The 144,179-nt window shown below is 43.2% G+C and overlaps 1 protein-coding gene across 1 annotated transcript; it reads left to right on the forward strand.

The window, feature by feature from the left end:
* The first annotated feature begins 14,314 nt into the window (after window positions 1-14,314).
* Window positions 14,315-80,830, forward strand: trabd2b (TraB domain containing 2B). The gene is made up of 7 exons (XM_053430788.1): window positions 14,315-14,762; window positions 17,393-17,962; window positions 53,153-53,299; window positions 58,875-59,049; window positions 76,255-76,351; window positions 78,986-79,264; window positions 79,984-80,830. Exons 1-7 carry the CDS (start codon window positions 14,649-14,651, stop codon window positions 80,216-80,218), a joined length of 1,617 nt encoding a protein of 538 aa, XP_053286763.1. The 5' UTR covers window positions 14,315-14,648; the 3' UTR covers window positions 80,219-80,830.
* Window positions 80,831-144,179: the final 63,349 nt, after the last annotated feature.

A 144,179-nucleotide genomic window follows, 5' to 3' on the forward strand; every position in this document is an offset into this window, starting at 1 on the left:
AAAAGGGTTCTGGTATGGGAAAAAGACAAAGAACCTATCTTGGTTCTAGTAAGCATTTTTATTTCTAAGTGCGTACTGCAAACAAATTAAAGTAGTTCACAAGCTAGTCCTTCATACAACCTAATATTAGAATATGAACCACCTTGGTTCCCATTAATTTGCCATATCTAAAAATGGCTCTGTATTTTATGACAACCGACTATAGCAGCTTCATGTCAGGATCCTTCCATGTCACATCACTTTTTCCTTCCATAATACTTTGATGGAGCCACATGAGCATAAATGCATGTGACTGACGGCCTGTGCTTTTTTATATCACATTTTATTTCCCTCTTTAACCAGAATCTCACTCTCCATCTACCTCACTCCGCACTCTCCATCTATCTCCTTTAGCTCTCTCTCGCTCTCCTTCCCACTCACCACTGTCACGTAGCAACCAGCGAAGCCAAGACAAACAGGAACTCCAGGATCATTCAGTCATTTTTATCAACATCTTCTTCACTTTCCCTCTCTTGAAATGTTTCCACCAAACAGACGAGTCTCTGTCAGGGCTAACGGCGGGATTAGAGCTCAAATTACCGACTCTGCGGCTCATTTACTCTCTGAATCCGCAGTCTTCAAAACAAAAGTTGCATGTGGACATGTCCAGTGATATGATAATAGCATGAAATGAGAAACACATTTTAGGAGAGAAACTCTTTCAAGCGGGAAGAGGCTTTTATGTTTAACGTTTGATGTTGCAACATGTCGAGGATGTGAGGGGCGAGAGCGGTGACAAAAGGGAAGATGTGCCGTACCTTGGACAGAACGATCACAGGGATGAAGAGGAGCAGTAGTAGCATTATGGGAAACAGGAGGATGAAGCTAATGATCTCTATGAGAAAACATAAATAGTTGATAGTTGGAAGTAGCATCAAACAGCAAGAGCAGTAAGGTATGGCTAGTGAGCTGGTTATCAAAGATGTTTTTGATTAACTTCATAATAATATTAGCATTTGGGCTGAGCTGAGGACAGAAAAAATATATAGTTATTGACTGGAGATTGAGTTTTGATAAGGCTCATTGACTACATTTAAAAATGGACGTGTCAGCTCCAGAAGTGAGCCTGATACCCCCCTGGTGGCTGGCTGCAGCATATAAATCCAGCCTGCTCCGTGATAGTGGATGGGACATTTACCAAACCAAAAAGTCAAAGTGCATCAAATAAAATGTTCTCAAAAATTGCTTCTGTCATATAAGGTCGTTTTTACCACTAACGCATGTTCAAGTGTTCATGTTTCTGATACCTTTAATTTAAGGAAGTTATGTTATTGTTATTTAGCAGGATTACGCAAAAGATACTTGACAGATTACCACAGAATTGTGGAACAATGTGGTATGGCTCAGGAGAGAACTAAATATTGCTCCAGATCCAATTAAATGCGTGCAAGCAGGAATGTTCCAATTTCTCTGCAGCTTTTCATACAGAATTCCTTCAATCTATTTAGCTGGGGTGCATTAGCATGAATGTCCCTCTAGCACGCAACAGATTGAGGGTTACAGATAGACAGATGAAAATGTTCTCGCATCACAGAGAGAACTGCATTGCATGTCACTTGCAGGTGTGTGCAACTGAAATCATGTCTGCATGGAGAGTAAGAACTTTATGGACAAAAGCCAATAGTGCTGCACAGGGCTATACAAACCAGTTGTTGATTATGAAATTGTAGCTGGACAAATTAGAATATTGCAAAACACGGTTTGACCCTCTAGTTAGTTATTTGATTTTATAAAACAGTGTGAAATGTCATAATTGACAGCTGAGACAGCTGAGGGTGTGTAACGGTAGCATCTTGATAAGGTGGCTTGATCTCCCGGTCAACACTGGGCAGACTCTGGCTCCCAATGATAATGTCATCATTCATAACTTGCATATTTTGGCTTCGATTTCTGGAAAGTAGAAGGAAGTGGAGAACCATTGTCCATCATTATACGCAGTCAACGGTAGTGATTATATTCTCCCCCTTGAGAGACTTACCATAGGTTTCAAGAAGGAAATTCTGTTGTCAGGACCAGTTGCTTCCTATTCAACCATCTCACCCAAATTAAGCATTTTTATCACCCACTTATCTAAAGTCATTCATGCACTAATAACCATCCAGGCTGAACTGCTGTGACTCCCTCTAGGCATCAGGCTTCCACCTCCTGTTTACTAATTGAAAACGCAGCTTTCTGGTTATAAAGAGAGTCTGAGGAAAACAAGTTATATAACCCCTATCCTTGCATTCGTACACTCTCCCTTTCAATTCAGAATAGACTTATCTACGATTGCCTCCATCAGCTCAACACTTGATATCCATCTCCCTCTTATATAACCTCTCACCCCGTACAGTGATGCTAGACACCTCAGATCCTCCTGCCATGGCGTCTTGGCTGTGTCCTGTTCATGGGATAAAACACGGCCCCGTTCTGAGCTTAAATCCAGAAATGAGAGTATGGTTGCGAATGGTAATTTTACTCCAGCTTCAATATCTGTTGGAAGAAGTCAAGAGGTTCTAACCGCTGACAAAACAACAGAGACTCACTCTGGTTGCTGGTGTTGCAAAATATTTGGTTTTGGATCTGTCTATTTGCAGTATGAGTGGTTTGCTGAAACCTGCGTCACCCATATTGTTATCTCCCTCTTTCTCTCAGTCGGCCAAACTGAACCACATGGTTGACAGCACGCCATTTCCCATTTTACCATCCTTTGAGAGATTATCACTGTATGGCTCTACCCAGCACTTTCTTAGTAGGCTGTATTTCGGACACGTTTTAAGACTCAGGGGGATTATGTTTTCCAGTCGGTAGCCTCCATAAGCTTTGGAACAGTCTCCCAATAAGCTTGAGGTTGTTGGACTTGGTAGACTCTTGAGACTCTTCGAAGAATTTTTAAAACCAATGTTCAGACAGGCATTCAATAAATGCGAAGCAAATTTATATATATTCAGATCTGCTCCCCTTGTTTACCAGACTCTTTTTAATTGTATCATTTTAATTGTGAAGCAATTTGTGACTTGTGTATCTGAAAGATGCCTCATGAAGAAACGTTGCTCTTTGCACAGACCGTTCTGCTACCATTTTCAGCGGTGCATAAAAAGGTAAGTGCGTAAGTGGTCTGTCTGCACCATTTGACTTTGAATGGCTGGAAAGTTTCAGAACACCAAATTCACTATATCTAGTTACTTGTGAACGCAGGGATGGGATGGTGTACGGACGAGGGGAGGCAAAGATAAACTGGCAGCAAGGGAGGGAGAGACTTACGAGGGACCAAAATCCAAACACCACTTCACAGGAACAGTGTACTCTGTATTCTGCGCACTCAAATTACTTTGTAAATGCTACTCTGTCAACTTCGCTTGAGAGTCTCCCGATACCAAAACACAACGTAGTCATCTCTGGGCGTGTGCGGAGCGTTGAGTGAGCGGCCAGTGCATTGGCTCGGATGTGACTTTTAATCATGGTGGCGTGCCTCGACCCAGCAGACTGCGCCGGGCCGCTCAGGCTCATAAATCAACCGACTGTCTCAGTGAGCGGGCTGCAGAGTTCTGAACTCCCCGGAGTGTAATGTATGCTTTAACCCTCGCCAGTTGGACCAGGCCGCTCTTGTCAGGCCTCCGTGCAGCCCCAGTGGTCAGCATGGTCACCGCTGAAATCATGTCTGTGAAGGTAGAGGATGGATGTCCTGGGCATATTAAAGCTCTTTCACAGCTGAGTGAAAGAGCTTTAACATACTTTACTATCCAGTTTTCATAAATTAAATTCCACATATGATGGCTGTGAAATAGAAAAACAGATTTCCCTTGAGAGTAAGCTTAAAAGTTTACACAAAGTGTGGATGTTTCCAGATTATTAGTGGCTGGAAAACTCTGGAGGCTTTCAAAGTTAATATACCGCAAAATAAATGAAGCATCATGTCCAATGCAAATAAAGTGAGACTAAAAATTACATATTAATTGAAACAATTTTGTTTTTATTAGTCTATAGGGATGACAACAGTGATTGGTTGTTTTACTACTTTGGTCAATATATATAATATAATAATATAATATAGTGGATATTTTTCAATTTTGGGTAAAACATTAAAAAAACTATTGGATGGAGTGCTCAACCTTCACAGATAGTCATGATGTCAGCTCTATGTGTTTGGTTCTATACTTCACCTCACAGAAAATTCAGATTTTAAACAGAATTTATTTTGACAAATAACTCCTGAAGATATAATTGTACATGATTTCAGATTTTTGGATACAAAAATTTCATAAATGTCTTCACATTTGAACAGTTTTATACTACTATGGTATTTGTAGCCTGTTTGGTCTATTTGTATGCCAAAAGGTTTGAAATGTGGATTCTTTCTCTCTATTCTATGATGATCTATGTTTTTATCTTCTCTTATTCTCACAAGATCCTGATTGTTATGAATCTGGGACGAAATGTTGAAAAAAGCTCGATCTGGCAATGTTATTGAATGATGTTAAATAAGTGAATGGGTTTGTCTCACAGCCTCTCACCAAGTTGTGTGATGATCTGTCCAGTTTTTTTTGTAAGCCAATTGAAAAACAAACAAATAAAAAAACATTGAGGTGCAGGTAAATAACCGAATCATGTCCACTTTCTCTGTCAACATTAACTAACTATAATATACTTTACGTACAGTATAATTGTAAAGTCTTGCAGGATACACACATGTTTGCATATATATTGCTCCCTCTGTGCTAGTGGCGTCCCTGGTGAGGCAATGAGCCTCCGCAGTCTTCCCTCCACATGGACCTGAGCACCAGAGCTCAGTTTGGGCTGTAATTTCTCTTCTATGAGGCGGAGAGGTGGAGACTGGAGGCTGTCATCATGATGTTTTTCCTTTACACTCAAACCACAAGGACCTGAGCTATACTCTCAGCCTGGTTTCCCAGAGCAAAGCACATTTATCTTCGCTCCATTAGATAAAGAACCCATCAAAGACAATATTTAAATATTATCTGCCTGATGCAGTGGAGTAGTGGTTATAACCAGGGTTACAAACACACACAAACACACACACACACACACAGCAGCACTAAACACACACACGTCTGGCAGCCCCAGGAGCGCTCTGGGCACGACCATAAATAAATGAAGAAATGAAAGAGGTGGAGAAGTTGGTGTATTTTCTTTTCTCAGTCTCTTACAGTCGATTACAGTATAACCTCGACACATGTTCAGGATCAGCTGAAGAGGCAGAAAATTGCCACTCAGACCTTTCCTGCAGGACTGCTTGTGTATTTGTCTCCGCATGTGCGTACGTGTGTGTTTGTGTATTCAGTCATAAGGGTCATGCTTTTTAATGTGTGTGTCTCTTGACCCACAATGCAGTGTGTATGTATTTTGTCATAGAAGCCATGCTGTTTGACACGTCTCAACTGCGTATTCACGTGTTTATATCAGTGTGTGTGTGTGTGTGTTCTTGTACAGCTGTCCTTATGAGGACCAGTTTGAGCCTACAACCAACAGAGGACCTTTTAGCTGGTCCTTTGTTTTAGGTTTTAAGCTTAAGACTTGGTTTGAGGGGTAGGGTTAGAATTAGGTTTAGGTTAAGTTAAGGGTTAGCCATTTAGTTAGTATGGTTAGGGTTAGGGGCTCTGGAATGCATTATGCCAATGAGTGTCCTCACTAAGATGTACAAACATGTGTGTGATTGTGTGTGTCTGTGTGTCTGTGTGTCTACGTGTGTGTGCGTGTGTAGCGTGGTAGCACAGCCTGCTTCTTGACAAGCTCTGGGCCTGATGACAGCCCCTCTGCTCCCTGTCAAGCTCAAGAACAGCTCAATGTGTGAGTGAAGAGTAGCAGTAGGAACGAAGCCTGGAGATCAGAAAGAAGTATGGAGAGTGTGTATTTATATAGTGTGTGTGTCTGTTCTGTTCCTGTGTGTTTATCTGCGAGGCCACAGCCAGGTTGTTACACAGAATCAGATCGTGATACCTCCTTCTCCCCCTCTGCCATCTGTCTACAAACCGTATCAGACACTGACAACGACCTTTAAAGCAGTTAATTAATATCTGTGTTGTAATTAGGGTTGCAAAATTAATGGAATTAACGGGAATTAACGGGAATTAACAGGAATTAACAGGAATGAACTGGAAATTGTGTGGGTAATTTATTTACCTTGTCATATACAGACATAAATATAAACATTTTGTTTTGTCATAGGCTGATTTGAGCCCTGAGGAAACTTTGGGCACTTGACTATATGCTTCTGCATCTTAGTGTTATTCTTAACATAGGTCTTTGCACAGTATTTGTAAATGTACACAGCCTTTCCTTCTACATTGGCTGGAGTGAAATGTCTCCACACATGAGATAGTGAACGTGGAATTGTTCTGTAGAATGAGATGAGAAAAAATCTTGTAAAAAAACACTAATGCAATGCCAGAGATATAAACAGTTGGCCAAACAATTGGAATCGTCTTTAAAAATATTTTACAATTGATGGATAAATGAATAGAAATAGGCTAGATGAAATGATGAACCATCCTCAATCAGCACCCACTAATATCATCGAAACTTACCTGACTAGTCCTGCACACTACAGCAGGCCTCAATAGCCCTGCTGTAGTGTGCAGGATGCTGGGAATTATCTGTGCATGTGATGGAGAAATGCACAGTTGAGGGTTGAAATTCAACGTGCAGCGTGTGCTGCATTCCATACATCTTTAAAATAGAGTTTTGAATGATGTTTTAAGTGCTCAGCGTATAATTTGGGTAATTTTTTTTTTTCAAAATCCCCCAAATTCCCGAGCTGAATATTGCTATGGAAAGTTTCCTGAACGTTTCCGAAAATTTCCGGGAAATTTTCGCCCCATTGTAACCCTAGTTGTAATCAATCCTCTCTGATATTCCTGTGTCTCCTCTGGTCAAGTGCTTTCCATTACTACCTATTCCCTTTGTCTCTTTTTTAATTCTCCTCTCACGTCTTACATTAAGATGAATGAACATCCACACTGACACGTGGACAAGAGTGTTCAGGTTTGAGGGAGTCGACCAGCCAAGTGTTACTGAGCCGCTCACTGATCTGGAAAATAAACAGACCTTAAAGACCAAAGGAGATTTAGCAGGAAAGCGACGCAGACGCTCAGTTGATGGAGAGGAAGCACGAAATGTCATATTCTGTTACCAAAACAACATTTCATGTACTGGAAAAAAAAACTTTCACATTATTCAGCCCCTCTCCCTCTCAGGTTCTGACTTGACTCCCCAGGTCCAGTTTTTGCTTCAACAGAGAGGTTAGATTTCACCTTATAACCCCTTTCCATTTGTTGGTTAGTTTGTCAGTAAGATTACACAAAAACAAATGATGGATTAAGGTGAAACTTGGAATGGTAAGCAGTGTCAGGGAAGAACTCTGGTGAGGATCCAGAGCAGGGGACAGATCCTGGATTTTTTTGCGTTTTCTCAGGGAATAATTTCAAGATCTTGATTTTAAAAAGTGAGGCACATGAGCTGATAGTATGAGTGTGTGAAATGTGTTGGTTCAGTTTAGGACTTTTAGGAATTGTCAGAGGCATGCGTTCTACTGGGTGACATTCTAGTTAATCACAGAGACTGAAGAGGTTTTATCTGACGGGGAATCATATATTTCTCTTTGACTGAGCTAAGTCAAGAAGTTTCAAACTTCCAAGTCCATCAGCTTCTGTCTGACGCTGCATTAGTCTCGGTGGCAACAGACTATATTCTGGGTCTAGGCAGCAGATATCTGGTCTCAATCTTCCATTCGCAGTACATGGTTCCAACAAGTTTCTTTTGTCAACATTTCTCCAAAAAAAAACACAAATGGCAATTTTTTGTAGTTGTTTAGGGTGAGACGGCGTTTTGGCTCATCTCTATAAACAGCTCTCTGAATATGAATGCAGATAAATCAAAGAGCAGAAGCATTTCGGTTTATGTGTGAGCCTCTTCTTCTCTCCACGCAACTGTTTACCCTGATTGGTCAAACTTCCAGCCCCAGAATCATGTCCCTCCTCTACAGATTTGACATTTTCCCATGGAGAATCTGTTTATAGATATTAATATATTGGACGTCCAGTGAATTTTCCTGAGGACACCTGGACTCACAGATGTGGTTATATGAAACTCAAGCCGACTGAAACTTCCCACTCAAACAGAGCTATATTAACCACAGTCTACAGCAGAGACGTGCTAGACATACACCAAATAAACACAGTATAAACGTGGTTAGAATTTCATCGCCACCAAGATGAACCTTCCCCATCCACGACAACAGAGGCAGCACTGACTCAGAGTGGAGGCCGTGCTTTGCTTCCCAAATCTAAAAACTCACATTACAGAAGCAAGGAAGAAAACCGTGTAGGAAAACAATGTGGCCAGACGGTGGTTAGAGCAATGCTTCCCCATCTCTGTTGATCTTTGAGTATGATATCTTTTTACCAAGGCCAGCTTTGATGTCATGAATTTACTATACATGTGGCATAAAAGCCCCTCGGACAATAAGATAATCTTCAAAGGACCTCATTAGAGCAGATGACCGTCTTCAAAAGAAGGTCAAGTGCAAATCCAGATTTTTGTCGACTTAAAGAGGAGCTCATCTGATCCTCCAGGCTGGAACTCATGTTTGGTTCCTGCACACCAGTGCAGACCAGAGGATTTGATTTAATGGTATCATAACACATGCTGTTTATGCTGTGTTCCCCAGTCAGCGTAGAAGACCTTATTTGGTTCTGGGAGCCTCTGTTGAACCCCTGCATGGATAAACCACAAACAGAATATCAACAATGGACATCAACAGTATCATATGCATGCATGTGTGTGTGTGTTTACAGTGTATATATAGTATTTTCAAATATGGAAATGTGATTAAGTCCATTGTCCAGTGCTGAGATTGGCTGCAGTGCCACTGTGGCGATGGGGATGACAAGAGGCCAAACAACATTATTCCTCCATATCTTATTATTTTACTATTCGCATGGCCGAATGGCAGATGATCTACTTAACAGCAGGAAGAGCCTTTTCACTCCTCCACCTCTCCTGCTTCGGCTCTCAGGGGTAAAAGGGGGAGAATGAGAGAGAAGATAGCAGGTGGGAAGGGGGTTTTCTTCCCGCTACGGATAATACAATTACTCACAATGCAGTAAGAGAGAGCATGGTGCATCATGGGATGAGTGTGCCGCCCAAGTCTTTGATGTGAGAGCATTAGAGGCTCTAGAAAACAAAACAAGACACGTCTCTCTGTGTAGAAGATCAGTAACTGTGTACACATTTGTGTAAAAAAGAGGCAAAAACAAACATTATGATCAGAACTTTTGCTCGACTCAACTCTAAAGACAGGAGCCCCGTCTACGATGTGCATGGCTCTACTGCATATGTCGCGACTATCTTTGAATGGAAAGTCATCCTCAGGTGTCTGGTATATGAAACCTCAACATGGAGTATGTTTCCCAAAATTATTCTTTTATTTGGACATCGTTGTATCTATATAAAACGCTCCCTACCTTTATTGACAGTGTTTACGTTCTATATGTATAACAGATCTGTCATGTATGTAATAATGCAACAAAATGGAAATTCTTCAGAAACAACACCTCCTCCTGTTTTACAAAAACAAACAAACAAACAAACAAACAAACAAACAGCAAACAAACAACAAACAAAGTCTTATGTTAAGTCTTGAATTTAAGTTATTGTACTTGCACCTTAAATCTTAAATACTGTTCACATTATCTGTTTGTATAGTTATGTGGGATGGCCTTACTTTGACCTCAATATCCCTGTGGTTATTTTTGACCAAGCTATGTCCGTTAACACACCAAATATAGGGAAGGACGGCTTTCTCCTACCTGCAGAATCTTATGCAAACTAGAAAAACATCATTAGAAAAATGAGTCCAGCATGCATCTGGTGCTTCTAAACTGGACTACTGCAACTCTTTGTTATCTCCAGTTGATCCAAAACACTGCAGTGCAAATACTATCAGGAACTTAGAAAAAATCTCTTAAGTAAGCTTTCTGGTATTATATATTATTATTTAAAATCATTCTCCTTATGAACAAGGCCTTAAATGAACAAGATCCATCATATTTCAAAGAGCTCTTAGTATCATATTATTCTAGATAGATAGATTACTACGTTCTCTAAAAGCAGCGTAACTTAAAGTTGGTTCTCAAAGTCTGTAGTGGAATAGTGGATATGAATCTTCAGCTTCAGGCTCTTCTCCTGTGGAACCAGCGTTGGGTTCGGGAGGCATCTCTACATGGTCCCACTCAAAACTTTCCTCTTCGATACACTGGGCACTTTTCTCGCTCTCTCTATGACCCCATTTATACCCCACTACTTCATGCATTATGATAGTTTGTGCTCTCCCTCTTTCTGCAGGTCCTCCAGAGCTGCAGGATCCAGATCTGACACTACTACTCAGCTCCGATTATTATTATTTGAATCATGTTGACTGTGTTCAAATACAAATTATACAAACTATTCCTGACCCACATTTTCTCTCTTCTTCACCCAGTCAGTCGAGGCAGACAGTCATCCACCGTCTGGTTCTGCTGAAAACCTACCCCTGTTCAAATAGACTCTTTGCTCATTATCATATTGCTAGGTCTCGGCCTTATGATGTAAACTGCCTTGAAACAATGTGCTGATAATGTTGTGACATGGCACTAACATATAAAATAAATAAAACAGAATTTTACTTGAAGTTTATCCTTTCAAATGTCCGAACTTAAATTGATAGAGTGCCTCTGACATGACTCAACATTCATCTCTTACTGTAAATAATTATCACTTCAGATTCATAGTCCTCTCCTTTGACTTCACTCCAAAACCCTGTTCCTGTGATAACAGCCCTGACTGTGATCCCTGTCACTTTATCTCCTCCTCTAATCTTCAGCCCCACCTGCTTTTGCTCAGTCTGGATGATGAAGATAGACGGACTGCCATCCACTGCATGTGTTGACATGACCACGGGGGGGACGTCACTGCAGGGAAGGTTGAGAAAACAACCTGATGCAGACATGTTGTCAGTAAACACCATCTAAATCCCAGTCTGATCTACAGCGGTCCTGGTTTTCTTTTGACATAGTCCACCTCCTAGAATTATTCCCCCTCTCCTCCACCACTTCCCATACTTTTCCTTTTTTCCCAGGACATCCGGAGAGGGAAACCGCAATAACATTTCACCCGAGACTCAGTCAATATTATTCCTCAATATCTTCAAAGTGGGACAGAGGATATTGGAGCCTGTGCAATAGACGGGTGGAGATAGTGGTGGGAGTGTGTATGTGTAGTCCAGCAGAGAGCAGAGACAGCAGACAGACAGAGAGAGGGAGAGAGAGAACCTTCAGCGTGGCCTTCGCAGTCGCTCTGTCAGTCAGTGTGTCTGAGAAGTATGGCTGCCTGAAGCTAAGAGCCGCTCCTTCATATCCATCAAACTCACATTTTCTTTGAAGCCCCGTCTGTCTGCCCTCAGGTCAACCATCTCTTTTCCTCAGTCCGGCACTGTGCATAATCTCAATTCTTCCTCACACCACTAGGGGTCCCTGTGTGCATAACAAACAAAATGCACATATTTTGCATCAGCAGCCCCAATGACCGCTTCATCCTCAGCTTAATGGATGTGGATGATGAGAGTATTTCCTTGTTCATGTGGTGTAGCAGTGGTAGCAGTTGAGATAGAAGTGGCTCTGTCATTACAGACCGATACACAAGTAATGATGTCGGGGGGGAGGGGTTAATGTTGGGGTTTTGTGGCAGGACTTCTGCACAACGTCAGACAGACGAGCTGCCGTGGAGCCGAGAGGACAAGTAGACACAGGATCCTTATAGAGCTGCAGGGCCACAGACATTAATAAGGTCTCCTCGCTCTCTCCCTCCCTGCCCGTGAGCTTTTGGTCGGCGTGTCCACATGGGGTGCACGCTGTGTATAAAGGCCACATTCAAGAGGAAATATGCAAAGTCCATAAAAGTGGTGGAAAGCATTGATTTTGCTGCAGATATACTTAATTTAACAGTTAAGAAAAAACAACCCGCCTCAGCTCTCTTCTCCCTCCTTCTCCTGCTCCCTCTCTAACACCTCCCCAGATGTGTGCGTTTCTGTGGCCTCTCCTAGGAACATTAACTTTAAAGTCTCCTCTCGTCCCCAGCTAGGCTATACGCTGCAAGCGCTGGCTCCTGTCCAGGAATCTCCTGCAGTCAGCCGCTCATAAGCCGGCGCTTTCTGCCCGGCCAAGAATGTGGAAAAGCTCCTTCAAAGAGAAGGCCCTCTGCAAGGTGTGGTTAAAGAGCAGGTACCTGGAGTCCACAGGTGGCCAAATTAGAGCGGGGTGAAAACCGCTAACTGAAACCCCGCCTCAGAGCGAGAAGCCACAAGGGGGGGGGGGGGTTGACAGGGCAGCCAGGATAAAAAAAAAGATTAGATCAACATGGTTCCACTCCTTTACATGCTGCCTTCACACATCTAAAAGCATTCTTTTGCAGATGCATACGTCCAAGACACACAAATACTAAGACTTTTCAGCCTTTCAGTTGATCAAATCTTGATGAATGGCGCCCAGTAAAAGTAGTCAGGGTCAAGGGTCAGAGGGCAGAGGTGTCGGAGGTTTACAACGTGAAGCCGTGTTGAAACACAAGCTGATCAAAGACGCTCAGCACAATCGGCCTCGATCTGAACGGAAAGTACAACGAGGGCACAGGGACAGTCGGCGAATAAAACAGAGCTGCACAGGAAGAGAAGTGAGCGCAGAGTGGTGAGAAGAGGAGTGGAGAGGAGTGGGGAACATGGCCCGAGGACAAAGAGCTGCTTGTGTCAGGGTCCGTCTGCCTCCCCCCCCCCCCCGGTGCCACTTGTTTGAGGGGTCCCTGTGATAAATTTCCCACTACTTGACTCTGTCACACTGTCTGCCACTTGGACAATAACTGAGGTCATATTCGAGTATGTGGAGCGTTGACATTTCTGCCTGCTACAGAGAGGGAGGGGGGGGGGGGGGACTTTCTTTCATCGTCCAGCGTTTATTTCACATATCCCGGCTCATGACTAATACGTCTCAGGACGAACGCCAGGCGGGAAATAAATAAAACACCTCTCACAGTTGTCTTTACTCAGACTTGTTTATTTGTGGCCATTAATCATGCACGTAAACGTCTGAGGCCCTGTGCCGCAACGTGCGCTCACACACTGTACCCTGGTCTGTCACAACAGAGGGACAGAGATGGATGGAGCCCGGGTGAGGAGGAAGCACATGACAACATTTGAAAAATTGTTCATTTACATCTCTGGAATGAGTCTGATGAAATTCAAACAAAAACAAAAGCTCTGAGCTGCCTGAGCTGTGTAAAGCCACCTGCCCTCCAGGCCCTGCGTTAAAGAGAAATAACGGCACATTTTTCAACCGTCACACACAAACAACACAGTCATTACACTTAAGACAAAGGAGGATCGGTCAATGTGGTTCAAAGCTTTTTGTTCTTGACCATTTGTAGCTGCTAGAGGTCACACAGAACAACACTTTCCAAGCTGCCGGAATATGAAACCTCATGTATACGTGTATCACACAACAGTGAAGGCGTTGATATAGTTCTCTCTATATAAGGCATTGATATTTATTTAAACATAAAGACGTTTCCCTATTTCTATTTATTTTTTTATTGTTAACAGTATTTCTATTTTTATTCTTTTTGCCTTGCACTGTTACTTCCTTTCGCTGCTGTGTTGATCATGAATTTCTTCTATGGGGGAACGATAAAGGTACAACTCATCTCATCTCATCTCATCTCATCTCGTCTTATACTTTAATAATATTTTAATATCTATATTGTGTTTTGTTTGGACCCTGACTGAATATTAAAATGTTTTCATCATCATCATCATCATCATCATCATCATCATCATCATGACAGAAATTAACCTCCAGCCTACTGTTTGGCTCATATTCTTCTGATGACACATGCAGGACAGTCAGAGGATTTATGCAGAATGAGGAAACGTCCCAACTCAGAGTACAAGACGTTTTAACTTTTTTAAGAATCGTCTCGTAAACACTGTTCGCGTTTTTGTTCCCCTTCTCGTGGAACTCAACTCATTCGAACCTGTCATCCCTCTCTGAACCTGTGCCCCCTCTTCTTATTAAAAGAAGCAGGGCTGTGTGTGTGTGTGTGTGTGTGTGTGTGTGTGTGTGTGTGTGTGTGTGTGTGTGTGTGTTTGTCGGGGGGTTGGTAGGTGGAGGGGTAGAGGGCTACACTCCAGTCGTCCCACCTCTCTCTCTCTCTCTCTCTCTTTCTCTCTCTCTCTCTCTCTCTCTCTCTCTCTCCCACAGTCAGAGACGCTCCAAACTTGCGGAGCGCACCGCTCCAAACTCTCCAAAGAGTTTACAGCTCCTGCTTCGGGACCGAGAGGAGACAGGAAACGCTCCAGAGACGATTATTCTAAGCGGAAAAGTTGAAGGGCAGCGTCAGGAATGGCGCAGAGGCGGAATGGTCCTCCAGCCGAGCCGCACATGTGAGCCCAGAGGCCACCGGTGACACTTTCAACTATCTATTTATTTGTAAGGGGGACGAGGACAGGACAACTCAAGGAGAGCACACAGGAGAGAAGTCAAAGTGTGGTGGGAGCTCGAGTGTGACAGGAGTCCAGTCCCCTCGACGCGATGGTCTGTGCGCCGGGACTCCGCTGGGTGCTCCTCAGCGCCCTGCTGCACTCCGCTGCACCCTGGGGCGCACGGCAAGCCGACAGACCGAAGCAGTGCGTCGCACCGAAGTCGGTGAGTCTTGTTGGAGGAACTTTACTTAAGTCATAAAAATCATGTATGATAATACCAGACAGAAACACACGCAAACACACACACACACACACACGCACACAAACCACAAAACAGCGGCTGACACTAAGTCCCATGTTTGACAGGTCGTTACTTAGCCTGCAGAGTTTAGAGAAAACAGTGACACTTGTTAATAGTTAAATTAAATTCTATTATCATCATAATTATGTAGACAATTATTATTGTAAAGTAATTGTTAGGTTGTCTAAATGTCAATAATAATCCTATGAATTCCTATGTGCATGTGCTAGGATAAGCTAAAATGTTACATTTTATACATTAACACATTTCATTATGCGTTAAAATAATTCATGTTCAATTAAATTAAATGAGTGGGATAATGAATGTAGTCTAATGTTACATTAACGGGACAAATCTGGATAGATAGAATAAAGCCTAATGATTCCCTATAATAATAATAATGATAATGATAATAATGATAATAATAATTCTGTATTATTGATAATAATTTATGTCCAGGGGTTTGAACTGTTACCTTTTCAAAATAAGAGACGCTCAGTTCTGCAGCTCCAGGTTTCACGGACTCGGGGCCTCACAAATGAGCTGATGTTTGCCCATAGAAATCTGCACCGCTCGCCCACTGCACGGCTGTTTATGTGACAAACCCACGAGTGACTTGACTTCATGCGCAAAAAACGTTTCTGACCTTTCAGAGAGGTGATCGTGTTCCAGCGCCACACACACACGCACACGCACACGCACAGACACATATATATGCACGGCCTCTCAAAACCGCTTATCAGACATATTGGTGGAATTATGGATGTGAGCTGCAGGAGCGCGGCACCGGGAGCAGTGCGCACTCCAGCTCCATTAGAACGTGTCTGCGCGTCCGCCTGTCTCCGACCGTGAACGCACATGAGGATGAAAAAAAAAAGTTAATCAAAATCATGACTGCAAACATCTCATCCAACACGCGCGTCTCTCTTCAGGGGGAAAACAGCACGACGGGCCTGCAGCTGTGACCTCTGCAGACACTTGCGGTCGCGGCCGTGAGGGTGAATGTTATTGAGGTTGTCATTAGGAGTCGTTCGGAAGATCACAGGCCTTTGTTGCGTTATTGCATTATGTGCGGAGAACGGATCCGTTGTGTGAGATCACAGAGGGCCCCGTGCTCCCTCGCTTCATGTGATTTGTAATGCGTCAGTACAGTGGTCTCTGTTTTCTCTTAAGAGTCATTTTCCCCCCCATTAAAAGAAAAAACGGGGAGCCTGCGTGCATGGGCGTCCTCTCTCCAGAGAAGACCAAGCAGCTTTCACTGAGGGGACCTCGACCCTCTAGTCCTGCAGGAGAACTCACACAAGCTTGCACTTTCCATATCCAAATCTATGCTTTTATGGGTATAGGCCTTATAAGCGAAGATTTGCTCGTTAGCTGCACATGCAAAAACAAAGAAAATGAAAGAAAAAAAATTGGAGATGTCTCTGAACCCTCAGCCTGCAGCGTCACACGTGAAAGTTGATTTAAAAAGCTCTGTTTAAACACCAAAAACTGAACAGCGCTTTGAAATTAAATCTTGCACTTTAAGATTTATTTTGTCTAGAAGGACGTTCTGCCAGAAATACAGGCTGTACATGTCAGTTCACTTCATTATGATGATAACAGAACATCCACTTCCCTCGCCTTCTTGGCAGCTGTATTTGAGACGTTTTATGTGGCAGGAGGCAGCGTTGGCAGCGTGCAGCATCATTGGAACACACGCTGCAGGAAATCTTGATTAAATTTCGAGAAGTAAACAATTTCTAAGAATAACTTTATTTAAGAGTAATGGGTTTCATCCCCTCAAATGCCTGATTACGCCGTGTGTCAGACGCCAGAAGTTTGATATTGCTTATACAAGCAAATTTCTTTTTTTCCCTTCATATTTGAATAATGCCTACATCAAAGTTATATGCACATGCGCAGCACATTTTCAGAGCACTTAACAGGAAACATATTTTAAATGCAACATGCTCTGACTTAAAGTGGCTGTGATTATTTCATTTCCATTGTGACATTGTTTTGTATGATAACCGCAACAGACAAACACTTCCTGTAGTGTAAGACATCCAGGACGAAAAGCAGTGCTGAACTTAAGGCTGTCAGCAGCAGATCTCTCTGACTGGTTAAAAAAAAAAAAAAGTATCATAGAGGGGTCAGAGAAGGAGAGCAGGTTTCTTTTAGTTTTTGGCTTTTATGAGCCCCATTGCAGTATATTTGCACTGCAGCCTTCAGAATGCTTCCCAGGCCCAAAAGAGGCTTTGGCAAACTGAGGTATGCACCTCAACAATACACGGGGGTCTGTTTGCAGCCCAGAAGGCCCCTCTATAAACTCCCTGCACTGCACCTCAGTTGCCGTCGTCTCAAAATGGTATTTCAATCTTTCACTCGTTGACCTGAGCCTCTGAGCCAGAAAACCACAATAGAGGGGAAATGTGTCAGCTTTAGTTTTAGGGCGAGGTGATTTGCTCCAGTGTGATGGCTCTGGTATTTTTGTTTCCTTTTGCTCTCAAAATCTTTTGCCTTCATCTTTTATTTTCTTCCCTCTTCTCCTGCCTCGGAATCTTCCACAGCAAAGTGACATGAACTCCTTCCTGTGGACAGTGAGGCGTTCACCTCCTCATCCACCCTCTTACTTATTCGGCACCATCCACGTCCCCTACACACGAGTCTGGGACTTCATCCCCAACAACCTGAAGCAGGCTTTCTACAACAGCCCGAATGTTTTCTTTGAGCTGGACCTGACCGACCCTCAGACCATCTCCAAGCTGACCAGCTGTCAGCTGCTGCCCCATGGGCAGAACCTGCAGACGCTGCTACCTCGGGACTTGTACCGCCGCCTCAAACGCCACCTGGACTACGTCAAACACATGATGCCTTACTGGATGACCTCTGACCAGCGTGGCCGCGGCCTGTATGCCGACTACCTGTTCAACGCCATAGCAGGGAACTGGGAGAGGAAAAGGCCTGTGTGGGTGATGCTGATGGTCAACTCGCTGACAGAGTTGGACATCCGGTCCAGGGGGACGCCGGTGCTGGACCTGTTCTTGGCTCAGGAAGCTGAGAAGATGAGGAAGACGACAGGGGCAGTGGAGCGGGTGGAGGAGCAGTGTCACCCCCTCAATGGGCTCAACTTCTCTCAGGTAAGAGGAGAGTTTTTTTTCACATTTTTGAGTGGATACACAGGGAACTCCAGGAACTCGAGGGGGCTTGAGAAAAACCCTGGAGTTGTGTATCCATCTGCTTGTAGCATCGAACACAACAAGATGGACTCAATAATCCACTGTAAAAGTTGAGTGTATGTGGTAAGATTTTGGGTGTTGCTCCGTCTTTGAGAGCAACAGCCTGAGAATGTGGGAGAAGACAATATAGGAAGAGACAAGGTGATTAAAAGTCTTCTGCGGGAGACAGCTTTACGGTTATGGATTCCCCTCGACCTCACTAAACAAACACTCAACAGCTGAATCTGCAAAGAAAGAGATCAGGCTGAGTAACGCACATCCTGAAAAGATAAGAAAAGGTGAGAAGAGCAGAGAGTTCTCTCTTTCATTACAGCGGACTGTCTGTCTGAGTGTCTGTGGAAACACGAGACTCTCACTGCAATCAGAGCATAAGAAATTAAGGAAATGACCCAGTGAATTGATGAGCAGAGCAAAGGGATTGGATTGTTGAATTCTTTCAGCTTCATTCTTGTGTATTTTTTAACTCTGTGTCTTATTTGGTAGTTAAGTGCGTCCTCTGTTTATAGGCCCGTGTGAAACTTCAACCTATTCTCAAGTCTTGCTGAAAATGTTCAAAAATGTATAGCTGTTTTCCAGGGTGTTTTTCTGCAACTGAGCCAACTCAATTCATTAAACACTTGTCTTTCATATACACTGTATTTATGAGCTATATGTAAGTATTTAAGACTAAATAAAGCATCTACAGGGAGTGTATCAATGTTTAATATATAGTGAGATGACTTTAATGCTTTCAAAGCCGAGTCACCTGGGTTAAATAGTAAGAGATAATTCTTCCCTCTGGGATGAGGATGTTCTCTTCAACTCCCTCTACAACCTTTCCATCTGCATTAAGGAGGAAAAACATCTCCGTATGTGTGTGTTTGTGTGTGTGTGTATTCATTACCGAACACATGTGCTTTGCGTGCGCGGAACACTACACACGAAGGCGCCGTGTGAGCCTGCAAACCTCGGTGCGTGCAGCATTGGCGGCGCATTGCAACAGATTCTGTGAAAGGCCGAAGCCTCCATGTGACGGGTCGCAGGTCTCTGGGGCTAATTTGAGAGGCAGTGGGCTCATAGCCTCTCCGCTTTCATCAACACCTCCTAACGACACTGTCAAAAACCGCACTGCATGCCCTGCACATGCCTGAGAGCTTTACTGCCCCTAGAAATAAGCTCAGCAAGGCCCACTGGGCTTCTCAGTAATGAAGAGGACAAGTGGAAATGCTGTTAGGAAGGCTTTGCAGTTTTTGTAGTCTATTAATTCCTGTGGACGTGCCCTTTTCTTGTTATTAAATTATTCATGTCCCAAAGTGACATACGCTGCCAGAAACTGCCCTTAAAGGCAACACTGTCTTGAATGACACTATCACAGAGTTTGTCCAACTGTAGAAAACTGTGTTAATGTTCCTGGAGAAATTGTCTTTCACTTCGATCTTCATGATCTATCATTCCTCAGTGCTCAAAAGCACAGGCAGAATTCTCTGGATTTACAGTGGACAGTAAAACTTTTACAAGACAGGTGCTCAAATTCAGATAAGAGTTTTATTGCCATGGAAATTCTGTCCAAATGGGATCAGGGATAACTTGAGTTTCACCCCTCCACAGCCCGAGCACTGCCGGACTGCAGCTTCCAAGCCCCCTGGTTTCCAGATATGTATGAGAACAATTCGGAGCCCAACTGAAACTGACATGGAAACCATTATTCTCAATTATAATAATTTGTGATTTAATCTGAACACTATGGTTGATTGGATCCCTCTACGCTTGACTGCAGCAGCGATGAGGTCAGAGGAGGATGGATAGACAGAGAGTCAAAGAGAAAATGCGTGGGTGGGAATCAGAAGAAAGGGAAGTGAGACACTGGAGAGAGGGAAAGGCAGAGACAGACTGCGGAGCAGAGAGAGAGCAAAGGCAGCCGAGGGGTTGAGAATGCACAGAGACTGATGTACATCGTCTCACCACTAACGCTAATCTGAAACATGAGCGATTCTTTACAGGGGAGTTGGGAGAGGATCCAAACTCTGCAGGCCCACATATTATTTGTTCTCAATAAAAAAGTAGTTGCTTACAATATCCTCTATTTTTGCTCTTACAAACATAAACGCTGGAGATTTTTCATCGATCACAATGAGGATTCGTCACTGGCACCTGGCAGTGGAGCAAGCGCTATAGTGGGAGACAGGCAGGTTTGTTCAGCCCTGCGGGTTACGTTGTCTTGCGGGGAACCTGTGACCTCAGAGGATGTTGTTTTTAGACAAAAAAACGCTGCAGTAAATGAATCAACCTCTGTGGGGATGAGAGGGGGCGGAGGGGCTGCTTTAGTGCAGTGATCCTTGGTGAGGTGGGTGATAGCGCAGCAGAGACACGGAGACGTCTAAGTGTGCCAGAGTCTGCGTAGACCTCTAATGAAGAGTCCCGTCTGTCTGAGGCCTCTTTATGGTCCCATTAGATATCAGAGAGGTGTGGATGACTGTGAGAGGGAGGTTATATTCTGTGGAAACAAAGACTGGTTGTGATGCATGGTTCTTCTCCACTTCCGTGGAGGTTGATGTAAGTTGACAACTGGGCGAGCCGACGAGCACCAAAGTCTTTGTGAATGCACCGATTGGGAAGGGCTGGAGAAACCTTAGTGTCTCAGAGGGAGCAAGCATTTCAACCCAATCTCCAAGAATCCACATCACCTATTATACTTCCTCTTCCCCATCGTGTAAATTGATCTGTCGTCAATTAGAATAATGTCTCTGAAGATGCAAGGTTTTTTTTTTGGGCTGTTGAATTAGAAACAAGAAATTCCCTCTCTCAGCTGTCAGCACCATGACAATGGTGCAGCACGGTTGTTGGTGCCCAGCATCAAACGTCAGTGGCTTATTTCCACCTACATACTGTATATTATTGGAGATAAGACGCGGAACAAAAATGGATTTAGTGCGCAGCTACCTTTTGGAAACTTGAGGGTGGCTCCAGCCTGTGGGCCTCTCCCTCTCTCACCAAATAAACACCCGTATTTATTTTCCCTGGGTCGCATTGCAGCTGAGGCCACTGGCCCATGTCGGAGAGAAATTACATCATATCAGTGGCGCCTGCCTCCCTGGGCATGGGTCAAAGGTCATGGCGGGAGGTGGTTGTGGAGCCGCGGAGCAGCAGAGCATAGAGGAGACTGGCAGTCTGCTGGGGTCAGTCTGGGCACTGCTGAGCAGGCACAGGCAGGCAGCACCCAAATCTGATAGAGGACCCGGCTCGGCATCTGATCAGGGCGAGTTTCCATCAGCTCGAGCTATTTTGTGCTAAGACTTGTGAGAGAGACAGTTTGTGCGAGTGTGAGAAAGAGACAGAAATGGCTGTCGGCACACCTCAGTGTTGCCACGTCGGGGCTGCAGAAGGGGCTGCGTAAGGGTTTTTCAGGGATAGTGGCACCGTAGGTGACAGACTCCAGTTTCCTCCCAGCAGGAGGGTTGTCCTCCTCCTGGTGAGGAGGATCTTTGTTTACAGCCTCACTCTCAGTCGGACGTGTCTATTTCCATCAGGGACGCTGCATGTGCTGTGGTCACAGCAGGACGCCTCAAATCCTGGAGATGTAACCGAAGTATCATGATAATGTATTTCTTGAGGATATAATTATCCGAAATGTGATGATGTTTAGGATTTGTGATATTACTGTATGTATGAAACTGTATAATGAAAGGCACTTGGTGTCTTGGACAGCAAACTCAGAGTTTTATAAAGTGAAAATCTTGTCCGTCTGAGCCAGAGACACCCCCTTTAGACCCAACAGAATTTCTTTGTGATATTCTTTGTGATTTGTAGTTGTGTTTGGTTTTCCAATTCAGATTGGACTGCATAACCCAGGGATAGAAGTCAGTGATTTGAAAATGATTTTAAATCAGTCAAAGTTAAATACAGCACATATCCAGGAGGAATGTTTTTCTCTGAACAGATCCAGAAGTTTCTGGCCGTGCATGGCAGCTTCTTGATGTGCCTTGATGGTAAGCAAGCGACTGTAAAAGTCTGGGCCCAGGGTAGTGAACGTCTCCAAAGACTGGGCAAGGGTTTCTAAGAGAAACAGCAGAAATGAAATCAAAATACGATTCCCATGCGTCGTATCAAATCATGCAGAATACTTTGTCTTTCTTGGATCGTGTTCACCTAAACAGGGACATCTTTAAAGGGAGGAGTTAAGTAACACCAAACCTTACCCATTTCCAAATATTTACATTTCGGGACGGGTGTGTAAGTTTAGGTTTGAAGGGATGCGTCGGCCGCGGAGTCTGAATGATGGAAAAAGCGATTCGGTGTCTGCACTTGCTCGTCTCTTCTCTGACCTCCTCACTCCCTTTGGATTTCATTTCAGTTCTTCTCGCTCCCTATCTTTCTCCCTGACGTGTCCTGAGGCTCTGGTTGTCTCATTGCTAAACCATTGCTCATCTGCACACATGCACATCAACATACACACACACACACACACACACACACACTGGGTGGAAAAAAGAGGTGGAAGGAGAGGAGGAGAAGGGGAAGAGGAGATTACCTTTAAAGTGTGCTGGCGACGTGTATCCCCTCTTTAAGCGTGACATCTGAGGGTGTTTCACATCTAAGCTATAATTACCTGCGCAAATATGTGGAAAACTGCGGGGCGACACGTATCAGGTCGATCATCTGGTCCCGTCGGCAGGCAGACGGCAGTCCCCCTGTTGCACTAATAACTTAATAGGCCCCTTAATGACCAAATAGCCTGCTGCCATCCAGAAGCACTTAGACAATTATGTGCTGGCCAGAACCCTGCACGATGAGGCGAGATGGAGGGAGGTAGAGAGGCAGATATGGATGAACAGAAAACAGGGACACCGTGCACTTGACAACTGTATGAGACCCAGTTTCTTTATCTCGATTCATATTTATACAATGAGAAATTAGAAAAAAAGAGAAAAAAACAAACGTGTTAAAGCCACGATTGAGCTTGATGTTGATGGGAGAATAATACAGTGTGGCTCCAAGAAATGTTCCGTTTAAAGTAAGTGCCACAATTTTAGCATTTTCTTAACTGGAAAAACGAAGTCAACCTCACTTTCTCCACTTGCCTGCACTTACTCATTTATTCAAAGTTGACAGTGGCAAGTATTTCGAACAAATAAATCACGTGGCGGTGCAGAGAAATGTGTTTGTCTTGCTAGGGTGGACTTCTTTATCCTGCAGAACTTTGTTAAAAACTTTCAACAATCAATAAACCTGCTTTTCTGCTCCTCTATAAACTCCAGTCCAACAGAGGTCACATCCCTTTTCTCACTCGAGTACCTGAGAGACCGGCCGTAATGACTCCACCATATTGTCGCTGAGACTGAGTAGCAGAGTGTAGCGGGTTGGAGTGCTCCTCCATACTTTGGCGTCCAGTGTGCCAGATCTTTCCCTTCGCCCACTTTCTGCCTTTGGTGGAGAAAGTGAGCGTTCCTTTCTGTCCCTTCTGCTCCTGTCACACTGTGGATCCATCCTCCCTCTGCGCGCACACACACACAGACACACAAACACACACCATATTTGCATGTTACATATTAGCTCATCACAACAAGGGAAACTGTAGTACATTGTATAGGCTGTGCTTTCTGTGGAAAGGGCAGGTAGTTTCCATAAAGGCTGAGGTTAATCTCAGGTTGTGTGAGCCAGAGGCTGATTGATCACAGACAGGAATGTGACTGACTGATTTCCTCGGAGACCCACTTGGCCCCTCTGGAATGTTGTTGTCTTTTGGGACGGCGTTGTTTAATAACCTTTGTTTAACCAGGTTAGCCCTGCCGAAAGCAGCGGATCACTGTACAGATCTGCGGCGCACTGTGTGTGCTGCTGCAGTTTGTGCCTTTTCTCTCTTTTCGATAATATCAATCACGACTTTATTCTGTTTTAACCGTGGAAGGGGTTTTGAAAACAGAACAACAGTTTATAGCTTTGTTTCTCCAGGCTGTTGCACTTTTTGTTGTTACTTTTCAAATTTCAAAGTAAAAGAAATAAAGACTGAAAGCTTGAGAGAGAAGTATGTATAGACTGTGTACGGAGATGGACAACACGTGACCTCTTCCTCCCAGTATCCAGAAATGAAGCCAAAATATTCAGAATACGAAAGCCACCATTTTGCGCATTTAGATATAGGTGCAGTAGAGATTGGGGTATGGAGCCGCGGCATCAAGATCCCGCTAATACCTGGACTCAGCTAATCATGAATGGAGCTGTCAATCATTTCATCGCTCTTTTCACTTAATTTTTATGACTTCAAATAAGAAATTAAAACCAAACTTACTGGAAAACGGCGTGATAGGAACTACCTTAAGTGACAGAAATGATCTTTGAGAAAAATGATTTGACACGTATTACAGTAACTTGGCAAACATCCCATCCACTAACATGGAGGAGGTGACATTTTGACCTATACTGTTGCCAGCCAGCGGGTGGTGATTGAGACATTTTTTAGATCTACCATATCTTCCGTCTATGGTTGAAACTCTGTCTCCTTTCTCATATGTTCACAACTCACCAATAACCGTGTGAAGTTAGCTTGAACATCTGAAGATATTCAAGAATCCAATAAGTGATTCTTTTGAAACATGCTGACTGGAGTCTGAAGTTTCTTTAACTGCAACAGAATTTTGATTTCTGTCCACACCATTTATCTTTAAAGTTAATATAAATGTGCAGCAGCCACAAATAATATCCTGAGTTATTGCTAATAAACATAGGATGTGAGACAGCAGGATCTGACTTTTTATCTCTATGGTGGGAGAAAAGATTGCAAGTGCATTATGGCATGTTCGGTGGTCCGAGATGAACTCAGTGTAGCGGCCTGCCTGTGACATCAGCCACACACACACTAACACACCTCTTACACGCCACTGGCCTACAGTCATAAATAAGTGCCAACAGAGCACAACTGAGCCTGAGTGAGTGAGTGTGTGTGTGTGCGTGTGTGCATGCGTGTGTGTGTCTGTGTGTGTGTGTGTGTGTGTGTGTTGAGCCAGGCTTGTCGGGGATTAGGTAGCATTAGCGGAGCCCTCTCACTGAACCTGGTTTTAATGTGACCCATGCTTCTTCGCTGGCCCCTCTGCCCTGTCCCCATTATACACAACCCAGTGGACCACTTCAGCTCTACTTACAACCTGCCCCTGCACCTCTCACCTTTCTTTACCCCCTCTACCCCAAAACATACTTGTTCACGCTCGTTTTCACTCTTACCTCATTTATTTGCATGATCCTGGAAGACAAATAATAAAGTTTTATGGATGTTTTTCTCTCCACTCAGAGGGGAACAGTTTTTAGAAGGAGGGTTTAATGAAACAATCTGCTACTGAGCTCAAAGCTGGAGTGAAAGCAGATTGAGTACAACTGGGTACTTTATCAAACCCTGTACGCTGGTTTGTTTGTCAGCAGGGTTACGCTGCTACTGAATAGATTTCCACAAAACTTGGGATAAGGATGAGACATGGGCCAAAAGAGAATCTGTACAATTTTGGGGTGGATTTGGACAAAAAGAACAGATCAAGTATTTTCTTTTTTACTTTCTTTAACATTGCGAGATTTGCATGTTTTTGGACATGAGAATAGTTCATGGATTGTAGGGGACAGACATTTGAGAGTGTTTTCAATTTGGTGATGATCCAAATGAAAAGCCAGATTTAACTGATTTAAATGTGGTTTCCAACGGGGACTGTTGGCCCTTGGCAGAGGTATGGGCTCGACTCTGTGCCATTCTAGAACTACTTCTGCCAAAGTGCTTATGTTTTTGTCAGTGTTTCTATGTGTGAGGTTTTTTTTTGACAAAAACGATTCAACCTATTTCCATAACTAGTGTGGAGGGGAAGGGGCCTGACTTCAACTTTTTCTCAGACAATAATTCATGAATCTTGATGAAAACAAAATGGTGGAGGGATGCACTTTACTCAGTTCCATTCTAGTTGTTTTTATTTTCATGTAGGTGAATCTCTTGTGTTAAGAGACACGTGTCCTTTATTTCAATCGTGAGGTAGTTGATACTCTTGTTGAGTCTTGTAAACCACTGATGTCATGCTCATTCAGAAATCTAGAGGCACTTAATAGGAATTAACTACAATGGCTGCTTCTTTGCTGCCACAGACCGACTGGGCACGACTCGGTCCCCAAGTCCCTGACTGATGTGAGAACTGCCGGTTGGAGCTCTTGAAACAAGGCTCCACTCGTAAACTCTATTAAAGACCACATAAATCTCCGCCCCCAGGACACAATCAGGTACAGCGCCACCCTTTACTCGCACACACCCCTCCATAACAGTACCTCCGAGGCAGACTGATAAACCAGCACGGAGACACGCAGGAAAGACACTAAGTAGGCAGACAGGGTGAGTTGTATAGAATGAAGGAGTAATCATTGAGAAAAAGGAGGAGGGAAGGCAAACAATCTGACTGACTGGTGGGCGGCCACGAAAGAAAGATGGTAGAGACTAGAGAGACAGGGAATCAGGAGACAGGCCTTCGAACAATTAACAAGATGTCCGACAGACGTGCTCTGGTACCAGAGTTTCACAGGTCTAACTCGGCTGAGTCACCAATTTGAAAAATGTTACCATCTGTACAAACCTTCTTCCTCCCATTACAGACCTGGTTTCAGTCGCTCTCCTCCGTGCTGTGCTCCAGCCTCGCTCCTCCCTGTGACGCATGACAGAGGGATCTATTTTGTGCCTGTGTGTTTGAAATGAAATGAAGCTGTGGGTGCACAATACGGTGATGCCTTCATGTGCGTTCGGTTGCTTTTCAAATGCTGTTTCAGCTTTAGTAGGGACTAAAACAGCAAAGTGTCAGACTTGCATTTAAAAACGTAGGAGCGAACCACTGGAAACAGGCCTCGTGTTTCCAAGGTCCTCATCAAAATCTTTCAGCCACTGGTCAATAAATCTGTTTTTACCCCGGTCTGCACTCAGTAGCTCAGCGATTTATTTGTGCAGTCAGGCCTTTGTTTCACCTTTCAAATTAGAGTTCCCAGAGCTTTCTCTGAGCCAGATTGACAGAGCGAGCTGGTTGCCCTATCCTTGCCCTCTGGATGACCTCATCCTTTTGACTAAAGCCCCAGTGCAACCCCCCTCCTCTCCATCGCTGCCGCTGAACATGACTTTTTCAGTTCCTTGGATCGACGAAGGCCGTAGAAACTTGGACCTTGCAAATTTTGTTTCAATAAGACAAAGTGTTTGATGAAAACTTGGATTGATAGGAGATTATTTTGACTGCTTATGCAATATATGATGAGTCTACTGTAAAGGTTTGGGTGTAGCAATCCTACCCAGCCGATACCTAAAGGAACAAATCACAACTCAGATTTGCTGACAGGCAACATAAACATCACTGTATGTGTCTACTTAACATTACACTTTGGAGGCAACACACTTTGTACATGGCTCTGGCAGCACGTAACGTTAGCCTACAATCAGCTAGTAGCTACCTCAAACTCGAGTTGACACATTAGCTAAAGGCCTTAAATCTAAATGAACAAAAGTTTGGCTGTATTTCACCCAAAATTATTCCGGCAGCAAACGTAATGCAATTCCGTATAAAGGGAGGAACACGACAGACTGGCGACACATGGGATACATTTGAGAGCAGAGGGAAGAACCGTGTTTGACTGTTTGCGTGACCCGTCTGGCAGTGTGGGCGTAAATCTGTTAAAAGTGAGTAGTTTAAAGTTTAACTTCCAATTTGCTTTAGCAATAATAAAAAAAGCTGTTCTTATCATTTGTTAAAAGAAGAAGTATTAGTTCTGGCACCGTTTAGGCACCGGAACAGTTTTAAAAGTATTGATTTACCACCGGTACCAGAGAAAAAATAAAAACCTTAATGCTTTGTAAGACAAATCAGGTAGGGGACACTAACATAACGTTCCTGAACTCTTTAGCACAGTTTCTATCCTGTGTGAAAACTCTTATCCATTTGGCACATAAAAGGGATGAAAAATACTGATAAAATTGGCTGCCCTGCTGTTGACGTGTAACCTGGTCAATCCTTACCACGAGAGAAAGAACCAAAAGAAAAGGGGATTACGAGAAAGAGAAGCCAAAGAACAGGGACAGGAGCAGGCAGCGGGGATAAAGAAGCAGGAATAACCCCAAAGCTTTACTCTGGCAAAATGGGAAAGAGAGGAGAGGAAAATAAAATAGTCCAATTTGGGGGAACTGGAGGGAGCAAAAGCAACAATAACACAGGAAACCTTTCACTCTCCCCACTCAACAGGTTCCTCTTAGCCAAAACACAAAAGACAACAATAAAAAAACACATAAAGGATGCTTCTGTGAGGTTTTTCTCACTTCTCTTCTTTTGGTCAGTGTGAACCCCCCCCCCCCCCCCCCCCTCAACCCCCCAGCTTCCCTCACATCACGGTCAATTTCACCTGTCATTCTCCAGCGGAGTTTTTCCAACACAGTTCTTCCACCTTTTCCCAAGGCACACAGTCTCCTGGCGTCCGCTGGAACAGTTTAAATATAATATCAAACATATGGCAAAGTTTATGGAAGGTAAATGAGATGAGAAATCAAATTTACTTACGAGAGTCGTATTGGGACCACGGTCTCCGAGGGGGTGCTGTTGTTTAGGAAGAGCCCAAATGATGGGCAGCTGTTATTACAGCCACAAGCTGTGGGAGGGGGGGGTGGATGGGGGGGAGGTTGAGATATAGGAGATCGGATGAATGATGAGGGAGGGCGGGGGAGAAGGCTAATGGGTGAGGAAAAAAGGGGTGAGAGGGAGTCCAAGTTGAGCAAGAGGTGCTCTCAGTGGGTGGCTCCTTGCTCATTTATTTCCCTCGTCCTCTTGAGGGTGTGCATCATGTGACGATGTGTAATTGGCCTGCGGTCACACCAGAGTTGTGCAAACAGATTAGCGGGGAAACATGTCAGCCTGAGGGGTGGCTGGAGTGGATGTGTGCGCGGTGTGTGAATCTGAGCTGTGAGATTGTGTGGGAAACGTTTGATGGAGTGAAACCTTTATTAATGTTGAGCAGGTGGGGCGGCCGACTTTGTCGCGGGCAAATTTGTTGTCGTGGGTCCACGTGGGAATGTCTACAGCTTCCGTCTTTAGGGGCAGCTACACAAAGCATATTGAATTCAGACACATTCATCCACATGCAGATCTGCAATGCTTCATTTGCGTCGACTAAATTAAATTATGTTTGCACGGTACTCATATATTCCAGAGGTTCAATGTGGTTTGAGGACACTTGAGGATATAAATCTTGGTTTCTTCCATAAAGCCTGGCTGTGGGCCGAGCTACTGCACCACTGCACACACACACTGAACAGATGATGAATGCATGGTCTGCTTTATGATTCAAAAACCTCTCACAGCAAGTGCGCAGCTGATGTACACAACTTCAGCTTTTTTTTCCTATTGCGAGAATGTTAATAAAATTTCAAAGCACTGCCTTGACACATTGGGAAATTCGATTGTTTGCTTTTCTGCCAAGAGTCTGGTCCCACTCTCATATCCAATACCATGCAAGCAGCCGATCAGCTTAGTTTAAAGGCAAATTCATGGTTTCACTGTTAACGAGTCTGCTACGTGTCCTCATGATGTCAATGTCCTCATCTACCATAGTCTGCTAGGATACTTACGGACACCTATGTGGATGTCTGTATCCTGGCCACCTGTTTGTGTCCAGGTACAATATTTCCGCCGACTGGAATGGAAACCGGGATCAGGTACTGATCCGTGTTTTAAGGACGAATGGAACCATGGGAATGTACACAGACACGGACTGAAGAAAGTGTTGTCCACTCCAGTGAGACTTGAAACAAGAAGAGAAACTTGTCTGGCTCACTAATCAAAATGTTGTCTTTGAATTCCATGGGTGTCTGCTTGTTTCCTGGCAACCAGACCTTTCACAATGAAAAAACAGTCAAATTAAATATGTATTGCTAAAACAGCAATCCACGTCTGAACTGTTAAATAAGAGAAAGAAACTGTCTTGCAGAAATAAAACTTCCTCAGCTGATGTTTGCTCTGGGAACAGACGGATTCTGCACAAGCGAACATTCCTGCAGCTGAGCTGAGGAGACGGACAATCAGAGGGTGTCAGGAGGAATAAAGAGCCAGGCACAAATCTCATGTACGCACTGTACCAGCATTCAGATGTGTGAGTTTGACTTGGCTGAAGAAAGTCGGTGTGTAAGCAGACGCACATATTGGTTTCTGATGCCCCTGTCAGCTCGGTGCCAGACCACCTGCCTTCAGCTAGTAACAGCATCCCATAATAAACCACTTAATGTGAATGGCAACCATATTTTACCCTGAAGTACTTCAATTCCTATATCGTCAGGTATTCTATTTTCAGCTGGTTTTTGGTTCAGGTAAAGGCCTGTTTGTAGTAGTTTCTAGCTCATTGTACAGGAAATAATTTTACACATTTTTCATATTTAAAAAGTAGTCATGTTTTTCTGGTACCACTTCCTAGTTAAGCATCTTTAATCAGAGGATTTGTTATAAATTTGTTTTGAATAATGGTTCGGCCTTTCTGTGTGGAGCATGTTGTCCAGATGAGTGTGAAATGTTCTGTAGTCTCTATGTGTCATCCCTGTGTCTGCTGGGATTGGCTGCAGCTCCTCCACGACCCTCAAAGTGAAAAGGAAAAGTTAAAGCTAATGGATGATCATGGATCCACTAAAGCTTTTCATCGATATAAAGCTGAGTTTTTATTGCTGTAGAATGATAAACTCTTAACCATATAGTAACTTTAGTGTATTGTGGGTTATTTACTTATGTAAAATTGACAGTTATTTTGAATGCACTGTAAAAAAAAATGACAGAGGCTGGGAAGAGGAGCTGCAGCAGTCTGATGAAACCGATGGGTTTTCTGAACATAAGAGCATATAAATCTTTTCCTTTCCTTCAAAAAATACAATAAATTAAGATTAAACCTGAATCAGAGCAAAATATGTCTCCTTTAAATCAACCAATTGGTTTGAAGTTTTTTAACGTTTGTCATTTTTTTGGCTTCCTGTATTCATAGTGGAATATCCCTTTGCAGTGATGGTGTTTGGAGTAAAGGGCTCCACAGTGACGTTCCTCTGACAATGGTCTCGAGCGCTGGTGGCCCTCATCATCAAATGTCATGTTGCAACTTTACAGAACCTGATAACATGAAAAATACGTAGTGGGTGCAGTGTGAGCCGAACCATGCTCTGGTTCACATGAACAAATTCCATGTTTTGAAATATTCTTCTGCCGTTGAATCTCTCAGGTAATAGCATCAACGCCTGAGGCGACCGTCAGAGGCCTGACAGACAGTCGGTGCAGACATACGTGCCATTATTGTCAGCCAAAAGCTAGAGAAGCTCAGAGCAAATGAGTATTGGAATGGAAACACAAGGTTATTTTATCCGCTTGCCAAAATGCAAGGGGGAGAGTGCATGAAAGACATGGAGAAGAGAGAGACAGGGAAAGACGGAGCGAGGGAGGCCAGGCCCCCTCAAAGCCTCTGTAGTCAGCTCTGGTGACGGCCAACCCAAGCACTTGAGAGCAGTGTGAATGGCTTTTTAATGCATGCTAACAGCCACGGTATTTAGTGGGATGTGGGGGATGGATGGAGGGATACGCTGAATGATCGGAAGATTGGAGAATGGATGAGAGTGGCGACAACGTTTGGACACAATGTCCCAGATGACCACTACTGTAAGGCCACTGCCATCGCCACACATGGTTGCAGTCTGGGTTTCATGCTAGCGAACATATTTTTAAAATCTGTGGTCTTTGCTCTGACTCCATAGTCATTAATCTTTTCGTCCCAGTATTTGTCTTGAGGTCTTGTTATTTTTTCCTGAGACTGACACAAATTAAGTCTCAATTATGTGGAAATCAGAGGAGTAATTGCCGTCATTTCTCGAATATCTATAGATGCATGTCCAGCTGGCTACTGATTATACACACACTCAAATGGGAAGTATACACTGTGGAGAAATGCTATCCAATAAAAGTACAATACAAAGTCCAATATACCATTAATTATGAGCCTGACAAATTTGCACACCATTGGGTGATGGTCAGAGGGAAGACATTGGCTCGTCTTCGCCTTGGCCTCGATCATGATCTGCAATGATTTATATTTTCCTACAGTTGCCTCAAGAAAAGAGTTGTTCGGCGTTGTAGAGCTGCAGAGGCTGTAAAAGTTAAAGGAGTGAAAGTTATCACAAGATCACTTTCACTGTTTTTATCTGTTGACCCATTTTTGAAGAGTTCAGTCAGTGAACATCAGTGATTTGAAGCACTGTGTGTGTGTGTGTGTGTCTCTGTGTGTGTGTGTGTGTGTGTGTGTGTGTGTGTGTGTGTGTGTGTGTGTGTGTGTGTGCATGCTTTTCTACATTACCCTATTTCTGCTTTTACATACAAGAGAAGACGAGTGTCAAGTCTCCTTGGAAAAAACGGGCATTTACAAAAAGACATGACCTTTGACCTTAGCAAATTTTTTCTATAGTAAAATTTTTTGGGTCCGCTCTGCAAATAGCGCAGTGCATAATTTGTGTGTTCTGTCATGTTATGGTTTAGTTCTACGCTGCATTGCCAAGAGAAGCGAGTTGTGCCAGATAAAGGGAGAGAGAGCGAGCTCGCATGTGCAAAAGGTTTCAATAAATTAGACTTTTACGGAAAAACTAAAGATTTTGTAAATCATTTCATTGGCCTCACAGTCGTAAAACTCGAGCACATGTAATGAATAGCAATGCACTTTATATCAGTCCAAATGTAAAAAAAAAAGAAAAGAAGCAAAGACAGAAAGAATAAAACAACCAGAGAAAACCACAGAGGTCTATTTTTATCGTGTTAATCAGAGGAGGAATAATGATCTATGAAAATCAGTCAGATCATATAAACCACATCAACTTTGTATCTATCTTACCTCAAGCCGGCTGCTGTTTACACAAAACAGCCCTGGACTCAAACAAAAGCTGGAACACTCCCTGGAAACCCAAAAGATGAGGATGATGAGAGGAGGAAAGAGACGGAGACATAGAACCGGGCATGTTGGAAGAGGAGATAGACAACAAGCAGGGATATTACAAGGCTGCCTTTCATTTTGATTTCGGGGAGAATAAAACTAATCCTGTAGTTTCTGCAGCTGCTTCTGACTCAAATATCAGTAGAGAGCATGAGATCTTTAGTTGTTAAATTCAATCTACTTTAGCATTATCTGTGTTATGTTACTTTTATGTCTTTCAAAATGAAAGTCAATGTAGAGCATTTATTTGAACTTTTTTGAACTTTTTATGAAAGCAGACACTGATATGAGCTGTCTCCTAATGTTGGCGGCACAAGAAGGTTCCTCGTTCGTTGTGTGGAGATTGGATGTTATTCCCGTGTCTGTGTGGGATCTCTGCAGCTTCTCTGACTTCCTCCCCCAGTCCAAAGACATGCAGATTGGAGTTTAATTGGAGACTAAACGTAAGTGTGAATATAAGTGATACTGTCCAGGTTGTACTTGGACAGTTAGGATTGACTCCAGCTCCCTTGGCAATCCTCAAAGTTTGAGTCATATAGATAGTGGGTGGAAGGAAATAAGGATCAATAGATTGTTTTCCAGGACCATTCCACATCAAGTTATCATTTGATTGTGGTATTCAGACAATCGCCGTAAAATTTTACTGAAAAAGTAGAATCTACATTCATTTATATCACTTGTATTTTCATTTCTTCAATAAATTCCTTGAGGCCTGAACTGTTAAACCCAGTGGCACCGAATGGGCCATTTCTGTTGCTCTCTCCCATCGCCAACCTTCACACACACACCGATCACACTCAGCTGGGACTGACAGATTTTTTGTCCAAACCATCAGCAGATTCTGTGATGAGAAAAAAAAAGCATTCACAAAGTGTGAAGTCTGGTATAAGTCTGCAAGATGTTCCAGGAATTCCATCCGTCTTCACTCGGGCTAGCCTGGGATGCAGCAGACTGAGGAGGCGGGAGTTTTTTTGGTTGGGAGGGCGCCAAGCTTTTGGAGAAATCTCCTGGCATCTTTGTTGGTGGAAGCTCCTCTCCACTCAAAACGCTCCCTGATGCAACAAAGATTGTGGATGAAATCATTTCGAAGGATGTTTGCGCCAGGATAAGCCTTTCTGGGGCAGCTCTGCCCACCCAGGAGAACTTGCTGAGCGGCCTCTTGTAAAAGAAAAACTCGATTCCACTTTTCCTCCCACAGAAACACAAATAAATTCCTTTTAATCAGCCACAAGTTCTTCAGGGGCTCGTTTGGCAGGAATGTAACTGAAACTAAAGGTAACATTGTTCACAAGGTGTAGGTGTGATTGGGTAAGCTCGATTTCTCTCTCCCTCAGTGGGTCTTTCATAAAACTGAGGATTTGTATTATTTGAGGTGGTACAAAGTACTCCAGAGTTGTATAGGAACGTTCTCTGAGAATCATTAATCAAACGCAGCATAGGAAATAACTCAACGAATGATTAATTGCAAATTCTCCGACGTCATGAGACATCCTTGGCTCCTCCCTTCCTGTCTGTCTTCTTTCCTTCATGTTCGCCGATTCCCTCCCTTGGCCTCTGTCGCTCTCTGGAAGTGCTGAGGGGGGGAAAAGGTCCAGAGTTCAGGTCCTCTGAAAGGCGATCCAAACCGCGTGCTAACGAGAATGCCAAGCCTAACAGGGACTGACAGCTCATCGAACGGCTGCGTATATATATATGTGTATATGTGTGTATATGTGTGTATATGTTTGTGCGTGTGAGGGTTGGGAGTTGGTGTCAGAGCGTGCCAAATGTCTGTGTGCATTTATTACGAGAAGGCAAACGTCCCTGGTTAAGTTTAATAACTCAATAATAACATATTTTTCTCACACACATGCATGAAGGAATGCGCCCACATAAACCCACTTAAAAACAAGAGTTTAATTGCACACACACACACTGTTTAGATGCACGATTCCGTCAGCTATAATAACCTTTAAGGAATCTGATTGGAAGACGGACGGATAAGTGCTCCCATCCAACCTCACTCACATCACGGCCATAACCATCATCTCTCCGCTCGTCCATATGAACGCAGATGAGAAGCAGATGGGTCAGAGGGTAAGGAAAGAGAAACACGGAGAAGAATAAAAAACGGGTGTAAAGTCAGATGGAGGCCAAGGGGTCAGAGTCAGACAGGGGAGACGAAAAAGTGCCCAAGAGAAATTGTCCGGAGGAAAACTGAAAAAGTGAGAGAGTGACAGAGAGCGAAATGGAGATAGAGGCAGCCAAAGGGGGTCAGGCACGGGGCGAGGGAACAGTCAGCCATATTCAGATGAAAGGAATTCAACCAATCCCCTCAATGATAAACATGTGTCTGTGTCACCCATCCCAGGACTCGCCTCTCGTGTGTGTGTGTGTGTGTGTGTGTGTGTTGTTACAGACAGTCTGACTCCTGACACTGACAGTGCAGACGATGATATACATTTACATACACACACACAGACACCTCGTCCACCATTTCGGCAACAGTGGGGGGGGGAAACACTGGGCGTGAGTGTTAACTGACACAAACCATAACACGCTCAACAAGGCACTGGAGCCAGATAACAACGCGCCACATCTCCTCCACTCTGCGCTCCTCTTTTCTCCTTCAGTCTGTCCTCGCCTGCCTCCCGACTTGCTGCTCACTTACACCTCCCGGGAGGAGACAGAATAACGTGAACACCTTATGAAACAGCAGGCTTGAAGTATCTGAATCACAATCCCCCAAATATCTTTAAAAAATACCTAAAAATGTGAAGAACAGAACATACGTTGTAAGTTTTCACAAACAGTTTGTGAAACATAAACTATCATCAGGAGAACAGTTCCTTCCAAAAACCAGAGTCAACAACACTTACATTTGGTTAAGTTAAGGCACAAAAATAAAATGAATCGATTTGGCTTGTTTAAAATAAGTTATTGGTTAAGGTTAAGGAAACAGTAGATTCATCTGAGAGAACAACTGCGGCCATGCTATAAGAAACCAACCTGGACTATTGATGCGTCCCACACCACTTTGATTTGAATCTTTAATGGTTAGGTATTTCCTGAGCGACGGCTGCAGCCATGTTCCAGGGAGCAAAGAGGTCAACCTGATTAGTGTGCTAAAGATCGCAATGGGACTCATTGTACAGACAGTAGATGTAATTCCATTTTCTCTGACAATCATGGGATGCATCAAAGGGGCTTGCAGCAACCTGACCTTATAAAAAGTTGCTGGACTCGAACCCCAGTCCCATGAAAAGTCCTGTGAACCAATCACCCTCTTCATCTTCTTCCATGTACAGTATGTATACTGTTTTTATTTTAGATCTAACCAGACATTGGTTTTGCCAAAACCCAGACAAGTAGTGAAAACAAAAAATAACAATTAAGAAATCATGAAAATTAGAAAAAACAACAATACGCTATAACAAACATCGATGTAAATGCTCTGCTCTCCACACCTGTGCTACAGTCTTACCATGTTCTTGTTCTTGCAAACCTCTATTAAATTTGTTACTGCTGGGCCATGAGAGTAATTAATTTACATGAAAGAGGGTTTTATTACTTGAACGTAAATATGTAATATTGTGTTAAATACTAGAATGGCACTCAGTTGAGCAAATAGCTCCTCCAGGGTCCAACATTTCTCTTGTAAAACCACATATACATCTGCTGGATCAGGATTTGGATTTACACCAAATTGCAAACACTCATCAGTCTGTTACCTGAATCCTTTCATCAACATCCATAGATTACTGTGGAAATGTAAAAAATAAATAAAACAAATCTAGCTTCCAAGGTTAAAGAAAGTGATGACAATTTTTTTTTCCTGCAGCCTTAGACCGGATCCACCCTAAACTCAAAGGTCTCCGCCTTGGCCCATGTCCCGTCCTTCCTCCAAGTTTCGTAGAAATCCAATCAGTTGTTTTTGCCTCATCCTTCTGACAAACAAACAATAGACAGGGGGAGATGGACTTTTTAAATTAAAATGATCAAATACACTAGAGTATGTGAATTGTGCAACAGAACAATGGATATGTTGATATAACACACAATATGGGACATCTCAGCCAAACAAGGATTCTCTCTCTAACCTTAATTCAATCTTAACTCAGAGTCACATCACAAGCCTCAATGCACAGTTCAGCATTCAGATCTGATCTTCCCTTGTTGATGGTTCACATCCTTGTTTCTAAATGGCATGTGTCCAGATCGGAAAATGTGATGGACGAGAACAACAATGTTATTTGTCTCTCAGTCAAAGGGTAAACATGACAGAGCTGTGCTGCAGCATCAACATATCCAGAGTTCAGCCCACGTTGGACAGCAGCTCCAGTCTCCTCTTTCAATGATCCAAGCTGTTTTCACGACTTCCCCTGTTTGAGTGTTTGCTTTTGAGATCAAGAAGCTCCGGAGTTAAATGTTTTTTTTAATTTTTTTAACGGACTTTACATTTTCCTCTGCACCTACTCTCCCTTCATCCACTCCTGTCTCCTCTCCTCTTCACAAGTCAGTCAGCCCATCACTCAGAGAAGGATAACCCCCCGAGAGACGGAGGTGGAGAGGAGGGCCTCTGTGGCTCCGTGTTGACTCACCCACCTTCTTGGAGCGTCGCCATGGCCACTGCCAGCCTGGCCTGAAATGAACCAGGTGGGGGGTGTGGATGGCGTCGGGTGTGGGGGGAGCAGATGGAGTGATCAGGGGGTCAGGGAGGGAGAGGAAATGAGGTGGAGAGGAGAAGATGGTGACCCGGGGAGAGGAGGACAAAAAAAGAGGTGAAAGCGGAGAGACGGAGAAGGTTCTTGTTTCGGCGGGGTAAACATTCTTTCAAAAGGTTACTGCAAACATCAGTGTGTGTCTGCGGGATTTTCTTCCTCTTTGAGTTCCCGCCTGCGTGTTTGTGTGTGTATGAGTGTCTTTGCCAGTGTTTGTTTAATTGTGTGTTACATCCTTTATGGTATTTTCACAACAATGGCTGTGGTGGACGGGGTATTTATTTGTGAGAGCTGCAAAGTACAAGCATTGCTTTCCTATTCTTTTGTTATAACCCTGAGATGTGTAAGGCATCTGTCCACAAGTGTGTGTGTGTGTGTGTGTGTGTGTGTCTGTATGCAGCCATTAAATCCATGGCTACTCACCCTTAACCATACTTTGACGATTGGGTCACTGACACACACTCATGCATGCAGGAGAACACATAAACACTCACCCACACACTGAGACTGGCACTGTGCGGTGTGGCTCCACTTCCACTGATTTGACTTTGACAGATAGTGTTTTCACTAACTCACATCTGTATGTGTGTGTATGTGTAAGTGTGTGTGTGTATGTGCGCGTGTGTGTGTGTGTGTGTGTGTGTGTCACATAACAGTCTCATTGCTGGAGCCTCCGTCTGGAATCCAGCAGTTCAAAGCCGATGTGAAGCCGGTCCTAAATCAACAGTGATCTAATAAAATCCCAGTGTTAATTAAGATGGGCTTTGGCCCAGCGGGGACTGTGGTGAGATGGAAGCAGAACTTGGAAAAGAGAAAGCTCACGTACGATGAGACTCTGCCACCAGTAGTACGCATCATAACAGGCAGGGCCACGATGAAGCAATTCCTCTTTTCAGACCACGTTAGTGCACGAAGACAAAGTTCAGACCGGCGGTTTGAAGATCATCTCTCACAACAAGAACTGAGTCAACAAATCTGGAGAATCACAGCAGCTTTGATAGGAAATCGTTTCCTGTATGTGGTGAGACCCCGAGACCATTAATCTGACAAGTGCGCATGGCCTGCGTGTTTGTGCACGTGTGGATGCGGGACTGTGAGAATGTGTTTGTTTGTGTGTCTGTGGCTCCAGAGCCGAGCAGACAGTTGAGCCGCGGTGATCAAGAGAGAGATAACAGTGAGGTTAGGCCAGGGTCGAGTAGAAATGTACGTGTGGGTGTCTGTGTGTGTGTGTGTGTGTGTGTGTGTGTGTGTGTGTGTGTGTGAGTGTGTGTCTGTGTTTGTGCGTGTGTGTTTGGGTATTACTTATGTTCTGGGGACCAAAATATTTTTACTAAACTCTAAAACTAGCATGTTAAAAACATTGAATACAAGTTTGCATTACATTATGTTATTCTAATGGTATCCCACATCCAATAGATCCCTCATTCTTTTTTAGGTTTTATTCTATGTATCGAAGACGAGCTGCATGAGTTGTAATCTTGTTTATCCAGTACTCCTCCCGTCTGCAGCAGCATTCCTCTCCATCAGTGTGGCCTGTCTGATGATTTGTGTCCCATTTAAAGCCACAGTCCTGTGATCTGTTGGTCAGGGCCGACCACAAGCTCTCAGCACGGCTGACCAGCTCTGCCCTTGAGTGGGTGCCATGCCAACGTGCGGGCCAACACACTCACAGTCAATTGCATACATAAGACCAAAAAAAAAGAAGCACAGACGTACACAGACAGATGTGTGTGCCCAGTTATCTCAGACCCACACACCTACACACTCAAACACTGAATTATGGCTCTTTCCCGCAGGCTGATCCCCTCGGTCAGAAGCCTGTGCTGAGCTGTGGTCCAAACCCAATGTTTTCCTTAATAGAGGGTATGGGTGCTAAAACTATTAAAGGCAGCAATCATAGTCTTAATCATATTGGATTTCTTCGTACCAAGCAGTTTCCCTGGGAGGCTACAAGGCTGAGAGCTCTGGGTGGTTCGAGGCGGGCTACATATGGAAGTGTAATCCAAATGTGCCCACCTCACAAGAAAGCAAGAAAGAAATAGTAAGAGTTATAGTATATTTTTGCATGTGCGGACATTTTTAGTTTTTTTCTATAAGGTGCAAAGATGGATCAACATGAACACATGTTCATTTTCTCATAATATTATTTTTGTTTAATTTTGGTATGCTTGCAAGTGTCCAGGAGGCCCATATTCTGGTTCATAAATATGATGTGGGATATTACTTGAAAAGTGTTTTCATGGACTCACTTTCCTCCCAGTGTCCAAGATCTGCAGCTCCTCTTTTCAGCTACTGTCTGAAAAACCCAGTCTGCTCTGATTGGCCATCAGGGACATTGTGTATGAAGTATTGACTGAACTACTGACGAGGTGTTCCAGGAGCAGTGTTTTCTGTGGGAGAGAGGAGCTCCCGTTAACCCACACTTTGGGCTTTCTAACTTTTCGGAACCTATTACATCCACAAAACCCTTGCTAAAGAGAGGAAATAAAAAAAAAACTGAAAAAGAATAATGTCACCTTTAGGTTTGAAAGTCATAAAATCACACAGGATAGTAACAGCACCAGAATCTTAAAAACAAAGATAATCCAGAGATAAAAGATCAGCCAAAAGCACGACAGTACAAATAAATAGATTCACGAGTGCAACAAGCAAAGAGCGACTAAGCTCAGTCACTTTCATCAGGGTTTCGCTCCGTCTGCAACGATTCTCCGATTTTTTTCAATTTCTTTCTCGCACCCACCTACGGTCACACACGTACATGCAGACACGAACGCACAGAAATGAACCAAGGTTGTAAATAAATTAAGTGAGATTGCAAAAACATTCTCTAAGACTTGGCCTGGGCTCAAATCAACAGGGCAAAGTGCCTAAAGTGCAGATTTATGAAATAATGAGAGTCTTATGAGAGCAGTTAAATGCTCCGTCTCTGATGTGACGGCCAGCAGCTCTCTTACCCAAGGCCAGCGAGAGGAAGAGCTACTAATCCGCGGCCAGCGTTACTGTATCCCCTCCACCACATGTCGTCGAGACTCTGCCTTCCACCTCCAAACCACTGGCAGCAGAGCAGTTATTTCCCGTATCCTATCTCTGGGCTCTGTCTCTCTCTCTCTCCTGTTTGGTGCGTCTGTGAAATGTCTTGTCTGTTTGTTTGTGTGTTTTGCTCCGTCTCTACGTTGGCGTTGTGTCCTCTTCCTCTTCCTCGAACGCAGACACATAAATACAGTTTTTTTCCTCCGTCTCTCACAGACAAACACAAGCGATCACACGTCTCAACATACAAATACATGTGTTTCTTTCCTCGAACAAAATATGATAAACTGCTCTGAAGTTGCAGACGGACACATTTTTTAGTGGCTCGTCAACATGATGAATTCTTTCAAAGTTAAAAATTCAGCATAAGCCTGAGCTGTCAGTATGAAGTCCCATGAATTAGTTACTGTAAAGAACAAACCTTATGAGTAATAAAGGAGTATTTCTGATGTCCTAACTTCATGACCTGATTTCCGCTTTTACAACCTTAACTATTAAAACATATTTCCGATCAATGGAAGTCATTTTTGCTGACATGTCAAATTTGAATGGCTCATTGCACAAAAAGCAAGGATCAGACGTTAGTTGATGTCTTAAACACACTCGTTGGCAGTTTGCAGAGGGAAGTCTCATTGCACCAAAGGAAAACACCCAATTACTATCAGCAACATTTTTTACATCCCTCAGGGTAACCTATTAAGAATGATTGTTTGAGAGATTTTAAGGTTGCAGTACATTTGAACATGTATCTGATGAGTAAGAGGCAGGTGACGGTTGAACAGAAGGAATTTCAATTGACAAATTGTCCAACTATGTCCGTAATCAAAGGTTTGCGGTTGTTTGGAAGGGTTGGTTGTCTGGTTGTCTTAGAGGAAGGAGACACAACCTTTGAAATAGGGAAAGACTCTCCTGGACGACATAGGCACAGAGTTGCAGTCGTTTGTTTATAAGAAAAGATGGATAATTCCAGATAATCTGAATGGTCGGGGCACACATACAATATGCCCTGATTACCATTTCCCGGCCAGGCAGATCATTTACTGCGTGTCTCTCGCCTACTATCTCACCCCGTCTCCACTTTCTACTTCACTTAAAGACACAAGTTAAAATAAATGTCAGATCATTTTCTGAGTGTTACCAGACACAGGTCCCGCCTCGGAAAGGTGTGTGTGCTGGATTAAAAAGCATGCTATCATCCTAAGAATCGATATTATTCCACCACTTTAAACGTAATTATCATCTTCACACACCCATTTCTCTCGCTAGAGGCGTTTTGTCCCCTCAGCTTTCACCCTGTGTTTCTTTTAAATTTTTTGGATTTTGTTTTTGTCTCCATCATCAGCGGCGCTTCAACTTCTCTGTGAAGGTCATTGGCAGCCATGTAAAAACCTCTGGGGGGGTAGAACAGCCTGCAACTGTTCATTTCCTCAGTCAGTCAGTCAGTCAGTGCAGTGCATATAGACCGACTGTTGCTCTGCTCGTCATCTGCTTTTCATTTACACAGAAAGAGAGAAAGACACAGAGAAATACGAGAGATGGTTAAGAGTTTTCACGATGTCGGGCCAGGGCCAGGGCATAGGAACGTTGTCTCCTATGGTATGTGTGTGTGTGGGTGTGTGTGTGTGTAGGGCAGGTTTTTAGAGCTGTAATAAATGAGTCATATCTAATTTCAACAAGATAATTGATTCACTATCGAGAAGTAAATACGTACATATTACTACACATGGCCTTTTGTTACACGGAACAGCCCTAATAAGATCCCTTTTAAAATCTCCACCTACCCACCCACACTTTACATTTTCTGTATTTAACACATGGAGAAACAAAAACAAACACTCTGCAAGGTTCACCCTCCCTCGCACTCTGCAAAAAAAAAAAAAAATGGTGATTGCTAAATCCACTTTTTGCAGGAGGCAAGCTGGCCACATAATAAGACGGCATTAGGTACATTCCCCTTCTTTTGCCAAGATTACAACCCTCTGGACTGATCTCTCCACTGAATGCACACAACATTACGCAGAACACTTAAAACTACAATAGACTGAATGTGACATTGTGGGAGGAGAATCTGTTCACTGGATATTGGGAGAGAAGACGCAGCAAATGAAAACCACAGATACTTCTCTGTCTGTCTGGTGGCCCCTCAGTCGTTAAGTGCTGGCAAACCAATTGGCATAGGCTGTATACGTTTGTGTACGTTTGTGCGTGCCTCTCCGCGCTCCATCTGCAGCCGCTTGTTCATAGTGAGGAGATTATTTGGACTGAAACGACAGCGCCATGTGACCCTCCACTCACAGTGTGATTTCCACCCATGAGAAACTCCTATCTAACCCTCTCACACACACATGGGCTGCTTTTCTACTGTCGATTTCCTGCCTGAAGCGTTTACTTTGCGATCCTGCTCCGTCTCTGCTTTCCTCCTGGCTGAATATGCTTGCATGAAATTGAACATTTCTCCTGCTGATTTGCCGTGAAATGGTGCGCTTGTGTGGGATTACGCCGCGTTAGCTCCGGCATCAAAGCTAAGGGAGCCAAGACCGTGGAGAGGAGAGGAGGTTTGGACCACGCACTCCTCTTTCTGCTGCTGCACTCTTAGACAGTCGGAGCACTGTGCCGTTTGACAAACTCTGTAGTGAAGACAGACGTGTGGAAACACAAACACTCCGTATCCACATGCATGCACACGAGCACTGGGTTACAAATGCATGGTCCTACAGAGAGAGCAAGTGTGTACTGGATGGAGCACGGGAAGGAGGAAGGACGTGGAAGCCAAATAAACAGAGATCAGTGACAGTGGTGAAAGGGGAGCCACCATCAAATGGAAGGAAAGAGAGAACAGGAGCAAGAGGAATGGGTCTGAGGGAGAGACGAAGGGTTGTATAATCTACAGATGTGTCACTGAGAATGCAAAAGGGTGGCTGAGGAGAGGGAGGACGGCGGATGAGAAAGGGTTTGGGAACTGATGGAAGACACGTGATGCGCTTCTGGAAGGACAAGGACAGGCTTGAGGATGGAGAGGCTTTGCGAGGATGAGGAGGAGACATGGGTGAGGATAAAAGTGGCCAGCTGGGCTCCAGACCTGGAGGAGGAAGAGGAGGAGAGGTGCACTGGGTCTGCTCCCTTCTCTCTTCTGTTATCCCTCATGGTTAACTGTAAACATCTGGCCTTTTGTCTTTCTGACTCTTTTACATTATGCCTCCTGCTGCGCGTCCACCAGTTTTTCCTCCTTCTCATTCTTTTCTTCTTTATTCATGTCGTCTTTCTCTTATTTTCTCCACCTCCGTTCACCTTCTTCCCCTCTGATGACACACACTACTGTAACACACACGCACAGCATGCAGACTTTAACTCATACATTAAAGCCTCTCAATCATATCCTGTTCATAAGAAAATATGTAGTTTTTTTTATATCCACGATCTGCTGCATTACACTCTATGCTACTTAGGTGTCTGCTTCTCTGCAGGAGAAATCCAATCTGCTTGTCAAATAGTGCAAACAAGAACAAATCAGTCTTGGATGCTAGCTAAGGTGCACACACACACACAAAAGCCTGCACTGAAAATGATTTATTTAAGGAAAAATCAGCTCGACTCAACTTGGCATGACGTCATTTGAATATAATCCGAATGATGTGTGATGATTGAACCCCTTCGTGCGTGCTCGACTTGCACGCACACACAGAAACCCCTGCAAGGATCCCTCTTTTTTAAAAGGAATGAATTCAGTCACCTGGACCAGCTCCTACTAACTGTTTGGAAACTTGCTTTTTCTTGCTCTCAATCTGGATCCGGTTTTGCCTCCATTACAAAATGTATGTCCATGCATTCGATTATGTACTGCTCTCGTGTTTCAGCCGGACTTCAGATGTGGACTTTGCAGAGGACAAGCCATTCTTTTGGAATGAATCTGTCTAAAGCCATTAGTCCAACCAAAGCAGACGGACGGAGATAAGAGAGAGTGGCCGGGCCCTGGTTTGGGGCAGAGGAGGCATTTTTAAGTATAGACGGCTGTTTCTGACTGCTCCTTTCTCATGCCGCGGAGAAGACCCAGCTCATCTGGTTTGGATAGCATCACACATCATAATGCGAGCTGGATAAATCCAGTGGAATTCAATGAGAATTTTTCCTTTGGAAGAAAAAAAAGCAGTCTGCGAAATGTGTTAGGATTAGTGGAGGCCATGATGTTAGTGATGGACTACGAGCTTTAGGGGGAGATAAGGTTAGAGTGACCTGATCTAGGCTCGATCTTAGCAAGGCCTTTAATCTTATTTTCCTTAAAACAACAGAGGGAAATCTGACAGATGTGCCGGTGGGTGAGATCATTTTATTTGCCTCGAGTGAAGCTAACGTGCATCGATGATTCTATAGGACATTTCTTGGAATAAAGCCGATCACGATATTAAAAAAATACTTGACTTATGAAGCCAAGGAAATTCACCTGATACCTATCTGTATTTCTACTTATTTTTAAAAGATTATATTATAGGAGCCTTTTCAGGCCTTTTTGGAAGCTTCATTATCAAAAACTATTCACCTCATAAACCTACTCAGTGACCCATCGTTTTGAATATCACTGCACCTATGCTAAGATATAATTTTTGATTTAACTTGATGGATTGTTTTGGCTGCTTGGATCAGTGCAACAGGTTGTAAACATTAACTAAACACATTATTGCAGCATGTTCACAGACAGTTGCTTCCATCCAGAACAAACAGAGTAATAGCATTGATTATGGTTGGGTTTCTGGCCACATGATGGATGTAAGTTCAATTTATTCTACATCTGCTTAGTGCTCCACAACCTTCACCTGCCTGTTGATGGGTGTCTGGTGGTGAGCAGGTCAGATTGTAGAGTGTTTTTCTTGCTGAAAGCATTTGTCTGCTGTGGTTTGAAATGAAATTGATGAGAGAGGTGAGAGTGAATCAAAATGTTGAGTCATAAAAGAGGTTTCTGCACCACTCTCCTTCTCTCTGCTCAGAGAGAGGAACTGCATAGTGAGGTTATTAATACCTCTGCCAAGGAGGTTATTGTTTGTTTGTTTGTTGGATTATGTAAAAAACCACTGATTTGATTTCCATGAAACAGGGAAAACACCAATAAACCTGTGCAGATCTGGATCTGGATCTTTCAACAGTTTTGTTGACATTTCAGAGAAAAATTCATAGATGAAGAAAATAAGTCTTTTTTGGGGACTGATATTTTTGCATGTGAACAGATGCAAATACAATTCCAGTGAAGTCATACTTTTATAAGAGGACTGTTGGGCCTGGGATTCTAGTTATCAATGCACTGATTACTATTAACCAACCCTTAACATTACACAAAGGACCCATAAACAGCATAAAACATGTTTAGAGCAGCTTGAGTTTAATAAACCTTTATGATTAAACATCTTGATCTCACATGTTGCCTTCAGACAGGAATCAGTGGCAAAGAGTTCGACTTCCCCACCTGTCTCATTTGCCTGTTATTCCTGTAATGGGCAGCTGTGTTGTTCTGCTCATGTATTTACACGTGCTTGTTCCTGTTCAACAGGTCTTTGATGTCGGGAGTAAAAAACAAAAATTAGCACAAACTCCCACTATAATTTCCCGGCCCCATTTCACACCCCACGCCCTCTGCTTGTGGGCAGCTGTGTGCTTTTTCACTCCGGATCAAGTGATACTTTATTATATTCTCTGTTTTCTTGGGAGGCAGGAAAGCTGGGATGACTGGCGCAGCGGCAGTGCTGCCAAGTCAAACAGCAGGGTTTATTTGTGGACAAGTGTAGGTAGAGCTGGGGTGACGACCCCCCCCCCCCCCCCCAATTCACTGGAGGCTCTTATTAGGAGCAGAGAAAGGAGGCTCGGTGGGTTGGAGAGGTGCATGCAGTATGGGGGTTGGTGGGTGCCCATAGGACTGGAGACAAGACTGCAGAGAAGAGAGAGCAGTGGTCGATGGAGAGAGAATGAACTTTACAATATACAAAGAGGTGGAAGGCTAGAGGGACCATTCAGCTCTAAGATAGGGATATGACCCGTCAATACACCCTTGCCCCCTGCCTCAGAGACAGGACAGGAGGAAGAAAGAAGGGGAAGAAAGAGAGGCTTTCTGTGGAAGCAGGGAGCAGCAGGCCTCTGCCACTGGGATTGTCCCTCTAGTAATCCCTGGATTTCCTAGGCTGAGACAGGGGGTAAAGACTAGGCAGGGTGAGAGACTTAGTAAAACAGAGGGCGAGCAGAAAGGAAGAAAGGAAGGAAGGAAGGAAGGCAGGAAGGAAGGAAGTCTCCTTTTTTCATTTCCTGCAATATGTAGTTTGTGCAGAGGCATTGCTCAAAGAGGAATGCCGTGTTTATAATCATTAGCGTGTGTGCTTATGGGTGGCTGTATGTGTTTGTGAGTGTGCGTGCATGTGTGTGTTTTGTGTATATTGTGGGAATTAACGGGGATAAAGTTTTGGAAGAAAGCTCGGCTCTGGGTTGCCGCAGCTCATGCCAGATGTGATGAGTTGAAAGTGCTGCTTACCTTCGAATGGGCAAATGAAACGAAAGGCGCCGAAGGGCTGTAAAAGTATTTTGGCAGGGCGCTGACGCTGGAGGTCACATTCGAGGCGTTTTTATGCTTGAATGTTGCCTTAAACGCTGTGGACAGGTTACACGATTCCCCATAAGGAGAATAAAAGCCCTAAGTGTGGAGGACCCTTGTTGATAAAACTGTAGGAGACAACAATGAAAGGCTGTCCACACTTTGATGTGGTCTTGTGTGACACCATCTTTTCACCCTAATGTATTCAAGGTGCTTTTCACTGTGAGCTTGGAACGAAAAGATCAGACAAAAGCAGAGAACTTAAAAATACCCCCACCACTCCGACATGTACAGTCTGGCATGAAGTCATACTGAGATAGTATAAGTTAAAAGAAACTGGATGCAGGGGTGTTTTTTTTTGTATGAATTCTTTTTTGCTTCTAAACTGTGGCTGTGAGGGGGAAAGTGCTCTCACACAAATTGGTATCCACCCTTTCTTGGACGTCGCTCTGTGCGGAACAGGGATGAGATCTATCGCACTGCTCCTATTCCTGGGTTGCCTTGGATGTTATTTCAACTCCCTACATCCTTCCCGTTGGTCACCCCGGGGTGCTGTGAACCCAGTCTCCTCTCGCCGTCTGTAGCTGGAGCCCATGGGGGAAGCTGGCTGGGCCCAGTGGAGCCCAGCAGTGCGTGTCCTGGGTCAGGGGTCTAGTTCTTCTCTTTCCCAGGCGATGAAACTCAAGTGGCTTTCAGGGAGACGAGTCCAGTCGAGGGGAACACAACTTCCCATTGTCACTGCCCATATACGTCCATGCCTTTTTCACATTTTCATGGTTTTTAGGCAGTATATCCACTAGAGGGCAGCTCTGAGTGGCCTGAGATGGTCTCACAACAACAAACAAGTCAATGGTGGAGGAGGTTTTGAAAATGTGCCTCATGCATGGTCACATATACGCAAATGTAGCTGTGGCGAATGTTCGCTTCCTGTGTACTCGCAATTTACGCGAGCAAGGGGCAAATAAAACTTTGGCTATTTTTTGCGTGGGTTGGGGTAGAGTTTAACTGTACTTTGACCTGCAGTACTCCCCTAAAACCGTGTATGCGTTACCTTCCTTTAAAAAAAAAAAGGCAGAAAGCAGCTGTTCATGTTCATGTAACATCCTGTACGCCTTTAGTTTCTTTCCACCTCCCAAAATATGTCCTCAAAAAGTCTTTCCCTTACGCCCTAGAATTGTTGTGCTTGAACTATTGGCTACAAGGCAACAGGCTAGATTAGTTGCTCGTAGCATAACACGCGTGAATCATGGACTGAAATGCCAGCGGCCATAGTGCATTGTGGGTAATGCATGTGCCTGGTTGTGCTGAATCTGTTTTTCTCCGACAGTGTTATAAGACTTCAATGCTAAATCAGTGCAGCACTGTTTTTAATAGGTCTTGCTGTGAACGCCATAAACACAGCACCATGTTTTCAGTGATTGATAGCTCTTATTTAATCTGTACTTTTTTTTAAATTGACACCACATTTCCCATAAACCCTGCTGCTTTCTGCCACAAAGATAATGCTGGAATACGTCTCTCTTATCTCTCTTCCATATGTGCTTGTTTTTTTAAAAGCGAAGTAACGAGGATAACAGCACTTTCTCTTACCCCATATTGTTAGAGACCATGAGAAATTCAGTCCCTTTAGCAGTAAAACAACCTGTTGAGCGCAGTAAAGTTGTGGTTTTCCCAATGGGAACCAGGGATCAGATAAGACAGAATAAGAAGATGAACAATATGTTCTGCTGCTTATACTTTTATTTATTTATAAGGATTGTAATGAAATGATGAAATAACAGGATATGTTCTGATGTTAAAGTTTCATTTTAAGGGGTCTGGATCCAACGGCTAATGTGATGACAAACGATGGAAAACTGTTTGGCTGAAACGCATAAGGATGAAAATAATAAAATGGTTAACTGAAGACACAGTAGTTGCTTTCCTAATTTACAGGGACATAAATGGAGAAGGAAAGACATAGGAAAAACGCATGGGCAGACTAACAGAGAAATGCAGTAGAGCAGGGGAAAAAAGAGGGGAAATGTGCATCGGTACAAAACTTCAGTTCTCCTGCCCGACGCTGGCAGACACCACCGGGGTTTCCTTCACCTGTCTGCTTATACCCATACACCTAAACTCAAACTCTCCACCTCACAAAATCTGAAGAATCTCCATCTGTACAACACATGCTCCTCTCAAAGAGAACAAGGCTTTATTTGTCTCATACCATTTTCTCACACTTTCACCTCTCTGGCGTTTGTTCTCTGTTCTCCGTCCTCCCCGTACCACTGCAGCTCCCTTTCTTTCCTCTTTCTTTGCGAGTTTGCAGGAAAAGTGGAATAGTGTCTCATTGTTTCGCCAGAGCGGAGATAGAAGAAGTGAGTAATGGCTGGAGAAATTGAAAGGGTTGCTGTGGGAAAGTTGACAGTGAAAGATTGAAGCAGACAGGACATGCATATGACAGCATTTAGTTTTTCCTGATCCGTGTATTAACGGCTAATGTCGATTATATCTTTGCTTTCTTTCCGTCTCTTTCACTGACTTTTAGCTGTCACGTTAACGGTAATCCTGGGTATTAGATATTCTCCTGCAGGGTTCAACGTTTGGCCTCCACAGTTTGACACTTCCTCCTGTTGTATCCCAGCCTGAAGCTCTTTAGCTCCATCCATCACTCGCATTCTCTGATTTAGACTGGAGGAGGAATAGGGGAGTGATGTAGTCATCAAGAGTGAGCTCTCTCTGTTCCAGCACCTTGTCATCGGCACCTTCTCATTATATGCCTCAGACCTGTAAAACCTTCAAACAAGCCAACGCTGTCGCTCGCTAGGAGCCAGGATTTTAACACACTTCAAGGTCAATTGCTGCAAAAGCACACACATGTTGATAAATTACATTTTCCCTATGAAACATAAAAGATGTCTGATTCTTTAAAATGTTTTTCATGTCCCCCGTCCCCCCCTCCCTTCCCCCCTCCAGCCTGACCCCCTCTTTCTGTTTTCTTTCCAACGCTCACTAATGAATTTTTGGAGTGCTGTGCTCTGCTCGCAGGTTCCAGGACCATCCGTGTGCTCCGCTCCTTCCAGCTTTGTTCTTATAAAGCTTTTATTTAATTGAAATTGCTGTTTCTCACGCCTGTATTAGATGAGGCTGGTGAAAAAGAGCAAGGAGAGACCTGTGGTGGTAAAGCATGTGGCGAACAGAGTCAATGTTAGTTACTTCGAAAAAGGCCTAGCTGAAACAAATCCAGTCTGTCAGAGTGAGTGGACCTCTTCAGCATGAGAACACTCCCTCTGTCAGTCAGCATGAGTGCATGCACACATACATATTTACACTTATGCATATACATGCGGGTCCTCACACTGGGAATGTTTTTCCTCCATCCCCCCTGTCCCCCCCCCCCCCCCTCTCCCTCTCTCACATTGATTGGCATGTGCACTCATTCAGCTCAACACAAACTCAGGTGCCATGGTTACAGCTGCAGTGATGTTCTATCCCAGGGAGATGGACAATATTGAAATAGCGACTCCCCCAACAGCAAAACCACACACACACACACACACACACACACACACACACACACACACACACACACACACACACACACACATACATACACACACACACACACACACACACACACACATACATGCACACATGCATGCACACACACACACATACATCTCCATGACTTCAGAGGGCATTACATTGAGCTACATTGATTTCCTGGAGAGTTACTCTAACTTTTACAATACTTATTACTTGATATGCGTTATGGAAACTTGCTTTTTGAGCCTATAATGAAAAAAAGTCCCTACAATGTGAGGTGTAAATAGACTTAGGTCCCCACAACATGAGCAATACCTGGACCCCATGCCTCTAAAAACTATTACTTTCGTTCCCATACACATACATGTCACCTTAAAATTTGATTATTTAGACAAAAAAATATGAGGACTTGCTGTTTTGTCAATGCCCTCAGCCTCCCGTCTGTTGCTTCTGGTGCATTTGGCCATGGTAAGGGGAAATTACTGTAGCTGGCTGCATGACAAGATGCCTCACAGGTGTGTGTGCTCTGCCAACTCCGGACCTTGACTCTGCCCATGCAGCCTGCCCTGGTGTTTCTCTTGGAAAAGCCCTCGAGACGTGGCAGAGAGCCCTGTGGGTCAAGGACTTGGGGCAGTGGCAAATTATTGGCACAGAATCAGCATCTGCAAAAGCAGAAGGCGCTACTGTAGCCAGTTAGTCAGGCAGGTATAAGCCTCTATGGGCCTGGAATCACACCCGGACATTCCCTGAAGTTAAGAGCAATAAAAGAATCTTATGTGAGATGGAACTAGAAGCTGAAATGAGGTATAATGTCATTACTGGGCCAGCAGGGGAGCTTCTGGGATTGGGAAGTCTGGTGTGGAGATATGACCTGAGAGAAGTGTTTTTTCTAGGAATGAAACGGTAACAGGTTTGATTAAGACCCATTCCTGGGTTATGCGCCTCTGGCAGGGCGGCAAAGTGGTGCTGAGAGTAGAATAAAAAAAATATGCAGGATGAAGTATGCTAAAGGAATAAATAAGGTCAGACTAAGTTCTTGGTTGGAGGAAGGGCTCAGGATCCGGTGCAGGGAGAGATGAGGAGGACGGAGACTCTCGAGTGAAAGTGGAGAAAGAGAAGGGTTAAGAGCAGAAAGGGGATAATGAGAGTATATGATGTTAGCTCATCAGTTGTCACTTCGCATTATAGGAATAAACACTAAAAGCTGAAAGCCTCACGTTTGTTTCGCAAACACAGTGACCTCAGAGAGACAGAGTCACAAGGTTGAGCTTAGTGCTTGGTTGTGATTATCACGGCGTAAAGGTTACCTGGAGTTGAGGCCTTCGATATGCACAGTATAGACATTTATGATTGCGTGAATATAACTTAATTGCGTGAATAACAACCAAGCCTTTGACATCTGCTTCAATCAATCGTGCAGCTGTATCGGCCTTAAGCTTCTTCACAAATCATCGGGGGCCAGGATGCTGACGTTCTCTCTGCAGTATTTTTCCAATGCGCTAGTCAGGTTTCTTGGTAATTGGGATCTTAGACAAGGATCAGTCTGGTGTGGTTTGAGGACATGATGAGTTGAGTCACTTGTCCTAATCAAGCAAACACAACCTGTCTCCCTGGCTGCAAAGGGGATCTGTGTGAAATCTAGTGTAGCGCAGCAAAGAAATAAAAATTGAAAGGAAAAACACATTTCCTCTTCGAACACACCTCCGTTTCTTGAAAGAGAGCTTATGGGTGATTGACAACCTGGTCCCCGGTTGCCAGGCCAGTCAGGAGTGGCGTGGGATTTCAGAGGGCGGGAGCTGCGAGGTTAACCCCCTGTGTCTAGGACAGCTGTGCAGTCGTTGGGCTGGCTGGCGGCTGCACGCTGTAAATTCTCTCTAAAGAGGGTTTACTTTTGATTTTAATGGGCGCCATAAATTTAAGGCACCCTGGTCCTGGTGAAAGAGAGAGAAGGCTTATTTTCAAATTTCTTTCTGTCTCTCTTACTCCCCCCTCTTCTCTCCCTCGATCAGAACAGTCTGAGGAGTGTTGCCATGTCTTTTGTGGTCTGGTTTACCTGTAGTCAGCCTGTATGGAAAGTGTATGAAAACATCCTGAAGTAATGAAAATGCTTAATTTCTCCAACACTCAGCATCACTATTTCATTGTACATTTAGGTCATATTAGGTTTTTTAAAAGGAGAAACACAGCTTGCACAATTTCTTCCATCAAAGCAAATTCTTCTTTGGCACATAGCAGAGAAAATTGAGTTTGCGGATGCTCAATCTAACTGCTCCCCGCCTGACTTTTCGTCTCTCTCTCTCCCTGCAGGTGCTGTTTGCTTTGAACCAGACTCTGCTGCAGCACGAGGGCGTTCGAGCAGGAAGCCTGCAGGGCTCCTTCACCACTGAGGACCTCATCACACACTACAACTGTGGTGACCTCAGCTCCATCATCTTCAACCACGACACATCACAGGTTGGTGTCCCGTTTCGATTTTAGATCACCTAACTTTTTAAAGATGTGGGGATTTCCATTAAACAAAGCGATTTGGGGCTGGAGGTACAATGTGGAATTATCTGGCGGAGATTGATGTGCCGAGCCTGCATGACGGCAGTCAGGTGAGTAGATGAGGAACAGGTTTGCAGGGAAACTGGCAGGAGACATTAAACAGAAGACTTTCTTCATTTTATCATTTTATCATTTTATCTACTGGACTATACATGGGAATTTCTTATTCTTCCTTAATCCAGCAACATCCAGTTTGCAAAGCATAACCCAACTTGTTCTGATGCCACATTAATGCAAATTTCTCTTAGTCCTAAACTTAGAAAAAAAGTTAACCTATTAACATTTCACCCCTATAAGATTGGCTGTCATGATCAAAACCCAATATCATGATCAAACCCAAATATAATTTTTACCAGCCCATCCTGACCTGATGGGGCCATTGCACAACCACACATTCACTCTGTGTGAAGTGATAATAAGTGGATTCATAAAACAATATAGATTTGTATAACAGATTAAGGCAAATATATGCACAAATATCATGAATGAATCAGAAACTCTCTCCCATTACCCAACAAACCTATTTTACCCAACTCTTGTTTCAACAAAGGGCAGAAAAGGTTTGCAGCGGATTTGTCATTTTGTTTTCTTGACCAAAATAGTTGATCTATTACAGTAAAATATTCACATAAACATAACAGCTACTAGCAGCTCCTGTCCAAAGAACATCTGTAATGGTGTTCAAGAACCCAAATCTGTCAGACCCTCAATTTGAGTTGGCAAACGCCTCGTACCCGCTTCTGCTATTACGCTATCGTCACCTCAAAGTTTTAGGCTCACACGTCAGTTCTACAACACTGCATATTACCATATTAATCCCTGTCGACCTCAAGTTACTTGATAGTCTGACACTTTAATAGCTCTGGACTAAACACACCATATGTCCCCCTCTAACTTTGTGTTTCCTAACATAGCCTCCGCTCCTTCTGCGATGGCCTGCTCATCAGTCTTCACACCCAGCCCTGCTGTCGAAAGGTCATTCAATATATATTATAAACACTCACGCGGTAAAGACAGCACACGCAGTATCCCCAACCTCGAATTGAAGTCACTTGAAGACCTTGTTTGTGTCCAACCTCCCTTGATGATCCGGAAGTGCCATTAAACATAGCACGCCTTATGATATCAACTCACCGCTCAACTGCATGTTCCAGAGACACACACATACAAGTGAACAACGCACTGCTCAAAAGTCATCGTGGCTCTGTTGTTAAGCCTCATCACTAGACACATATTTCCCTTTTCCCCTTCTTTCTCCGTTTGTCTCTCTCTTCGACTGTGTCCATCATCTCTTACTCTCTGGGGATCATGAGCTTGTTAGTTTAACCTGCATTTACGACAACAGGTGCCTCCTGCATAGATCCATACAATAATACCAATTTTGCTGCTTTTCCTCATGTCATAACAATATACGTATTTACATCCAAAGCACATATATAGAGCAATCAGATTTCAGACTCTGGTGCTTGCTGCTGTAGCCTGGTAATCTATTGCAGTTGGTATGAGTGTGTGAGAGAATGAGAGGGAAGTTTCAGGACCATAAAAGAGCAGGTGGTTTTTGATAGATAGGATCTAATCCAGAGTCATTCCACAACCCTGGTTGCTCCCCCATCTCCATCTTCATCATATTAGGCCGAGGACTATGATGGGCCACAGAACACAGCCCGGCAGAATTGTGCAATACAGAATAATGTATTTCAACACTCATCTGGTCCCAAATCCATCACTGATGCAACTTCAAAGTGAAAAAGAAGATGGATAGAAATGAAAGAAAGTAAAAGCAGTCATTATATTTAAAATATAAGACCAAAAACTGCCGGAAAGTTACATACAAACAGTTTTGTCAGTGTACTTCAGATGGCTTGCACACGATTTAAAATCTAATTTTTAAAAGTTAAGCTCAGGACTGTATTATTTCGATGATCGACTGTTTTCATAGTTCTCACATGAAGTAAATCCTTGGTGTTTCTATGGTTAAATGCTAAGTAAAAGGAAGGAAGTGGTAATAAAATAGAAAAATATAATTTCAAAAGAAAGGGGGGGGAGGGAAAGAAGGTAAGAAAAAAAATGAACTGAAAACAGCCAAATCAGAGGGGAATGAAAGAATAGAAGATTCCTGGCGGGACAGAATGATTAAGTAAACGAGTGCAAAGAGGCAGTAAGGAAGGGAGGAAATATCTTGCTGTCATTCCACATTTCCTGTGCAGGTCGGGATAGAGAGCAGCTTACGGGCTTTCCTGCGATAACTTATCTGCATTTACCGCTCCACTCCCACCTTGACCCCGTTGCGACCGGACACTTTTTTCCTCTCGTCACGAAACACTCCTCACTCATTAGAGCAAAGACGCAGCGCTCCTTCCTCACTTACACTCTTTAACTCATATTGATGATGAAGAGCTGTCAACCTGGACTAAGCTGCTGAAGAAACACAGACAATACGAGGCTCCAGGCAGCAGATAGATCTACGTGCATGGGGCTCTTTTCCCACACAGCTGCTGTATTTAGAAGCATTTAAGTGAGATGTTATCTGCTCTATAATCACAAACCGTTTGGATTCTATCGGGTGCGGAAATAAACATTAACCAGCCAAATGTGAGTCAAAATTAGGTAGCATCCTCATGCTACGAGCTAAAATCTGGATTCTTTCTCTCAGCTATAACATTTTTAACTTTGCATTGTAGTTTGTGTCGTTTAAACGATTTCTGATCCGGCACTTGAAATGACTTTAGATAACATTTGGTTTGTGATTAAAGAAGCTCAACCCTTTGAATTTGTAAGAGCAGAACACCCCCCCCCCCCCCCCCCCCCAAAAAAAAAACTAGAATGGCACCTAGTACATTTATTTAGTATCCACAGCCCAAGAGTCCACACACTACATATCCCACTATATAGAGTCCAGCAAGTATGTGGTTTTTCTACAGCATTATTTCTTGAAAAAAAAATGTAAAAAAAAAACTTTCTCACAATGTTCAAGAAAATGAAAAGATATTCCTTGATCAGCCCCTTCATTGAATCCGCTCCAATAGTTAATGGATTCCTCCCTGACTCATAACCACCTTCTTCTTAGTTTTAATGAAACATCGGTTCAGTAGTTATGGTGTAATCCTGCTTACAGACAAACAGCAATGAAGTCATAACCTCCGTGGTGGAGGTAATTATGTATCTCAAGCCACAACGCATTTTTAGGGGAAACATGACAAAGTCGACAACTGAACCATCCCCTAGCTGGGTTTACCAATCCCACAACTACAGTATATTTCCTGGCTAAATGTCACCAGCCTGCCCACTAATAATATCTAACCGCTCTGATGTGAGGGTAAAAGTGCCTGCCACCTATTAAACATTCAACTCAACACTGTCGAGTCAACATCGAAGCAGCACAACCACAGATAGTGTCTCCATTTATTCTTATCATTCTGCCTTATCACAACAGCACCTACATTACCCATAAGGCCGCTCAACCGTGAGAGGTTTCCTTTTATTCCCCTGACATTGGAGTTTGCCTTTGATCCGCACCACAAACAACAGAACGAAACATCCAGTGTAGGTTTGAATCAGAACATTTCAAACACCGCTGCAGGGAATGAAATGTGTCAGATACAGATTGTGGATGACTCCTGGAGAGCAGCACCTTGTTCACATGTGGTATAATAAATCCACCCCCCCCCCCCCCCCCCCCATGTACTCAGCATCCAGATACCTCACACCGACACTGATTTATGCACCATTTACAGCTGTTTTACTGTTGTGTAAACGTGTAACTCTAAAGTTTTAGATGAACACTGGTGTGTGTGAGCATGTGTGTGTTCTTGTCACGCTCAAACACAGTTCCAGATTAAACACTTCTTGATGGACTCAAACACATAAGAAAGCAGACTTTTAAGTAAAATTGTTTTTCTGAAACCAATCCCTCAATCATTTCATTTGATGGGTGTCCTCAGAATGTCTGTGTCCTCTTGGTTGGACAAAATAGACAAAAAAAAAGGAAGCTAACATGCAAGGTCAGAAGCAGAGATGCTAGTTAGATGTTTTTTTATCCAAACTGGATGCTACCAAAGACATGGGAACAACTGCAAGAGACCAGTTCAGCTTTAGTAGTTAAACAAAACAACCAAAGGACACGACTTACTGGAAGGTGAGATAGGCCAAAGTCCAAACAAGCAAATGAGTGGGAGAGTGGGCAGGAGAGGTTCAGGGTCCAGATAACAGCTCAAAAGTTCAAATAAAGGTGAAAGCAGTCCGACGTGCTAATGGTGAAAACACGAGGGTATAAATACACACAATGAATGAATGAAAAAAAAAAGGAAAAAGGAGCCAAGCAGATCATGGCACCATGAATCAATATTGTAAGATTGGTTTCAGGGAAAGGGATTATGAATTTTATATGATGAAGGAGATGTATGAAAAGTATTTGTGGTTTGGGTGGTGGTATCAAATGTTTTTGCTATAAACTATATTTTTTTATTGTCATCACTTTTCAATCATTTTTTATCCATTGGTAATTTAGATCAACTTGATCTTGAGCTAACAGACAAAAACACTGACATTGCCATCCCGGGGCTTTGAAGGTAGTGGACTGAAAAGGGGCTAATTGACTACAACTTTTAAATAACAAAAAAGTTCAACCCTCAATAAAACGTGGAAAATAATTTTGGCATCACAACCCGAAAGTGCCCTAGTTAAGAAATTACTCCTTTATTACAGCAGCTAAAAAATCAGGAACTGGGGGAACATGCTGATCGTTTAAATGGGATTTTACCTGCCTCCAACAATTCACATATTATTGCAAATACATCGAAAGAAAGAGCCAAAAAATGACAAATACAAGTACACTGATACCCTAACAGGAAATTACATTTATGTTAATACAAGAGACATATTCGTGTTTTGGTGTGTTCCTGAGTTAAAAAGCTAAGACCCTGATGTGACTACCCTGCTACCACACGGCGGACCCCCGCTCTCCCCCACAGATTAACAGCTTGATGCAGCCAAGAGTGGAACTGAGCCAGTGTGGCCTCGCTATGCACTGTCTGACTCTTAATAATTTACACAGCAATTAAAAACATTTAAATACACACAAACACACACACACACACACACACACACACACACAGACAGTGTACATTCAGTAGCCCTCTGCTGCATTGTGTGAAAGGTGTATAATAGAAAAAATGCAGCACATAGTTGCACTGAATGAATGTAAGTGTGAATATGGCTTCTAGTGCAAAGTGCTTAGAGTCAATGAGACTAGAACGTTTCTTAACTACAGTCCATTTACAATCCAAATACCAGACTGTTGAGCCGACTCTTGCATTGGTCATTTACTGTCAAGCTGTTACATCAAATCGCACTTGGTTGCCGGGTTTCATACCCACTTGGGCACATTTCTACAAATGCTCTCTTTTTGTATGTTGTAGGCTTCAGTAAATTAAAATAAAGTATTGGTAAATTCTAATATTCTCTATCTTTCTCTGTCTCTCAGCTGCCCCACTTTATCAACAGCTCTCTGCCGGATCATGACCGCACGACAGCCCAACAGATCGACAGCTACTTCCGCCAGGAGCTCATCTACAAACGCAACGAGCGAATGGCTCGCCGTGTGTCCGCGCTGCTGCAGAGGAACCCAAGCAAGACGTACTTTTTTGCTTTTGGTGCAGGTAAGGGAATCTGAAATCCTGTAAATGTGATGTTGTAGGAATAGGTTCTTACAGCTGACCTGTGATGTTTTGGTACGAACACGGTTCCCCTCACCCCAGGCCCATAGACTGTATGTAAAGATGGACGACATGACATCTCTGCAAAAGCAAAGCCAAAGTGTTTGATCACCATCTGGTGGCTAGCTGCAGTTTAGTTTATAGACCCCACCTTATCCATGTTAATGTATTGGACACGGACAAAAATAAAAAGTCACTCATATGGCAAATGCATTTTTCTCAATAATGTATTCTGTGATTTAAGGTTTAGTACTTATCACAGTGAAGTAGCCTGTATTAAGTAAAAAAAAAGAAGGTATCTTTATCTTTAATTATTTATTAAAAACATGACATAGAGCTGAGACTATCAATCCTCAGATTTGCAATTGGTCGGACGGTAGTGTTGATGCTACAGCATCTTCATCCCTGATCGCTACTGCACAGAATCTGGCACAAAATGCGTAAACAGTTTTTGTATATCAGGGAAATTTTGGCTTCATTTCTTGATAGCAGGAGGAAGTGTAAACACAGAGTCTATCTTCATATACATTCTACGTCACAGTCAAACAATGTGAGAATCCATCTTCACAGCAACTCCGGCCTTTTTTTTCCGTGATGCATTAAATTAGATCTGTTCAAACACAGTTGGATTGGAGGTGAGAGTGTGTGTTTGCATGTTGCGTAGTGATTCTGTCAGTGATAATGTGTGTTTATGGTCAACAATTTGCTCGCTCTTATGTTTTAAAGCTAAACTGGAGAAAAAGCAGGGAATTATAGTGGTCAATGGTTCCCAGATATCTGGCATGAAAAAAAAACTTGCGTCTGTCCAAGTTTATACACACGCACACACACACACACACACACACACACACACACACACACACACACACACACACACACACACACACACACACACATACACACAGAAGTCTCAATTACAGCCAGTTCCCCACCTCAGAAATAAAGAAACCATGGGCTGTTTGTTTCAATTAGCATTCCTGGCTAATGCTGCTAATGTTTCCTGAATGGTGTAGCGTGTCCTGAGGGAACTGTGTGTGTGTGTGTGTGTGTGTGTATTAAAATATGCACACGTGCAAGTGTGTTTGCCCACAAAAACAGGTGGTGGGTGGGTGTCTGTGTGTCTGTTTACTGTAACTGTGTGTCTGCAGTCTGTGCATCTGAAAATGGGTGGTACCGCCTCTAGGGTGCGTGTGTTTTTGAGTGTGTGGGAAGAGAGAGTGCACGCAAGTGAGTGTGCCACAGTGTATGATAAATGCTGAACGCCTGGTTCCTTCCTCTGGCCATTTTGTTCGCTCCCTCCGCTCTTGATGCTTTGGAGTAGCAGATGTTATGAGGAAGATGTATGAATTTGTGCAATAACACTTAAACAAATAGATGTTTAAGTGAACATAGATGAAGCAACAAGGACTTTCTCCCGTTACACGCTGTGTTTATGAAACAATGAAAGAAGGGAGAACCCCAGAAACCCAGTGAATCCAATCCAACCCCTCGGGCTTAAAACGGCAGCGAGGGAGTAAACAACAGCCATGTTTCATTTTACAATGGATTTTTGCTTTTGTCAACAACATTTGAAAATACAGAGTATTACTTTTAAGAGGTGCTAACTTTGTTATTATTATATTGTGCTATATTCAATTATTTGCAGGGCAGCATCTGTATGATTTGTTTCCTAATGAAAATGATGCAGCGCTGTACTGGGAAATGAGAGCTCAGTCTTCATGGGCATGGACTGTGTTAATCCAGCTTCCAGGTTTCTAGAATGCATCACCCAAACAGCCTCACACTCCACACAGCACTTCTCCAGCATGAGCACTACCTGCCATGACACAGTTGTGTCCTCTTGCAACGCTGGAGTCAACTCATCATGTGTCTGCAACTACCTCACACGTTTTATTTCATTTTACGGCATTGGTAAAGTCAAACAAATTTACAGTTTTATACAAACCAGAGTGTTTACATGCCTCAAAAGTGCGACTTGAGGAGATGTTGTTCCCCGGAGCGAACACTTCATCTGGAGTATGAGCAGCATATGACCAAGATGGGAGATCTCCAATACGCTGCTGCACATGTCCTCCAGGTTTGGCTTTGCAACAAAAGCACAGTTGATCTTCTGGCATGTTCACATTTCCACCAGCAAATATCTGAAATGTGAACTGCCAACAGCCAACGCAGACTACAAAAAGGAAAAGAAAAATACAACATCATATTAATGCTTACAGGAAAAGGCAAGGCAAACGTCAGGTGACTACTAAATGGAGAAAGGTCAGTTTAATAAATGATTAGATGAATGTTGTTCTTGGATAAACTCATGTCACAACTTGGTGTATTCGTTGTAAATTTGGATGGAGCTCCTGTTGCCTCATAGTTCAGTTTCACCATTTTCTGTATAGTCCAAAAAACTTCACAGTCAAAGAAGCTTTCCTTCGGGTCACAAGCCAAACAGCCGGCAAGGTTGAAGTCGATTGAATTGTCAAGGATATTGAAATACAGACAGACAGGTTCCTCCCATGTGTAGAATTTGAAGTGAACCAGCAGGAACTTATTCAGCCTAATAAGACATTTCACCATTAAAATCTGTTCTCATGCAGCCTCATGTTCTCCAGGTTGGCCTCCATCAAACGTTTGCCCTTCACAGAGCAGCTGTGTGTTTGCTTCCCCGTGTGTCCAACCTGGTCTGGATAGACGGGAGGGGAACATATGTGTCAGGTCACCTACAGGCTGCGGCTTCGTGTGAGAGAGAACTGACAGCGAGTGTGAGGTGATAGGAACCACTGCAGTTATAGGCCCGCTGCATGCATAAACACATGCACACACACATGCTTAAACCTAGATTCATACTTAATCATGCTTGGAGTACTTATGCACATACCAGTGGGAGATGTTAGGGGCCGCAATACCAGCACATAAGCATTTTAAATAGCTATTAATGAATTGTCATTCTCTTTTGATTATAATGTCTACATTTTAATCAGATTTTTAAAACATAAAATAACTAAGTAAAACCAAACTTACTGAAAGAATTACAAAATCTTTGAGAAATAAGTTATTTGATGAGTATTTTTACTTTTTGATTTGATCCATGTCCCATCCACTCACATGGAGAAGTTTTATGACAAATACTGCAGCCAGCCACCAGGTCACTTTTGGGGAGCTGGCATGTCTGACAGAATCAGAATCAGAATCAGAATCAGAATCAGAATCAGAATCAGATCAGAATCGGAAAGTATTTTGTAGGTTGAAAAAGTGAGTAGGTTTACACCTACTCAGTTTTTAATGTGAGTAACATTTATTTAGATATAAACATATCTAAATAAAAATATATAAAAGATAAAAGATATAAAAAGTGAAGTAAAAAGTGAAATAAAAAGTGAAATGCAAAATGCAAAACAGTGAACAGTGTCAAATTGCAATATGCAATGTAATGCAGTATAATATAATATAATATAATGTGTTAATTTAACACATCCTTGAGGTGTGGGGGCGGAATAAAAGTCCGAGTCAGGTGGGGGTCCCGGGCCCTGTTGATAAGGCCAACTGCAGCCGGGAAGAAGCTGGTCTTGTGGCTGGAGGTTTTGGTCCTGATGGACCGCAGCCTCCTGCCCGAGGGAAGAACCTCAAAGAGTTTGTGACCCGGGTGGGAAGGATCAGCCACAATCTTACCTGCACGCCTCAGGGTCCTCGAGGCAAACAGGTCCTGTAGAGATGGCAGATTGCAGCCGATCACCTTCTCAGCAGAACGGATGATACGCTGCAGCCTCAATGGATATACAGTCCATGGTTCGGTTTTAATGACAAAGAGAAGGAGAGTTGAAGGCCCAGATATTTGAAACAAATACATGGGGTAAATACAAGTCTCAGTAAAGGCATTAAGGGGGCAATTTTAACATCCACACAATTTAGTAGTGACAAACAAATCTGTCTATTATCTAAACTACATGTTATTTTCCTCAATTTATTCCTCCTGAACTATTGTTGTGCCAGTAGGATTAACAACTGTCTAACTTAATTTGCCATGTCCCTTCCCATTAGTTTCTATACACCTGCAAAGACATACACATAAAGTAGAGAAATGCACTTCACTGGATACACCTAAGTTGTGTCTCTGATTAAAGAAAAAAGGTTATTTGTCCTGTTTGATTAATGCTATACATGTCTCTAGATGCAGATTTTTCAAAAACAAGACACTTAGGGATTAATAAATCAGGCTTAATGAAGTCTCTCCCATGGTGTAATCACAAACCCTTTCCCCCGTCTCTTATTTCTGTCTTTAGGACGCTGACTCATGTCTTTACGGTCCTGTAACTGTCCCCGCTGGTCCCAGTTTCTCATTGGCCATAATGAAGCATGAAATTTTAACATCCAGCGATGCCAAGTCGGATTAAGTGACGGCCTGGACTCCTAGAAATTTGACTGCACGCTCATTGCTCTTCAAGGTTTTCTTGCCTGCGTTGGAAAATGAGCGTGATTATAATCTAACAACAGTGCACACTTTGAGTAATGAAGAGGAATAAAAGAGGACAGAAAGTGTGAGCGTTAAGACTATCCAGACGTATTTTAAAGTAAATACAGCTCAGGGACATGAATTACAGCCGTTTCCAGTCCAAATGTGGGCGTATATTAATATGATCATATAAAATCCAATCTTTATGGTCAGATCTAAAAAATCACATTAAAATGACATGTGTGAGTGTAGGCAGCGGGCTCGTAGATGTATGGCTCATTCTCATGAATTTTTAAATGGAATAAGCATAATGTGGGACTGGGGAACTTTTTTTGGATCCTTGCGCTGAGTCAGACAGGCTCACGGTCGCTCTGTGACTGTAACCATCTGTTTGTGTGTCCTTTCACGTGGACGACAGGTGGCTTTTTTTGTGTTTGTCCGGTTGCATTTCTTTCCACACAACAGCTAGATGTTAACGGCCACTCGGGCTGTTTTTGCCTTGGACCCCTCATTTCCAGTCTGAACCTTGTCCAGCGCGCAGAAGGAAAACAGGACTGTCGGGAAAGAGCCGGGGCAGCGCTCAGGTCAGGGCTCTCTAGAGTTACCGATGTCGTAGTCCAATCCAGGAGTTTTTGCACAGGGTAATTAAACTATACGACGTGTGTATAAAGTGGTTCAGGCAGGAAATCCATTTCTGCTCAGCTCAGCACTGTACTTACCAGCCTCCCCTTTTCCTCTCAGTGCACACCTACACCTTCCTGCAGAAGAAGTACTTGTATGTGCTCAAATGTATTCTTTTGTCCTCCCTTAAAACCATTTCATTCTCTTTTTCTCTGCCCCCCCCCCCCCTTTTCCCCCTTCATCCTGCACATGTGCATGCACACACGTGTTGTTACAGCGTTTTTCCTTCACTTTCACCACAGGTTATTATAACAAATTACAGAGGTATAGGCTAAATGAGCTCCAGCAGGCATAATTTAATTACTCCAGACAGTATAAAGGAGAGTGACTGAGCAGTATAACCCTCTCACAGGAGCCAGCTGCCGGGCCAACATTTCAATGGCCTACAGCAGCAACTCAGTCAACAGTCATATTCCAGTCAGTAATTCAGAATATTTTCTGAATAGTTGAATTTGTAAGCACTGAGTTTATATTATCGTCAGTCTGCAATTCCTCATTAACTCCCAGACTCAGCATTTTTTTTAATAGGCCTTGCATCAAATGACTAAAGGGGTCACCGGCAGCTACTTTCAGCTATTAACATCTATTAAGCCCTTATTTAATTTCAGGCCGAAAAATGAAATACATTGTTCAGTCTCACTGTCTAATCACTTGTTTTATAAAGATGGATTATTTGAGATTTACATTTGACGTGCTCATTTGGTCCATGTCCCATCTCAGCCACCAGGGGGCGATTGTGAAGCTTTGGCTTCACATTTGAGGAGTCGTCATACCGTCCATCATCCAAGTATTTTTCTGTAGTTTAATATTTTCTGAAATTAGCTACTATTTTAATATATAAGTAACAATACAACCAGTAAGCTATCTAGTGTAGAAGAAAGTCTGGAAATTTGGAAAATGTATTTTGTGTCTGAAGTGAGTTAAGGCTTTGTCCCTGAATGAATATTTATAAAAAAAAAGTAATTCAGCCTTTCCATCGTCTTTCCCTTCATGTCCTCACGGTGTCTCATCCTCTCCTTGAAACTGTGGTAGCTGTGGTCACTGCTGTTCACGATTACTATCAGTATTATGTAATAGGGACCAATCACAGACATCCACCATAGCATGACGTAGTCGTAGTGAGGCCAAGTGAACGCATCACTATTTCCCCCTCGCACAAAACGACACTGCAGCACCAGCAGTGAGCCGGCAGACACACTGTAGTGCTTTGTTGTAAACACAGTCAGTCGTCAATCGCTCACTCATTCGCCAATACGTGAATTCTCCGTCGCCCTCGATCCCAGTCAATGACAAACAAATTAACATACAGTTACCTTTACAAACAAGTAAATTATCATTTGTGCTGTGGAGTGTGTGTGCAGGTTTGTCTGTGTGTGTGTGTGTGGGGGGGGGGGGGGGGGGGGGGGGGGGGTGGTCGCTGTGAGGGGGAGGCAGTGTGCTGCTGGAGCTCTGTGGTGTGCTTCAGCAGGTTCTCATTTGCCAGTTCTCTGGCAGCCGCTGCCCGCTCTTATTGAAAACATCCCATGGAATTTCCTCCCGCTGCCACGGCCTAGACACCACTTCACACACGTACACTCGTGTGTTTATGTATGTTTGTGACACAAAGTCAGATGATCCGCAGAGATATTTATCGCTAAAAAGAGCAGTTACAGTCAAAAAGATACACATGTACCATTGTTTGTTTTACAAGTCCGATCCACTTTGGATCCGTTTCGGCGAAAGTTGATTTTTGAGCGCAAGTTAACCGGCGCAGGCCTATAATAGTATCATTGTGCAGGCAGAGCGGGACCATGTGTTTTTCAGTCGCTTGTGGTGTTGTGGTGTTGAAGTGATGACTGAGGGAGAGAGTCTGCCTGGTGTGCATGTCACTTTGTCTCTGTGGCTCATCCTCTTACTACTGCATATCTGCTTTTCTCAGCCCTTTTCCCTGTCTGTGTCTGTCTGTCTTTCTGTCTTTACTTTCCTGCCCTCCACGCAGTCAGTCTGGTTTTTCGCTGCTATCTTTCACTGGTCTTCTCAATTTGTCTCTCTCTCTCCATCTGTTGCTGTCTCGCATTTATTAAACTGACGCAATCCCTCGCTCCGGCGTCTCCTCGTGCCGTCCTCCCCTTCGCACAGAGCCTTTTACGAAGTGACGGAGATACCATGTGTGCGTCATGTGTTGCGCTTTGCTCGGTGGAGAAGACAGAGAGAGAGGAAGAGATTTAGAGATATTAGTGCTTTCCAAATGACAATCTGAGCCTAGCACGCATTTAGATTTATATTTAACAGGAGTGTGGTTTGGCCTATAGTGAGTTTTTGCTGAAGTGATGTGTCTCATTGCGTATCATTCAGTTCTTTGGTCCCGTCGGTCAACTTCCATCCTGTATCACTGTCCATTAAGGTGAAATGTCTCTTTCTGCAGGACACGTATTGGCCGGCATTTAAATTCATGAATGTCCTGTTTTCTATGTACAAAAAAGATAAAGTTTCACTCAAGTAACAGAAAACCAACAAATTTCCACATGTTCTTGCCCCTTAAAAAGTTTTTCCATAAGCATATCTGCTTGTGCAGTATATCCACAGAACAAACTTAAATTATCTTGACAGTCTGTTGTTGTAATTGTTTAAATTAAGCAGGCTCCATCTAATTGTATAAAAGTATCTGAGATTGAAAAAGTTCAGCCTAACATTCCAGTTTATTGCAGATATATTTTTTTGTTTTTATTGCATTATGCTTCCATTGTAGCTTATATACAAATCAATGGAATTTAAAATGTAATGCAATTTTTTTTGCTGTTTTTCAGTCCATAAAAAATATTTAAAAAATCATATTCAACATGAACAACAGAAAAATTCAATTAGTTTTACATTAACGTGACAGTTAGCATTTATGCTATAGCTGCATTCATTACTTTCTCTTTCTTACATAAGTTAGATCTGTCTTTTACCCACGTTGCATATTTTCACTTCTTGTAAAACAATTTTAAAATGTTTAGTTTCTGAGCTCCGGGTATCACACATACCCCTCAAATACTGTAGCTACAGAATCAGCACTAACACAATGCTCATGTACACTTATACTGTTTTGTAGATGTGCAGAAATGTAACTCTTTGAGTTTGCACCGGCATCGTCTTATGGTAACTCTTAGTTAAACTGATCGGGTTCCCTGCTTTAATGAAATCAGTGTAGACTGTTAGCTTGTTCAAGGATTACACACTTCATTAGAACATCTCATACCTTATTTATAGCCAATAACCTTAATGCTACATTTCATAAACACATGGAGACTTCAGTCCCGCTCGCTTTGATCCTCTGAGCTCTGAAATTGGCCGACGTGCACACAGCAGTAAGTATGTGGAGCGGAGAATACAAGAACACAAAGGCTCACTTCTTGGTGCTGCGTTTCCTGCGTGGTAGTTAATTTCATTCACCTGTTGTACCAGGTGTGAATAAAGTGCAGATTAAATGGTACGAATGAAAACCAGCTGCTCTCTGGGTCCTGAGGAACCACTGCTGTAAAACTCTAGTGACTGCCAGCACACACACGCACACACATACAGACATTTCTCCATGACTTCAGAGGACATAACTTTATTTCTTAACCTTAAACATAGTTAGTACTTGCCTAACCATAATCACACTTACTCCAACCATAACCTAAACCTAACTTTAATGTAATATGAACTTAAACACATCTTCTCCTTGAAATTTGAATTCTTTACATTATTTGCACTCGTCCCCATAAGGAAGACACGTCCCCGTAATGTATGTAAACAGATTTAGGTCCCCACAACTAATACCAGGACCACACAAACACACACACACACCTTCAGTAACACAAACACATATTGACACACAAGCATGCACATACGTACATTTACTCAAAGCTTGTCAAATGTCAAACACACACACACCAGACCGAGACATTGCACAAAATGCATTCCTTTCACGCAGGGTTCACACTTATTAGGCTTCAGCGGAAACACTGCCCATTCAGTTTGAATGGGGTGACGTCTTGCGCTGCATGCCAGACTGCTTTGTGGTTCCATTGCGTAGCTCACGCTGCGTGCAGCTGCAAGTAAAGATGAACGACGCGTCTCAACTTCCTCCCACTGTCCAGAAATAAAGCCACAATATCCTGGATATGACCAGTGCCAGTTTGCACATTTGAAGCCAGAATCTACACTGCAGTGATTGGGGGATGGACTGGTGGTATATCGATGTACCGCCAATACACATGCTCAACCAATCACGAGTCACTCCCAGCTGTCAATCATCATGTTGCCCTCCCTTTTTATAGCAACGGATACCTATTTAAAACCAAACTTACTGGGAAACGTAGCACTTGGACATTCATCATTGTGATTAAATGACAGATACTATCTTTGAGAAATTGTAACCTAGCTGGCGTGCACATAAGTTTTGGAATAACAGGAAATGTGTGAGTCTTTTCTATATCCTCAAATGAAAACTTTGAACTTTAATTGAAGGATAGAGGAGAGTATATATTTACTGTCGGAAAGATAAAGACCGTGAGACAGAGCTCTGTGAGGACACCAAAGCGTCTTCCATTATGTGTGAGTGTCCAAGAGAAAGACGTCTTTCTCCTCCAGTTGACCAGCTGCTCCCTATAATCTCCTTGTCCCCAGCAGGAGAGATGACCACATCTGCCAGGAATAAAAACAAGCAATGGGGGCGATTTTCACTAAATGCTTTTAGCTTCACTTTAGGTGCAGCTCACCTCACTTCCTGTCTCCATTTCTTTCCACCTTGATATTCCACCTAAGCCACACCACTTTCTCTCTGCCCACCAGGAGGGCTTTACGGACTGCAGCACGAGCTCACGCAGTCTAAATATTTAAACGCGGGGAATCACTTTAAAGCTTCTCGCCCTAAAACCACTGAGCCCACCCTCCAGCCTTCTCGGACATGGACGGGTGTCAGGTCCACCACATGCAGCCATCGGCCTCTGGATATGATCCCCCTTGCACTTCCCTTGATCTCTGTATTTGACCAGAACCTGCATGTCAACAGCTGTCGCTCAGAACACCTCAGAGCGGAGCAGGGAGACTCTAGGACCTTGTATTGCATGCATGGCAAGTGAAGTCATTATGGAGCTGAGGATTAAGAAATGTGGAGGGGTGAGAGGAAAGACTCCAACCTGCTGTTATTCCCTTTCTACAAATCTAGAACTGGGCTGAGAAGTGGAATTTAGCATCCTGCCTTTTTAGATCAACACTTCTGTTTTCAAGGCAATGGTTCAACTATTTCTGAGGCAATGGGGTTAGTTGTATCCCCAGCTCCGCTCTGTTAATCCAAAGGCTTCTGGGTGATTTATAAAGGGATCCCAGCTCTGTAAAACTGTAAATGGAAATGCACAGCCAGGAGCAGGGATGCTGACCTTATTAAAATCTTTGCTGCATTACTCATATGGTGAGCGGCAGTGATACGCAGGATACATCAGGGAGGGACTTTCCGCTATAAAACATAATGTAAACACACACACACACAAATACACTAGATACATGGCACACACACACACACTGCCTGGTACATTAGAAGATGACTAAAAGAAAAACCTTAATACATGACTAAAATTGAAACAAATGCAGATGCTTCCAGATGCTTCCATATTAAGCATGGTAGTACCTTAATGTTATTGATGAGTGTAGACTCTTGGACAGTTGGACAGTTGAGGTGGTTCAGGCATCAAGTCATGATGCCTCGAGAGTAGCCCCATAACTTGCTGGAGGGACCCCAAGGTGTGTCGGAAAGTGGGGCTAGGCAGAGGGACATCTGGGATTTCACTTGGCTCGATAAGTGAAAGACAATGGATGGATGGAGGGAGTGGAGGCCCTTTTAGATAGAAAGCGATTTGTGCTGTGCTGGCCGTTGGGTTCAGCACACAGCCTTCAACTGCCCTTGGTCTGTATTATGGTGGCTCTTGGGTTAAATCCTAAATAGTCTGAGTTTTGTGTAGTTTTTTTGGCACATTATGCCCAAGTACAACAAGCTAACTGCAATCTGACTAAAAATGTTTTGCCATGAGACGGTTTTCCTCCTGAGGTCTGTACGTATGTGTGTTGTATAATTTGGGGAAATAAGACACGCACAATATCATAGTTTATTTTATTGTGCATTCTGTGCCAGGCTGGAAGTTTGTTTCTATTAAACTGTCATTGCGTGGCGTGAGCAGTTGAAAAGAAGGGCTTTCAAAGTGCACTGGTGCTGACTATGGCCAGTTTGGCAGTCACTAGATTTCAACTCAACAGACCATTTGCTATGAGCCCCCTCCTATAAAGCTACAGTTGCTGGGGCCTTTTGGGCTTTCTGTTGAAATGGTGGCAGATCTACCAGAATTGGTAGATTGTTGAATTGGTAGAACTGTCAGATTTAAGTAAATATTTAAATCAATAAGTGTAAAATTTCATAAACGCACACAAACGCACAGAAACCTATTGTTACAGCAAATGTATCCAACGCAGATTGCACTTGAGCACACAAACACCCTGTGAAATCCACACTTTACACGTATGTCCTTTTTTAGACCTGAGAATTAAATAATTATGATCAATTATATAACGATGGGAGGATGTGGACGAACATATGAGCCAGTGTTTCCCATCGCCATCATCAAAACACCAGATGAGGTTCATCACTCCAGTGGAGTTCAGAACCTACGCAGAGGAGCGCTGAGGCTAATGGTCCATGGTGGTCCATCACCCTACATGTTAGCTTTTCCTTCAATTTGTCACCAGTTGGACACATGCACCCTTATTCATACACATTCACAAACACAAGGCGATGAGTAGACATTTCTCCATTATCTCATTCTGTGTGCACACTCAGTCCTTAGCACATTTCCAAACAAATCTAAAGAGGAACACGCCCGTACCCCACCACTTTCAACCATAAAGTGGTGGGCTATGGGTTTCTCTCATCACTGCATCCTCTCTCTCTCTCTCTCTCTCTCTCTCTCTCTCTCTCTCTCTTCTCTCTCTCTCTCTCATTTTTTTATACCTCATTCTTGCATCTCTCTTTCATCTGTTGTTCAACTGGCTCAGAGGCAACAGCTTGTGTTTGTTTGGTCCACGATGTAGCAACAGTACCCAGCATGCATTCCTGCCGGTTGCAGGGTGTACTACAACGCAAACCTTCTCGCCCTCCGGTCACACTCTACATCTGCGCTCCCTCTCTTTCTCCGCTGGCTAGTATCCATCTACCGCCTCTTTTCTTTCTTCCTCTCTATTTGTATTCACTCAATCCACCACTAAGTTGCGATCTCCTCCCTCTTCTATTCTCTCATCCTCTTTTTAGTGTTTTTGTAATTCTCATATGAGTTGGTCTGCTCGCCGGCCATGTGGGATTTTTTTTTTTGAACCACTAGTGCGTATCAGCTGATCAATTGTTTACACTGTGTAATTGCAAACACGTTTGTTTTTACAAAAACTAAAAAATAACATAATTATCTTCCTGTGTGTTTCGCTTTTAACATTTTTTGATCAATCTCCCATGCCAAATGCTTGCTGTGTTTCCATTTATCCCCTCTCTTCCTGCTGTCAGCATCTCTCTGCGTGTCGAGGGTCGTCGTCCCAGGAGGATATAGAAGGGGATGGAGAGAGAGGTGGATGAATAGTGCAAGGGGACAGAAAGGGAGGGATGAGGAGGACAATGAGAAAGTGATGGAGAGAGGGAAAAGGGGGCTACAAAGAAAAGAAAGGAGGGGTAGAGACTCAGGACTGATGTGAGAAAAGAGGTGTTGACATGGATGGAGTCCAGTCTGCATGGGTGGCATGCCTACAGACATGGTGCGGCCCCTCTGTTTTCAACACACACATGCACTCACAAACAATTCCATGGAGAGAGAAGAGATGAAAACAAGTAGATGATGGAAAACATAACTACAGTGACACCCAGACAACCAGGGATGATAATTAAGTCTGGAAAGATAAGAGGTAGAAACAAGAGGTGGCAACAGTAAACACAGACGGACAAAGGAAGAGGTGGAGCGCAGTGCGTTGTTACTGTTAGGAAAAATCAGGGGTGAGTCATTAATGAGTCATTAACTCAGGAGCCACAGGAAGGGGAACCCACCGTAAGGAAGTGCACACTACAAAAAGTCATGCTTGCTTCTACATAATCATTTAACTGTATTTTCAAGGATCGAATTGTTTTATATAATAGGCTATATCTGCTTTATTAGAGTGATGACAGCCCACTGGCAGAAACTAAATGGAGGATGCGTGAAAGTGGTTTGAGGCCACAAGACCACAAGTAATGTTGTTCCTGTCATAGCCTCAGCGTGAGCCATAGATCACTTGTTAGAATAACCACTGGGATATAAATAATGATGAAGTTTGAAGCTCTGTTCTGTTCTGATTCGATTTCTACATATTAATTGTAAGCAGGTTATGATGAGTATGAAAATGATAATCAAGTACACTCAGATACTTAAAAATGTTTTTGAGTGTCCAACTGAACAACAGTAAAATAAATACTGTCTCATATATGAATATTTGCCAAATGCATCCAAATCAAAACATAATCACTGCCTTGATTATGTTAAATGGGTAGTTTGAGTTTTTATTGTAGGAGTTTGAGGCACTGGAGGTTTGAGGGTGTAGTTGGGGTTCAGGATAATGGAAATAAGCAGCAGGACTTTGACACTGGAGATCGAGGTTAACACCATAAGTTCAGCTTGAACATTAATAAGTAAGTAAAGACATCAAGTCCAATTCCTCAAGACACTTTTGACTTTTTCAGTATTGAACCATGAGACCATAATCTTTTCCCCTTAACCCTTAACCAAGAGCTCTGTGTGCCTGAGCATGATAATAAAAACATTAATCATGGGAAAAGAGGAGAAGCTCACAGCTGCAAAACATCGGGACAATTTGCAGATGGAGCTGATAAAGCTCTCACAGGACGTTGAACAAAGAAACAATAAGTATTAAGGCTCTGTAATAACAATGTGATTTCTCTTCAATAAGCTTAATTTTCATTGACATTCAAAAGTCATGGGGTCCATTTTATTTTTTAGTCCTTTAGTAGGAAAGGAAAGTAGAGTAGTAGAAAAACTCTATGCAATCAGTATGTTATGTAGCATTTGGACATTGCCGATATTTTATTTGTCTTGGTTCCTGATGGAAGCCTCTTTATTTTGCTCAGGAAACTGTCATGTGATGACAGAAATACAGGCTTTCAAATTACATTCATGTTCACTTAAAAGGTTATAAATTGCTGTTGTAAGTAAAATTGGCGGTGGCGAAAAGTCACCTTATTAGACCTCATTTAAATTCACTTGAGCCTCATTTCACACACTCTTATTTATCAGTCTGTAAAACATGCCAGATTTTTTATTTCCTCAAGGACCATTAATTATTCAGACACTCTAATTTGCATTTTTGTAAAGAAGGTGAAAGTCTGCAGCCTAATCTGTTTCTGCACCAATACTGAATGGTTCTTCTTTGGGTTGTTTTTTCAACAACAACATGCAGACAGAACAGAGATGATATTTTTACACACAGCACCAGCAGCATGTTTTACAGTGTATCACCTGTGCATTCAGCGTCTGAGCTCCCCCAGCAGCAGGGGGCGCAATTAAGAGTCGTGTGACCTCTCATTATATCTCTGCTAATTGAGGTGGTTTGTTGGGCCTGGTCTCTGCTTCAGAAGCACCACACTGTTTACTGTCTGGATACGCCACAAACAAACACTCTGCGACGCAGCCTTTATCACTCACACACACACACACACACACAAACGGAAAAGAGCTATTATCTCTGTACCCAGTCACTCACCCACACTTAGGATAATCCACAAAAATACACAGGAGCAAACACACACCAGAGTTGTAAGATTAATGAATAAATAAAGTTTTTCAGAGAATCATACACTCGAAGCATTTTCTAACCCTGTGTTGCAGACAACGGTACTGTGAGTTGTTTGGAGGGAGTGGGTTCTTGTTTACAGGATCCGATAAATACAAAATGAAGTTTATCCTGAAAGGAAAATACCCAGCAGATTGAAGGTTTACGGAATGTTAGATTTACAGAAGGTGTGTCTCAGAAATGAAAACCATGTGCTGATGGCAAACTGCATTTTTATCTTACAAACACATACACACACACACACACACAAACACACACACACACAAATACAGACAGACAGTTTGTGTGTGTGTTATTCGTAACAGCCGAGTGGAGGAAATCAAGTCAGGCCATCAAACGGTCAGCTTGACCTCACGCCCGGTGAACACACAAGAGGTGTTCTTCTTCTCCCCCAGAAATTAATGAAATAGCTGCTTGACACAGATATGAGGGGGTTGGATCCGTCAGCATGCGTTCGCTGAATGAGCTGACTCAAGCCCCAGGAGAGAGGGATGAAAGAAAGAGGCAAGAATGTTACAGATGGGGAGAGAGGAGGAATTGGGCATGCATTTGTGTTTTCTCAGAAATAAGAATTAGCCTGATAAGGGTGCCAGTCGCAGATTATAAAGATGGACAATGCATCTCCACTTCCTCCCACTTAAGATGCTTTGGCTTCACTTTTGGGGAGAAGTTGTATCGTCCATTCGCACAAACAGTCTATGATGCCAATTAAAAGGTGAATAAATATACATAGTTATTATGCCTCATCCATTCATTCACCAGCATTAACATCCATAGAGCATTTTCTCCTCTTCACGGTTTTCTTTTTCTCCCCCTATTAAGGGATCTAGTTTGAACTCTAACTCGATCACTTGCAGTTGTCGTACTTTGGTTTCCTAAAAGAAATATGTTAACTTCTGTGCCCATTTTATGATGATATTTACTCAGCATACATAACAACACACACATGCACACAGATACACACACACACACCTTTACTCAGTCAGAACCTCACACTCTCCCCTCTTTGTAATCCCATCTCATCTTGCCGACACTGTTGTTAGAAGCCTCCTCTCACTCGGCAGCCTCTCAAGCGCAGCCTTTGAACTGGGCTGCCAAGAAAGTGTAACACCGCGTGCCTTTTTCTTTGACTTTCAGGAATGATCAGGAACATTATCATGATAAAACTGGCAGGGGTGAGGAGCTGAGTGGAAGCAGAGGGCCCTGACCCCCCAAAAAAGCAAGCAAGAGGCTTGAATATTGTCAACGTGTTGTTAATAAGCTGCAGGAGAGAGCTGAGGTGTGTGAGCGTTTGAATTCCTGCGTGAGTGTGTGCAAATTCTTTGCATGTGTAGGTTTGTGTATATGTGAGACTTCAAATATGAACACTGCCGTCAGGGTGTGTGTGTGTAGCAGGTTGTGATGTCAGGGTACATTACAGCTTATTGCTGGGTTGAGTGACTCGCAGGATTATCGGCTAATGGTGCAAATAAAAAAACAGCTTTCATCAGCGTGGGGATCGGACCCACATGTTTGATGTTGGTCTCAAAGAACCATGTAGGAGGTGAAGGAAAAGTAGAGAGAGGTGGAGGGCGGGTGGGAGGTTGAGTGTCGACAATGAGGGGTCATTACAGAGCATCAAGTGGGTCGACTCCATGATGAGTGAACTTACATTTCAAGAGTCCGTGCTATCTTACAGATCCTCAATAATCCTCTTACTTTCTTCACTCTACGGCAGTTACTGCCTCTAACACATCTCCTGACACCATGTGTGGTAACGTTCTTCTATCTGTGCCTCCACCATGCCACTTCCTGAGAAGACAATATGCGTGTTATAGTGTCCATCTATTAACTTTGAGGGTTTGGGGTGTTTATCTGGAGCCAATCCCACCTGACATTGGTGGGTCACATCCTGAACAGGTTACCAGAGTTTTCCTGGAACAACTTACAGAGACAAACAACCCTGTGATACACTAGGGACCTGTCCATGAGCAGGATAGATTATGAATGGATGGATGGATTTTTTTAGCATCAAAATGATTTACTATGAATCACAGTTGAGATTGAAACTACTTAAAGAGAAGAAATCTGAGACCACCCCAAAAATAGTTCAAAGATCTTCTATCTTCTCGCCGTAATGACCTTTGTGTTACTTTTGTGTTGTCTACTAATAGGCCACTTCCTGGGGAACCACAGCGTGCTGGACATCCTCAGGCGGGAGGGTTACGAGATCTTCCACACGCCCCCGGATTACCAGGAGCCGGTCGCAGAGTGAGTACGCACCGAAGAGTGTAACAGATGACAGAGCGTGTCATTTCATTAAAGCACTGTGGTTAGAGAGAAACAAAAACTTATGTTACTGAAAAGCAGCGAGAGTAACATGATTACTTATTTCAGCTGAATAATACAGTGTTGTGTTTGTAATCAGTCAGAGCTAGGTTACACTTTGAAACCAAACCACCAGCCGCCCAACCTGACAAGATAATGAATGGAAATAAGAGTGTGGTTATGTTCCAGCATCTGTCTGATAATGTTATGGTAATATGAAATGTGGTAGAGGCTCTGTCCAAAACTGTGCTCTGTAGCAAATAAAAGCTAATGCAGGAATCCTTTTGAAAGCTCATCAACTCCCTCACCTTCCTCACTGCTGCAGCAGCCGCCTGCCACCGGCGCGCTGCCAGTGGTGGTTCTGTCTGTTCTCAGCAGACACTGTTACCGTAGTCAACACAAACACACACATATACACATGTACACATGTATTGGGCCTGCAGGGTTGCACACACACATACATACAAACTCACACACCTTACACAGAGGCTTGGCAGCATCTCTTCAACAAACCCTCTTTATATTACACTGTGTGTGTGTGTGTGTGTGTGTATTCCTGTACTTACATCTCAGTGAGGACCATTTTAAATCATACAGAGTGAGGACATTTTGGAAAGTGAGGACTGCTTGAGTGTTAAGATTTAGTTTTAGGGTTAGGGTTAGGTAACTGGATGGTTAGAGTTAGGGTATGGGGTTATGGAATGCATTATGCCAATGAGTGTCCTCAGTAAGATAGATGTATGTGTATGTGTTTGTCAGTATGTGAGTACTCATTTTTGTTACTTCTTTAGCATCTTTTTTTTCATTAACACTGACCTTGTCAGGGCCAGTAGACCTCATGGGGACCAAAGCCTGGTCCCCATGAGGCACCACCTGGTTAAGGTTAGAGGCAAGATGTGAATTGAATTTCAGTTAAGAGAGTGAGGACATATTGGATTGGTGAAGGCTCGATCCTGCTGCCTTCACCACAGGGGGCCTCAGGCCTGCTGGCATGTCAAGTCTCACAAAGTGTAGTTTAAGGGCTGTTTGTGGGCTTAGACTTAGTTGGGGTTAGAGTTAAGTTTAGGTTTGAGTTTGAATAAGTGTAATAAGGGTAATGGGGCAAGGGAATGCACAATGCCAATGAGGGTCCTCTCTTAAATAAACATACAAGAATGTGTGTGTTTGTGTGTGCACCATTTGGCAGCCCCCCCTCCACCTACAGGGTTGATCCATGGGCCTATAAAATAGTAACAACAGCAACTTGAATCATGGTGGAAATGGAAAAACAAGGCCCGACAAGGGGAATCTCTTTAGAACTGTAAAAACAACCAGCCAGGGCTTTTCTCTTTTTTTTTTTCATACAAACTTCTCACTGCTAAATTACAGCTGTGAACGTAGCCTCCCTATCTCCCTCCGCCCTGCGTGCAGAGCTGTGGGCTTCAGCCGGTGGTTCTGGTTTTTAAAAGCTGACAAGTGGACTGACTTACTGTGGTCACAAAACACTCACGTATGCTGCACACACACACAACCGCACGACCACACGCTCAGACGTGTGCATGCTCGCCGACGCTGTGAAGCTCCCCGATACAAGGTGACGTGACAGGCGAGGGAAAACACCACAAGATGGCTGCATGCGAGGTGTTTATGGAAGCTCGTGGCCTCAGCCCTGGAGTGTGTCGACTCCGCTGGCACAAGGTCTTTAGGGGTGATTATATGAGTGAGTGACTGACAGAGCGGACTGGAGCTGGGTTTGGCTCCACAGTAGCTTGACCACAGGCCTGGAGTTATCATCGCCCAAACCAAAACCATCAAGACCTGAATGGGTGTCTCTGACGCCTGCAGCAGACGTGCACACCATCAATTTACGATCGCAGATGAGACGAATGCTAATCATGAGTGAGCCGTAGAAATCGTGACTGAAACCATCCATCATATCATGTTTAGTACCACTACAGTTTGACGTCAACATAAGAATCTCCTCTTACCGTTTTTTTTACTTTCTACTCCTTGTTTCTTACATGACGTGTATAATAATTTTTTTTGCATATACATGTCCCATATGGACCTTGACGCACAAATTTATGTTCGAGCCCGTGCTGACAGGGAAAGAACAAGAGCAGAGAAAGTATGAGTAATGGGTGGAAGAAAGAGGATCATGGCAAAGGTCTGTGAGTAGACTGGGTGATTCTGGGTGGTCTGCTTCGGACAGATGTCAGTTTTGACGCAGCAGTCCGGTCACTGGAGTTACAACGTCCTCTATCGTTGCCTGTTGGGTAATTCTGCCACTCAGTGCAGTGTTTATAGAGCTCAGCTTCCTATTTGGAGTTCATATCCTTGATTGAACTTGATAGAAAGGGGCTGTAACTGAAAAGTAATGAAGTGGTCAGGCACCACAAACAAAAATATTCACTGGCAGCAAGTCTAAAGTATTAAAAGGACTGAGACGAGGCCTGAAAAAGAAAAACATTCTTATTTCTTAACTATACCGCAAGGGTTTCAGTGACACACCGAGGATTTATACAGTAAAACAAATCACAGCAAAGCTTTTAATGAGGACAAACTAATTTAATTTATCCTGTCTTTCCTGTGCTCCAGGAGTAAACCAGCCGAGGAGCCTGCAGCAGGTTCCAGTGATGAGAGCCCAGACTCCAGCACTGTGTATCCCACGAGCTGGGAGACCAGTTCATCAGAGCTGGAGCTGGAAGACTTAGACCACGTCCCTGGACTCGGAGACGAGGAGCTGCCTCACATGCTGCTCCCCGACAGCCTGAGCCAGCTGGAGGAATTTGGACGACACAAGCGTCCCCGCAAAGCTCACCGCGGACATGGCAGACCTCGTCTCTTCAGTGACCTGTGGGTTCGCATCGGGGACGGGTGAGAGATCTAATATTTCCATCCGAGTGGTTATTTTTTTGTTTAAAAAAATTTAACGAGGAGTTCTTATTCTCTTAAGAATTAATACTTAGATGTAGATACTCATCTATGAAGAAACTTGCTTTAAAGTATTTAAGTAGATATTTGATTAATATCTGCCTATGACTAAAAGAAGAAATGTTAACATTAAAATTAAAGATTTCGAAAAGAAGAGACATTTTTATCATTTTATAATGGTGCATTATGAACTAATACTGGACAGCTGTGGGTCAGGATGTGGAGCTTGTCATCCACTCACCAGAGGGTCAAGGCTATATATATAACTTATATATTGTATATATATACATATAAATAGATCTAACTACATCAGTTTTTCAGTTAAAGAAACTATTGCCAAATAAAGTTACGCCACTAAAGACGTTTTAATAATAACACCTCTAGAGTCACTCCAATAAATTTCTTGTCAGATGTCAAAATAGTAAAACATATCCTCCACTCCAAGGTGGCATCTTCAAATTGTCTGTTTTAGACACAAGACGACAGTCTAAAGAGTTTAAATTTAGTACCATAGACGACACAGAAAATCAGTATTGTAAATTACAAATTCTTGCTAAAAAATGTCATAGGAAATCAGTTCATCAATTGCCACAATTGTTGCTTTCCATTGTACATTTTAGTTTTAAGCTGAACCCTGACTTCTTCTGTCCTCTTTCCTCCAGCACGACCCCGCCCCCTAATGTCCGGATAGTCAACGGCTATGTGACCGTGGACCCTCCTCTGACCCACCAGGAGCAGCGCAGACTGGTGGAGATCTACGCCACCGAGCAACAGCCAAGTCCCCCTTCTTCCACCTCGCCCAGTCCAACCTCAGCTCAGCCAGCTTCGGTCCACAGCACACTCACACTGTCCTGTCTCTTAGCCTGGACGTTATCACACATGCTGTTTACCTCCTGACCACAGGACAGCGTTATCTCACAGGCAAAACACTCAGACACTATTGCGTCCGTACCAGAGCAGTGGAATGCACCTGATAAACAGGGAATGGCCGTCAACACATGCAGACAAGAGGATGGAGGAATATTTCAGTCGGGACGTGACGTGCTGATGTGGAACGATCCTGCTGCCTTCACCACAGGGGGGCCTCAGGTCTGCCGACATGTCAAGTCTGACAAAGTGTGGAATAAGCTCTCAGCCATGGTCGGAGTCTTCAAACCTCATGAAAGTATTACGGTAGAATAACAAACACATAGCACCGAGAAGACCCGTCAATTTGAAGAGTTTGTGGGGTGGAGTCTTCTACCTAATAAACATGTAATACTGTATAGAAAAGTGAGACTGACATTAATAAATGAGGATAGAACATACTAATAAGAGCTGTAACTCTGTGATAAATGAGCTGAGTAGAGTCGAGCAGGGCTGTGTAGGAGGTGACGCACTCACGTCGCCACATTTGTAAATTGTGCATTTTGTTCATAAATAAATATTGTATATTTATTATCCCTGGGAGAAAAGAGTATATTTTCTTGTTTTTTGAAGAAAATTTAAATAATAAACTTTGAAAAATAATGAAGTGTCCATTGATTTTTTTTTTCCTATCCAACAGAAGAATGATGTGGCTTAAAGTTAATGGGCAAGAACCTGAAAGAAAAATATATAATAAATCAATAACAGCCTCATAAAGAGAGCTAGCACACTTTGTGCTTTCTGGACATATATTCTAATTATATTCTAAATATGTTTAAAGACATTTTAGTTTAATAAGTAACCACTGTAATCTCTTTTTGGATGTATTATGTGTCAACCAGTAATTCATTTAATATACAGACCCAGTGCACATTATTGAACCCAGTGTTAAGTAATATGTGTATATTTATAAAATACCTTTTTTTTTTTTATTAAGTGTAAAAAACGTAGACAACTCTTATGTTGAGGTAACAACCAGAAATTATATCTTTATAAAGCATAATTGTCAGGTTGAAGGTCCAGAAGGGTTTTTGAAAAGACAGCATTCTGCCATCTGCTGGTTGAAACTGAGACAGGAAGCTGGGCCTGCAGCGCCAGTGGCTGAATCAGATGGCAACAGAGACAGATCTGATTAACTAAATAAAGACAAGTCTTAGATCAATGCACCAAACAGTTAAAATGGCTTAGTCAGGAAAGGTTCAAAGAAAAAAGAAACTAAATAAACGTTGGGTTGATGGGGAACATGTGCAGAAAATTAAGAAGCTAATGATGACTGATTAGAGAACAATATAACTGTCACTAATATCAATCATGTTTGCATTATTTGGCATTGATTGATTGGAGTTTGCAATGATAACAATCTGTTTGCACTCTCATTAGTTCAAGACAAGATGGTACTCCTGAAAGGAAACGTTACCAACAAATGCGTTATATGAAAATACTTAAGATGAGCCCAGTTCATCACGATTCACAGAAAATGGGGATGGGTAGTGGTATCTGGTCAGAGCAGGAGTCACTGCTTTAGATGTGTCAGTAAAAGAAAGATGAATGCTCTCCTAACATACGTCATTTAACAAGTATCATCTAGCTTCTATTATAAAAGACAATTCCACTCTGGTTCTGCAAATTAAATGAATCAGTTTGATTAACTGATAAATCTACTTTCTAAAATTATATTCTTCCTCTCAACTCTTATGGAATTTGAATATTTATTAGATATAAGTTTTCCTGTGTTATTATACACTGGTCAAGTAATGGCGGTACTACACTTCTATAGTTCTACCACTTAGTGGCGCTAGAGTCATAGTTTCTGCACCAACACATACGGCTGAAGGCGCTGCTGGTGAGATCCTGATTAAAGGCCTTGATCCAACAGGCTGAAGACCTGCACGGAGACAGGGAGCCACAACTTTCTAGATATTAACTTGGGTTCATAATTAATTTATAGAAACATCTCAACTGAAACGTATTAGAATAAACGATTGAGTGATTATTCATCACATGAGAATATTTAATTCATCATTTGAAGACAATGAAAAAAACTCAACCAGTTATTCTGGTTCAAGGTTCAAGGGGCAATAATTACAAAAACATAGACAATAGTATGTATCAAATATGATGAATATATATGAATATGATTTATATATTTACATATAAAAACGAAAAAATTCTCTTAATATTTGTGTCCCTGTTTTGATTAGCTTTTATCACATTACCATATCCTTTTTCATTTCCAGAAACTGAAATGACGTATGAAATATTATATATTGTGTTTTGTAAATAGTTTACAGACCTGAAAATTATATTTTTTCTTTATTGATCAAATATCTATTTACATTATAAGACATTGGAAAAAGTATGTGTAAAGTCATGGCTATATTAGTCACTTTTATTATGAGTAGATTTAGATAGTAGATAATTTGATGGACATTTTGAGCTGTAAATTAAGGAATCAATGTTAAAAGGTTAAATCATATGTATTTTTGTATTCATATATCAATATATATATGAATGTGTATATATACACCTTTACATAGATTTTATCTTCTTATCTATTGGTGTGTTTAGATTTAATCACAAAGTAAATTAAGGCAAATTTACAGAGGAGTGAGATTAATTTGGATAAAGTGGAAATGGCAAGCTGCTGCCTAAACTTACACTCTTGCTTTTTTTTTCAATTAAATGCTTCTAATCAAAATTAATTGAACAGTTTTAATAATTACTGAGCAAATTTCTATTTTACACTCAGCTCCCTGAAGAGCCTTCCCCTCTTAAACAGTTGCCTCTTAAATGGTGAAAAAAAGAAAAAGAAAAGTGAAGAGCAAGTTTTTTAGAACAAACTGCTTTTTCGCCCCTTAAGCCAAGACGGGACAATATTTGCCTTAGCTGGAATACCATTTTCCCTGGGCTTTGGGGTGTTGTTTGAGGGAGTGGGGGCCTTGACAGGCCGCTCTGAGGGCTGACCCTCACTCTGCCGGGGACATGCCGCCAGCTGCATATAAATAAAAGATTACAGTGGAAAATCAATTTCTGAGCAAACTCATTAAAAATGCCCCTCACCTTAAATGATTCCCATTTCCTTCCATTCAACCTGTTAACGGCTAGCTGTCCCTGAGACCGGCCACCCTACCCCCACATCCCCGCCGTCACCCTCCTATCCCTTCCCTCCCACCCCTCGTCCCTCCATCCTTCCTCTGCCCTGTTGCTCTCCCCTGGTGGTAATTACTTGCACAAGTCGTTTTTTGCCCTTTGATTTGCACCGTTTCACAAATGAAGGTTAAGTTTGTTTAACCGTGGTGGATTTGCCAGTCATGTTAAAGCATATAATGTGGCAGGTCCCTGGTTTCTCCACACTGCTGCTGCACCCCCTAGCCTGCCCCCACTCCCTCCATCTCCTTCCCTGTTGGCCTGCAACTCCTGCGGGAGGGGGGGGTCGACTCCAAGGTTAAGGCTTACCGGGCCTGAGAAAGCCTACAGTGGATCAGGCTTCAGACCCATTAACTTGACTGAAAGGGGACCAGGAAGTTGTTAAAAATAACCTCTTGTAAGAAGGATTAAGAATCAAACTGTCGTCTTTGCCCCGAGAGGACGTTAGCGTGATCCCGGCAAGTTGCTAAAAAAAATGGGGGAGGAAGAAATAGGAGAAAGAAAGGTGATAATTTTTTTTAAAGATCTCAAGGTCCAGGACCTGAAAACTCCCCTATGTACATCAGTATTCTTCTAATAGAAAAATAAGGATACATGCACATTGGCACACACACACACATGTTGCAGTGTTTCCAGCCGCAGCCCCATCTTTGATCAATACCTCACACAGAGGGAAAGTCACCGGAGCCAAGGTGAACATCGATCTCTGGCAGCTGGAGCCGTTAAGAGCATTTCAAGTGTGTGTCGCTTTGATTGTTGAGCCACGGCTCACACGCTGATCACAGCAATAACACACAGAAGAGTTTTGTTATCGCTCAGCCAACACACCCGATGACTCCACTATTAAAAGCCAGGCCTTGTTGTCTCTCTGTTAATCAGATGTAAAACACGTGCCCTCCCCGAAAAGCCACCAAAGGAGCAGTGGTTATGTTTGGTTGTTGCCGAAAGATGTTTACAAAATGTCTTTACTTAATTTTTTTTTAAACATTGGATCTGTAATTATGTGTTGCAGGGGGAACATCTGTGTACACCAACCATGTCCTGTGTGGTGAACGTTATCCCGTATTTCACTGAGCTTTGATTCTCTGTCTAGCCGAGGGCAGCCATAAAGCTTTGGGAAAACAAAAGTGTGTTTAGCCCCGCGGCAGATAGCTCTTCTTCCTTCAGATAATCCTGCTGATAGCGGAGGCCGAGCGGTGCTGTTTGGTGAGCTTTGCTAACATCGCAGCTCCTCTCTGTTTGTGCTGGTTGAGACATTATTCTACCCCCCATTGTCTGAGGCCCCTTGAAGATGTGGCCGTGTGGCCTTGAGGTGTCTCAACGCAGGTCAGGTGCAAGTCTCCGGGACAGAACAGATGTGACGGTGTGCTAACGCTCAGTGGGTCAGACGGTGCCGTGCAGTTTTCATCTTCATTCCTTTTCGTTCATTGCTGGCCATGTTTTCCCCACCCTATCTATTGTTTGTTTGTAAGTCTGCTTTTATGCAAGAAATGAATGGATTGGTGGAAGGATGTGGTGTTGGTGAGGAAATAATCCTGTGATGTTTTGTGCGGATCCGTAGCTCCAAGGGGGCATTTTCCAACATTTTCACAGGGAATAATTAGTGGATCCAGATTAAAAAAACCAGGCACATTTAGAGGATCTACATGAGTGTGTGAAATTTAACGCAGCCTTATTGACTATTTTTGGCCCTGGCGGTTGAATGCGCTCCACTGCGTTCAATCCATGATAAAACTGAAACACATGACAATAAAGGAAAACGTTGTTTTTATTTCGTTTCCTTTAACACAAATACCAACGATTCATTTCTGTTATTTATTTGACCATGTAAGCTATTCTTCGTACAAGATCTATCTTAGAAACTTCCTATCATAGAACTCCATTGAAACCCACAGAATAAAATGTCACATTAAAAGGGCAGATTCTGAAAGAAGTCCACGACTGCCTGTGTGATCCCTGATAGACATCAGAGTCAGGGACACAGCTCCATGTTTATTCTGCTTCGGAGCTGAGAGAAATAAACTATGGGCTTGGTCTTTGTATCAAAGGAATATGTCAGCCAATGCAACAGTAATGTGTGTCTGTGTGTGTGTGTCTGTGTGTGTATGTGTCTGTGTATGTGTGTGTGTGTATGTGTCTGTGTGTGTGTGTGTGTGTGTGTGTGTGTATGTGTGTGTGTGTGTGTGTGTGTGTGTGTGTCTAGTATTATATGGGCAATAGAAGGCTTCTGTGGCATTGAAGCGATATGAGACGATATAAGAGAAAAATGACAACAATTCAAAATGCGGTGATGACTTTATTAAATCTATGAAACGTAGCAAATACAAGCATATTATGGTCCACATTAAAGTTCGTGAATAGTAAACACTGGCTTTACTGGTTCTATATTCCAATGTGCAGTAAGGCAAAAATAGTTTGTTTTTGAGTGCAGAGGTAGAAGGAGTGAATGTGTACCAAGGAGAGTAAAGTAGGTACAAAGGAGACAGGAACACCATGCGTGCTTGTGTCTCCGTGTGTCTGTGTGCGTGCTCGGCCGTGTGTGTTCATTGAAGGATGCTGGTGAGAGTGTTGTGTTTCACAGTTTTTTGCCATGATGCACTACTTTATTATTCTGCACAAGGGGCACTTCACATGCGGAATGGGTTCTCTTTGATATCGACAGCAGCTTGAGGGAGAGAGTGCACTCAAAAACAGGCGCGGGCGAATTTATTCTGGGAAAAAAACAGATAGTTGTGTACTTCCCTGGCAGTGGTTGCCGCACATGCGAAGAGCCAACCGCTTTGATGCTCCAGCAGTGTCACTCCATACGCTAATGAAATATGGTAATTACAGCCACATGAAAGCCCTCCTAGACAGAGCCGGAGAAAGGATATAAAAAACAAATATGACTTTATCCAAAGACACCCACTGTGATTAATTCTCCTTTTCATAAACATGTATTTTATGCTGTTCACTTGCTACAAAGCAGCGTGGGCCATCAGTTGACCCCGGAGCCGGGGAGGGGGAAAGGTCTGCTGATTAAGAATACTATTGTTCCCTTTTAACTCAAGACCAATGTTTGCTGGAGGAGACAGGACGGAGGAGTACGAGGACCACCAAAGAGAGAGAGAGAGAGAGAGCGACAGAGAGAGAGAGAGAGAGAGAGAGAGAGAGAGAGAGCTGTGGTGCTCTAACTTTGGCCCTTTTCTTTGCAGCACAATATGTTATTTTCCTGAATTGACGTTCACCAAATCTGGACTGTAAAAGTAACTGGACAGCACCGACACTCGGACCTCAGATGTCTCCTCAGTTAAAAAATAAAAGTTGAGGTGAAAGATTTAAAGGAAAGTATTATGTTTAAAGTTTACACAATGGAAATCGGAGCAATGTGCCTGTATTTTCCAGTCGAGCTCCAGCAGTCTCGGATATTAGTCAGGGAAACAGATCTAAGTATACAAGGGGAGGACCACGACTTCACATAACGTCAGCTAGACATGTGAAAATGGAAATGGTTGTGTGATTGAGCTGGAAGCTTGTGAGTAGGTGGCAGATTTAGGTGGAGGGAATTTGACAGTAGCTCTGTTGAAGGTGATTGGGGGACTTTTTCCCTAAAATGGAGAGACAGCAGAGAGGAACAACGAGAAGGAACAGATTGGGAATGGAGGAAACACACAAAACTAGAAAGGGGCACTAAATAGAGACAATACTTTGCCAAGCATTTCAGTAAAATGACCTTCCATGACAAACTACTTTGAAATACCCTGAATATTTGAGGCTGTATCAGAGTGGTGATGCCACTAAGGCTGTGACAGCAGGCCTGGTTTAGTATTGGCCTCTTCTGAATCTGGAAATGGTCACTGTCTGTATCAATGGAGCGTTTTTTCTCATCCTGATCTATATGAATCAGTGTTGAGTCCAGTTTTGTCATTCATCCATTCACACACACATGTATAAAGTGCAGCTGTGTGCAGCACGTTCACTAACACACATCACACACACTCACAGCAGAGATGTCAGTAGAAATTTGGGGTTCAGTATCTGGCCAAAGTACACTTTGGTATATGTGGAATGAAGCAGCCTGGGTTCAAACCAGTGACCAGTTAGTGGACAGCCCGCTCTGTTTTTACATGGCGAGTGTGCAGTTGAGATCAAAATAAAGTCGGAGTCTCAGGGTGGATGTAGTATGACCCACGACAAGCCACTGCTATGTTTTAATGGAATTGCGACTATTCATTCACATGGGTGGAAATGTCAACATGTTGTGTCACAGCTTGTGTGATCCTATCGCAGTTTGGTTTCAAGTTTAAACTCTCACCCGAGTCCTAATAGGAATTATTCAAATTCTGATCGAACACTGACATTTTGTAAACTTGACATGTTTTTGACAATTAGCTGGAGTGACACAAACAGCTTCATGTCACCGAGGAGGAGGAGGAAGGCAAAAAAAGAGAGGATGGACAGAAGGGGTGGAGGAGGCTGTGTGTTTGACCATCAGTGTTTGCTCACAGTCAGACAGGGGAGCCGCCCCCCACTCTGTCACACACACACACACTCACACTCACACACACTTTCGCCTCGCTGACCCGCACTCCCGAGGGACGGAGCTAGAGGTCAGGGAGAAGGTGGAGGTCAAATGGGCTCTGATAAGTTCTGCTAATAGGACAGAATGAGTGTGCGTGTGTGTGTATGTGTAGGTTTCTAAATAGGGTTTGTGGGGGTCTGACCCGCTAACCGCTGCTAAAAGCTACGCGAACAAACAGCTTTGCACTCTGCTGATCCACAAGAGCACAAAACACACACACACACACACACACACACACACACACAAACCAACACAAACCATTGCACGCTCTCTGCATGCATGCACACTCTTTAAGGTCAGAGCACGGGGTGAGAATGTTAAATGGCCGAGCTGGGGACATCAAATATTTTCCTACCCATCACTATCACCAAATCACCTGCCTGAAATCCTGAGCTGTGTGTGTGTGTACATGGAGGGGAGGCTGGCCGAGCCACATATAGGCTTAGCTGATGAAACTACCGAGACAACTCTGCTTTATTAGAGCACACACCCAGACAGACAGGGAGCTATAACCAGGGTGTGTGTGGGCGCCAGCAGCCATGGCACCTGCAGACAGACAGATGGGGTTTTGGGTGCAAACGGCGGCCACTCAGATAGGAGCTCATTCCCACCCCCTGCGTTTCTAACACCCCCAGCTCCTTTTTATCGCTCTCCTCCAGGTGTATCCAGGTAACTCGAAGGCCAGGCCGCTCTTAAAACCCGCGACAGTCAAGGTAACAGGTAATTGCGGAATGACACTCGTAAAACGCCGTGTTTGCTCACAGCTCGGCTCCGCCCCGCTCGTTTCAGATGCCAAACGTGGAGGGACAGGAAGCGACAGCTTATAGGATGAGGTGACATGGCGTGGTATCTCGTGCTTGTTCTCTGTTTCCATGACTTATTCCTCACCCTTTATCCAAATTCAATCCCCTCCTCAAACTAATTCTCTTTCTGCCTGTTTCTCTTCTTCAACTCCTTGTGCTCGTTTTCACTTCCCAGCCTTTTAATTGTGAGTCAATCTATTCCTTTTAATTCCTCTTTTCTGTTTTTCTCAGTATCTTTATCTCTCTTCCTCCCCCTTTATGAGTAACGCTGGCTCCCTCCCTCTTTTAATGTTTGATTCCCGGTGATAAGAGAAGACGGAGAGATGAGTCTGACTGCGCCGGGTTGATGTGGTCAAAGGGCAGAGGCTGCGTCGGGGGAGTGAGGGGCCGGCTCCTTGTCGGTCGGTCGGTCCGAGCCGAGACCGGCCCGCCGCTCAGCTTTCGGGCTCATGAGTTGTGGATGGTGGCCCCTCGCCAAGGCTGTCTGCACACAAGCCAGGAAAACATACATACTGAAGCAATTGTCCATATCTGCCTGAAGAGTCATTATCTGACAATCTATCAAGATATTGATCAAGAGTTTGTATATATCTACTGTCACATGTACTTACCCTCTGAGGAGCGATGAGATTACTTCTTCTCTTTGCACACGGGCCAATAAACACAAACATGCACGCACACACGCACGCACATAAACGCAATGCATGTGAACTGCTGCACGTCTTCCGTGTGTACATTTGGACATTTAGTCAAATAAAGATATTGCATGAAGGCGATCATGTACAGCACACTATAATGGATGTGACCCCCGGCACACATGTACTGTACAGTTTACCGTCAAACACAGTCACAGTTCATCTCCTCACTTTCAACAATCCCTTGTTTGTTCCAGACCACAAACAAACAACACACACTCGCCTACACATAGTGGTCATTGACACAGAGTGAACTCTCCTCTCGCTCTTTGCTTTGCCCTCTCTTATGCTCTCCATCTCTTGTCCTCCGCAACCTCTCTCCCTCTCTTTCTCTCAGTTTCCATCTGATATCACTCCTTGCCCGGCTCCGGCCATTATAAATTCATCGTATGCTGTCGTGGCTGATTGAAGTGATGGGCTGATTCCTCAGAGCTTTGCTGCCTGATGGAGGGTGCTATAGCAAATAGCCCAATGGCTCTGTTTAGATAACACTGACCTCTTGCAAACCGCCACCGTGTCTGCTGCCAGCGAGCTCTGTGGGACTCTCTGTCGTCCCTGAGTGGAAGGATCAACATAAAGGAGAAGGGGCAATGAAAAAGGGCCAAACAGATTAAATAAAAAAAAACAACAACAACGACAGGGACAGAGCTACAGAAGGAGGGAATATGTGCGAAAGATGAAATGAAGGAAAAGAGAGGGATTGGGGAGTGGGGGAGATTAAAGGGGGAGATCTCGGATGCGGGGCGATGATTTGAAGCATATTGTAACTCCCACCTGCCCTCTCCATGAACAAAAGTGTTAGTCATCATCAGGGCGAATTGTGAGGGGAGACAAGGAGGCCCCCCCCCCCCCGCCCCGATCTGCATTATGCCCACAAGGTTACCAGGGTAACTAGTACAGTACACGGCGGGGTGAGGAGGGTGAGGGGGGGCATGGAGAGGGCACTCACCCTTTTCCTTGGAAATGGATATTCATGCCTTTGTTCTGCAGGGGTTACAATCATGTTGATTAGGAATAAAAAAAAAGAAAAAACTGATTTAAACGGCCCCGCTTTCACCGCGGGGCCCAGACATCACAGGGGCCGACTGGGCTTCACCTGCGGCCATGCAGATCAGCATTCAAACGGCAGCGTCAAGTCAACACAATGAATGCAAACCATATATTTATCCTGGTAAAATAATACTGAAGAGGTGATGTTAAGGGGCTGGCTGGATTTCTCCCAACAGGCCATTGACCTTGTCTGTCTGTTTGTCCACTCTCTGTGCACTTCTATCTGTTCACACATCCTTAAATCTGAAGATACAGCTTTCCCTGCTTCTCAAAGACCCCCCAAATATGTCTTCAGTCTGGAACCCTCTGCTGTGTATGAATTCATTCGTTTTTCATGCAAATGTGCGAATGTGCTGGTGGTCGCCCCGAGTGTGTTCAGGCGTATGTGTGAAACATGCATCTCTGTCCGTCCGCTCTCTGCGGCCTTGTGTTTAAGCACCCGCTTTATGACCCACATCAGAACACACATAGTCCATCTTTAAGTGTGCACTGAAAAGAATGGCCCCTGGCGCTTATGCAACTCTTTGCACACACTGTTTTGAAAGTTATGGAGGGGGGGGGGGGGGGGGGGGGGTTGGCAGTGATATTACGGCTCATCTTTGAAAGCTTTGGGTCATAAAACATCATTGTAACTCCCTCATAAGACAAGACGTTTTACAATCGTGCCATTAAAAGCAACTGGGAGAGCAAGGAACATATAGGAGGCGGGTAAACGGCAGTGACATACTCTCTCTCTCTCTCTCTCTCTCCCTCTCTCTCTCTCTGTCTCTCTCTCGCTCTCCTGACGCAGCACTGAAATCAGGGCATTCCTCATGGAGAGGGGTGCACCCGTCCTGAAATAATGTTGTTCTTTAATTAAACTATCTGTTGCTGTGCAGTGTGAAGGCGCGGGGGAGAGGGCACAAAGCTATGGTAACCTTGGGTAAAATGGCTCAATGTGAACACGTGCAAACAATGCATTGTGGGTGCATTAGCGGTAGCAGTGGTGTGTGTGTGTGTGTGTGTGTGTATGCATTTCGAGAAACTGGAAATGAGCGTGTTGTGTGTGTGTGTGTGTGTGTGTGTGTATGCACTTTCCGGACTCGTTGCCAATTACAACAGGCTTCCACTCAGTCAAAACATGAAACTGAATCTTGCAATCACAGTTATGAATCGACCATCACAGCTCATTATAGGAATCAGGTGATCGCCCTGTGAAGCCGCTTCAATGGACCAGATTAAAAACCTGGAGCTGAATGTTGTCCTGATTGTGTGTAAACCGGCCCTGAGGTCTCGCCACAATGTAAAATAACACCAACACACTGTATATGCATTATTATGCATCACTTAAACAATCACACATGTGATTTTAGATATTTGAAATGTGATCTTATTGTCTTTATAGTGTAGAATGATTGTTCTGTTTTAAACAGGATATCCACTCCCTGCAAGAAGCTCGAGCATTGAACCCACAAAAAGTCCACACAACTATTAGTCTACAATTAGAGCCCGGTTTTATCTGCACTAATTTAGCTGATAAAATTGGCTTCTATTGATCGCTTATAATTGATGTTAATATTATTGTTTGTGTATTAACCTGCATATAAATGAATATGTCAATCTTGCAGAAAAAAGAGCCTAAATCACTTAATGCATCATTGGTTCATGTTGAGTCACTGGCTTATTGTGGTAACAGTGATTTCCTAAACCTAGAATGCTAAGGTCAGTCAAATGTAAACATAAGAGACAAGATTTATTGGGACTGTTAGTTGGAGCTGGTGTCGGTGTGATCGCCTGATACAGCACTGTAACCTCAGCCTCAGCCTTCTGCCGTCTGTAATTTCTCTCAGCTCCAGTAGCGGTGGGTCAGACCGACTCCCGCTGAGAACTGGAGAGGAATAATTCCGCTATCTCCATGTTGATCCGAGTCCTGTGGTTTCGTCCGCCCGGCCCCAGGCATCTGTTGCCTGACAGAAAGTTGGCTCGCACAACAGAGTCCGGTTTAACACTGAGAAACACTGAGACAAAAGGAAGGGCCACCGAGAGTGGAGCGAGGTTCTCCGTCCCGGATCAAACAGCGGCCACAGTCTTGTGACTCACGGTGTTTTGGAAATAGAATGTGCATAAAGTATCACTGAGAATCACTGTGCTACCGTTCATTCCAGCAGGTTTAAAATGCAGTGGTTTAGTTATTGTCAGTTTTTAAAATGCAGATGTTATTTCTGATGGAGTTCAGCATATAGAAGGCGGCTGACCCTGCAGTTCACCCTGCCGTCACTAGGAGGAGATTTGAATGAAAACAGACAAGTGTGATCTGCAAGGGGACTGAGCGGCTGCAGCCTGAGTTTAGGACTGTTACAGGGTCCATTAAACTAACAATATATCTGCACACATACACACATACACACACCTTTACATAAATGGATAGATCTAGGACAGATACTGTAATAAAGAAAGAAATTATGCACTTTATTTTTTCATCTATTTTAATCATAGACTTCTTATTGGATTTCTTTTTTCTTTTATTCTAGATAGAGATAGACAGAAATAGAGAGAGGTAGAGAAATACCGATAGTATCTGTATCTATGTATCTCTATCCATCTCTCTATATCTCTATGTATCACTCTTTATCTCTAAGATAGATAGATAGATCGATAGATAGATAGATAGATAGATAGAAAGAGAGATATATAGATAGATAGATAGATAGATAGATAGATAGATAGATAGATAGAGAGATAGATAGATATATATATAGATATATATAGATATATAGATAGATAGATACGGAGATATAGATAGATAGATAGATAGATAGATAGATAGATAGATAGATAGATAGACAAATAGAAGTCGTAACCTCCAGGGTTCAGATGGTGAGAAAATAAATGTGGAGAGTGGATTTTAGAGAAAGGTCTGAGAGAGAAAAAATGTCACTTAGGATTCAGAGATTTTCCATTTGCCAGCCTGAAAGAGCCTTCACACTGATTGTCCGGCTGGTCATCTCACTCGATAGGATGCAAATGTGGAGGTCTATAGGGCCCGGTGCGGGAAAGCCATTGATTTGAGATGAATGCAGTGGCTACTCTCAGGCCCTTCACAGTTATTAGGACTAATAGAGAAACATAAAATAGTGAGAGAGAGAAACACAGATCTGCACAAATGCTCTAAATAGCTGGCTACTCCACAGGCCTCTCGGAGAGTTTGGCTTGCAATTTGCATTCCTTTGTGTGACAACTTGTAATCCTCTCCTCAGCATGCCAAGAAACACACAACAGATTTATTGTCCCAGTCAACTAATCGTTTAGGTCATCCCAAACCTATTACTGCCTAATGCAGCGGGAGCCCCCCAAGCCCCCATGTAACGCCTCGGCTCAACCACCGGAGGCTTGCAAACATATAGACACTGAGCGGCCAGGGGCCCCACGGCTCCACCGCTTTGTTGGCCCCCGGTCTATTCAGACGCGATGCACTTCTGGAGCTCTATACCTTCTCCTCTGAGCAGCCTGGGAGGTTGGGAGGGACAGAAACCGTGGCTGGGGTTCAGACAGTTTGGTGTCGGGACAGTGGAGCTAAGTGGACATGAGGTTTTTCACCACGGCAGGCCCACACAAGCTGCGCAGAGAGTTCACACATTTCAAGAGCAAGTTTGTGAAAAACAAATGTTTATTGCTGAACTTCAAATCAGCAACTGTGTCACATCCGAGCCCAGTTTGAAATTGATTTAACTCTGAAGTTATGAAAGTACTAAAAGTCTCATCTAAATTCTAAATATAGGCTAAATAAAAAGGGAAAAATAACACAAATGACTATTTAACTGAATTCTCAAACTTTATAAAACATTTGTGGGACACCAAGTAATGTCTAAACTTCCCTCCTTTAAATTTACTTCTACCTTTGTCTTGTTTTTTCTAGTATAGATATATTTTTTGTTATACAACAAGTATTTTAAAGAAATCATGACGTGACACATTGTTTTTGGACAACATGACCTATTTAACATCTGAGTATGACAGATGTTTGGTTCTGTCATTATATTTGATGGAACAAAAACCACATCCTCACGTGTGTGCAGGGAAACCATAACAACAGACTATTTTTTACTTGTCTGGGACTCACTGACTGCTGTTTGTTGTGTTGGCCAGATAGATGTTTTCATCTTTCTTTGTTTTTATTCTAGATAGCTAGATAGATAGATAGATAGATAGCTAGATAGATAGATAGATAGATAAATATATAGATAGATAGCTAGATAGATAGCTAGATAGATAGATATATAGATTTATATATAGATAGATAGATAGATAGATAGATAGATAGATAGATAGATAAATATATAGATAGATAGCTAGATAGATAGCTAGATAGATAGATAAATATATAGATTTATATATAGATAGCTAGATAGATAGATAGATAGATAGATAAATATATAGATTTATAGATAGATAGATAGATAGATAGATAGATATAGATAGATAGATAGATAGATAGATAGATAGATAGATAGATAGATAAATATATACATTTATAGATAGATAGATAGACAGATAGACAGACAGACAGACAGACAGACAGACAGACAGACAGACAGACAGACAGACAGATAGACAGACAGATAGATAGATAGATAGATAGATAGACAGACAGATAGATAGATAGATAGACAGATAGATAGACAGATAGATAGATAGATAGATAGATAGATAGATAGATAGATAGATAGATAGATAGATAGACGGATGGATGGATGGACAGATGGATGGATCGAGGGATGATAGATAGATTAAATCGAGTTTTTGTATTGAATCAAACTGGACTGAATTGATATGAATACAAGTGGGAATGAAAGACAGATAATGAAAGACTGAAAGGACACACACACAGCGCGCGCGCGAGAGAGAGAGAGAGAGAGAGAGAGAGAGAGAGACTGCAGCCCATCTGTGTGTCTGGGCCTCGCACCGCAGGACTCAAACAGGGGGTCAAAGCAGAGAGAGAAAGAGAGAGATACGAGGGGGGGACGAGGCTCTCTCTCTCTTTCTATCTCTCCCCTACCCAGTCATCTTCCCACAAAACTCGACGGGCCTTTGATTCGTTTGTTTGGACACACACATTCATGTCTAATTGTTGTTTTTCTTCTTCAGTCGCCCCACAAGGCGCACATCACGCACGGTGCGGGCCAGGCAGCGCATATGGCACCGGCGCTCCTCGGGAAACCACAGCACGCAGGCCCGCCGGCGCAGGGGCCGCGCACCGCTCCCCGTGTTGCATGCGGAGCTGCAGGCCCGCAGCTTGTGGTCCAACGAGAAAAAAAGGAAAACAGAAGGAGACGAAGAAGAACAAGCGTCATTCGTTTTCTATGGAGATCAACACATACTTACTTATCACGGAAGTCAGTGTCTGTTTTAGCATCAGCGAGGAAGAGGCCTGTAAACACGTCCCGTATCCAAGAAGTCACGCATTCGTTCTTACACTTGTTTAGTTTAGAGTTATAAAAGCAGGATATCTGATTTAATTTATTATTTCCTTGATTACTTATTTTGACTTGTCTTGAATTAAATAGGATAGGCTGATTTTCTCAACACTAATCAAACGTATTATATTTATTTCATTTGTTTGTTGCTGGGGATTAAGTAAGTGGGAGGAACATATACACACAGGATTATTGTTTTATTTCTGGGCTTCATAATAAAGTAAAATAGCTGTATAATCATAAGTCTGTCTTCTGTAATGAATTAAATAAAATCAGGTAGGTTAGCTTTTCTATATCTAGGCCTCAGAATGAAGTAATTTAGCCTGTTTATATGTACAAGTATTCAATAGTGAATCACAGTGATCAGGACCAGGCTGCTGTTCTGCTGCTCCCTCACCCATCCCACCTCCCCCCGCACACTCCCTCATCGTAACTTCACTCACTCAGTGTTTCTCCTGCAAACAAAAGCGGATCTGACCAGCCCCGCATTTAACACCGGTTCCCAGAGTCCAGCCAGAGGCCAGATTTATTTTATTAATTTGCTCTGGATATTTTGTTCGGTCCCAATCCGTTAGGGTTAGGGTTAGGGTTAGGGTTAGACCCCAATTTCCCCGTCATTCATTGTGTTTTAGGGGGTGAAGAAAAGAAGAACCGTATGCAGGTGAATGAAGGGGTTAACAAAATGATGATCACGTATCAAAGCTGCTACACGTGTTCTCCATTAACACCCTGCTGCTGATTCACTCACCAATGACATCATTCTTATACATATACTATAATAGCTTGTTAATTTGATACTCATTTGATTGGCCTGGTTATATTTATTATGTTGACTTTTTGGAATATATTTAAATTTTTATACATGTTTATTTTTATATATTTCATATAGCATATATGTATTTCCTATTCAATTAAATAGTATTTGATATAAACGGGGTATACTTTTCATTAACCAAATGAATTGTAAAACATAAAAAGTAATAATTAATTGACAATAATAGTCTATAATAGTTGTGGGAATAAATATAAAAAATAATACTAATAATAACAGTAATAATAATTATTATGATTATATTTTTTTCTTGGTCTATTTTCAGTATGAAAACAACTAAATAGAAAAATTCCACTAACTCCATGGTTAAAAAAAGCAGAGGAAAAGTATTTCAGCCAACACATCTTACTAATATTTAACATCCATCAGAGTTGAGCCTCACGCGCTCACTTGAAGTGTTGCGCTGGTATTAATTTATTTTGTCAAATTTGATTTTCTCTCGGAGTGAGTCCGGGCCACTGACGCCTGGCTCTGGTGTTTGTAGTTGTGCTTGGCAGAGAGAACTCGCGCTCGTTTCATCACAGCACCACCTCGAGTTTCAAAGACGACTTTTATGACTTTATTTCATTGTTGAATGAAAAATGTCTCGGCTCCTGAGCTTGGCAGAAATCCCCACAATGTGGAGACAGTTGCTATAAACACCCCAGTCGTTATTAAAATGAAATAGTATAGTTTCAGAAATATTTCATAAGGAAAGATGTGCTTTGCATTTTGTATTTTTCTAGATGACATATTTTTTAAACTAAATATGTTTAAATTAATGTGTAAACGTAAACCATCACTGTTCAACTCCATATGATCAGCGAGGCCAGGGATAAGAGGAAGAATCGAAATGGTGTTTGAATCGGGAAGGAGAGTGTGTAAATGAAATATGTTTCCCTGAAGGCACATGTGAAGCCAGAATGACCAAAGCGACATGAATTCATTTGTCCGTCCTCACATGCACACATGCCCTTGGTTAGGTCGTCTCCTTCTTTAGCGAGACTTCCCACAGATTCTCCACGTAACTCAATCTGTCGACAATCAACACGCAGCCCAGAGCCTATTGAATAAATACATTATTCAGTTATTTGGAATAGTCTGCAGAGCACAGCCTCTTTTCAAGTCTTTTAACATTCAGCAGACTTGTGGCACAATTTGGCCTCCTCTCCAATCCTGGAAACCGTTTTACTTCCAGCAGACTTTTGCATCATCTCAGGATTAATCCAGGAAGTGTTTTCCCATTCATCAGACACAGGGCACAATAGTCATCCTCTCGGGGATTAATCCTGGAAACCTTTTTACCTTCAGCAGAATTTTGCATCATCTCGAGATTAATCCAGGAAGTATTTTTACATTCAGAGACTTGGCACAATTTGGCATCCTCTCAGAGGTTAATCCAGAAAGACATTTTACTTTTAGCTGATTTTTTGGCACTACTTGGCATCCTGTCAGAGATCAACTCAGAAGTGTTTTTACTTTGAGCAGATTTTGGGGGAAATTCTACTTCATACTAGAGAACAATCCCGGTTGTCTTTTTATAATCATCAGACTTTTAGCACTATTTGGTGTCCTGATCACCAGACTTCCAGAGGAGTGGTCCAGTGCAGACTCATCGTGGTGGTAGCAGAGAAGCAGGTGTATTTTCTTGCTTGTTGGACGGTCCCACCACAGGCTTAAGAACACCACTATCCCGGCCCAGGATCCCTCCACCCTGCAGCCCCGCTTCACCTCTATCCCCTCTCCTGGACAGGCCTGCTGCTGCTCTCCCCTCCCTCCCTTCCTCCCTCCCTCCCCCCTGTTCCTGGGCTTTTGATCAAAGCTGGCCTCTCTGCCACAGCTGCCCATCAGGGGGCTCCTCACCCTCACCTACAACAACACAGCCTGCTGGGCGTCCCTCTCTGATGCACACACATGGGTGCAAACAGAGGAACCCACACGCAGATCGAGCCCCCCCACATTGCCCTAAAATCTATCTTTAATCTTCAAGGGGACTTGTTAAATCACGCAATGTAAAAATGTGCTTTTTCTGCATGTGAGTGAGCAACAGATAAAAAAAATCAATGTGAAAAGAATGTGCATGCGGCAACAGTCCTGTGTGTGTGCTCCACTGTTTGTGTGAATATGTCAGTGTTCAGCAGGTTTGCACGTGGGGCCGCAGATTCACATCGGTCCATCGTGTTTTTGCCAAGTGAAAGAGACAGGGAATATTATCCAGAGTACATGCTATGCTTCAACTGAGCAAACACATTATGCACTGGGAGCCGCATTTTCGACATACAAACAGACACCAGGACAAACAAGAGGCACAGCTTGCTTACACATGTACGACTGTACTTATTTCCACCTGTGAGCTTTTATCTGAAAGCCTGGTGCCCGAGTTACTTCCTCCTCTGTACTTGACCTCAGAACTTTACTCATTTGGCATGTGTAGCCCCAATTACAGGCAACAACACTTTTGTGCGCCTTCCAGAGGCACCGCGGGCTCTACAGAACTTTATAAAATCCTATGTTTCACTCAAATGTTGACTCCTCGTCTTTCTTTTGTCTCTCTTGATGGAGAGTTGATGGTTTTTCTCTTTCAAAGTCTGCGCGTCTCCTCTGAAACTGGAAGCAATCCTGTTGAAACATCTGGTGATGACTCAGGCCTCATATCAGATACACATCACATGTGATTCATTATCCTGAGGTCGGCCTGTCCCGGGCAAATTGGACTTTGTATATTTTCAGACAGTCCCATACATATACATGGGACCCGGCTGTGATGACACATCGGCCCGATGAAAGTGTTTCCAGTGTTTGTGTCCCGGTTCAAAGGGGCTGATGGGTACCTCCGCCGGTGATGTGACACAGGAAGCACCTTGGGCCAATCCTCTCCACTCTCACCTGTGCCCCCAAACCCCCATCACCCCTTTGCACCCCACCACCCTACAACACTGGGGTCAATTAACTAATTAAGTGCCAATTAAAGCATTAGCTGCTTCCCGGAGGTTGTGAGGTAGCACTGGGGAGGGACACGGAGCAAGTGGCCACGGGGCTGAACCAGAACAAGTTCAAAAGGGTTTTATTTCCTAAAAACACAATGACGAAGAGGAAGGTTGGCGGCCGAGTGGAGAGTGGATGACTTCAGTATATTTAATGGTCGCTGCATGGTCTCAGGATATAAAACACATCTTTTCCAGACATTACATGGAGCATTGTGTTTGGACATATGAGTCATGTACTAGGTATGACTTGGGATTTATTTTCTCTATGAATAAAGGAATTAAGAATTATTTATTTTTTGTTACACAATTATTATTTAATCAAGAGAGACTTAAATGAGAATAAATAAATGAGATGGAAATAAATAACAAGATGAAAAGACTTTGCTGCTTAGACAACAGCAGGAAGTAAACATGCACCATGAAGCTGTTCCTACAAATAAGTTACTTTGTATAAGAAGGACTTTCCCCTCGGAGCATTGACACTGGTGGTGGTGAGGAAAATGGAGCACAAAGTTGGGACGTCTCACGAGAGGCTTCCGATTGGACGGTTTGAAGGGAGATGACCCGGGGACCATGAGGTGGTGCAGGGGTGGAGGTGGGTCTCTCATCGATCATATTACTGAACTGACAGCTGGATGAAAGGAGAGGGAGAGAAAACATATTCAACTTCGACAGCCCGCAGGTGATTGGCTCAAGGCGAGCGTGTCAGGCTGTGATTGGTTGAAAAGAGAGAATGACCTGGTGGAGTGTAGAGATAGCAGGAACTGTGCACGTGAGTAAGGAAGGCTTGTGCAAGACTAAACTTTCCTTTAGCTCCATTTTAATTAATTATACAATATTGATTACACAGTACAAACATTGCATGGTGTTCATATATCAGTCTGCATGGATCTATTGTGGCAGGTGCAGGTTTGTGGATATTACCAAACAGGACGGAGGGGAAAAGTTTAGATTAAGTCTTTGAAAGTATCATCTGAGGTAACTGAGTAAACCCCCCCCGGCCCACCTGGCTCTTCTCACAGGTTAAACAACGCAATAGAAATCATTTCTGAATATTTGACCCGAGTCTGGCGGAGTTATCCCTCGCATAGACACAACTACTGTTAACACCTCTGGCTCGGCGCTGAATACAGTGTTCTCTCTGTGTGTTTTTTCTCCCACAATCCCCCGCTGCTCGCCTGGACCGTGCTTTAAACGTTCGGCGGTCAAAGTTGAAGGGGGAACAGGGAGTCAGCGAGTGTAAAAAAGCCCAGAGAGCGATATCGATATCATCTTCAGACAGGCCGGACTTGCGGCCTGGTTGGACAGACAGCAGTGCGTGTCGGTGTAAAGCTCGAATGTCTTCCTCATAGAGTTGAGGTCAATTTGCTTTCGGTTAGCTCAACATGTAATTTAAAACTGTCGCTGATTAACTGACTTAATCCTGAATCACCTTCTTACGAGGTTATTGCAGCAATTTCATGGTTATTTTTAAGCTTATATTTAAAAATATCAACTTATTAGGTTGAATTGTAAGGGAAGAAAAACCTCCCTGCCTTGCACGTCGGATACTGTCCCCTAGAAAAACGACTACCCACGTCCAAATCCTGCCTGTTACCTATACGTCCCTCAGAGCAGCTGTGATCCAACGTTGCTCCCAGTGAGCACGTGTGAGGGTTAGCCTTGGCCCCACTCGCTCCCCACAGGCCCAGTTATTGGACGTTTTTCCTGCACATTTAAGACCAACAGGCTGTGTCCCTGGCTTCCCCCCCTCACAAACGTGTTTACCCAGGCCGAACGCCACCTCCTTTTTTGCGCAGGTTCACACGGAGTTCTGGGGTTTTGACTGGCCCGTGTCAAGAAATCACCTCATCACGACACCGGGCAGAGAAGGGTACGGCGTGGAGCAACATTGATCCTTTAGCCTTTTTTTTCTCACACAGTTTCGCTGGGAGGAATGCTGGGAGAGAGAGAGGGAGAGAGAAAAAGAGCAGATGAAAAGGATCAGAGTGAAACATTTTTGAATTATGCAATTCTTGCCGAGCGAATAGGTTAAGCTTCAAGATGTAATCTATCTCACCTTTTGGGCATTTTAGCAGGACGGGGGATAATTAATGTGCGGCAAAAGTTTTCATAAGCTCTGTGGCTTCCAAGGCATTCAGACAGGCGTTATATGAGACACGAGGAGAGAGTAAAAGACACCATGGGAGTGAAGACTTGTGAGGAGGAGTGACACAGAAAGGAGGGTGGAATGTCCAAGAAGACACAAGACACAAGTGACTCCAACTGTTATCGTCCCTTCGCGCGGTCAGAAATCCCCGCAATGCACACAAGCACGCTACAGCACACACATATGCACAGACATACACAAATGGACAATCCGAGGAATGCTGACAAGCAACTGCTCTTTATGCTACGTCAGTGTTGAGATGGAATCCGAGGAATGGCTCCGTTAAGAATTTCAGATATCTAAAGCAATCTTTCACTTTCCTCCTAGTGAGGGAATTAGAGCTCTCACTGTCTTTTGAAAGCACTCGACATCTGAGAGTCATTCATCAAGCCACACCGGCTGTGTGCTAGGCTGAACCAGTGCCACGACCGAAACAAGGAGCTCGAAGCTACGTGCACACATGCAGCAGGTTGCAGGTTAAAACTTAAACTAGTACCCTTTTGTATGACACGTCCCCCCCCGCCCCCTACCCCCCAATCCCACTCTCTCCCTCTCCCGATGTCCCATCTCTCCTCTGCTGCATGTTTCTTCTGGCACTCGGCTCCCCTGTCTGTGTGCATCAACAAACACGAGAGGAGGAACCGGCAACTGTATTAACAGATGGCCAGAGTCAATAAAACACACACAAATCAAGTGTTGGACACATCTGTTGTACGCAGAGCAGACTAATCTTCTCTGTGCCGCTCGACAGGAGTGATGGAATCACAGCAGCTCGGGCCAGATTAGAGGGGACGGGGCGGATCACCCAGGGGGGACACGCGGGCGGCCTTGTAATGGATTTTGGGAACAGAGATAAAGAGCGACAAGAGGTCGTTGGTGGGGAGGCGGGGGGGGGGGGGGGGGGGGGGTGCATGTTTTAGACAGATAAAAGTGAGCAGCGTGTATACGAGACCGAAATAAATGTCCTGTCATGTGTCCATTAGCTCACTGACAAACTGCTTATTGAGCCTTTATTTAACCAACTCTGTCACCTCGTATTTATTAGACACTGACTGAGTAAGAGTAAGACGGCAGCAGCACTGAGAGTTACAGGTGACATCTGAACCTGTAATACTAAAGGAAAGCTAATGAGTTGTTTACATAGCTTGTTTCAAACGACTGGGTTTTCACGGTTCAGTGGTTCATAAACGTCCGGGTCACCTACCCGGCCATTGGTAAACTGAACGTGGGCTTCCAGAGATTTAAAATCACGACACTGATTTGCAGTATTTGCGCTCTCACCACAGACGACAAAGCTAGAGAAGAATCTGGAAACATCCGAGGTGGTAAGGCGTCAGCGTCTGGAATCTCTTGTCCCTTCGGTATTTCATGGGGATCCTGATTTCCAATTAGTTAGATTTAGTTGTTTATTAAATCTATTTTATTTGTGGAAGGTACAAGATTTATTCATTCAATCTGTTGTTTTGTTTTCCTTTGATTTGCATTAATTGGTGGCCACTCAATTTGGCTGCCATGCCCCAGAATGCACTGCACAGTTATGTCCCATTAACCTGGGGCGGTTATAGTTTTGGTGTGATTTATTGTTGATGTCAAATCATGTTTGTTTTTATGCAGGCAACTTTCTGAAAATTCACATAAACTCAGAAATTTATAATATCTTGATTTGGCAAATGTCACAATATCACAACCACGTAAATCTAGGTTTGCCTGCTAATTAATTACTTTTCCTGCTGCTCTGCTACAATCAGAGAAAGTAACCGCACTATGAGTCATATAGTCTAACTGATGACGGATTTCTATAGTGTCACATTATAAATAATCCATCATCTAAATATATATGAGCATGAATCAGTGGTGCTAAACTGTGATACTTAGAAAGTACAGCAGCAAAAACCCCAACAAAATTTAAAGTGGCAGATCAGTTAGGCTCATACAGAACTGTAACTGCTCTGCCAAGTTTGTGGCAGCCACCTCGCAAATAAGAGTGTGAAGGATTATAGCTGCTGGTTGCAACTAATAAAATATACAAGGGAGACAGTGGTTAAGAGATGGAGAGAGCAATGAGGGATAAGGTAAAAGTCGAAAAAAGGAAGGGAAAATAAAAGCGAGAGACATGGAAAGAATTGAGAATATTACTGGTTTGTCTTTCTTGACTGTGAAAGGAGGCATCAAATGCTGATGAACGTTTCATACATTTATGAGTTATTTCTGTGTGTTTTATACGATAACATCCTCAAGATTATTCCTTGAAAATTTAAAGATTGAATCTGTTAATTTGCCACTGTTGCTGACATGTCAACTCCAACCTTTCCTGTGAGATTTAATTGGGTGTAAAGAGAGATTTAATGGGTGAATGCTGTACATTATCAATCCTTTCATTTTTCTGTACAGCAAAAAATGACCAGGCTGAAAAACAATGAAAGTTGGGAGAGGGGAAAAAAAAGGTAGAAAACATCAAACAGATGTAATCAGATGAGGTCGATAAGCATCCGAGCTCGGTTAATTCTCAACAAATTATCTAATCCAGATGTTGCACTCTTAGTGTAAACACTGTGCCCTGCAGAATCATAAAACAAATAAGCATGAAAAAGGTTTAAAGTTTCAAACAGAGCCTAACCCCCGGACCAGGACCTTTCCACTGACAAAAAAAAAGAAAAGAAAAACCAACACCATACATCCCCCGCCCCCCTCGCTGCCTTCTTGAAACAGGAAAATGTAAATATGGTAATATTTAGCACGTGTTTCAAAACAGATCGGTTTTCTCAAGCAGGGAGAAGCACAGAGGGAGCAGGAGAGCGAGGCAGCAGACGGGGAGGAACAGAAATGAAAAGGAGAAAAAAAAAATGGCCCACACACGATAGAAGGCCTCCCCAGATTTGTGTGTGTTCCAGTCGGTGCGTTGTGGACAGGCTGCGGCTTCCTCTGTTTGCACACAGCTCCACCGAGAGCTCCGGCCCCGGCGCAGCTCCGAAACACCAAAACTGGATCTGTCACACTGTGAGTCTAGAGAGTCAACAACAACTTAACAATAGGAAAACACCACTCCGACGGGTCACCTCATCCGCTCTGTGCGCCGCGGCCATTTTTCACGGAGCGAAAATGGGGGGGATGGAGGGAGGGCAGAGGAGGAGGGAAGAAAGAAAGAGAGAGAGAGAGAGAGGGAGCAGTGGGAGGAGCAGAAATGGAAACATGCTGGACATATGGATGTGTTTAAGGACCACCAGGGAAGGGAAACTTGTGCATTTTCGCATAAACCCCGATAAACTCCAAATATGTAATTACACGGGGTTTAGGGCTTGTCTGTTGCCGATTCATTCAGGAATTTCTGGTTACGTCTCTCGGAGAGTTCGGGTGTAACAGGGCTCTTTATCGTTCTCAAGTGGAGGATCTGCTCAGCTTTAGTGCGGCCAAGCCTTCCACACCACACACACACACACACACACACACACACTCTCAGCCCTGGACCTGCTCAGTGTGAGAGTGCCATTGTCCCCCCCCACTCCCACCTATTTAACAAGGCGGTATGTGAAAGAAGAAAGCAGTCAAAAGAAATACCTCCAACTACATAAAAACAAAAAAGCCAAAGGAGCGGGACCCCCATAAAGTACCTGCAGCACGTTTAAAGATTTCATCACGTCGCAATATTTATAGTTCTTCAATTCCTTGTCAGTGTTTGTAGCCAATTTGTTGTGCTCCAATAAATAGAGGGGTCTATTTATCAGCAGACCACATGGCAGCCATTTATGGCACCTAACAAGAGGCAGATGTGTTTTGTATATGTTTTCACATTCAGGTTTGACGCGCTGACAGGCCGAGACAGATAGCCGAGATGTACAACCCCTGTCCGGGCGGCAGTGTCGGCTGTAAACATCGGCTCTGATTAGACCGTGGAAAACACAAACATGCCTCTATGGCCGTCCCTGAGTTGTATTTGTCCTCCCATGACAAAGGCCTTTGATTCAGGCGCGCGCTGTGTCACTTGGACTGCGAGCGAGACGCGCACTGACAGGGTGAGCAACTTCTCTGCAGCTTGTGAGGCCTGTGCATGTCTCTCCCGGAGTGTAAACACAAACTGTGCCTTATGTGCGTACATTTAAAAGTGTCTATTTCTTTGTACTTCCTCGCATTGTGTGAGTGTGTGTGTGTGTGTGTGTGTGTGTGTGTGTGTGTGTGTGTGTGTGTGTGTGTGTGTGTGTGTGTGTGCGTGTGTGTGTGCGTGTGTGTGTGTCTGAGTGTTGCCAATTATCCCAGCTATAAATACAAGATCCCCATCCGTCACTGAGTTTCTGGGTGGCTGCAGCGCCGCCATAATTGGTTTCAGATGGTCGCCCAGATCTTTCTCTCTCTCTCTCTCTCTCTCTGCTGCTGCAGCCCCATCACACTGCCTGTGTGTGAGAGAAAGCCGCAGGGGAGAGCGAGGTGGAGAGAGAGAGGGGGAGAAAAAAGATGAGTGACAGGAGTGAATAAATACAGAGTGAGCACAGGAATAAACAAGCGCACGCTAAATGTTTCTTTTGTCCTGGAAGTCTCCCCCCAGCCTGCGAGCGGTGGGCCGGGAGGGGAAGGAGAATTTAACTTGTTAACTCAATAAGTGCTCATGGTTTGGTAACTGGTGTTTTCGTTTTAATGTGATTCATTCAAATCAGGTGAGGTTTGAGACGCAGGATTTCTGGGTCGGATGTGATATAAATGTTGACAGAATCTCTGTCCATTGTTAATATATGTGGAAAAACAAAATATATTCCAGTTTTAAATGAACACAAAATTAAGCAGTGATACTAGTTACACATGGTTCATCATTCTTTATTCTTTTTATCTCTTTTCTCATCATGATGGGATGTTTCCGAAGGATTTAGTTGAACTGGGCTTAGTTGCCCTATCCGGTCCCAGAGGACTCCTGATCAATGGCCACATTAACAATAAATTAGCCGACTAGGCCTATCGATCAACAGAGCAGAGGACACAGTGACAAGCTGTTAAGTAGCTCGCTCTGAAAAGGTTGGATCAAAGAGGAATTACAGGCAACCAAAGCCATGAATTTATTGTGCCTCCACAATTCAAAGGCCTATTGGCAGAAATATAAATTAAGATGAGGTAGTGTCAAATAAAAGGGAGTGGGTGAGTGAGTGACCTTCAGATGGCATTACAACAACTCACATCAATATAGAAAAAAAATCTATTTGACGAGAGCAATTCAACTTTCTTCTTCTTTTATTCAATTAAGGATCCATTAAAAATATAAAAACATGAAAACGCACACTATACTGGCCACGTGACCTGCAAAAGATCTGCACTTTAATTGGTCAATTTAGATGTTGGAGAACATTGATGAAGTAATAATGTTAGAGATTTTAAATTTAAAAAAAAGACTTGGACACTATATTAGCGTTCGTCTATTAGCATGTACACAGATTGGTACTTTTTCGACAGGGGCAGAAAAAAGTACATTAATTATGAATTTTCACAAAATGAATCTTCTTCTGGAGTACAGATTTCCATACACACATTTTCACACTACTCCCACAACCCTCCTCTCACTGCACAGAATCCGTGTTGGCCTAGGCTACCTGTTTTCATCATGGCCGTGGGAAAGCAGTCAAGAGGCGATGCAGGGTTTTTTTCCTCTCCCTCTTTGCTACGTGTTAATGTGGAGGCGGCTCACCAATTATCACAGACGTTTCTAGTCGGCGAAGCCAAGGGCCTGCGGACGTTCAGGAATCCTCCGCCGCTATAAATCCATTAAATCCCTCTCATTAGAGCGACGGGCTTCATGGCTGCGAGGCGGGAGCACGTGCTGCTTCTCACACCGGGTCTCGCCCTGCCCAAGTGCGCTTCCCCCCCCCCGCACCACAGTCATTACTGGATTACTGGGGCTCTAATTGCCTCATTTTGTTGACAACAACAACAACGGTATGACATCAGCAAAACAACAACAGCGACGCTCTTCTCAGTGCCTGTGAAGCTCAGAGCGGTGGAGGGACTGATGAGATGTCTTACATTAGTAAATAGTGATATCCCACAGTAAAACATTAAAGTGTTACTGCAGTAAGAGCATTCAAGTGTTTAGGAGGTTCAGGCGACTGAATTAACAGTAAACGTAAAAGCATCATTTTATCATTACATTTAAATTAATACTGATGTACTACTGACTATATGTCACTTTGCAGGTGTTATATTTGAACTTAACTAGAATTCAGGGTCCAACAGTTCCCTCATCTAAATTCATTAGATCCAGATTTGTATTTGGATCTGCACCACACTCACAAATATCAGTACCCTAGTGACGTCAGATATTTTAGATCAAGATCCATTAATTATTCTCTGAGAAAAACACGTTCACAATATTGAAGGAGGTGAAATAAAATCCTGGATCCACGTCCTGATCCAGATTCACACTGTTGAGTAATTAAAAAAAAAATTCTGCTAACAAGCAAAGACGGACAAAAACATGACCTCCTCGGGAAATGTGACCGCAATTTCTACAAGGTCTGGCTCTCTGCCATGATCGTTTTGATTGAAAACTACATACAAAGAATGGTTTACCAACTTAAACAACACAAATGAATTAAGTCTTTTTAAATCAAAAAAGGATCAATTGTGTTAATATAACTTTAAAACTTTAAGTTGAAGAGACATATCCTATTAGTGTGTTCCCAGCTGAAGTCCTTCTTTAAGTAGGTTTAACAATTTTCTTTTTTCAGTAAATAAAAAGACATACAGTGCAGTATAAATATCAAGTAGCATGTAACAGAAGGCCTCAAGTAATGTACAAGTATACCAAAGTATAGGCTTGGACATAAATACAGTACGTAACACATACACCACTGCTAAAAGAAACTGGTTAATGTCTTTGCGTACATTTCGCAGCATGGGTTCAGAGACACAATCACAGCAGTTATTTTTATTAATTTGATAAATACTGTACCTCTCCAACCGTGGGCTGGAGGACGCATCCAGGGGACCCATAAACAAAGGTATTTCTTTACAAGCAGCAATCTTAGCGAGGTCCAATTCAGTGGAAAGCTATTTTACAATATTATTCTCTTTCCTGTAATATAGTGTGACACACTCTTATTTTTTATTGTTGGCCTGGAAAGCAAGTGAAAGAGGAAGCTGAAATAACAAACTCTCTACTTTTGCCAGGGCAAATTTATTGCAATCCCAAACATCCAACAGGATCAGTACCCCGTTTTAAAAAGGGAAAGTAAGTTGTTTCTAGAATACAGAGCAGCCTCGGACTTGATTTATACACGGGTCCATAAATCACTGTGACATTTTCTTCTGTGTCAGCTGAATCCTGTTTTTCATGGTGCGCTCCACACTCTCTGTCAACAAGAGGATACATCTGTGTCAGGGGGGGATTAAGACATCGGAGCCACGCAAGTTTGTCTTTGCGTCGAATGTTTTGGATTTTTGCATTCAGTCGGAGAAAGAGCACAGACTGTAGAGACAGTGGGAGTTCAAGTAGAGGAGAGAGGGAGAGAGAGAGAGAGAGAAGATGGAGAGGTGGTGAGGAACCTGAACGGAGGAAGACGGGGAGGTGAAGGAGAGGACAGCAGGCACTCATCAGGAGGAGAGCTGAGAGGCTGCGGGGGCCACGGCGTGGAGAGCGGGCCCTTCTGTAAATGGAGATGCACTAAACCTTAGTTAACCTGGTTCACCCAAGATCAAATATTTATATATGCTATTGTGTGACGGAGCGCCCGGACTGAGTAGAGCCTTAATTTGTTTTTCTCCAGGGTAAATTAATTCCCTCCCCATCATCAGCGGAGTGAACCCATGGTGATTACTGCTCGGTGTCTCTCTGGCCCCTCGCGCAGCAACTTGAGAAATTTTGATGGTCAAAGACCGCGGCACAATTATACTTCATCTGCTCCATACATTTCCGCGGATTAAAGGTGAAGCCGAGACGTCGGCGGCAGATGAAGGTTGATCCCTCGCTGCCTCGTCTCCTCTCCCTTCTTCTCTTCCATCAATCATTACTTCCTTAACCCACCGCCTCCGTCTCCTCTTTGGCGTCGATCGTGAAAACGATTCAAAACAACACACTCACCAATGAAACAAGCCTGATTTGTCAAGTGCAGACAGTCAATTGTTTGCCCTTTGGATGTAGGCTACAATATTGTTGCCAATTGGGTATTTATATGGAAAAATGTAGATCATTATTAACAGCGTATATGTACGCAGTGTGCAACTTCTCGTAGACGTGTAAGAAAAAGGATCCCGGGCTGTAGACGAGACGAAAGCTGTGTATGCTAACAATATGTAAAACACGTAGTCAGAGGACAGACAGTGGGAACGACATTTGAAGCCCAGCACAGATTGACACTGATTGTCATGCTATTACAGGCAAATAGCAACACTTGGTCAGCAGTCGACAGGGCATAATCATGTGTGACTAACAGTGATGTAGAGAGCGCAACAAAGGGAAGTCGAGACGGTGGAGGTGCAGGCTCTTTGTCTCCCCTGCCATCTTCCTCGTCTCTGAGTAGCCTGGAGGGGCGAGCTGAACGCCGGATGATAAAAAGATGGAAGCCACTCAGAGTTCAAGGCAGAGATGCCCTTTCATCTGTTTCAAGACAATCACGCTTCTACATGTACATTACTCCAAACTACCAATCTGGGCTCGTCACAGGAGGCAAAAAGCAGCGAGTGGTGAAGAGGTGGTGGCAGAACTTACTCCTGTGCATTGATCTCTTTGGGACTTTTTTTGGCAGAGGGAAAATATGTCCCCCCCCCGAAAAAGTCCAACAGCACATTGTCCTCATGTCCTTTTGACCGTGTGACCTGTAGGAAGTAGGCCTATATACAAAAATTTGCAACAATTAATGCATATTGACCAAATTGTAAGGATTTCAACAACTTGTTGAAGGAAACATGTTCTTGGTTTAATATTAAATTAGTTAAAAGTAATTTGAAACATTAGACAGTGGATTTTAACTTTATTGATATTTAAGTGAAACCGAGGACATGAGTGCTTGTGTGGCCTAAACCACATAATAGATGCAAGATATTAACCCCTGTTCTCTGATATGTACAAAACAAAACAGAAAAGGAAGCTCAGGAAATAATTAAATTGACCCAAATTCCTTAAAATAAATTCTGGTAAACAATCATTTGACATCTAAATTTGAATTTGTTTTTTTATTTTTGTAGTATGACTTCCTAATTTGGAGTGACGTCTTTCTATTAGGCCTTTAAAGGGGTGATTATTCAGTCTGTCCATTATACTGGTGACTTTGGAATGAGCTGTTTGCTTCGCCCTTGTTTTCTTTCCAAAACTGTAAAAGTGACCTGCAGTAAATGAACCGCGACAAGTAAAGAGCAGTTACGGGAGTCGGGCTGCAGAAACCTGAGGCTGCACAAAGAGCTGTTCACCTGTTTATTCAAAGTTCAGTGAAGCTCGACTCAGTGCGCAGACCCTCGAGCTGGAGAATCAGTTGTTGCTGCTGTTGTTGCGATTTACAGCGCTACAGAACACTGGTCGCTTGTTTATTCAATTATTATTTATATTGAACAAATCCAAATCGTACAAAATTCGTCACCGCAGCTAACAATAGACAAGAAAAAATGTGAAGCCGATAACATAATGGTTCTCAGGGAATGAAAACCAGTACTAGTGTATGTATGGCACACCTTCTAACAAGCAGTGAAGCAATATATATATACTTATATACCTGAGACAAAAGAGCCAGTCCCTCTGTCAGTCCATCAGGCAGGCAGGCAGCAGATAAGTCAGGAAGTCGGTTGCTCCACCACAGCCGATGTGTCTTGTCATTCAGCATTTCTTCAGCACTGGTGGGCCACCGCAGCAGGAAAATTACCAGCGCTAAGCCCAATTTCCTCTGATATGGCAAGTAAGTACAGGGCCACCGTAAAGAACCGTTTTGATGCTGCTACATGCAGCTGAACCACAACTGGAACTGATGGACAATTAACCCTAACTGTAACTAGGGCTACGTTGTAGCACTTGCGGGCCCGAGCACCCGCACGTTGAAGCCTGTTGCGGTCGGTGGAGAGAGCGATCGATGACCAAGCGCACATCATCGATCGAGCATGCACTTCTCCACGTTGCATGCGTTTTGCGCTCTGCGGCAGTAGGTTTGCCAGTAGGTCGCGCCATCACTATTATTACGCACAGACATATAGATCTGTTCAAGTAGGCGCTCTGATTTAGCGTGAGAAATTTTGTGTCAATTGGACAATGTTTCCGCAACTTAATTTTCACACTGATCAATAGGTGGCGCTATGATCCTGAACTAATATTCATATATGGAGCTGTTCTATTCAGGATTGTGATCATAGGTCAGTAGTTTGGAGCCGGTTGGATAATGCAGAGTGGATTAACAAAGTACTTCCTGTTTCCTGGCGAATCAGTAGGTGGCGCTATGACACTGAGGAAATATTGACACATAGAGCTGTTCAGGCTTGGACTTTGACCATGTGACAGAAGTTTTGTAGTGATAGGACAATGCACAGTGGAGTTATGATAACATCGTGTCCTTTGGCGAAGGAAAATCCTTCGCCGCACATCAATGTTTACACGGTTTGAGGAAACGTCACAATTCTGACCATGATCTAATGACTTGACTGATCTGATTTGAGCTGTATATTGTAAATCAGCCAGGAGCAGTTCATCAAAGTATAAAACATGTCACTTCCTGTAGCCACCAGGGGGCGCTGTAATTTCAAGTCATAATTTCTGTGTAGATGTCATCAGGATGGCACCCTTGTCTTACATGTCTAGTTTGGACTCGATTGGACAATGTATGTCCGAGATACAGAACCTCGTGTTTTGATGGCGTTTAATCAAACTCAAGACGCCACGCCACGGTCACACGGTGTGACGAAAGGTCAATCTCTTAATCACTTTTTATCTCCATCTTGTTGTGATGGCACTGATCTTAATTTGAAGTTAATCTGATGAAAGCCCTGGGACAAGTGCATCAAGTAAAAATGTGGAATATGGAAAAAAAATGGCCACTTAATCCAAAATGGCGGCCTCCCTGTTTGGTCAAGCATACCTATCCAAGATATTTTTTTGTTTGTTATGAAACGACACATGTCCCGATAGATTTGTATAAATGTCGGCCATCGTAGTGCCGGGGTTGCCCTATAGGGGGCGCTGGTCAGTTTTTTTGCCACGCCCATTTCTTAAAACCATATGAATATCTTCAGGGGGGGGCTGTTGTTACACACATGTAGTTTGAGAGAGATAGAATCATGAACACTGAAGTTACAGCAATTTCGTGTTTCAAGGCGAGTTGATGAACTTTAATGCCACGCCATTCATATGGCGTTTGACGAAAAGTCACGGTAATCTTATGTCTTCATTGTCAATGTCTTGGGACCCATTTGATACAGTTTGACATGGTTGAGGTCAGTGGATGAGGAGAAATTCATCCAAGTGTAAGACAAGCAAAAAACAAGACATTTCCTGTTGCCACCAGGGGGCGCTGCGGTTTTAAGTCATCATTTATGCATAGATGTCATCAGTCGGGGACTATTGTCTTACATGTCTAGTTTGGACTTGATTGGAACATGTATGTCCGAGATACAGATGCCCGTGTTTTGATGGCGTGTAACCAATTTTTAACGCCATGCCACGGTCACACGGTGTGATAAAAAAAAAATCCCTCAATCATTTTTTATCTCCATCTTGTTGTGATGACACTCATCTGAATTTGAAGTTGATCTGATGAAAGCCCTGGGACAAGTACGTAAAAGTAAAAATGTGGGATATTGCCAAAATGGCCACTAAAAGCAAAATGGCGGACTTCCTGTTGCGTTTTTCATAATGCTCCATGAGACTTTTTTTCATGACTGGTCACGATACACCTATATCCAGATTTTGATGAAAATCCGTTATGTGGAAACCTAGGGGCTGGTTCCAGGGGGCGCTGTAGAGCCATTTTGCCACGCCCAATTCCAATTACTCCAGAATACTAAAATATCCGCAGACCTTGAATTTCCTGCAAAGTTTCATAACTTTTTGAGCATGTCTAGACCCTGAAAAAGCCCCCCAAAGGGAAATAATAATAATAATAATAATAATAATAATAATAATAATAACTAGGGCTACGTTGTAGCACTTGCGGGCCCGAGCACCCGCACGTTGAAGCCTGTTGCGGTCGGTGGAGAGAGCGATCGATGACCAAGCGCACATCATCGATCGAGCATGCACTTCTCCACGTTAAATGCGTTTTGCGCTCTGCGGCAGTAGGTTTGCCAGTAGGTGGCGCCATCACTATTATTACGCACAGACATATATATCTGTTCATGTAGGCGCTCTGATGTAGCGTGAGCAATTTTGTGTCAATTGGACAATGTTAACACAACTTAATTTTCACACTGATCAGTAGGTGGCGCTCTGACCCTGAACTAATATTTATATGTGGAGCTGTTCAGATCAGTATTGTGATCATAGGTCAGTAGTTTGGAGCCGGTTGGATAATGCAGAGTGGATTAACAAAGTACTTCCTGTTTCCTGGCGAATCAGTAGGTGGCGCTATGACACTGAGGAAATATTGACACATAGAGCTGTTCAGGCTTGTACTCTTATCATGTGACAGAAGTTTGGTAGTGATAGGACAATGCACAGTGGACTTATGATAACATCGTGTCCTTTGGCGAAGGAAAATCCTTCGCCGCACATCAATGTTTACACGGTTTGAGGAAACGTCACAATTCTGACCATGATCTAATGACTTGACTGATCTGATTTGAGCTGTATATTGTAAATCAGCCAGGAGCAGTTCATCAAAGTATAAAACATGTCACTTCCTGTAGCCACCAGGGGGCGCTGTAATTTCAAGTCATAATTTCTGTGTAGATGTCATCAGGATGGCACCCTTGTCTTACATGTCTAGTTTGGACTCGATTGGACAATGTATGTCCGAGATACAGAACCTCGTGTTTTGATGGCGTTTAATCAAACTCAAGACGCCACGCCACGGTCACACGGTGTGACGAAAGGTCAATCTCTTAATCACTTTTTATCTCCATCTTGTTGTGATGGCACTGATCTTAATTTGAAGTTAATCTGATAAAAGCCCTGGGACAAGTGCATCAAGTAAAAATGTGGAATATGGAAAAAAAATGGCCACTTAATCCATAATGGCGGCCTCCCTGTTTGGTCAAGCATACCTATCCAAGATATTTTTTTGTTTGTTATGAAACGACACATGTCCCGATAGATTTGTATAAATGTCGGCCATCGTAGTGCCGGGGTTGCCCTATAGGGGGCGCTGGTCAGTTTTTTTGCCACGCCCATTTCTTAAAACCATATGAATATCTTCAGGGGGGGGCTGTTGTTACACACATGTAGTTTGAGAGAGATAGAATCATGAACACTGAAGTTACAGCAATTTCGTGTTTCACGGCGAGTTGATGAACTTTAATGCCACGCCATTCATATGGCGTTTGACGAAAAGTCACGGTAATCTTATGTCTTCATTGTCAATGTCTTGGGACCCATTTGATACAGTTTGACATGGTTGAGGTCAGTGGATGAGGAGAAATTCATCCAAGTGTAAGACAAGCAAAAAACAAGACATTTCCTGTTGCCACCAGGGGGCGCTGCGGTTTTAAGTCATCATTTATGCATAGATGTCATCAGGCGGGGACTATTGTCTTACATGTCTAGTTTGGACTTGATTGGAACATGTATGTCCGAGATACAGATGCCCGTGTTTTGATGGCGTGTAACCAATTTTTAACGCCATGCCACGGTCACACGGTGTGATAAAAAAAAAATCCCTCAATCATTTTTTATCTCCATCTTGTTGTGATGACACTCATCTGAATTTGAAGTTGATCTGATGAAAGCCCTGGGACAAGTACGTAAAAGTAAAAATGTGGGATATTGCCAAAATGGCCACTAAAAGCAAAATGGCGGACTTCCTGTTGCGTTTTTCATAATGCTCCATGAGACTTTTTTTCATGACTGGTCACGATACACCTATATCCAGATTTTGATGAAAATCCGTTATGTGGAAACCTAGGGGCTGGTTCCAGGGGGCGCTGTAGAGCCATTTTGCCACGCCCAATTCCAATTACTCCAGAATACTAAAATATCCGCAGACCTTGAATTTCCTGCAAAGTTTCATAACTTTTTGAGCATGTCTAGACCCTGAAAAAGCCCCCCAAAGGGAAATAATAATAATAATAATAATAATAACTAGGGCTACGTTGTAGCACTTGCGGGCCCGAGCACCCGCACGTTGAAGCCTGTTGCGGTCGGTGGAGAGAGCGATCGATGACCAAGCGCACATCATCGATCGAGCATGCACTTCTCCACGTTAAATGCGTTTTGCGCTCTGCGGCAGTAGGTTTGCCAGTAGGTGGCGCCATCACTATTATTACGCACAGACATATATATCTGTTCATGTAGGCGCTCTGATGTAGCGTGAGCAATTTTGTGTCAATTGGACAATGTTAACACAACTTAATTTTCACACTGATCAGTAGGTGGCGCTATGACCCTGAACTAATATTTATATGTGGAGCTGTTCAGAATAGTATTGTGATCATAGGTCAGTAGTTTGGAGCCGGTTGGATAATGCAGAGTGGATTAACAAAGTACTTCCTGTTTCCTGGCGAATCAGTAGGTGGCGCTATGACACTGAGGAAATATTGACACATAGAGCTGTTCAGGCTTGTACTCTTATCATGTGACAGAAGTTTGGTAGTGATAGGACAATGCACAGTGGAGTTATGATAACATCGTGTCCTTTGGCGAAGGAAAATCCTTCGCCGCACATCAATGTTTACACGGTTTGAGGAAACGTCACAATTCTGACCATGATCTAATGACTTGACTGATCTGATTTGAGCTGTATATTGTAAATCAGCCAGGAGCAGTTCATCAAAGTATAAAACATGTCACTTCCTGTAGCCACCAGGGGGCGCTGTAATTTAAAGTCATAATTTCTGTGTAGATGTCATCAGGATGGCACCCTTGTCTTACATGTCTAGTTTGGACTCGATTGGACAATGTATGTCCGAGATACAGAACCTCGTGTTTTGATGGCGTTTAATCAAACTCAAGACGCCACGCCACGGTCACACGGTGTGACGAAAGGTCAATCTCTTAATCACTTTTTATCTCCATCTTGTTGTGATGGCACTGATCTTAATTTGAAGTTAATCTGATGAAAGCCCTGGGACAAGTGCATCAAGTAAAAATGTGGAATATGGAAAAAAAATGGCCACTTAATCCAAAATGGCGGCCTCCCTGCTTGGTCAAGCATACCTATCCAAGATATTTTTTTGTTTGTTATGAAACGACACATGTCCCGATAGATTTGTATAAATGTCGGCCATCGTAGTGCCGGGGTTGCCCTATAGGGGGCGCTGGTCAGTTTTTTTGCCACGCCCATTTCTTAAAACCATATGAATATCTTCAGGGGGGGGCTGTTGTTACACACATGTAGTTTGAGAGAGATAGAATCATGAACACTGAAGTTACAGCAATTTCGTGTTTCACGGCGAGTTGATGAACTTTAATGCCACGCCATTCATATGGCGTTTGACGAAAAGTCACGGTAATCTTATGTCTTCATTGTCAATGTCTTGGGACCCATTTGATACAGTTTGACATGGTTGAGGTCAGTGGATGAGGAGAAATTCATCCAAGTGTAAGACAAGCAAAAAACAAGACATTTCCTGTTGCCACCAGGGGGCGCTGCGGTTTTAAGTCATCATTTATGCATAGATGTCATCAGGCGGGGACTATTGTCTTACATGTCTAGTTTGGACTTGATTGGAACATGTATGTCCGAGATACAGATGCCCGTGTTTTGATGGCGTGTAACCAATTTTTAACGCCATGCCACGGTCACACGGTGTGATAAAAAAAAAATCCCTCAATCATTTTTTATCTCCATCTTGTTGTGATGACACTCATCTGAATTTGAAGTTGATCTGATGAAAGCCCTGGGACAAGTACGTAAAAGTAAAAATGTGGGATATTGCCAAAATGGCCACTAAAAGCAAAATGGCGGACTTCCTGTTGCGTTTTTCATAATGCTCCATGAGACTTTTTTTCATGACTGGTCACGATACACCTATATCCAGATTTTGATGAAAATCCGTTATGTGGAAACCTAGGGGCTGGTTCCAGGGGGCGCTGTAGAGCCATTTTGCCACGCCCAATTCCAATTACTCCAGAATACTAAAATATCCGCAGACCTTGAATTTCCTGCAAAGTTTCATAACTTTTTGAGCATGTCTAGACCCTGAAAAAGCCCCCCAAAGGGAAATAATAATAATAATAATAATAATAATAATAACTAGGGCTACGTTGTAGCACTTGCGGGCCCGAGCACCCGCACGTTGAAGCCTGTTGCGGTCGGTGGAGAGAGCGATCGATGACCAAGCGCACATCATCGATCGAGCATGCACTTCTCCACGTTAAATGCGTTTTGCGCTCTGCGGCAGTAGGTTTGCCAGTAGGTGGCGCCATCACTATTATTACGCACAGACATATATATCTGTTCATGTAGGCGCTCTGATGTAGCGTGAGCAATTTTGTGTCAATTGGACAATGTTAACACAACTTAATTTTCACACTGATCAGTAGGTGGCGCTATGACCCTGAACTAATATTTATATGTGGAGCTGTTCAGAATAGTATTGTGATCATAGGTCAGTAGTTTGGAGCCGGTTGGATAATGCAGAGTGGATTAACAAAGTACTTCCTGTTTCCTGGCGAATCAGTAGGTGGCGCTATGACACTGAGGAAATATTGACACATAGAGCTGTTCAGGCTTGTACTCTTATCATGTGACAGAAGTTTTGTAGTGATAGGACAATGCACAGTGGAGTTATGATAACATCGTGTCCTTTGGCGAAGGAAAATCCTTCGCCGCACATCAATGTTTACACGGTTTGAGGAAACGTCACAATTCTGACCATGATCTAATGACTTGACTGATCTGATTTGAGCTGTATATTGTAAATCAGCCAGGAGCAGTTCATCAAAGTATAAAACATGTCACTTCCTGTAGCCACCAGGGGGCGCTGTAATTTCAAGTCATAATTTCTGTGTAGATGTCATCAGGATGGCACCCTTGTCTTACATGTCTAGTTTGGACTCGATTGGACAATGTATGTCCGAGATACAGAACCTCGTGTTTTGATGGCGTTTAATCAAACTCAAGACGCCACGCCACGGTCACACGGTGTGACGAAAGGTCAATCTCTTAATCACTTTTTATCTCCATCTTGTTGTGATGGCACTGATCTTAATTTGAAGTTAATCTGATGAAAGCCCTGGGACAAGTGCATCAAGTAAAAATGTGGAATATGGAAAAAAAATGGCCACTTAATCCAAAATGGCGGCCTCCCTGTTTGGTCAAGCATACCTATCCAAGATATTTTTTTGTTTGTTATGAAACGACACATATCCCGATAGATTTGTATAAATGTCGGCCATCGTAGTGCCGGGGTTGCCCTATAGGGGGCGCTGGTCAGTTTTTTTGCCACGCCCATTTCTTAAAACCATATGAATATCTTCAGGGGGGGGCTGTTGTTACACACATGTAGTTTGAGAGAGATAGAATCATGAACACTGAAGTTACAGCAATTTCGTGTTTCACGGCGAGTTGATGAACTTTAATGCCACGCCATTCATATGGCGTTTGACAAAAAGTCACGGTAATCTTATGTCTTCATTGTCAATGTCTTGGGACCCATTTGATACAGTTTGACATGGTTGAGGTCAGTGGATGAGGAGAAATTCATCCAAGTGTAAGACAAGCAAAAAACAAGACATTTCCTGTTGCCACCAGGGGGCGCTGCGGTTTTAAGTCATCATTTATGCATAGATGTCATCAGGCGGGGACTATTGTCTTACATGTCTAGTTTGGACTTGATTGGAACATGTATGTCCGAGATACAGATGCCCGTGTTTTGATGGCGTGTAACCAATTTTTAACGCCATGCCACGGTCACACGGTGTGATAAAAAAAAAATCCCTCAATCATTTTTTATCTCCATCTTGTTGTGATGACACTCATCTGAATTTGAAGTTGATCTGATGAAAGCCCTGGGACAAGTACGTAAAAGTAAAAATGTGGGATATTGCCAAAATGGCCACTAAAAGCAAAATGGCGGACTTCCTGTTGCGTTTTTCATAATGCTCCATGAGACTTTTTTTCATGACTGGTCACGATACACCTATATCCAGATTTTGATGAAAATCCGTTATGTGGAAACCTAGGGGCTGGTTCCAGGGGGCGCTGTAGAGCCATTTTGCCACGCCCAATTCCAATTACTCCAGAATACTAAAATATCCGCAGACCTTGAATTTCCTGCAAAGTTTCATAACTTTTTGAGCATGTCTAGACCCTGAAAAAGCCCCCCAAAGGGAAATAATAATAATAATAATAATAAAAATCCTTACAGATTCAATAGGGCCTCTCACCATTCGGTGCTCGGGCCCTAATAATAATAATAATAATAAAAATCCTTACAGATTCAATAGGGCCTCTCACCATTCGGTGCTCGGGCCCTAATAATAATAATAATAAAAATCCTTACAGATTCAATAGGGCCTCTCACCATTCGGTGCTCGGGCCCTAATAATAATAAAAATCCTTACAGATTCAATAGGGCCTCTCACCATTCGGTGCTCGGGCCCTAATAATAATAAGAACGAGCGATGACCAAGCGCACATCATCGATCGAGCATGCACTTCTCCACGTTAAATGCGTTCTGCGGCAGTAGGTTTGCCAGTAGGTGGCGCCATCACTATTATTACGCACAGACATATATATCTGTTCATGTAGGCGCTCTGATACAGCGTGAGCAATTTTGTGTCAATCGGACAATGTTAACACAACTTAATTTTCACACTGATCAGTAGGTGGCGCTATGACCCTGAACTAATATTTATATGTGGAGCTGTTCAGATTAGTATTGTGATCATAGGTCAGTAGTTTGGAGCCGGTTGGATAATGCAGAGTGGATTAACAAAGTACTTCCTGTTTCCTGGCGAATCAGTAGGTGGCGCTATGACACTGAGGAAATATTGACACATAGAGCTGTTCAGGCTTGTACTCTTATCATGTGACAGAAGTTTGGTAGTGATAGGACAATGCACAGTGGACTTATGAAAACATCGTGTCCTTTGGCGAAGGATGATCCTTCGCCAAACATCAATGTTTACATGGTTTGAGGAAATGTCACAATTCTGACCTTGATTCAATGACTTGACTGAGCTCATTTGAGCTGTATATCTTAAAGCAGTCAGGAGCAGTTCATCAAAGAATAAAACATGTCACTTCCTGTAGCCACCAGGGGGCGCTGTAATTTCAAGTCATAATTTCTGTGTAGATGTCATCAGGATGGCACCCTTGTCTTACATGTCTAGTTTGGACTCGATTGGACAATGTATGTCCGAGATACAGAACCTCGTGTTTTGATGGCGTTTAATCAAACTCAAGACGCCACGCCACGGTCACACGGTGTGACGAAAGGTCAATCTCTTAATCACTTTTTATCTCCATCTTGTTGTGATGGCACTGATCTTAGTTTGAAGTTAATCTGATGAAAGCCCTGGGACAAGTGCATCAAGTAAAAATGTGGAATATGGAAAAAAAATGGCCACTTAATCCAAAATGGCGGCCTCCCTGTTTGGTCAAGCATACCTATCCAAGATATTTTTTTGTTTGTTATGAAACGACACATGTCCCGATAGATTTGTATAAATGTCGGCCATCGTAGTGCCGGGGTTGCCCTATAGGGGGCGCTGGTCAGTTTTTTTGCCACGCCCATTTCTTAAAACCATATGAATATCTTCAGGGGGGGGCTGTTGTTACACACATGTAGTTTGAGAGAGATAGAATCATGAACACTGAAGTTACAGCAATTTCGTGTTTCACGGCGAGTTGATGAACTTTAATGCCACGCCATTCATATGGCGTTTGACGAAAAGTCACGGTAATCTTATGTCTTCATTGTCAATGTCTTGGGACCCATTTGATACAGTTTGACATGGTTGAGGTCAGTGGATGAGGAGAAATTCATCCAAGTGTAAGACAAGCAAAAAACAAGACATTTCCTGTTGCCACCAGGGGGCGCTGCGGTTTTAAGTCATCATTTATGCATAGATGTCATCAGGCGGGGACTATTGTCTTACATGTCTAGTTTGGACTTGATTGGAACATGTATGTCCGAGATACAGATGCCCGTGTTTTGATGGCGTGTAACCAATTTTTAACGCCATGCCACGGTCACACGGTGTGATAAAAAAAAAATCCCTCAATCATTTTTTATCTCCATCTTGTTGTGATGACACTCATCTGAATTTGAAGTTGATCTGATGAAAGCCCTGGGACAAGTACGTAAAAGTAAAAATGTGGGATATTGCCAAAATGGCCACTAAAAGCAAAATGGCGGACTTCCTGTTGCGTTTTTCATAATGCTCCATGAGACTTTTTTTCATGACTGGTCACGATACACCTATATCCAGATTTTGATGAAAATCCGTTATGTGGAAACCTAGGGGCTGGTTCCAGGGGGCGCTGTAGAGCCATTTTGCCACGCCCAATTCCAATTACTCCAGAATACTAAAATATCCGCAGACCTTGAATTTCCTGCAAAGTTTCATAACTTTTTGAGCATGTCTAGACCCTGAAAAAGCCCCCCAAAGGGAAATAATAATAACTAGGGCTACGTTGTAGCACTTGCGGGCCCGAGCACCCGCACGTTGAAGCCTGTTGCGGTCGGTGGAGAGAGCGATCGATGACCAAGCGCACATCATCGATCGAGCATGCACTTCTCCACGTTGCATGCGTTTTGCGCTCTGAGGCAGTAGGTTTGCCAGTAGGTGGCGCCATCACTATTATTACGCACAGACATATAGATCTGTTCAAGTAGGCGCTCTGATGTAGCGTGAGAAATTTTGTGTCAATTGGACAATGTTTCCGCAACTTAATTTTCACACTGATCAATAGGTGGCGCTATGATCCTGAACTAATATTCATATATGGAGCTGTTCTATTCAGGATTGTGATCATAGGTCAGTAGTTTGGAGCCGGTTGGATAATGCAGAGTGGATTAACAAAGTACTTCCTGTTTCCTGGCGAATCAGTAGGTGGCGCTATGACACTGAGGAAATATTGACACATAGAGCTGTTCAGGCTTGGACTCTGACCATGTGACAGAAGTTTTGTAGTGATAGGACAATGCACAGTGGAGTTATGATAACATCGTGTCCTTTGGCGAAGGAAAATCCTTCGCCGCACATCAATGTTTACACGGTTTGAGGAAACGTCACAATTCTGACCATGATCTAATGACTTGACTGATCTGATTTGAGCTGTATATTGTAAATCAGCCAGGAGCAGTTCATCAAAGTATAAAACATGTCACTTCCTGTAGCCACCAGGGGGCGCTGTAATTTCAAGTCATAATTTCTGAGTAGATGTCATCAGGATGGCACCCTTGTCTTACATGTCTAGTTTGGACTCGATTGGACAATGTATGTCCGAGATACAGAACCTCGTGTTTTGATGGCGTTTAATCAAACTCAAGACGCCACGCCACGGTCACACGGTGTGACGAAAGGTCAATCTCTTAATCACTTTTTATCTCCATCTTGTTGTGATGGCACTGATCTTAATTTGAAGTTAATCTCATGAAAGCCCTGGGACAAGTGCATCAAGTAAAAATGTGGAATATGGAAAAAAAATGGCCACTTAATCCAAAATGGCGGCCTCCCTGTTTGGTCAAGCATACCTATCCAAGATATTTTTTTGTTTGTTATGAAACGACACATGTCCCGATAGATTTGTATAAATGTCGGCCATCGTAGTGCCGGGGTTGCCCTATAGGGGGCGCTGGTCAGTTTTTTTGCCACGCCCATTTCTTAAAACCATATGAATATCTTCAGGGGGGGGCTGTTGTTACACACATGTAGTTTGAGAGAGATAGAATCATGAACACTGAAGTTACAGCAATTTCGTGTTTCACGGCGAGTTGATGAACTTTAATGCCACGCCATTCATATGGCGTTTGACGAAAAGTCACGGTAATCTTATGTCTTCATTGTCAATGTCTTGGGACCCATTTGATACAGTTTGACATGGTTGAGGTCAGTGGATGAGGAGAAATTCATCCAAGTGTAAGACAAGCAAAAAACAAGACATTTCCTGTTGCCACCAGGGGGCGCTGCGGTTTTAAGTCATCATTTATGCATAGATGTCATCAGGCGGGGACTATTGTCTTACATGTCTAGTTTGGACTTGATTGGAACATGTATGTCCGAGATACAGATGCCCGTGTTTTGATGGCGTGTAACCAATTTTTAACGCCATGCCACGGTCCCCCGGTGTGATAAAAAAAAAATCCCTCAATCATTTTTTATCTCCATCTTGTTGTGATGACACTCATCTGAATTTGAAGTTGATCTGATGAAAGCCCTGGGACAAGTACGTAAAAGTAAAAATGTGGGATATTGCCAAAATGGCCACTAAAAGCAAAATGGCGGACTTCCTGTTGCGTTTTTCATAATGCTCCATGAGACTTTTTTTCATGACTGGTCACGATACACCTATATCCAGATTTTGATGAAAATCCGTTATGTGGAAACCTAGGGGCTGGTTCCAGGGGGCGCTGTAGAGCCATTTTGCCACGCCCAATTCCAATTACTCCAGAATACTAAAATATCCGCAGACCTTGAATTTCCTGCAAAGTTTCATAACTTTTTGAGCATGTCTAGACCCTGAAAAAGCCCCCCAAAGGGAAATAATAATAATGATAACATCGTGTCCTTTGGTGAAGGAAAATCCTTCGCCGCACATCAATGTTTACACGGTTTGAGGAAACGTCACAATTCTGACCATGATCTAATGACTTGACTGATCTGATTTGAGCTGTATATTGTAAATCAGCCAGGAGCAGTTCATCAAAGTATAAAACATGTCACTTCCTGTAGCCACCAGGGGGCGCTGTAATTTCAAGTCATAATTTCTGTGTAGATGTCATCAGGATGGCACCCTTGTCTTACATGTCTAGTTTGGACTCGATTGGACAATGTATGTCCGAGATACAGAACCTCGTGTTTTGATGGCGTTTAATCAAACTCAATACGCCACGCCACGGTCACACGGTGTGACGAAAGGTCAATCTCTTAATCACTTTTTATCTCCATCTTGTTGTGATGGCACTGATCTTAATTTGAAGTTAATCTGATGAAAGCCCTGGGACAAGTGCATCAAGTAAAAATGTGGAATATGGAAAAAAAATGGCCACTTAATCCAAAATGGCGGCCTCCCTGTTTGGTCAAGCATACCTATCCAAGATATTTTTTTGTTTGTTATGAAACGACACATGTCCCGATAGATTTGTATAAATGTCGGCCATCGTAGTGCCGGGGTTGCCCTATAGGGGTTGCTGGTCAGTTTTTTTGCCACGCCCATTTCTTAAAACCATATGAATATCTTCAGGGGGGGGCTGTTGTTATACACATGTAGTTTGAGAGAGATAGAATCATGAACACTGAAGTTACAGCAATTTCGTGTTTCACGGCGAGTTGATGAACTTTAATGCCACGCCATTCATATGGCGTTTGACGAAAAGTCACGGTAATCTTATGTCTTCATTGTCAATGTCTTGGGACCCATTTGATACAGTTTGACATGGTTGAGGTCAGTGGATGAGGAGAAATTCATCCAAGTGTAAGACAAGCAAAAAACAAGACATTTCCTGTTGCCACCAGGGGGCGCTGCGGTTTTAAGTCATCATTTATGCATAGATGTCATCAGGCGGGGACTATTGTCTTACATGTCTAGTTTGGACTTGATTGGAACATGTATGTCCGAGATACAGATGCCCGTGTTTTGATGGCGTGTAACCAATTTTTAACGCCATGCCACGGTCACACGGTGTGATAAAAAAAAAATCCCTCAATCATTTTTTATCTCCATCTTGTTGTGATGACACTCATCTGAATTTGAAGTTGATCTGATGAAAGCCCTGGGACAAGTACGTAAAAGTAAAAATGTGGGATATTGCCAAAATGGCCACTAAAAGCAAAATGGCGGACTTCCTGTTGCGTTTTTCATAATGCTCCATGAGACTTTTTTTCATGACTGGTCACGATACACCTATATCCAGATTTTGATGAAAATCCGTTATGTGGAAACCTAGGGGCTGGTTCCAGGGGGCGCTGTAGAGCCATTTTGCCACGCCCAATTCCAATTACTCCAGAATACTAAAATATCCGCAGACCTTGAATTTCCTGCAAAGTTTCATAACTTTTTGAGCATGTCTAGACCCTGAAAAAGCCCCCCAAAGGGAAATAATAATAATAATAATAATAATAAAAATCCTTACAGATTCAATAGGGCCTCTCACCATTCGGTGCTCGGGCCCTAATAATAATAATAATAATAAAAATCCTTACAGATTCAATAGGGCCTCTCACCATTCGGTGCTCGGGCCCTAACTAGGGCTACGTTGTAGCACTTGCGGGCCCGAGCACCCGCACGTTGAAGCCTGTTGCGGTCGGTGGAGAGAGCGATCGATGACCAAGCGCACATCATCGATCGAGCATGCACTTCTCCACGTTAAATGCGTTTTGCGCTCTGCGGCAGTAGGTTTGCCAGTAGGTGGCGCCATCACTATTATTACGCACAGACATATATATCTGTTCATGTAGGCGCTCTGATGTAGCGTGAGCAATTTTGTGTCAATTGGACAATGTTAACACAACTTAATTTTCACACTGATCAGTAGGTGGCGCTCTGACCCTGAACTAATATTTATATGTGGAGCTGTTCAGATCAGTATTGTGATCATAGGTCAGTAGTTTGGAGCCGGTTGGATAATGCAGAGTGGATTAACAAAGTACTTCCTGTTTCCTGGCGAATCAGTAGGTGGCGCTATGACACTGAGGAAATATTGACACATAGAGCTGTTCAGGCTTGTACTCTTATCATGTGACAGAAGTTTGGTAGTGATAGGACAATGCACAGTGGACTTATGATAACATCGTGTCCTTTGGCGAAGGAAAATCCTTCGCCGCACATCAATGTTTACACGGTTTGAGGAAACGTCACAATTCTGACCATGATCTAATGACTTGACTGATCTGATTTGAGCTGTATATTGTAAATCAGCCAGGAGCAGTTCATCAAAGTATAAAACATGTCACTTCCTGTAGCCACCAGGGGGCGCTGTAATTTCAAGTCATAATTTCTGTGTAGATGTCATCAGGATGGCACCCTTGTCTTACATGTCTAGTTTGGACTCGATTGGACAATGTATGTCCGAGATACAGAACCTCGTGTTTTGATGGCGTTTAATCAAACTCAAGACGCCACGCCACGGTCACACGGTGTGACGAAAGGTCAATCTCTTAATCACTTTTTATCTCCATCTTGTTGTGATGGCACTGATCTTAATTTGAAGTTAATCTGATAAAAGCCCTGGGACAAGTGCATCAAGTAAAAATGTGGAATATGGAAAAAAAATGGCCACTTAATCCATAATGGCGGCCTCCCTGTTTGGTCAAGCATACCTATCCAAGATATTTTTTTGTTTGTTATGAAACGACACATGTCCCGATAGATTTGTATAAATGTCGGCCATCGTAGTGCCGGGGTTGCCCTATAGGGGGCGCTGGTCAGTTTTTTTGCCACGCCCATTTCTTAAAACCATATGAATATCTTCAGGGGGGGGCTGTTGTTACACACATGTAGTTTGAGAGAGATAGAATCATGAACACTGAAGTTACAGCAATTTCGTGTTTCACGGCGAGTTGATGAACTTTAATGCCACGCCATTCATATGGCGTTTGACGAAAAGTCACGGTAATCTTATGTCTTCATTGTCAATGTCTTGGGACCCATTTGATACAGTTTGACATGGTTGAGGTCAGTGGATGAGGAGAAATTCATCCAAGTGTAAGACAAGCAAAAAACAAGACATTTCCTGTTGCCACCAGGGGGCGCTGCGGTTTTAAGTCATCATTTATGCATAGATGTCATCAGGCGGGGACTATTGTCTTACATGTCTAGTTTGGACTTGATTGGAACATGTATGTCCGAGATACAGATGCCCGTGTTTTGATGGCGTGTAACCAATTTTTAACGCCATGCCACGGTCACACGGTGTGATAAAAAAAAAATCCCTCAATCATTTTTTATCTCCATCTTGTTGTGATGACACTCATCTGAATTTGAAGTTGATCTGATGAAAGCCCTGGGACAAGTACGTAAAAGTAAAAATGTGGGATATTGCCAAAATGGCCACTAAAAGCAAAATGGCGGACTTCCTGTTGCGTTTTTCATAATGCTCCATGAGACTTTTTTTCATGACTGGTCACGATACACCTATATCCAGATTTTGATGAAAATCCGTTATGTGGAAACCTAGGGGCTGGTTCCAGGGGGCGCTGTAGAGCCATTTTGCCACGCCCAATTCCAATTACTCCAGAATACTAAAATATCCGCAGACCTTGAATTTCCTGCAAAGTTTCATAACTTTTTGAGCATGTCTAGACCCTGAAAAAGCCCCCCAAAGGGAAATAATAATAATAATAATAATAATAATAATAATAATAATAAAAATCCTTACAGATTCAATAGGGCCTCTCACCATTCGGTGCTCGGGCCCTAATAATAATAATAAAAATCCTTACAGATTCAATAGGGCCTCTCACCATTCGGTGCTCGGGCCCTAATTAACCCCAGCTAGCGCTGCTGCTGAGCTGTCATTGGAGAAGTATTGTTGTCCTGTGTTGCTCAGGCTGATGAAAGCCAAGTAGACGTCTATTTTCAACGCTGGAAGAGAAATTGTATTTTTGGCTCAGGGCAAGGTTTGTGTCTTTTGATCACTCGGCCCGTCACCGGGCTCATCGGATAATCAGTCGTATGCAAGTTGGACCAGAAGGCAGGGCGTCACCAGACCGGCGGTCAGACAGGACGCGGAGTTAAGTGCAAAACTGTTCCTGCCACGCAGTCTGATAACGTGTGCATTACACCCTTACAGTGCAGCAGCAGCCCGTGGTTTAATGACGGTAACCTGAGCTCCCTGTTAAACAAACAAGCTGAACCTGTGAAGCAAACCTCCACGTCGCCCTTTCTTCATCTCTCATTAAAATCACTCGGACCCACCGTCAGACCAGACGCGATGGCCGCCTTCCATTTCTTTAATCTTTCAATTATAGTTACTGTTGCTATTCTGCATATTTTCACAAGGAAACATTAGACGTCGTTGCTGATGTGTTTTGCCCTTAGCGAGAACGTGGATGAATGAGCTAACTGATTTATCTCGACACCGATACGGAAGGAAAAGCCTGTCTGATATAAAGATTGCAGATAAAACACGTGCACTTTTTCACTTTGCGTCTGTCTGCATCACAATCGTCTAACCTTGCCCAGTTTACTACGCCCCCTGCTGCTCGGACATTAAAGATTGTTTTTCGGTTCTTGACCTTTAAAATAAAATACACTAACATAACTTAAGTTATACTTCCTTTAAACTACAACATTTCCAAAATCTTGAATTTTTAAAGTTACCTGGAAAACAAGGGAAGATTTTACAGGAATAAAAGACAGACCCTAACCCTTAAAGTTCTAAGTGCAGAGGGAGAGGGGAGTGAAAGTCTAGCTCTGTGGCCTCTAATGGGAAAAAGTAGGACTCGCTCTGCCCCCCTCACCCGCCCCTCGCACTGTGTGCTTTGCCCCAGCTGCCTATCAAAAACTAATATCCTCAAATTTGACGCTGGTGTTGTCCTTTGAAATTAAAAAGAATCTGTGTCTAATGCAATAAGCCAAACCTGGCTGCTGTGAACTCTATCCTCCGCCCCATGATCTCCATCTCCCCCGTCCTCCTCCTCTTTGCGCTTCATCCTCCTTTGCTTCACTCCCTGCTCCGTCTGCGGTGCCGAGGCAGAGAGGGAGAAACAGGATTTAGAAACCAACACAAACCCATTTTCATCCCGTGCCTTTCATGCGGCACAAATCCCTCCAGCACGGCTCTCCTTCTCCCCTCTCTGATTCTCTTCCTCCATCCATCTTGCCTCTGACCCCCACCCGCACCCTCACACATCCACCCTCCTGGTCCAATTGCCAGGCTTTTTTTTTTTTTGTGCAAATACAGTAACACAATCTTAGGGAAAGCTGATATAATCTTTTCTAAACTATAAAAGTCAGTCACCCAGAGAAACATCTGCATGGTCAAATTTAAAACAAACTGTCAGGGAGTCCAATGTCCCCATAAAGAGGGAGCGGAGCGGGAAGAGCGGCGGGGGAGAGAGGGGTGAGTGATGGAAAATAGAGAGGGAGAGGGAATGATTTTTAGGAGGGAGATTTTAGTGCTTTCCACTTGGCCTTAAGTTAAACAGAAACCTCCCGGAGGCCATCCGGACGCTGGCAGGGTAAAGCTAACTCACCAGCAACGCTACAAGTCTTCTTTTTATTTTTATGGCTGTTGGAATTACAAAGTGATTGACACTGTTTTACAGTCTGACGACACCTGAGTCAGCCAAATATGTGAAAGTCCTTATGGCTGACGTCTTAACAGGCCGCCATCAGGACAGAACGCATGTTTACACGTGGCTGTGTGGTGGCCAGTGGTGAGAGCTGTGTTCAGACCAACTTCACAAAGTAGCAGCATTGATGTATGTCAAAGATCTCTAGATCATATTCATGTTAAGTCAAAGTAACTCAAAACTGTATTCAACGGTGGGGTTGATAAGTTGTTTCTAAAACCCATTTTATCTTCCTTCATAAAAGCATCAATAAATAAAGTCGTCTGAAGAAAAAACACAACCAGTCAATTAATTCAGACTGAAAGAAATGACTGACTAACTGACCTGCCTACCTATTTCGCCTATAGTGGCCTATTTCGCCTATAGTGGTAAAAAAAAATCGACTAAATTGTCCCTACACCTTTATACAAAATGCTCAATGACACAAGTGTTATTCACATCATTTAAACTACTTAATTCATGATCCATACGGCTGATCCTGGTCACAGAGGCATAGAGCCAACCCATGCTCACATTGGGCAAAGGGTGGGGTACAGACTCAACAGTCAATATTAGAGACTCCGGTTAATTTTCAATTAACTGCATGTCTTTGGACTGTGGGAGGAAGCCAGAGTAGGCTACCTGAAAAATAATTAAATACTTAATCATAGTTTAGAGCAGACAAAATGAGGTCTAGGCGATTCACGTAATCTGTGCACATCGAACATTTTGGACTGACCAGGCTGGTGTTGAAAAAAATAAAAAATCAGAATGGACATATTGTTATTCATCTCAAGGCCTCAAATGAAAACGGCCTCTACCGAAGGCATTATATCCTGGAGTGAGTATAGCTAAACAATCCAACTCACTTCAGTCCAATTCCCATGGGTTTTAGGTTAGAATGCCACTGAAGTACACGTGGAGCAGGGAGGCACAGCGCCTGCTCTGCCAGTCTGTTTGGAACCGAGTGTTGGATTGGTTTAATTAATTTAATGGGGGAGCACGGAGTCACAGATGGAGATGGGCAACACAGGATGCTTTAGGGAAGTCAAGTGTGTTGCACCACCTCAACTCGATCTTAGACAGCCTGTGTCAGGTGGCGGGAACAGCCAATAGTGATGATACATGATGATAGCAGAAGAAAAACGGTACACACAAGCGCGCAGAGAGCTATTTCTCTTGCACACATAAACACACAGAAATCCACACACACTTGTTCCCGGCCTGGAACACCATGCTCCCTGCTAATGGCTTGAATAACACCCAGAGTGGCGTGATAAAGCCTCAGCGAGATGCGAACATTTGTGTGAGTATTCACACCATGCAGAGGGACACAGTGGCAGCAGCCCGAGCTAATGCCACCCTGAATGGTGTGTCTAATTACTTGGCCCAGAGATAGCTTTTAGCTAAATCACCCCGCCTCCTGAAGAGCCTATATCAACAGTGACAAGGGCCTGGACAATTACATTAGCCCTCTCCCCATCCACTGGGTCCAGCACTAACAATCTGTGTGATTTGCTGCCGCTTCATTGTTGTCATCCCTCTCTCCATGACAATGATGTTTTCCCTGCTGGAGAGACAGGAGTGAGAAGGATGGGGAGTCAAAGAGAGACGGTGAACAAGAGAGAGGGATTGCAAAAAGAGAGTAAGGCAAAGAGGAAATGTGTAAAAGAGGGGGATATGAGAGGAGAGAGAAAAAATGGAGAGGGGGAGAGTTGTCAGTAGAGGGCTTACTTATGTTAATGTTTTCCCTGCTGGTGTGAGGGCCGCTGGGTAAACCTGGGTGACAGCAGCAAGTGGAGAGAGCTGGTGACTTTTAAATGATACATGAAGAAGTGTCTTCTCTCACACACACACACACAAACACACACACACACACACACACACACACACACACACACACACACACACATCTAATCTAACCACAACTACGTAACTTTGCACCTTCCCTGTCACCTTAAATAATTATTTGGGCTGACTTTCACACAAACACACAAACAGTAGTCACCAGCAAAACACACATAAGCGCCAAAGCTCCAAATCACATTAGAGCCACAAGCTGAAAATTCATTCAGCCATGCTTAGCAGCTCTAACATTTGCCAACTCTAATGATGAGTGGGAGCAGAACGAATCTCCCAAAGTGGCCTTTTAGCTCAGATTGCTGTGCATTCTTCCTTTCTATATGCTCGCCGCTAGTCTTTCTCACTTACACTTTACATTGCGCGCACGTGAGTTGAACACAGACACAGAAAATACAGCGAACATGATAGTCACCAGAGAGTAACTTCATGGTGTCTGAAAAGGAAAAGTCAGAGGTTCCAGGGTCACAAGATGACCTTTGAACTCGCAGCCAAGCCTGCACCAGGAGCCTATGGGGAGAGTTGTGGAGAATGCTGTAATACCTCTGAGAGACACTAAACATCGGCAGGACGTTTAAAGAAATACAAAGACAGGCAGGGATTTACTGTTAGTGGAAGAGAGGTGTGAACACTTTAAAATAATCCTTAACATCACAGTCCTGGTTTATTCAGCACCATTTGTGGTTCCTGGTGGTTATCACAGGCTGTGGTGTGAAGCTGCTGCAAAAACTTTTTTTTATGGAAATACAGCAGCTCATTGTGGTTGCTCTCTCTTATACCTCTGCTCCCTGCAATACACCAAATCCAATGTGAGAATAAAATACAGAAAATTATCATGACTTGCTTGTCCAAGTCTTTGTTAGCAAGATTGAACCAAAACTCCTAATAAGACACATAATTTAGCTGAAGGATGCAATAGGTGACAGGAAGGAATCAATTAAATATTTTAGTGCGAATCTAGATGAGGCTGCGGACTGAGATTTTCCCCAAACTTTCTCTAGATTTCAAGTTTTTCAACATTTTATGATTTAGTCATCTGACTTTCAAAATAAAGGCCACTATTTTAATGATTTTTTTCTGAACAAGGAGCAATATTAAATGTTCAATTAGCCAGAAAGAGAGTGACAGTATGGAGGCCGGCATCAATGAGATCAAATTGCTCTGGATCACATATATGCATTGTTTCCTAGGTATTGCAGTACAATAGTGAACGAATATAGATTGAGGTAATTACTGAATGTAGATACATTAAACTGAAAAACGATTATGTATCACATACACCGTATACATCTTCTCTAATGAACCTGAGAGTGAAGTGAGAAGACACGTCAGAGGCACGTGAAGAATCCTGAGTGGGATACGGACACTATGGGGAGCCGAGTGGTGCCAAGTGGGGTTGGATCACTCGACAACTGCCTGTCCCACCCTATTACCCTCCGAGCTACCCCACCTCCACCCTCTCCAAAACCCCCACCCTCACCACCACCTCGTCCCCCTGCTCTGTGGGGTCACACCACCAGTGAGACTACAATGACACCATCACCGGCTCTTACTGGCTGAATGGAAAGAGAGGGACTGAGAGAAAGAGAGAGGGGACGGTGGGGTGCTCTTCATGTGGAGGACTTTGTAATCACTGTGCATATTTTATGGGTGCACAGTGTCATTGTAGCAGACTCCTGTGGGTTTCTGCTGCTCAGGACGTCAAGCTTTAATTTTTAAGAAGTGCAACACAGACAAAGCAGGTTTCTTAGATGTAGACTCAGGTGATAACTGGGCGGCAGCAGCATTCAACAATCATGTGGCTACATCCACACTACTGTGTTTTTGTTCGAAAATGCTTCAACTCTACTACTGCATCTACAGCACTCTGCAGTTTTAGAGCAGCTAAAACAGTTTAGTTTGTTTAGCTTTACTCGAAGCGGACAGAAACAGAGGAGTTTGGAGACAATGACACAGACACGCTGTTTGGGTCTTTTGGGTCATAATGTAGCCTTGGCTGTCACAGAACCCCCTTCTGCAGGACACCAACAGACATTAGCCTCATCTACCAGTGTAAAACGCAAAATGGATAATCTGTATCAAACGTTGCCGACCCTGTTGTGTCTGCTAACAGCTGAGCAGGTAACTTCTGCACTTATACTACACAACTGCTTGCATTCGTAGGACACAAGTTTATTATTCACATGTCCAGTGTACGTTAATGGTCATGTGTTTTCAGACGTCTGAGTTAGACGGAGCAAATACTGACACGGAGTACCCTCAAGTGGACCTAATTTTAGTTTTCAAACTAAAACGGAGAAGTATGGATGTAACCTTAAGACAACAACATTATGAAAGAGGCAGAAAAAGCAACTTGTATGGTGCTCCCAATGTTAATTTAATGCAACCTGCTGGAAGTAAAGGTAAAATGGGACTGCGTAACGATGGGATTAAAATCCAAAGCAACATCTCATCACCAGATAATTTCCGCTGGCATGGGGTTGGGGTTGGCGGTGAGGTTGAGGAGGCCAAGAGGAGAGGGGAGAGGAGTGAAAAGTGGAGCACCCCGGATCTCCTGATGTTAAGGACGTGCTGCCAGAGGTCCAAGACAATAGTACCAGTCAACAACAGGAGCTGGCCTGCACCCCCCCCCCCCCCCTCTCTCTCTCTCTCTCTCTCTCTCTCTCTCTCACTCTGCTTCGGTGCCTCTTCTCTGGGCCATACAAAAGGTTTGTTGGGGGTATAGCAGAGTAGACGGGTCGAGAGAGCAGCATGGCATTTTAATGGTGGTGAAGAGAGTGAGAGAGAAGTGGAGCTGGATGAGGGTATAGAGGCAGAGAAGACCCCCACCCAATCCTTCCCTCCTCTTATACACACACACACAAGCACGCACACACAAATATGTACGTACACAAACATGTGCATACACGAAGAGAAGCAGCATCATTATCGGGGGCTTTTTATCTAAATGATTGCCCTCAATTAGATCCGTGCTCAGATGAGGTGAGAAGAGACAGCAATCTGGAGAGGAGGGGTCGGGGGGTTCAAACCAGCAGAAGGAAAGAACGGAGAGATTGGGGGTCGGAGGAAGAGACTGTAGGCCCCTGATGGTGGAAGAGAAACAGAAGAGCCGGCTGGGATGATGTGTCAATGGATGCAAATTGATTTAAATCATTTTTTTTATTTCAAAATAATGTTTTTAATTATTATTATTTTTAAAAGATATTTTTTTAGGGGAATTTCTGTGTGTGACAAGGCAGAACACGCACGTAATGGAGAGAGAAACGCGGTGGAGTCACAGCAGAAGGGAACAACTTGGAATTGATTATTTCATTTGTTTTAATGTTAATATAGAGTTTAAGGATGGTCTTTATTTTAATGCCATAGCCAAACTCACTGCATGTTTTTCATATTTGAAATAATGAAAATTTATAATTTATTAAAACATATATGGCCAATAGTTTTGATCATTTAAATCTTTTTTTTTATAAATTTCACTTTGAAAAATACAACAATGTATTCAAAAGTTTTTGGGGGTTAAATATAAATTTATTCACATCTGGAAATAGTTTTAGATAAAATATTTATTTACATTTTTCACTTTCATATATATTTTGATATTTGGGGTCCTATTGTTTTCAGGTGCAGATTATATATTTTCAGAGTGAGAGCATATTTTCTTAGCTTCAGATCAGTTTTTTCAGGTTTTAAATTGTTTATTCTAATTAAGATCTTTATTTCACTTTCAAGTCGTACTTTTTCACTTATAGACTTATTTTCTTGATCTGGCTTGGGGGCGTGGGATCAACTGAAAGGGGCGTGTCATCTTGAGTGGCAGCATAGATTAACTCGAACTTTCAGTTTCAATTTTTTGGGGGAAATGATCAAAACGTTTGGCTCTGATCTGGCTCCATAGAGTTGGCTGCCCCTGTCACATTTTGTTATCAGAGACTGATCACCGACAATAGTGGCGCACTGTCACACACACACAAGCAAACACACGCATACACAGAAACACACACAGGATACAAAGCATTCCGCCGTTCCCCTGCTGCCCACTAAAGCCCAATGTTTATTCAGTTTTGTTTTTAATCACAGAAGGCCTCAACTCTAGATGTAATTGTCCACTCTGCATACACCTAAACACAAACACAGACACATAGAAAGATACGCATACACATTCACACGCACCTCACACTAACACATACAGTACAGTACACTCAGCGCTACAATTACCCCTCAATTACAGATAATAACATGACCACTTCCTGACCAATCACCTGCAGCCTTACTGTGACTCACTCACTCACATACACACACACACACACACACACACACATACACACAAACATACACACACACACACAGGGTCAGATGGTTTATGAAGTTAGTGGTGGATGTAGAAAGTGTCGGTTATTTCGTCCGACGGCCGTGCTTTGTGATTTTCTCTGTATCAGGCAGGTGGAGCAAAACCTTTCCCTCATTTTATGGAGATAAATGTTAGCTTTCTGTGGTTTCCTGTATATACTGACTGCTGTCAAGGCACACACACACACACACACACACACACACACACAAAGGTACAGATACACTTCCTGACAAAGCTTACATAGTCTTTCTGTCTGTCTCTCTCATGGATGAGTGACAGAATACTGTATTTTCCCACATATGGCACAGCAGGTAATACAAACACTGAGGTTCTTCCCTGTACTTCTGTTTGCCTTAACTCGCCCTCTCTTCATTGCACCTGAGGTGGGTTTTTTGTTTTCCTAGACCAAGACGTCAGAGCTTCTATAGTTACCACAGCCTTGACCAGACCTCTGAATGTGGAGGCTGCTACCAGGAGGACTGAAACTGGTATTTAATAACTTAACTTATTCCCACTGCAGCCATTTTCAACTTAAGTCATGCTCAGGCTGGGAAACCTGACCCAGTGGCAAAACCAACATTACAGCAGAAAATTTCACTTTGATTTTCCAGTTATTAAAATGTCCAGAAATACTTGGAGTGGTAAACCACTTGTTGCTACACTTATAATACAACGTTATCAGAGGAGAATATGAGAAGTGCATGACTGCAATTCCTCTGGGTTTAAACTTGCAAGCGTGCAAAATTAGAAAGAAAACACCTAAAGTGGGTCTGTAGCATCGTCCATTAGATCATTTCATTTGGGGGTTTTAAAACTTTAAAAGTTAGACGTTACGGCATAACCAGTGTCTTTTACCAAAAATAGTTAAAGTGAATCTCTGGCAGATATAAAAAATAACATTAACAAATGCAAGACAATAATGCAAATACACACACAAAGACACACACACTCCGACACAGACACACACACACACACACACACACACACACACTTACACGCCAACTGTGACAGAATATTGCCACAAATCCTCAAGGAGCCCTCCCCCCTCATAAGGTCATATAGTCCATCCCACACAAAACATTAGCGGATTGACACTATCACACCGGCTATCCGACAGAGCCCCTTTCACACATAATTACAGGCTCTCATTCCCCCACCGAGGGAACAGGTGCAGGGGGAGAGGGAGAATAGTTCAGGCCCACTGTCTCCTTGGGCTTATGGCCTTTTCCTGGCTCTGAGGGGCTTGTATTGACAGAGACAGAGAGGGGACGCCAGCGCCAATAAATCACTGCAAACGTGTAAATGCCAGTGAGCCGCATTCCGCTAAAGAACAGGAGGCCAAACGGCTACAAGTTCCTTTCTCTTTCTGTTGTTTTAAGGCCTATCTCTTCCTCCTACCAACACACACACACACACACACACACACACACATACACTATCCACGCCTGTTTTTCTTCCTCTCCCTCCATCTCTCTCTCTCTCTCTGTCTCTCTCTCTCTCGCTCTCTGCTCCCCCAAGCAGCTAATAGCATAATTTGAGGAAGAATGTTCCTGGAGTTTCCTGCGAATTCTGCCATTAGTCATCCAAATGACCTCTGTGTTCCTCCCCTTTCCCTTCCGTGTCACCAGCACAGCACTGCTTCGGAGCAATGGCTGCCTGGGGAGGAGGGAGGCAAATAGGAACCAGAGGTGAACTGAGTGTGTCAGTGTGTGTGAAGCATGTCTTCAAACTGTACATATACTGTATGTGCAGCTTTTCAGTTTATTATTGCATGTCTGCATTTGTGTCCGCAAGACTTAGCTTACTTGTATGTGTGCACACGAAAATCTATGTATGACTGCGTGTTTGTGTGTGTGTGTGTGTGTGTGTGTGTGTCTGTGTGTGAGTGTGTGTGTGTGTATGTGAGCTCTGCCACTCAATGGGGTGCAGAGGTAGGGCCCCAGTACTTACCCCCTGACACTGAGCTGTTAACTGCGAAAAGCAAAAGAGATGTGCAGGGTGGAGTGTGTGTGTGTGTGTGTGTGTGTGTGTGTGTGTGTGTGTGTGTGAGTGTGTGCGTGTGAGCAAGAGAGAGAAAGAATATTTGTGTCACCACCACCAAATTACTTGTTTATGTTCCTTTCAACTCTAATAACCGAGGCAATTATTTGCTTTCACAGTGCAGTTACTACTTTGGCTGCGAGTCTGTATAAGATTTATTTGGATTGATTAGACAACAGGACAGTGGGAGAACGAGGCCGTTGTTCTGCGGAGTTCCGAGACTTATAAATACATAAACATCATTGTCTGGGATAAGATGGCTTTGCTGCGGGGAGGGTGCAATTAGTTTTGGGGGAGTGAAAGCGAGGGGCTGAAGTCAAAAAGCAAACAGGCGTCCACAAATTTTACTCAAGATGATGCAACGTTCACTGGATCTGGAAATAGATTTGAGAATCTGAAACCAATTATTTCCAAGGGAAATTCAGAGAGATTGAGAGTTAGCTTTGTAACAGATGTTTTGTTAACTGGTGATTGACTCTGGATAGGATTATTATTAGCAGCTCCGCTCAGGTTTTCTCAACTTAATCCTCAGTGGAACAGGTAATTGGCAGACCTTGTTCCTTTTACTGCAAAACATTTATGTTAAAATCCCCGGTTCATTTGTCTCATCCGGCAGCAGACGATAAAGACGTATAAATTGTGTTCATATTGACACAATAGGGGTATAGATGATATAGATGAGGATTCTTCAGATGCATCGCAGCCACTAACACCGTAGTGGAATGTAACTAAGTATATTTACTTTGTTATTGTACGTAAGTACAATTTCAGGTACTATTCACATTAACTCAGCAAATATCTGTACTTTATACTCCAAAGAATTTTTACAAAGCATTGTGTTACATGCTCACATAGTTTTTGATATTTTTAAAAGTAATCCATAAAGAGAGGGGCATTGGTCAACCGATCCAATCAGAGTGGTAAGGTAACATTAGACCCCGCCTCCTGCAGCAGCATCACTGGCGAAGGAGAATCACCTGAAATGGATCAGGTGAGATCCACATTATTATATTATCATTTAAAAACCAAGTTTTCACTTGATAAGAGCCTGATGATAAAAATATATATCTTTTAGTATTGATTGAGGTTGTGTTGTGACAGTAAGAGTGTCTTTGCTGTTGTAGCATTGCTTTTGAACATCTCAGTTTCTGCCCTTCCAGACAAAAATGAGTTGTCAAAGGCGGTGACCAGCAGCGTTTCCAGTATTTGGAAAATACCGTTTTAACAGCTCTATAACTTCAGAGTAGTGTGGTTGTTGTGTGGATGTAGCATCAGAAGACGCCTCGGCCATAATGATATATTTGCATAAGGGAATAGGCTACACCCAGCATGTATTTTGAGTTTTTAATTCTTAACTTACTTTTACTCAAGTGACAAATTTAACGTGGCACTAAATCTTGAGTAAAATGTTTGAGTATTTCATCCACTGCTGCACAAACCTCAACATTTCAAAAACGTGACTCACCTCTCAACTGTAGCAGCCGTACACTGTGCACCAGAACCTCTGAGCCCCGCGGTGGCACTAAACTGGGGTCTTTACCTATCCACGCACTCCTCCTGTCCTCCATCCCTGCACCCGGAGCCTGTGCACCTCCAAACCCAAACCCACCCTTAACCCCCCCCCCACATCAAAGACCATCAATCTCCCACAGTACAGGGGGAAAGGCAAATATTTAGAGAAGGCCTGAGCCCCCATAAATCTGTAGTAGGGGAGAGAGAGAGAACATGATACCCACCCTACTCTTCCAAGCCTCCACCCCCCTACCACCATCGTCCCAGTGCCTCAGCGGTGTTATGTCTTGACGGGTGGAGGAAGCCCTGGGAGGCCACAGGAACCGGAGAGGAAGCGAGAGGGAGGTCTGTGCCAACACCAGCGAGGAAGACAATGGAGATTAAGAAGAAGAAAAAAAAGAGAGGGGGAGAGAGCGAACAACCTCCGACACTTAGTAGAGACATACACACTTAGTCAGTCAAACAAAAACACACTCTCATACACAAAAAAAAGCGAGCCCCCACACACAAACTCAGCACACATGCACACAGTGGTGGGACTCCTCTTCGTGGCCTTTGATTTAGTACGGCTCACAGTTCCACTCGACTGAGACTCTAGAATATTAGCGAGTATTTATGTCCTTTTTCATTTGAAAACAATATGGCTTTCAGCAATAAAGAAAGGAACGCTGCACTGACAGGTCAGGGTTGGGAGGTCACCGGGAGAGTAAATTGGGGGCAGATGAGATCCTGAACAAAGCAAGGCAAACTCCGACAAAAAAACTCCCCGGGTGGAAGATGGAGGCAGCGGCAGCTTGAACAGCTTGAAGGGAGGCTGTGCGTACAGAGAGACAAAGCTATTAGTCTATTATCTAAGAAATGCGGTTTCTATAGCGTTGCTCAGCACAAAGCTTAATGTTTCTACAAGAGAATCAAATACCAACAAACAGAGAAAAGCGTTTGAAGCATCGACTATTCGCTCGAGGTCTTTGTTTCAGAGGTTATCCCTTATCCTATTCTGTGACTCAATTTATGTTGTAAAACAAATGAGGATCCTTTTTCCTATCCAATCACAATATCCTCTTCGAGCATTAGTACTGAACGCATGTATCATCTCCTTAATGCAATGACTAGAACTGCTTCTGTTTGACAAGGTGTCTGATGTCAGATGGTAGTGATGATGTAACCTTCCTCCTTTGTCTTCATGTCCATGTTTTTATTTGTCGATTGATCAGTTTTTTTATATATTGCAGTAAGTGTACATTTTAAAGATGAATGTGTGATGAATGAATGTATTTGTTGTTTTTTAATTGTGATTTTTATACTCCATACACTGTAATGTCCAAGACAAATTCCCCAATGAATAATAGTCAATCAATCAGTCACACTTTGTTTGGATATTCACAATTCACAATTTGTCTCATAGGGCTTAACAATGTGCAGCTTCTGTTGAGCTCAACGTTCAACAACAGTAAAGAAAAACTCCCCCAAAAAAATATTAACAGGGGGAAAAAAAGTAGAAACCTCAGAGAGAGCCACATGTGAGGGATCCTCTCGCAGGACGGACAGAAGTGCAATAGATGCCACGCGTAACTGAGCACATCGAAAAAATTACAATATTTACAACATTGATTCAGAGAAACCGTTTTAAGCATAATGGAAAGGTGTGTTGGTTTGTTATTTTTTCTTTATCACAAAAATGATCTTTTTTTTAGATTGTATGTACAGGCTGAAGGCTGAAGGTTTTAACCCCTGGCCTAAACAGATGCACACATACCCCATTCACAACGGTAGAAATACATACACATACAAATATGCTGAAACACGCAGTCTCACACACACACACAAAATAATGTATATGCACACATAAATCCTGAAAAAATGTAATACAATTTATTAATTATGAAAGTAACTGCAACTGTGGTGTTTTCCTCTAACAAAAAGGACACCTGCACACACGTTGGCATGCACACTTACACACACACACACACACTCAGAGGTGACTCATGCAGTCAGCTGTCAGAGCCGTGCGAGGGATTTAAGGAGCTTTGTGGGCCTCGGGATGCCCCCACTGACTTAGCAAGAGTCCCAGGGGTGAAGGGCATTGATCCCTGGGCAGAGTGTGCCTCCTGCTCCCCTGACAGACTCGTTGATTGACTTTTCAGCCCCACTGGGAGACAGCAGAGGCAGATAGAGACACACAAATGCCTTAACATCAGTGGGCTTGGGGTAGTAATACATGCACAAAAGCACAGAGAAAGCAGGCGAGGGCGAGGACTTGCATAATTTAAATCAAAAATTCCTCAGGCACAAAAGCAAACCTGTGAAGTGAGATACTTTAAACACTGTGTATGCAACGCACACACACGCGGATCCACCTTTACCACAGTCAGCACCACAACTGCCATATTCATGAGTGGGATCTGCACTGAGCTGCATTATCATGGCCCAGCCACGCTGCCTTTGTGCTGGCCTTTGTTGGCTTTGCATTCTGTCTCTGCCTCTGTCAAATGTCATGTCTCTGCAGACTCTGCTTTTTGAGCATCAATGTCAATAACCAGACGCACGGTGTTATGGAGGCCTGTCGACCCCTTTGCACAAGACATTTCAGACATTCTTACATCTGTGGTTTGTGTTATTTGTTTCTTTCTTTCTCTGCATATCCCAAAACACATCTTCACTTCTCCATTTTTTTTTCAGTGTCTGCTTTAATGTGACACTTTTTTCAATCTTAAAGGTCCAGTGTGTACGATTTAGGTGAAAGGGTTCTATTGGCAGACACTTCTTTATTTGTTCACAGAATTACTGATTCCATTACATTTTTGTGTGAATTTGGATCAGTGAACAGATCGAGCGAGGACTATAAGATAAGAGAATACAAATATAAAAAGCTATTAAATTAAAGATATTAAATAAAAAAATGCAGAGTTTCTATATAATAATATACAATTTTCACTTTAGAAGTGCTTTCTATATAAATGCTATTGAGCTAGGTGCAGTGGCACAGGATGTTTGCACGAGCAAGTGAATAAATAGGCTGTACCAAGCACCATGCCAGTCTTTCCAATTAGGTCATGCATCGCTGCTTAGATCCTGTCAAAATATATATAAAGTAATATACTGTCAAAAACTGAATTTAATGTCTTTGACATTAAATTCAGTTTTTGAACCGAGCACATCTGGTCAGGTCACCTGTCATCTGCTTTGGTCACTGGCCCTGGCTCATGACTGCACTCTGCCATTCTTATTCATTCTTTAAACACAAACGCACACACACACACTCACGCACACACGCACACACACACACACACACACACACACACACACACACACACACACACACACACACATACACTAGATGTGCCTGGGGAAGGATAAGGGTTTGGGATGTGCTGGGAATGGGCACCTAATTGCTTCTTGTTGATCCAAATAGCACATCAGAGGCAACGGCACTTCAGTGGACCGCCGAAGAGATCTGCTACGTTGGGCCTGTTCATTACCCTCCTAAACCCCCGGCTCGACCCCTCACTCACACACATATTTCACACACACCTCCGCCCCTCACCTACCCCAGTTTATTGTCCCTGGGGTTTAATTGGAGCGATGTTCTCCATTGTGAGAAGGCTCAATGGCAGTGGAGGGCTCCATTGTCAGGTTGAATGAGGGCAGGAGTGTTCATTAGGTGAGTCTCTGAATAAGGCCTTCTGGAGGTAGGCCACTGAGAGCGGGGGGCTGCCGGGGTACCTCCGGGGTGGGTGAAACTGCATGCTCCTCTCTTCCCTCCTGATCGCTTCTCCTCTTTCTCTCATGTCCTCCTCTCTTCTCCGTCCACACAGCTCCCCTGTTCCTCACCCGCTGTCTTCTTTCCTCAACAGCCTGACGCTTGGCCCTGAAAGGCAGCGGCCGCATTTGTTGGGAGTGCAGGCTTTGTGTGCGGCAGGAGGATGAATCGCAGGAGAAGAAGGGAGACGGGGATCAAAGACGGCCCACAGAAAAAGCAAGGACCCTCTCCTCTGATGGAGGGAGAAAGGGAACCGATGAGCCTTGGCCTGAGAGACGTTTCATCATTCGTC

The sequence above is a fragment of the Pleuronectes platessa genome, chromosome 9 (assembly GCF_947347685.1).
Source record: "Pleuronectes platessa chromosome 9, fPlePla1.1, whole genome shotgun sequence".
Taxonomy (NCBI): Eukaryota; Metazoa; Chordata; class Actinopteri; order Pleuronectiformes; family Pleuronectidae; genus Pleuronectes; species Pleuronectes platessa.

Coding starts and splice junctions, on each gene's coding strand:
- trabd2b (XM_053430788.1), top strand. CDS start 14,649: ATGGTCTGTGCGCCGGGACTCCGCTGGGTGCTCCTCAGCGCCCTGCTG. Junction 17,963..53,152: donor ATGGGCTCAACTTCTCTCAG/GTAAGAGGAGAG, acceptor CTCTCCCTGCAG/GTGCTGTTTGCTTTGAACCA. Junction 59,050..76,254: donor CTTTTTTGCTTTTGGTGCAG/GTAAGGGAATCT, acceptor GTCTACTAATAG/GCCACTTCCTGGGGAACCAC.